The sequence below is a fragment of the Mytilus galloprovincialis genome, chromosome 8 (genome assembly GCF_965363235.1).
Source record: "Mytilus galloprovincialis chromosome 8, xbMytGall1.hap1.1, whole genome shotgun sequence".
NCBI classification, from domain to species: Eukaryota; Metazoa; Mollusca; class Bivalvia; order Mytilida; family Mytilidae; genus Mytilus; species Mytilus galloprovincialis.
Window position 1 is genome coordinate 93,602,318 of NC_134845.1, and position 144,179 is coordinate 93,746,496.

The window sequence follows — 144,179 nt, forward strand, 5'->3', positions numbered from 1 at the left end:
CTCGTTTACCTGCCAACTTGAGAAACCCCCGTTGATAATATGACGCAAAAATGTGATCACCTGATCTGAAGGCTATTTTTAAACGTATCAGAACATACCTACGTTTGGGTTGAGTAAACACTCAGGTAGATTCCAGGTACATTGTTTACATGAATGGACAATCCCCATATCTACTGATCAACTAAGCGTTGTTTGGACATGAGGTCACCGGTGGAGATACCGTGTTTACTATATTCATTTTAAAAAGTAATATATTTGAAATTGAGTTGAAAACTACATTTATTTACCGTCTCCAGCGTCAGTACTATAGCAAGGTAAGTAATTACTTACTTATATATGTTATTGTGTTATGTTTCTCTTATGTAACATTCCACGGATAAGAATATCATCTTTTTTTATTTGAAAATTCAAAAATTTACTTTATTTAAATCTTGAACGTATGTTCTTCGATTTCACGTATTTTATTAAAGTTACAAATTATAAATGTGTATGGCTATCCGTAATAAAATATTCTCAACTGTTTGAATATTTTTCTAAATATTTACCCTGATTTGTTTATTAATTTCATGCATTGTCTTTATACTCGACACACCTATTGAGGGTATGAACAGTGATCCTTCATTCAAGTTCTTTATTCATTAGTTTTCCACATTGTATTTCTCTTTTCTTTATACTTTTCTACAATTTTTTCTCGGTGTTATATTTCTGCTCGTTGGTTTTATTTTATTTTTCTACATTCTTTAATTGTTGTCCCATTATTCTCTATTTAGTACCCCTCCCCCCTACGGACCCTCTTATATGGAAATATGACTGGTCAATAAAAATTTGAATTATAAAATAAATTCAGTCATAAATGTCGAGCAACAGATGGAGCCCTTATGAATTTACATTTTTTTTTAAATTGAAAAGATTTTTGGTTTGTTATATTTCTATACAATGACAAAGAAAAGCGAGTTAAGAACTTTTCATGATTTTAGGTGGCTGACCTTTAATTCAAAATTCTCATTTGATACTGATGGTTTTAAGTCTTTTCTTTTTGTATCAAATGAGAATTTTGAATTAAAGGTCAGCCACCTGATTCATCTCACTCTAACATAAGTAAATCGAATTATAGAAAGAAAAAAATGGATATAGGATAGAGCTAGAGAAGAACCCTTAATATTTTTAGGTTGTCAGTAACCTGAGTTCAAATTTGGTCATTACAAAAACGAAACATTTTAAACCAGTATCATATCATAATATAACTTACTTAAAAATCAATTTATAGAGTTCGAAAGAGAGAGAGAGAGAGAGAGAGGAGGGAGAGATTGAGTTCGGTCATATTTGCGTCGACTAGTCACTTGTCAATTTATGAAGTGGCACATTTCAAAATAATAATCTATAGTGATAATTGAGTTAAGCCTTCCTTTGAATCGATAATCTCACATTTTTCTATCATTTTTTTTTATATAATTAATCAATTACTTTACCTGGCTTTATTGATTACCTATTGTTGACAATGAGAAGACTACTGTGTCACATGACAAAGATGGATATAGATCTAATTGACAAACAAGAACAGCTCGTCTTATGTAATGTAAAAAAGCAGATACGAAGAATTGTCACCAGCTTTGTCGCCAATTAATAATAAATAAATATACTGACAGTGATATTGTTTGCCTTAAATTACCAGAGAATAAAGGCTTTTTCCCCTGGAGAAGAATCCCAATTTGAAAAAAAATGGCTTAAAATTATTCCCAAAAAGACAACTTTTTTCTCGAACAGTGCAGTCTCAGAAGTAATTGTGCATGAATTCAAAAGTAAAAACACTCATTTAAACAGTTTTCATGCCTTAAATGACTATATGTGCATATTTGAGGGTCTATTTATGTATCATCACTGACAATAAGGGGTCTTACTTCAAATGAGGGTTTACCTCTTGAAAGGGGGTCTGCTAATTGAAGTTCCAGTCAAATTCATGGTTTATTATAAATTTCCCAATTGGATAAAAATGACGCATATTTTCCCAAGAAAAAAGGGTAGACATGGTAGAGGTAGTTTTGGAAGAAGCCAACAATATCACTGACTGATAAAAATAATTCCCATAGTAATAATCATAACATTATTTGGGGAAATAGAATTAAAACGAAACACTAAGTACCGACTAGTATATAAATTATAGATATCTCCCTGGTTTATTTTCTTTCTTTATCTATTCTATCACTCTTTCAACGGCCAACCCCCCATACCCCCCCCCCCCCCCCCCCAAATCTAAGTATTTATAACAGATTCTCCAATTTTCAAGTAGACTGTTCGTCCTGAAAACGCATGAAATATTTGCCACTGGATGACAACCAAGTAAAATGTTCAAACTAAGCTAGGTGAAGAGACAGTGGCATCTCGCGAGAAATAAATAAACAAATGAGAGAAAAATAACTAACTGATAAATAAACGGATACATAAAATAAATGAATTGTGATCAATCTATGAAAAATTATCAACAATACAAAATAGTGTTCAATAATGTTAGCTTTTTTTATGAAGGACTGTGGAATGTTTTATTTTTTTTTTTATTGATGGAACAAAATGCATATATCAATGCATTTTCTAAACTCTTCATTAACACTATAATTCTACTTTGTGACATTAAATTTTCTATTTACATGCTTACGTTATTGTTTGTTTTTAATCGTTCTTTTAAATAACCTTTTTATGTCATACTCACCTTATACGACCACCTAATTAAAAGTCTGAGTTCATAAAGTTTAAATTTAGGATAATAAAGTATATTTAGCCCCTCATACTGTTCCATGGTCTAACCGTTACATAAGTTGCTTAATACCGGTATGCGTATTGGAAACTTTAAAACGTAGAACTATTGTTGGAATACGAGATATTGATATATGTGTATATGAGCTCACTATACAAAGCGTATAAGGTTTAAAAATGGTATTCACAGTCAAATGTGTTGCCATCGTAAAGCAAAAAGATAGAATTTAAGAAAAAGAAATGTAATTATACAATAGATAAAGGAAGATGTTGTATAAGTGTCAATGATACAACTCTCCATCCAAGTAAAAATTTATCAGAGTGAACCATTATAGGTCAACTTACGGCCTTCAACATGGAGCTTTGGCTTACATCGAACAGCAAGCTAGATAAAGGCCCCCATAAATTACTAAAGTGTAAAACATTCAAACGGGAAAACTAACGGTCTAATCTATATAAAAACGAGAAACGAGAAACACTTATGAACCACATAAACAGACGAGAACCATGCACTGAACATCAGATTCCTGACTTACATATGTAATTTGGTATGACAATCTAATCCATCTGGTATATATATAGACTCGAATGAGCATAACGAAACCAAAGAACTATATTTTAATCAGATTGCTTGATATAGTAATACTATATTTATTCCTAATTACATTTTTTTGCGAATGATTATTACATGTGGGTAATTTCCTAGATTATACAATTCTCTGGCTTTAATTTCCTAAACCAAGTTAATCTGTGTTTGTTACTTTGAATCAGGCACAAATGTGATAAATATAGAGATGTACTTCCACTTTTATTCATATAAGTAATATGTCCTTTACTTACACCCGTATATTGTCTTTCCTACTTAGCTGTTACTTGAAAGTAGCTTGTTGCTTAGTAACTTTGAGGATAAAAATGGCATTTATCATCAATCACCAAACACATGTTAGCAGAAAATATGCCCACAGTCTTGTTTTCGTCGCACCATACTGGGGGTTGGGAAATAACAAGGGTCCGAGTTCCATCCCAACTTTTATTATGTGTTCCAAGATACTCATATGCGCTCTGGAATCCGTTTAGGCTCTGTTTTCCACTGTTAGCGCATCGAGCTCAAGGCTCCAATGATAAGAGCTCCTAGCTCTGTTGGTAGGGATCTTTGCTCAATATACGAGGGCTCTTGGATCCTTAAAGGCACTGTGTCTCTACAGTGACCACTGGTCTGTCAGTACTGTACTTGAGGATTTTAACCCCAATCGTGCCAAAGTGCGCTTAGTTATCTTATTGTTAGTTTTTTCTGCTCTACCAACACAAACTGGACATTATGATATAGCATCTACAATAAACCAATCGATTGAAGTTTTGTATAAAGGTTGTTCGAAAAGTAAACGAACGAATTTGCAGCATTGTTGAGATCACCACATACAATGACATGACAGAAAAAATTATCTTGATAACATCTATGTCATGTTGAAAACCCAAAGCAGTAACTCCTACGTTTATTACAAACAATCTATATTTGGCACCAATAAATTTATTCAGTGTCATTACCATGACGGAGCTCTGATTTAATATTAGAATAAGGCTTGGACAAATCTTCGTATAACGCTGTGTAGAGGTGAATTAATAGATACGTACTTATGAAGCTTAAATATTATTAGATATATATTTGATCAAAACTTAAATGGAATCAGAATGTATGAATAACACGTTGAGAATTCGTGGGAGTTAAAGCCTGTAAACAAATTACCGGAGTTTAAATTTCATATCCCTAAATTTATTTTTAAATCGGAATAAGAACTGTCTTTGAAACTGAAACAACGTAACGAATACGCATTTTGGGAATTTTAACATCGTCAACAAAGTGGGCCCATTCTCTGTGAAGTGGGAAAATAATTGTCAGGAATCAATCCGTACACATTTGAACTCCGATGATGCTCTTGGTTCAAGACCGTACGTCCAGAGAGAAAACTATATTAGAGGATGATCTAGTCTACAATAACAATCATCTATAGAGCTTGTCAAATCCGAACTGCGACCTTCGGAGGGTTGACGGTCGAAATAGATAGGGCAAAAACTCTAATTTGGCATTAAAATTAAAAAGATTATATCATAAGGAACATGTATACTAAGTTTCAAGTTGATTGGACTTCAACTTCATCAAAAACTACCTCGACCAAAAACCTGAAGCTGGACAGACGAACGAACGGACGAACGAACAAACGGACGCATTGATCAGAAAACATAATGCCCATCAATGGGGCATAAAATATCTATATTTCCATATTTAGATGTGTTTAATGATGTAAGTGAATTCGACACCATCACTGTGTAGACTGATATAGGGAGCCATATATAGATACACTATTTCATATAAGAAGATAAAAGTGTATTTTGAGATAAATATTCTATTTTTAACAATACATTGAGTATCAACAAAAATATTCGTTCACGATATCAATGATACAAAATTGATAAACTCAAACATAAAATATCTTTGAAATGACTAGACAAGTGGACAAAGAACGAAGGTTCACTGACCTTGAATTCTTAGGTTGATGTCTCCGACTGATGTTTACTAAACAAGGGTCTTGACGGGGGGGGGGGGTAATTTTTATTTCTGTATTCTTTAATTGTTTTAGAACACTCTTCTTTATTCTTATGTTCTCCCCATTGTTCTCTATCCTTAATTTGTAGTCTATTATTATCTACCTTTTTATACTTAAGCAACCCGTCTAGTTTTCTCTGTTCTATATATATTTTTGCACCCTATTATTCTCTATTCATTACTTTTTTAACACCCATTATTCTATATTTTTTACATTTTAATCATGTTAACACCCCTTACTCTCTATTCTTCATATGTTGGTGATTATTCTCTATTCTTTATTTTTAGCAACCCATTATTCTCTTTTTTTACACCTCCCCTTATTATTCTCAATCCGTAAACTCCATAATTAATACTTTCCTGTATACATGGTATAGGGAAAACGGTACTATTTATTCTGCCATAGGCGACAATACTAACATTTTCTAAATTTACCAGTTTTTATAATAAAAACCTGGATAAAACAGTTATGTGTGGTTTTGGTACTTTATTACTGTATTCCAAAAATTGAAGCCAAATAGTATCATGACCAATTTCAACGGAACTTGTTTATGTTATCCATGCCCACCGTCATTTTGCACCAAATTTATGAAATTTTGGAAGCCTTTTCGAATAATTCTCTAGAAAATATTTCAATAGGTTTTGAAATTTATATTGTAAATTTACACACTGCAGTTATTCATAGATAAATAAAAAAATATATGGTACCCTTACATCCAATCACAGCGCTCCTAAGTTGACTTCCTTCACCTGTCTTTCGTACACAAAAGGCCAACCTAATGCTGGGAAAATGTTATACCACCGTTTTCCCTATATCTCACTAATATCCATTTTCCATGCGCTTGTCACATGTCAGGAACCGCACAAGTTATATCTTAGATTTTTGTCTGCGTCCGACTGAATAATATAACATAGACAACTTTTCTAAACCAGGACTGTTTAGCGCCTGATATAATGGAAACTCACTTCTGTTACTGTTAGCCTCTTCATGTTTATTTTGTTTGTTTAAATGCTGTCTTATCATGGCCTTTACGATACTTGTTGAAATTCAAAAGAAAATCTGAATAAATGATCATATGAAAAGTATGCTTGAATAAATTGTAAAACATCAGTTTGCTCAGCTGTCAGAACATTTCTTTAGTAAACTAAAATTAAACTGTTTACGCCTAAGTTTATCGTATGTATTTTGGTCTGAAAATGCATGAAATATTTGCCACTGCCATATAAACATAAAGATAATGATAACTCTTGCTTTTATCTTATACATTTGGGTCTATCAACCATCATCGGTATTTAGAAACGTGAACTCTGTCAGATAAATAAAGGACGTATATAGTGTTCTCATTTTTCTCTACACTATTTTATCTATGAAATCAGAGATATTTGACCAGAAAGTCCTCCATTGTACGTTTACAATATATGTGCTATCAACTTTCAGTTTCGGAAGCTTTAATGAAAATCTAACACCAAAACAGTAATCACATTTAATATTGTGGGTTATATAGGATGTGTATGCAGCGGTGCTATCATTAGTATGCAATTATAGTTTTACCATGGAAGTAATTATATAGGTAATATAATACTTCTATAGTTTAACAAAGAATGCCTTACTAATAGTATGTGGTTTTAAAAACCTAAATACCCGATAATGAGAAAATTATAGTAACAAAATGAATCATTAATATGTTATGCATATACACATATCAGGATACTTATAACAAATATTGAATTTCGACTAGAATATCCAATTCTAACTGAAATACATTGTAGGTCAACTCTCCTTTTGTTTCAATATTTGATCACTTATTAGGAGCAACTTGACACTTTTAAACGAGGTAACCCTAGGCTAATGATTACTATGCTGCAATTTAAAAGGGAAAGTCATATACGTTTATTTCATATACCCCATTACTAATATTTGCTATAAACCCCATTACTATACTCAATATAATGGTCTCGGAACTATTGACAACTATCGTACACGTTGAGGGTTCAGGGGCGGATCCAGCCATTTTAAAAAGAGGGGTTCCCAACTCAGAGTAAAGAGGGGATCCAACTATATGCTCCATTCAAATGTATTGATCGTCCAAAAAAGGGGGTTTCCAACCCCCGGAACCCTCCCCCTGGACCCGCCACTGAGGTTAATTAATCAATCTTTAAAAGTAGTTTTAACTCGCCATTTTCTTCGAAAAGAGTCTCCACCAAGTTAGTACCTGCATAAAAACATACATATGGAGGCCGTACCTTTACCTATAATTGTTTACTTTTATAAATTGTGACTTGGATGGAGAGTTGACTCATTGGCACTCATATCTCAACTTCTTATATCCAGTGGTGGATCCAGAAATTTTCATAAGAGGGGGCCCACTGACTGACCTAAGAGGGGGCCCGCTCTAGTCTTGTGTTAGTGATTCCCTATATAAGCAACCAATTTTTTTCCTAAAAAGGGGGCCCCGGGCCCCTGCCCCCCCAAAAAAAACCGCCTCTGATATCTATTGATATAAAGTTCACTTTGCTTAATTATTACAAAGAATTGATGATTTTAAATTATTTTTTTATTCTAATATTTTAAATACTTGCAGATAGATCTAAACAAGAGAAATAAAAAAAGATTATTCAAATGGCGAACTTCACATCTTTACCAGAGGTAATAACTTCATTTATAGAAAAGTGAAACATACTAAAAAGGATTCTTTATGTGGTTTTTTTTTTGTTGTTGTACATTATTCCTTATTTCTTTAATCTAGCACTTCAATTATTGTCATTTTTTTAAAATTTGACGTATTGTTCTCTATAGGTTTTTTTTTAAAGTTAATTTTCTGTATAATTATAGCCCAACCTTCACTAATCTGTCAACCCATCCTAACCATCGTATATGGCGGAAAGCTATCAAAATGACCTTGTAAATTAATTCAACTGTGAAAGGCTTAATATTATTCTCACATCTTATAAAACATATTAGACATGACAATACATATGTATATATTTATTTCTTAGGCGTCAGGTAACAATTTCGGTTTTTTCAATGGGGTAAATTAAATTATTTTTTTTTCTCTCCCTCTTGTTGCTTTCTATAAAGATTATGACTGTTAAGAAATGTAATGAAATTTAGAGAATATATCATATAATGATATTCAAAATCCGTCGTTTATTTAAATTTAGAAGTGAGGCGCAATTGTTTTTCCCTCCAGAATGTTAGCACTGTGTTCCACAAATGAACTAATTGTTTATAACACTTGAATGTTGAACAAGTTGTAGATTAAGGCATACCGCCATCAATTATCAAACAAGTACAAAGAAAATTTGTTTGATAGGTTATAAATTTGCATTGATGTTTGGCAATACTTCATTTCAAATCTCCTTCCATATTTGTGTGTAGTTGTTCCTTCATCAGAGGGTTTCAAATCACGGTAGTCTTTCTTTACAATACAAAATAGAGACAAAAGATACCGTTGTGCAGAGTTGCCAAAGGTGACGAATAACACTATGTAATGGAATGCAGCAGTCTCTTGACAGATAGAACACTACTTGACAAGAAATACCTAACGAACTGTAATGTTTTAAAATTTAATGCTATTATGAACCAAAAACAGAAATCTAAACTTCAAAAATTGTGCCAATTTATTAGAATTATAAATGACAAACTGGATTCTCTCTGATGTTAATCTGTCGGCTATACTGATCATACCGTTGTAAAAAAACTCATATTTTATGCTTCCTCAACACATGTACATATATGAAATGTAATGTAAACTAATGTGTTTTCCTGTATACCTTTGTCCAACTTAGGTGATACCAGAATAAAGTGATATATAGGAACATTCAAACACATAAGTCAAAAATAAACAACACCATGGCTAAATAAGAAAAGGACCAACAGACAAATAATAGTTTACAAGACACAACATAAAAAATATCTAAAAACTAAGCAACACGACCCTCACCAAAAATTTGGGGTGATCTCAGGTGCTCCGGAAGGGTAAGCAGATCCTGATCCACATCTAGCACCCGTAACTGTGCTCAATTTGTGTCCTGATTAATTGTTGTTTATGTATAACGTCCAGTCACAAATATCCCTGGTCTTTAGGCATGTATACAATGTACTTTTACTTTCAATTCCGAGTTATTTACTCGTTAGGATATTTCACAACCTACAAATATAGCTTATAAAAAAGATTAACAGGGTCGTCTTTCGATATTTAAAAAATAATCACATATTTTTTTTTTTCGTAATTAGAATTATGGATAATACTTTCATTTTCATAACTGATCGATTCAATGGTTTGTGGTCTTTAAGCACGTAGCTATGTAAAACATTTCAATGACATAGTTTTAAAATTTTATAAAAATTATAGATTCATCTGACAAAATTACCAGTTTAAATCCAATTGGCCTTGGAAAATTAAATATGCCCCTTGGTTGTACAAAAATCCAGGTCCGTTCTGATTTTACGTTGAATTGTTTATTTAATATATCAGTTTTGAAATATTAAACTCGTTTAGATAAAAGATCAAGTATAATACAACCAGAATAGGATTGATTTTAACAAGCCAGAAATAGTCAAGAACACAAAGCAAATTGATAAGAATTTGATTTAAAATAATCAGTTACTATTTCTGAAAATTAGAATAATCAGCGATTAATACTTAAAATCAGTGACTGATACTAAAAATCAGTTACTAATTCTGAAATTCAGTTACTAACAATGAAAATAAGATGATAAAACTGAAATTAACTTTTAATACTTGAAATTAGTTACCTACACTGAAATTCAGTCACTGATGCTGAAAAATAGTAACCACTATTGAAATTTAAGGTAGCTAGGGAAATAGGAAACACACATATTTTTTGATTTGGCCTTAGAGGTTTGTTTTATTAAGGCTTAGTAATCTCTCATTTATATAATGACACTTATGCTGGAATTCTCTTGATTTTTCAGATGTCTGACCCTAATACTACCCAATCCCCCCTTCCGAACGTAACAGAACCCACAGAACATATTGTATCTAATGAAGATATCTATGGCTTCTGGATTGGCTTTAGTTTAGCCGTCATCTCTAACGCATTCATTGGCAGCAGCTTCATCTTCAAGAAACGTGGATTAATTAGAATCGCCAAAAGGAGAGGAACAAGAGCCGGTAAGTGACAACTAAAACATGGACTACAACGAACATTTCATCAATCTTTAAAAGAGAAGCAAAGAGACAAATTCTAATGAATTTATCATATCAACAAAAGTGTGGAAATAGTCAACCAAAATGACGCGTTTTAAATATTGGAGATCGATTCCAGAAATTGCATCTATCTTTGTATTCGTTTGATATTCAGCAGCTTGTTGTTTTATTTATAAAAAATAATCCGTTTGCAACGCATGCGTTTGAGCATGGAACTTCTTTATTGCTAGTATATATTTTCTGATATATATATTTTAATATTATTTAATATTTTACCTAACTTAGACACAAAAAGTAAACGACCATATAAGGGGTCCATGTCCCTATCGAATGCGATTTGCACTGAACGTGGACACCAAACTTGCAAAAGCTCCCGATTTATTTACCTCCTATAATTATTGTAAAAATTAAGAATGGATATAGGAAATGTGGGGTTTATTTTGTGGGTTTTTTTTTTTTGTTTTTTTTTTTTTTATGCTTTGTTGTATTCGTTTTATTTATATATGCTGACAAGCCATTGGGGTAGAAAATTTGCATTTCAGTATGACAAATAAATTAATAAATATAATTACAGATCAAGGTGGATATGGTTATCTGAAAGAATGGCTGTGGTGGCTTGGGATGTTCCTAAGTAAGTAACCATAGCAACAAAAATATGTGTCTATACAGTATGATAGGAATTTGTATGGGTACTATTGGTGCCACTTGTCAATGTTTTTAAGCATGCGTTATAAGGTCATTGTCAGAAAAATACCAACTGTACGTTATATGTAAGAAAAAATCCAACTTAAAATTCATTCATTGATTACAATTTGTAAATTGAACTGCAATTATTTTATTTTATTTGTTTCGCAAAATTACACCTATTAGGGTCAAGCCATAACAAATTAGATAGTACAAGAATACCACTTGTGAACATTTAACCCAATAAAAGAGTGTTAGATTTTTAATATTTACTTCACTGCACTTAGTTTAGTTTTTTTCCGAACGATGTATAACCAGTCTTAACTTTGCTATGCATTATTTCAGTGATTTTCGGAGAAATACTCAATTTTGTTGCCTACGCATTTGCCCCAGCGACATTGGTTACACCTCTTGGAGCCCTGAGTGTTATTGTGGCGTAAGTATAATTTTACATCATGCATATAATAGAAAAACAAAGGGTATGGGATATCCATCCTTGACACAAAATCAGTACATGTACCACAAAAAAAGCAAAGGAACAACGTTTTCGTAACCTTTCTTCATCATCTCAAAATCACGTATACAGTGAGACCTTCAACATGCCAAAAAAAAAATCTCACCTCACTGAAATTGAGATGGCCCTTAGAACTGGTTTGAGCGAAATTTCTTTTCAAGTTTTTTAGATGACTTGATCTTGTGTTTTTAAGCAACAAATATATTAAATCATCATGGAAAAGGACGTAATTACCCTTCATTATTGTTTTCTATGGGTAGAATATCTCGGATTTCGTTTTTCATCGCATTGCTTCATCAAATCATTATTATTTATTTATATAAAATGTAATGATCCTTCCCGTTCATATGTATTGTAAATAACCCATAAGATGAATTATTATTTAATATATTATCAAACCTGTTGTTATTTGTATCACTTTGTTTATCAACAACTCCCTCCCTTTTCAGAGCTGTTATGTCCTCAATTTTTCTGAAAGAAAGACTGAATATAATAGGTAAAGTGAGCTGTGGATTGTGTGTGATCGGATCTACTGTCATGGTTATGCATTCTCCAAAAGAAACCAAAGTTCATACAATGGATCAAATGTTAGAAAAAGTTCAAGAGCCAGGTAATATATTTGTAATGTTACAAGTGTGGACACAGATTAGTGTGGATATGTGTTTTTTTTTTTTATATTTGTAATATTATTAGTCAATTCAAAATACCTGTTGTGTTATGTCTAAAAACATTTCAGGGTGTCACCTTTTCGTTGGTCCTTGTGAAAATTAATACAGAAAAGCGCTGTTCACCCTCGAAATGAACAAAGTGTTATATTCATTTCATTCATATCTTTCTTTATTCATAAATGTCTGCAAAAAAGTTAAATGAAAATAAGAAAACTGTATATTTTTAATTATGAAAAAATATATATACAAGTAAAAGAGCTAGACGATATCGTAGTGAAATAAAAACTCAAATTCGAGGACAAAACAATAGTTAAAAAAAACCTAAAAAATAACATAGAGACCAACAACAGTTTTAGAAACATTTCATGAAAAAACCAGGAAAACCAGGGCTGATATCAGATGCTCCATAAAGATAGCTGAATTTGGAAAAGAATTCTTTGCCTATTCATTTTATATTTGATTTTTTTTTTCATTTTGTAGGTTTTATCGTATTTTGTCTGCTACTATTGGTTATATCCATGGTTTTCATGATATATCTAGCACCTCGATATGGAAGTAAATCTGTGATGGTTTACGTCACAATCTGCGCAACTCTCGGCGCTTTTACTGTGATGGGTTGTAAAGGAATGGGTGTAGCTGTTACACAGACAATAAAAGGGGACCAGCAATTCACGAACTGGTTTACTTATTTGATGCTTGCTATAGTTATCACATGTATATTAGTACAGTTGAATTTCCTTAATCGTGCGTTAGATATATTCAATACCGCGGTAGTGACTCCAATTTATTACGTATTGTTTACGTCATGTGTAGTCTCGTTATCAGCTGTATTGTTCAAAGACTTTTTCTACATGGACTGGAAGGATATATTATCTTTCTTCTTAGGTTTTATAACTGTTGTGGGAGGAATCTTCCTACTCAATGCATTTAAATACATGAACATATCCATGAAAAATCTACCAAAAGCCCACAAAAAGGACACAGAGAAGCAGGATGAAAACGCCAACATGTCCGTCAATGGTGATATCATGTGTCACACAGACGACGAGGAGGATGTCGACGCTTACCAAAGACTTGCAAATAGTCATAGTGTGGCTAGCATGAACCATATTGAATTTGAAATTGATACAAATTTAAAAAGTTGATAAAGATTCTACTGAATGAGAAAAATATGACTAGTCGAGCTGTCCTTCCTACTTATAATTCTGAAGAGATAAATAAGGATCCTGAGTGAATGAGAAAAAGTATGAGCAGTCGAGCTGTCCTTGTAATCCGCGACATCAATGCCATGTCAGGCATAGAAAAGGAAAATGGTCTTATTTGCTTCATAATATCTGATTAAATCGTTCCGAATGCATAGTTGAACGCTGGTTAATTTTTTTCCGAAACAAAAGCAAAGGGGAAAAGATCTGAATTTAGCTTGAATAAAATGATCTCATCAGAGGCAACTTATCAGGGAAACACTCACATAAAAGTTTAGTTTACCTCTTTTTTGCTGAAATAACAGAATGTGGCATACTATAGAAAAGAATATTGCAATTCATGTTTTAAATTTCAGGGAATGAAATCTGAAACAATTGTTATAGTCCATCTTACACAATGTAGTATTAGTCTCATCAACTAAGAGACTTTACAGCCGATTGCATTGAGTGTGTAGGCAAAGCTTGTATCTATGGTTAGCTTGCATGCTTGCTGAACCGTGAAGTCATTATAAGGTTAGGTAAACAACTTACAAGCAAGCAAATCAAGCATTCTACCTTTCCCTTCACATTCAATGAAATCGGCTGTAAATTGCTATATACAAGACAATCATGTAACAAGTTTTGTTATATTTTACATATATATATATATATAGGAACCGTAATGTTTATTTTTTTATTATTTTTTATTTGTTTATTCGTTTATTTGTTTTTGTTGTACTTGTATTATATTGTGGTAAATCCATTGTCTAAAATGCTAACCTTTTTATGTGTTGAACTGAAACAATAACTTACCTCAGGTCTTTTTGGAAGAAAATGTCTTGTTAATTTTTAATTGATCACCGAACTACAACAAAAATAACTCCAGACATAAATTAATATGAATAAGTTATAGTTATTGACCAAGCAAGTCGGTATATGCCATTTAATCTGCACAGCACGAGATGACCCAATAACCCGAACGACGAAGGAGTTCGGGTTATTGGGTCATCTCGTGCTGTGCAGATTAAATTACATATACCGATTTGATTGGCCAATAACTGTTTTAACACAGGACGCAATCAATTTACGTGAACGTTTTAGAAATGTGGACGTTATTCCGCAATCCACTGATCCTAGGAAAGTTTCTTGTAGGGGAAATACGACTTTGGTAAGTTTAAAATTAATATTTTTTTTTGATATTTAGACTCATTCTAAAATTGCGATTTAATGGTGTATTTATTTTTATCGTTTCCGTTAAATTTATTCCCAATTTTTATTTAATTGATGACGATTAAGACTTTGACAAATTGTGTACTTTCAAATTGGTGTATGAAAAGAAAAATAACTGCAAGGGTTATTGAGTTTAAATTAGATTAATTGCTTTTGAATTTCTTTCCCTCAATGATATGCTTAGAGAAAAAAAGAACCGAGGAAGATGTTATATTACCCAAATTTTAAATGTTAAATAAACAGAAAATACATTTCTCTTTTAAAACATTTTAACCCCCCCCCCCCTAACCAATTTCATTTTTATCTACTGTATTACTTTTTAAGACACGTCCATCTAAATAAAGTCTGATTGATCTCCAGCTAACCAGCTAATCCCCGTTTTGAAACTAACTGAAATATGATCCTCATTAAATTCGATCCAAAAATAGTCCTTTTATAGGAAGAGCTATCCAAAAAGTCGTTATAATTCCATTGAGTCTGAAACTAATCCAAATCAGATTTCTTTTATTTGGATATTCTAAGATACATTTCTTTTTTGGCAGAAATTACCAAAAATTGTTTTAACTATCTTTCTAACTTTCAAACACTGATTTAGATTTACGTTGTACACAAAATATAATGAAATAGTTTATGTCCCAGCTTAGATAAAAAAAAAAAAAGGAATGAGAAACCTTTCGTTTTCCTATTTTGAAACTACGATGTTTGTACGAAGTTCAACTTTGTCGTAATTTCAAGGCAGATAGCGGATTCGGGGGGTGGGGGCGAACAGGTCTTTAACCCTTGGATTGGACAAAGTATCGTGTTTTAGCTTAAAATCGTCAATTTTATCTTTAGTCTCGCTACACTCGGTGATATTTTTTTAAATTTGATAGAATAACTCCCCTTTTAAAATCCAGGAACCGCCCCTTAAGATAAAAATAGATTTGAACTGTGCAGTATATCTGAGGTAGTTAATGCACACCTTTGCTGTGCAGTATCCAGATTATAACACAGTAAGAACAAAGAGATTTAACTCTTGCCATGTGTTAAATATAGCCAAGCTAAATATAAGATTCTCTTTTGGACATATTCATTTAAATCTGTATGTTATTTAAGCTTTAAAAAGTCAGTATTACTTAAGACGTCCTCAATGATTGTTACTTTTTTTTTATTAAATAATCTTGATTAGTTATGCAATGATCATTTTTATATACTAATAAGTTTAAAATACCTTATCCTCACATTCGGATATTATTTTGCAAAAAAGATGGTTGAATTAGTGATGAAATCCTTTACGGTGCATGCTCAGACGCATCCGTTACGGCACTGTTCTTATCAAAGTCTGTCTTAGTTTCAAACTTAAAAAAAAGTTTCAAATCTATTTTTATAGTATTTTTTCACAGGTTAGAATGTAAATGGAATATTTTCTAAATATATAATAACTAAAACTTGCAAACATATGAATTTTATTTTATTACATACCACCCCGTTATCTTTTTAAATGCATTCATGTGGTAGATTTAAGACTGATTAAACCTGGGACTTCATTACTAGTCCCAGAGTAAACTGAAAGGATTTTTTTTTTGTCAAAACCTCTACATTAAGTTAACATAGCAGTATTATATCATACCGTTTTAAGCATTACTATATATTTATTTTTATTTTTAATCACTTTTATGATTTGAAGGGTAAGGATATAGTATATGCTCAGCCTGAGAGATTTTTAAAAACAAGTTTAAGTTCTGAAATATGTTAAAGAATCACGAATTTCCGGTCATGAATGTTAAGAAAGGCGTGTAAAGGGGACGACCATTAAATATTCGGGTTGGGGGGGGGGAGGAGGATATTTTTTGGACTTTACATCACTAAATCTGTCACTACGCATACTATTTTTTTAAGCAACTTCTCCGTACGAAAATTTATAAGTACAACACGAATAACTTCTTCATTTTGTGTTCAGGAATATTTACTACAGTCTTATCTTTATTTAGATTATTTATGAGAATTGTTTGGAACTTATGGATATTATATTCTTTTTCTTGAAAAGCAATGTATATCAATTATGTGAATGCCATTAAAAAATTAATTTCTTTCAATTTTATTGTGATATTATATATTTTACAATTAAAGGGTAATTAATTCTATTAGTGTTTATCTTCTTGCATTTAAAAGAATCAAACATCAACATAAAAAAGAGAGCAAAAATTTACATAAAAAAGAAAGCAAAAGGGAAAATAAAAAAGAAAGCAAAAGTAAACACAAAAAAAACTTAACGTAAAATTAGAGAGCAAAAATGAACATTAAAAAAAAGCTTGACATTCATGAAAAAAAAAAACACCAAAAAAGAAAGCAAAATTGAACATAAAAGAGATACAAGAAATGGACATAAAAAATGCAAAACTGAACGTAAACAAAATGCAAAATTTAACATAAAAATGAAAGCGAAATTGAACATAAACAAGACATTAAGCTTCATATCAAGTCAAAGACAAAATATAAGTTAAAGTGTACATGGACAGATATAAAAACTACATACTTGTTATTGAGCTTACTAAGGTGTGTTTGTCCTGAGTGAAATAAACAAGAGGCAAGTGGATAATGAACACGAACAATAAAAACATATTGGACAGTTCAAATTCATCAACTACAAGCTCTCGGCGACTCCTCGGATAAAAACATATTGGACAGTTCAAATACATCAACTACAAGCTCTCCTCGGATAAAATAGAATAAACAACTTAAAGTTCAGACTTGGTACATACACACACTGTGGTGAGGTCAAACTAGTTTTACGTGCACACAAACCTATTTAGGCAATATGTCATAGAAACCTGCACAGTGCAGCTATATGGATGCATGCCAGTATTGATACAGGAGATATATTATAATATTTTTATTCTTCTCGGCCATACATGCCAAGAAATCCTCGCTAAAAATTCCGGTCGACCTCCTACGGCAGTCATTAGTAGCTACAGATTTGATTTCATTCAAGAAATTAATTTATGACCTTCATGTACGTGTCGCTTAGAACACGGCCATATACCAAATGGTCAATATTAATCATCCATGTAATTTGCTCTATGGGGTGTTTACAGAATTTCAACGGAGGCAGTTTCTTGGCATGACCTGTCTGAATAGGGATTAGTTGCTCGTGTACGGGGTGCTGAGCTTTCCGTTCGACAAAGCCTCGGAAACATTGCTTCTTCACTCAAATGGTCAAAAAATGGCTTGGTGCAAAACTAAATTTCTGTTCTATTCAACAAACCTCCATTTGCCATTGGCAGTCCAAATTTCCCGCCATATCTTACAGAACATGCCTTTTGTGTTAATTATTTAATGTATGCTTGGCGGATACTTGCCACTGGACATATATAAAACTACATCTTTGCCCTTGTAAAGTTTAACATACCAATGTTCATTCAGAAAATTGATTTAAATGAAAAGGATTATGTATACGGGTACTACGATTTCATATAATGATAATAATCTACAGCATAGAATAAAAAAGGACATCTAGCCTTATGTGAATATATCCTAAACCGATCACAAGCTTGAAGATTGAAATAAACAATTAATTTCCCCATAGGCGACAATGGTAGCCTTTTTCGAGATACAGACTTTAGAAAGTTGATTTTTTTAACGAAACCTTGCTAGAATCAAAGAAAAGTTATTAGGACAGTATTTTTTGGCGTTGCTTTTCTCAGCGTATTTTCTACTTATCTCCCATGCCTATCAATTTTGCCCTTAAAAATACGTGTCTTGTCCTAGCGTTAAAAAGTCATCTCAGTGCCTTTAGAGCTACGGAATAATTTTTATTTTGCCTTTTGTATAAAGCAGAGTGCACAAAGTCTCTAAAAATTAAAAATAACGGGCGCACATATCGACCAATCAGGATTAACCATACTCTTAATTCTGAATACCATGTAAAATGGCTGCGCCCATAAAATCTAATGGTGTATTGTAACCTGAACATGAAATACAAAGTAATTTTATTGCTGACTGCTGCATATCAAATGTTTAAGTCTTCAATACCATAATAAAACTATTTAAATCTGAACTGTTAAAAGCAACGTTTTTTTTCTGAACAAGTGATAGCATGAATATTTGACGAAACTGTTAACGTTTATGTTTAATCAAATTGTTGAATCAATTTAATCCGTATTTGTTATTTTAGTGTAAATTGGATCCATCATAGTTTTAATTATTTCCCGTTTAATGCTATTAGAGTATACACCATATACCATATGCCATTAGCTTTTAATTTTTCTAAAATTTTGACAAACGGCCTTTTAAAGATTATGGACCAAATTGAACGGACAATTTGCATGTCAACGATAGAGTTAAAACTTTCAATATTACAATTTTTGTACATTATTAAAATTTGATATCAAAATTAAAATCTCCACTTTGGTTTTTCAAAATCTATAAATATATAAAAGTTTATCAATTAGAATCTGAATTATACTGATGGTGTGATGGCATATATACACACATTTATTGATTTATCAAAAATGTACATAATTTTCTTTACAATTTTCCTTTGCATGCACTTACACGATCAAGTTAGCGGAGAAAGAGGAATAACTCTCGCGAAGAAATTTGTTAATTATGAGATAACATGGTACAATTTTAACTGCCTTCACTGTTTTTGCCAAGTTAACATGGTTAAGAAATGTCGACTTCAACGAAAAAGTACTCCAACAGTGCAGTTGTTTGTCAAGCTTACAATTATTTTTCAGTTCACTAATAAAAGAACTGACCAAAGCACCCATAGATATAATAGCCATTTATATCTATAATGCACCACACAAACGCTATACATGAAGTCCATCCAAGATGTGGATGCGGGTTACAGTTTTACGAGTTTTACGATTAACCAATATATCCCGTTTGAAAATGTAGATATTTAACGTAAGGGTTATCACTATTTTGATCTGTATGCCATAGGGGTGAAACAAATGGACGAGGAGGATAAAGGGTCAAAATAAAGTAGAAAAAGTGGGATCTGGGAAATGAACAGCCCGTGTTTTCTACTCGTATGTGGTTCTTGCTTGCAGTTTTGAATCAAAGTTCGCAACGCGTCTAAATTATATTGACCTTCTGATTTTTATGATATAGAATTAACTAAATTATTAATAAAATCGTGTGATGGAGTGTGTAAATCGATGGTTATATAAAATCAATACCTGTCAGACTATCTGATGGTTAAAATAATCTACTAATAGATTAGCCAACGCCACCGTCCATCCATTTTTATAAACCAATGTTTGGTTAGATAATGTTGTGGGTTGATGATTTTCCCTTGTCTTATTTTATCACTACTGTGATATTATGTGATCATAGCTATTAAAAAAAATTATGAAAGGCTGTTCAAAATGTGCCATTTATAATAAGTTAAGAACTTATAAATTGTTTAAATTTTCATACTCTACTGAACAATATTTGTTGAAAAATATACCTTTTCGATATCGCAGTGCATATATGCGAAATTTAGATGTGGAGTAGCACCTTTAAAATTGAAACTGGTCGTTACGAAAGATTAGATTTAGATAAAAGAATATGTTTCAATTGTGGTGATATAGAAGATGAAAACATGTATTGTTAACATGTCCATTATATGAAGATTTAAGGCAGTCTTTGTTTATTGGTATAATTCAACAAAATGATATGTTTTTAACTTTGTCAGATGATGAAAAATTGATATTGTTGTTCAAAAATGAAAATGTTTGTAGTTCGAAATAGTATTTTATACTGTTAAAAATCAGTTATTTTTATTATGTACATGTATTAGGTTTTATCCTTGAATGTGTATGGTGATATTGCACTTTTATGTTTTGTGTAAATAACAAAACTATGTTTTAATTCTGTTGTTTTATAATTGTATATAACAGTCTCTCATAATTTATTTTAAGAATGGCACATGCATTCTATATTTTATATTGTGTACTTGATATTATATTGTGTTTATACTTGTATGTATGTGCTGCAAGGTAAATGCTATATTTTGAATTTCCTGTAAATTTTAAATGAAAATTACATTAATGTGTTTGTGCTTTTAATTTTAAAATTTGCTATTTTCCTTGGACATCGGTATTTTTTGTTATTGTACATTCATCTGTATTTTTTCAAAGTAGATGTTGCAATCATTTTATTCACGTATAATACTATCTTCTATGCTCAAAGGTACAAAGGAGTTCAATAGCGAAAACATTAAAAATTTGTTTTATTCATTTTAGATAACCGTTCATAGAATTGCTCACTTTCTACCTTTCCTCCTTTGTGATATTACATGTGAATAAAACGAGATGGCCGGGAGAGAATTCATCAATGAGACAGCAACCAAACTACACCAAGAGCAGAGGCGGATTAAAAGGGGTTCAGGGGCGCGCACCCCCTATTTTGGGATAAAAGAAAAAATGAATGTGTAAATATAGGCAATCACTGAGGCATGATTGGGGCGGGCCCACTTTTAGTAACTGCCCCCTTTCCCTTTTATTAAAAATTTCTGATCCGCCATGGAAGAGGAAAACATCCAGACATATATGTACAGACATATTATCCATTGTTATATGGAACAGTTAGCAGATAAACGATTCTTTCGTACCACAAATCCGGATTGTATTGATATATAGAAGATCCATCATTTATTGGTAAAAGCAAAGTTGATATTTAACATGTTTAAGCTGTATACTATATATGATTGCTGTGAAATTTGTTGTGTACTTCATTGTTGCTGAGATATGAGCTGTTCTGTTAATTCTATCTGAACTATCAACAGGAGAATGACTGAAGAGTTGAACTGGACCAATTTCGCTTAAAGTGGCACAGAAGTTTTTTTTTAATTTCGAGTGGAATTTGATAAGCAATTTTCAATTTAAATAAATCAAATAATAGACACATTCCATATAACTTATCAAAAGGAGAGATTTAATGATTCTTCAGACTAACATCCCAATATATTTGTCATGGTGTTAAGTCATGCTTTCAACTTTTAAATTATTAAGAAATTCTAAATAAACATTTAAATTTAAAATCCATTATTTATTGTTGTATTGTTGATTTCATTACATAAAACTCGTCACTGTTTAAAAATAGCTGTGATCAATCCTGGTAAATTATAGTTGCGCCATTCATATTTTTAAAAAGTCTTTCGATAAATTAAAAGAATTGGAAATCATAACATGTACCATTTCGAAACTTTATTTATTTCTTTTCAGTACATTTACTGCTCAGAAACCAAATATTGTAAATACGAATGAATTTCACCTTGACGAAGGAACCGAAGACATTTTTAAATGTATTTTTAATCTCGTATAGAATTGAGTCAAAGATCAATACATATTGTATAGAATCGATTTTGTAATTCATTGGTATACTTTAAAGGTAGATCGATTTTATAATTCATTAGTATACCTTAAAGGTAGATCGGTTATTCAAATCATATGCGAAAATGTTCTGGATTATCGAGCAGTGCTAATTTTTGTCTACATTCAGTGTTATATTTCAAATTATTTACAAATATTTGTAAGGATTAAAAGAGGAAGTGAGTAAGACTTCGTATATACAGTAAGTAAATGTATTACATTATCATAAAAAGTGTAAAAGAATACCAACGGGACAATGAAAGGTAATAAGTTCACTAAGGACAAAAACCATCATGGCGACACGAAATAAAAGACACAATTTCTATTACAATATTTGGTGTATTTCGTTTGATTCTAAATTTGATACTATATTGTTTAGATCTCTAGCGACTGACACAAACATAAACATAAACAAAAACCGATACTAATATGCATGTTTTGGTATATAGATATCGTTTTTAAAGAGGAAACGAAGACCACAAGGAGTCAATCAAATGTCCTAAGTTTATTTATAACGGACAATAGCATAGCCGAAGACCAAAAACGACGAGAAATAGCAATAACAACAAAACATTACTTTGCATAGAAATCTAGCAACTTAGCAACACGAACCTCACTAAGAGAATCGATGATGAACTATGGTGATCTCTGACTACAGTTTTACTGAATGTGTTGTAAAAGAACTAAGCTGATATAGTTCCCTGATTATGATACACAATGATTGATGAATTGATTGTTGTTTGCTTTACGTCTAGTGTGATATACACTGTATACATGTAGGATTGAGGAACGGTAATCAATTACCTGTTTTATATTATAGGGGTCTAACTCTTGTTGAAATAATAAAATGGTGTGTGTTCCAGACCATATGAGTATTTGGACCGTACGCGTACGGTCTGGACCGTAGTTTTTCAAAATATGCATACTGTCGGACTGTTCGCGTACGGATCAAATACTCATATGGTCTGGAACATATACAACTATAAACTTATAATCTCCAAACACAAAACAAGATGTATATAGGTTTTCTATTTTGTTTGGATGCTGTCTCGATAACACCAAACACGCTTCTCTTAGGTTTTCATACCAGGTTTTCAGATTTGAAAGGTAAATATATATATATTTCTATATCGGCCTTTTATAGCTTGTTGTGTGGTACAAATGTGTTTTGCTCATTGTTAGAGTCTGCACGATGACACACGTAGATAACTTCTACATCATTTATTCTCTAATGGATAGTTATCTCATTTGATTGTTGGTTGCTTAATGTCCAGTGGTAAATATTTCATACAGAATCAGGGCGAGTTTTTATCTCACTATATCATAAAACATCACTCTCCTTATTATTATAGTGGATAAACATATGCTTTTTAACGAATAGTAGGATAAACCTAAAATTAGTTTTAACACTCGGATTATAAGCTTAAGATTAAGACATTGTATTTAAAATAACTTTATACGTTTGAGACATTCCCCGACGAAACAATGGCGTTGTACTACTGAGTACTGTATAAGATTAAGATTGAAAATAATTTTACATGTTTGAGACATTCCCCAAATGAAACAATGGCATTGTACTACTGAGTACTGTATACAATTATAATTGTGGACAACAATAAGTAATTTAAATTGTTCTTTTGAGTGGACAATTTCAACAACGTGTACCTGTTTGTTTATGTTGACGACAACACCTGCATTGTAAAAAAATATATAAAGAAAACAAACATATGAAGATTGTTATTTTACTTTCTTTAAAAAAAAAAAAAAGGTATTATGAGTTGATAAATGTATGCCCTACTACCTTTAAATTTTCTAATAAATGTCTGTATATTTTTATAAATTGTGACTTGGGTGGAGAAGAGTTGTCTCATTGCTCTCATGCCACATCTTCTTATATCTGCACAAATCGTGTGTGATAAGGCGGACTCTTCAACATGACAGTGGCGAGCGGACCTATAAAAGGGGAAGATTTGATGGGGTTCCCGGGTCCCCTTATTGTCAAAATTTTAAATTTTAAAGTGCTTTTAATCCCACTATACGCTTTTTATTTTTATTTTGAACTCTTCATGTCCCCTTTTTAAATCATGAATTCGTCGCTGATTACGACTTTATCGTTTAATAGTCAGACGACTTGCATTTCAAATTACAAATTTCTTTCCATTATACATTATATGCATGGGGTACTTGCTGGAAGAAATAAAGGAGCGTCATATAGAATGCATTTAATAAATGCAAGCTAGTTAAGATATCATGAACGAATATTTACGAAGACAAACTAAACCACACCACTTTGTTATTCCAAAATATGCCGACTTAAAGGCCTATAATGTACTTTAATGTACTTAACATTTAGGCTTTTGAAATATATTCATTTCATCTTTTTTGCTGTTGTTGATACATTTGAAATTTAAGACCATTTTTGAAAATAAGTGAACCTTGTCCTTTGTCTGTTGCTCCCTAGAGTAAATTTCTTTTTATTATTTTTGTCTTCGATTTGTTTTCTCACTGGCATATACTCAAACATGTAATTTATTCATGTTGATTGATCTTTTGTGAGAAGATATATAAAAATACGTCACACATTGAATAATTCAAAAGCACCAAGGTTTGAACAAACATTACATCATTTGCAATTACTATGTAAATTTACCTGCAGAATTCAGGTGTAAAAAACTCTTTATGCTTAAAATTGATCCTTGAGTGTATACTTTGAAACCATGGATTATTTTGCTATATATTAAGTACAAAATAAAAGAAATTAGAATTAGTCATCTTAGTCAGCGGTTTTGTCCAATGCTTAAACAAACCAAAGAACGTTTAAAAAAATTCAACAAAGGAACTGAAAAATCAATACAACTACTTCATCGTATGAATAACAGATAGGTAAATAGATATACAAGACAGTAATCAAACAACACAAAACCTCAAAATGCATCCACATCTCAAAATACAGTTATCAACAATAACTAAATTATCACGTGATACAATATGCTCAATCGGTAATCCTCGGATTAGTTCGTTACTCTCCTTCTATCTTACATGTCTTAGATGAAGGTACGGAATCGGCATTGAATTTAACATAGACCATCGCTAACATTGAAGTACCATGCAATAAACAGAAAATTCTCGAAATTCAAAAAATCCGTTCGTTTAACGAGTTTCCAATCTTGAGACCGACACGTAAGGCAAATATTTAAATATAGATTAGACCGTTGGTTTTCGCGTTTGAATGGTTTTACATTAGTAATATGTGGGGCCCTTAATTATAGCTTGCTGTTCGGTGTGAGCCAATACTCCATGTTGAAGGCCGTACCTTGACCTATAATGGTTTACTTTTATAAATTGTTACTTGGATGGAGAGTTGTCTTATTGGCACTCATACCACATCTTCTTATATCTATCATTATCTCTATTATATACTTATCTTGTTACCATATTAAAGTTGTGTCCTCTCCCCGGTTTTCGGTAAGGTTTGTATAATTCAATCTTAACATGTAGGTATACAAATCGATAAAAATACAAAACTCTTTTTTTTTCATCTATATAAAATATTCTTCCTTTCAATTAAAATATCATGACAGATTTTGGCAGAATAAAAGCACAATTTTTCATTTGTAAATAAAAATATAAATTTTTCATTATCATTTAAGTCTAAAAAAACACTATTAAAAGAAACTGCTCTAGTAAAAACCTCTTGTCTTGCATGTGAATATAAAGGGCATTTGAGTAAAACATGTTTCTCATCTTCGATGAGTTTCTGTTGCATACATGAATCATTAAAACAAAATCTATTTTCACATAAAACCCCTTCATATCTGCCTGTTTCAATTCTAATCGGTGCCACACCACATCGAAATTTAGCAAAGGCACTTTTACATTTTCCTGGCATATGAACACTTAAATAAAGTAGAGACGTTTTTAGTTTTACAACACGGGGGAGCTAGTGGTAGATTTGAATAAATTATAAATCATACACAGGTTGTACTTTCAATGTTCTGTTGTCTAATCTAAACTAAATCAATGCAATTACATAAAACAAAGTTACACATGGAAGTCCATAAAACAATAGCAACGGAACAGTCCGCTGGAAAGTTTCCAGAGGACTGTCAGAGTTCCTAAATATAGCAATACGGCATAGAGTTCCTAAATATAGCAATACGGCATAGGAGACCCATAATTTCTTACAGTATTAAGCACAAAATTATCACGAGTCAAAAGTTCCCAATTTTTAAGAAAATGTTTAATTCTCCCAGCAATTGGCTTATTAGTTCTATCAATAACCTGAACTACTTTTTCACCTGGGACTGTTTGATCTGGCAAATCCCCGAAGCCCAGTCTTCCTGAAAAACGTCTACCTCCTCTCCTGGAAGTGCCTCCACGACCACGACTAAAACCTCTAAATCCTTCTGGTTTGAATGGTTTAGAATTATAGAGTTATAAATAATTGGTTATATGATCACCCCTTAAATGAGCAGTTCTGTGATAATGTAAAAAAGAAGATATGGTATGATCGCCAATGAGACAACTATCCACAAAAGACCAAAATGACACAGATATTAACAACTATAGGTCACCGTGCGGCCTTCAACAATGAACAAATCCCATACCACAAAGTCAGCTATAAAAGACCCCGATAAGACAATGTAAAACAATTCAAACGAGAAAACTAACGGCCTTATTTATGTAAAAAAAATGAATGTAGACTAACAACACATCAATCTGAATCTCTGTATTTCTTAAGATCTACAGCATTAAGATGTACTCCACGACTAGATTGTTTCAATAAATTCTTTATTCGAAAACAAACGTTATCACAAACCACATCATAATAATTCAAATCTAAAAATTTAAGAGTTTGGCAGCGTTGCCCAGTCAATAAAGCAGTTAACATGCATAACCAGCTTATAAGTCAAAAACTTTAAATTAATAGTATCTAAACTAGGTAAGTCTTTCAAAAATTTAAGCACAATATCTACATCCCAGGGGCAACCCCCCCCCCCCCCTCTTTTCGTGGGAAAAATGTGTTGGTTATATAGGGAATCACTGAAGCATGACTGGAGCGGGCCCTCTTAGGTCAGGGAGTGCCCATATGAAAATCTCTGGATTTGCCAATGAGCGGGATCCGTTAATCTAAATTATATATAAATGTTCGGTCATCCTAACTGACTATACATATTCTTAATGCCCCTTATTACAACAAAAGTTGAATAGCTTGAATATAAAATGACACTAATTGAAATATAAATTTGACAAATTTGGTCTATTCACAAGTACTAATTAAGCTTAAATTCTCAAAATGACATCGACTCTTTAAGTCCTTTTTACTAATTGAACTTCAAGCAGATTACGACATCATACATATGAGAAAGACTGTAACAACATGATAAAACAGTACATGTATGACCTTCTGCTGTTGTTGTTTTTTCTATGGTCGGGTTGTTGTCTCTTTGGCACAATCCCCATTTCCATTCTCAATTTTATTGAAAAAATATGTGAAAAAAATTCACAGAAATTTTCACCATGATAACATCCAGTTTTTTCGTCGGCTCGTTGGATTTCCTGTCAAAGGTCAGTTGTTTTCTCTATATAATATGGCTCTAAGTGACGTTAGGCACCATACCCAATCAATCAGTGGAATTGTGGTTTTTGATTGACGTCTTGATATATTTTTCTATCTTTTCATGCATTAATTAACGTCGTGTATTTTATCAACAATTAAATGTTAATGTTTCATAAAAGATCCTTTTGTGTATTGTTGATTAGTACTCCTTGCCTGTATAGAGATTTCTTTAAATGTTGGCACCTTCAAATCATAAAAATATATGCGTGTGGTGTTGTTGTTCTTTTCTATCAGACATAAATGGCATTTACAATCTAAAACAGGAGTGAGGTAAGCGGATTTTTGTCGAGCCTTCGACTTTTGTCGAAAAAGCGAGACATGAAGCGATCCTACATTCCGTCGTCGTTGCGTCGTCGTTTTTGTCGGCGGCGGCGTCCACAAATATTCACTCTGTGGTTATTGTTTGCAATTTTATTCTTTTTTTTTAATTATTCGACAAAAGCTTGTTTGATATCATATAAAGCTAGTATGTAGAAGGAATTTTTGTTAAAATTTTGTACCTGATTTTTTTGTATTTTACTTATAAATGAACTCAGTTTTTATTCCAGTTTACATTGCATATGATACAGCCTGCAGTTAAAGTTTTTAAAACATTTATTAGATTCATAAACTATGCTTGAACTTGGACAGAAGCTTCTTACAATCAAAAGGTAGTATTGAGAGGAACATTTTTATTAATGTGTTTCCTCATTTTTGTTGAGCCTGCGATTACCAGAAAAAAAAGTAGGCGAGAAACCGGGTTCTGCGGAAACCGGTCGATTTTTTTACCTTTACCAAACCAATGGTCTTATATCCACTAAATACAATAAATATAATGTTATGGTTAGGTTCTTAAAGAATTTTGAATGTTGTTTAAAAGGTCATCGACCTTGGAACTGAGTAGGAAATGCTTACATTCCTACATGTATACATATGCCGATACAGTGTGTTATTTGTACTGATTCACACCATTATCACGGAATTAGTACGCATTTTTGTATAGGGGCTAGCTGAAGCACGACTCCGGCCGTGAGATTTTCTCTCACGGTATTGAATACCGTTTATTGGACTTTTCCTCTCTTTGGACGGGTTGTTGCCTCTTTGATACATTCCCCATTTCCATTCTCAATTTCATTAATCATGTATGGTCACCGTGGTGCTCCTACGTTTTATATTTTTGACATCGCAGTCTTCTCCTCTTTCTTATGCATAGTGATAATATATTCTTGTCAACTATTGAATGGGGAAGTTTGGATAATCATAGCCATGGCCCAACCGATGGACTTTTCAGTTTTATTCGTTGTCTTGGTGGATATAATCAATCAATATTCATGACATATAATTAGTTTCTAGAAACATTCTTATCGCACATCATAAATATTTAAATAATGGGTTTAAAAGTTTTATGGTTTAGGGAAAGACATCTTCTGAAATGAAAGGTAAACAATAATATGTATTCCAATTAAAACTCTAATTTGAAAATGAAATCGGTCTTAAAAGGCAATAAGCTAGTTATCGGACTATCATCATGTGTTCATGGTGATAATGTAATATCCCAGATAGCAAACATGTGTTGGGCCAATATTGGCATTCTGTTGGCAACATTGTTGGGCCAATGTTGGAAAACTATGTTGAGCCAACGTCATTTTGCTCATCGGCCCTCAGTTGGCCCAACATGTTGGGTCTTTGTTGGCCCAACATCAGTATGCCAACAAGGTTAACTATTTGCCAACAATGTCAACTATTTGCCAACAGTCTACCAACGTCGTCTAGTTTTAAAATTATGTTGGACCAATGTTGGTCGAACAGCAATATGACAACAATGATGGTTTCAATCTGTCAATCATGTTTTTCATGCATTTCATGTTATGTATTAAGTAATATTTATCTCTAGTATATAATGTATATTATATTGGCAGGTCAATCTCGACTGTCATGTGGAGAGTGTGATATCACACTCGTGTCAAATGAGCAGCTGAGTTCAGTTGATTAGTTCCACAACTTGCAGAAACTATATTCAAATTTTATTTGTTTTTTTGGGCTGGTTTTAAGTATTTTTTGTTTGTGCATAAAATTATTCAATCATTAAGATAAATACATTTAAATGACTACACAGATTTGAAAATATTAGATAAAGAGAATGAAGAGCACATTTTTTGGTTTGCACTTTAAAATAATATCTAAAGAAAAATAAAAAAAATCTGTGGTATAATACGGGGAGATAAGAACTTAATACGTTGGCATATTGTTGGCACAATGTTGGCTCATATTTCAATATTGTCATGAAATATCAATGATATGTTGGTTTTTTTTTTATAAATATACTGTTTTTTAAAAAAACTTTTGAATTATTCAAAATACTAAGAATTTTCTAGCTCTTGGCACAGACGGTTTAAAATAGTCCTATTTGGGAAAACTTTATTATTTGATATTTAAGTCCTCAATGCCCTTCAAACACAATCTATAGTCTCTATGATAGCATAGAATCATTCAAATAAAGTTCGAATAAAATTGGTTCAGTAGTTTCAGTCAGAAGATCTTACACTGAACCAATGGATAACGTAAGTCAAATATCGTTGGGCAAGCTACATTAAAAATAACAGTTGGTAAGAAAATGTTGGGCCTACATTGGGCCAATTACACCAAAATGACAGTTGGTGGAAAGTCGTTGGGCCAACAAGGGGCCAATAGTGTCAAAATAACTGTTGGCTGAGTTTTGTTGGGCCAACAAAGGGCCAATAGTGTCAAAATAACTGTTGGCTGAGTTTTGTTGGGCCAACAAGGGGCCAAAAGTGTCAAAATAACTGTTGGCTGAGTTTTGTTGGGCCAACGTCGGTTTCTTGTTGTGCTGCCAACGCCAACTATTTACCAACTGTGCCAACCAATCACCAATGTTGGCCCAACAAAGTATTGCTATCTGGGATATTTGGTAAGAGTTTACTGCTTGACACCCTAACGTACTTCAATACAATTGTTTCCGCTTCGTTTCACCAATAAATGCGGTTTGGTGGTGGATAGCTGTCACATTGACAATCATACCGCATCTAAGTATTTTTTTATTTTATTTCTGCAATTTAGGAATTATCTTTCTAATAAGGCACATGCATCTGCTTCAATACACCACGAAATATCGTAAATATTATTAAAAGCAATATATATCGGAAAAGGGGATCAAGCCCCAGACCTCTGCAATCCCCCCTCCCTAAATAGATCCGACAAAGATTCATACATCAAGATTTTGCAATTAAAATTCCATTAAATCCGAAACAATACACGGGAAACGTTTACGATTTAGATATTTCTTTGGACTAATTTTGACATGCCATCCAGTTGGCTACCCTATGTCATAAGGTCACGTCAAAAAGTACCTCTGGTCATCAGGTCACTTTTAAATAAATAAATACAATATTGAAAAATCTGTAACGATTTCTTACAGTCACAGGTCTCTATGTGACTAATGAGACGTTCTGCTGCAAGGCTTTCGAAAAGAAACCCCCTCCCCCTTCCAAGCCTTGACCGTGGTGGACTTAGTTTTCTCGTTTGAATTGTTTTATGTTGTCATATCGGGGCATTTTATAGCTGACTATGCGGTATGGGATTTGCTCATTGTTGAAGGCCGTACGGTGACCTATAGTTGTTAATATCTATGTAATTTTGGTCTCTTGTTGGACAGTTGTCTCATTGGCAATCATACCACATCTTCTTTTTTATATTGACAACTATAGCTAAGCTGCTATTGCAAAGGTGGATAGTTGTCTCCTTGGCAATCAGACACCATCTCTTTATCATTATATGCATACACCTTTAATGATCCATTTTAATTTTTAGATGTCTTATAACAACACTACCCAACCAAGCATTTTAAATGTAACCGAGGAAACACTACACCAGGTATCTGAGGCAGATATATATGGTTTCTGGATAGGATTTAGTCTTGCTATATTTTCAAATGCATTCACTGGAAGTAGTTATATAGTGAAGAAACTTGGATTAAATAGAGTAGCCAAGAAACAAGAAGGAGTACTGCCAGGTAAGTGACAGGGATTCAGTAAAAACGGGACCATTAACGTAACCGGGATTCAGTAAGAACGGGACCATTAACGTAACCGGGATTCAGTAAGAACGGGACCATTAACGTAACCGGGATTCAGTAAGAACGGGACCATTAACGTAACCGGGATCCAGTAAGAACGGGACCATTAACGTAACCGGGATCCAGTAAGAACGGGACCATTAACGTAACCGGGATCAAATCCTGCTCTACGTGTATGTAGTTATTTATACCTTATTTAATTTTTTTTTAAATCATATTTTAACTTATCTGCTAATGAGTAATGTAATATGTTCTGTATATATAACTTCGAGCGTATTTCGGTAATACCGGCTTTGTCGTTGATCAATTTAGACATAATCCTTCTTTATAAATCACCACACGGATTTACTGCTGTATACACATATATATAGGGGCGTAAACTCTATAGACAAAACGTGAAAATGAAAACGTAGACTTAACTTAATACTCCTTTCGGAAGCGTAAATTATCTAGCATGCTGCATTTATCTTCAAAACCCAAACTTCACACAATGGATATATGTTGTTGTCTCCGCAGAAAAAGCCTTAAACAATATATTATATATCGATTTTGTTTAAATTCAAAATTACGGTATACATAATTTGTGCTAACGGAAAGGTTTTTGACAATTAAAAAACATAACGAAAAATACCACGACACTTACTAAAACGAAAACCTGAACAACAATAGCTTGAATCGATACAAAGAATATTTATCAAACTTTAACGGGAGAGATTCGTTTGCGCCAAAAATGCGTCCTTTTGCGCCACAACTTTTTTCTCCAATGCTACGTTTGCGCCACCTGTTTTAAAATTACGTGGTATCATTTGCTCCAAAAATGAAACATACGATTGCGCCAATTAAAAGGAAAATGACTTCCTTCAACCTTTATTGGGACTTGGAACCGGCAGTTTATACTGCAATGTTTCTTTTTCTGAAACATAATTTCTTCTTACTGCTGCTGCATGGGTACTTCCCAATTTAATGTATGTAGTAGCTTGTATCTTCACTTTATCGTTCAAAAAGGAAAAAATACTGTAGGATGAAATGCATGACCTAGTACATAATAATTCCTGTGGAATACTTCTGTTCCATGCCTGGTACGTCTTGCGGTAGATAGAGTTTCAGCCAATACGGATGGTTGAAAGAAAGCAGTGTCATCAACATATATGTGGCTAAAACATAATCAGCAAAAGCTTCTATTTCTTCTCTTTTTGCAATGTTTCCGAACAGATGATACTTTTAAAGCCAAACATAAAAATAAATATTAATCATTAATATTCATGATAGATATGTGTTCAGGTAAATTGGCGCAAATGAGTTCCGAATATTGGCGCAATTGATACATTTGGAAAACAAAATTTGGCGCAAATGATACCCCTGAAAAAACAGTAATTGGCACAAACGGCATGGTTCAATATATATACTGCACATTAAAAGTATTGTTTTTAACGCTTAAGGAAATAAATCATTAAAAACCTATGAATAACCAATGTATTGAATTAAATCATCTTTTTAACTTCGTCTTATCCTGTTTGGAAAAAGGCCAATCTAAGTGCTTGTATATCGATTTGAATGGTGTTTTAAATTTTGTTCAGTTGACTTGCTATATGTTTAAACCAGAGAATATATGCATTTCATGCATGTTTTTTCCATAAGAATCTGTCATTTTGATTGGCTAAAAACAATCGTGAGCCCTCTCATGAGTCATATTGTATTTCCTATACATAGTTTGTTATACATTGTATGTATGAATACGCAATTTTGATTGGCTAAAAGCAATGACCGCAGGCAATTTACAATAATTCTTATATCAAAATTATTAATCATGATTTTAGCATAAAAATTTAATTATATAAATTGAATGCTTCTTTTTATAATCTAATAGGGTTGTAAAAGCATTGAATATGCGCACATTTTTAGTTTCAAGCTCGGAAATTAAACAAATGGCAAAAAATTGTACGTTAAATAATGTTATTAAATTATCTTCTGAGCTTTCAATGTTTCTATTGTAGATCATGATGGATATGGTTATCTTAAAGAATGGCTCTGGTGGGTCGGAATGAGCTTAAGTACGTCACTAAACAATAATAAGTTTACTTTTAATTATGATTGGTGTCCAATTATAGATAGTTGTTTCTATACAATATGCATGTCAAACTTTAAATCGTCTCAATCTGAAAAGGGTTTGGAATAAGTCATTCTGGCTTAAAAAAAAACATGATCTGCTATCAACTCGAAATCGTCAAAATAACCAACAAACACACAGACAAAAAAAAAGAACTTATAAAAAAAAATTAGTGTAACTGCATATTTGTCTTTTGTCCTCAATTTTCATAAACCAACTTATAACTTAAAGTTATTTCCACTTATTGGAGACTAACTCTAAGGTCTGCATCAGACTTTGCGAGACATGTATGACACAATTTTATTATCCAATCAGCAGTCGCCATTTTAAATTGTTGCTAGCACTTTTTTACTGGTGTATGTTTTGTGTGGGCCATCACATTTATATTATGTATGACATTTTGTGAAGCTCCCCACAAAGTGTTAGTTTTATACAAAACACAAAGTATGTCTATCTTTTGGCATTAAGGTGATACCTAACACTACAGGGAGAAAACTCTGTAAAGTCAGCTAAACGTTTTGATTACGTTGTGTTGTAAATGGAATATTAAGCTTCGCAATGGTCAAAATTGGTGTTTGTCAAACTGCTATAGAACCAGTGTAATTTTTCTGACAAAACGGTTGGTTAAAAATTTTTGCAATTTTTACATTTTTGTTTAAAGGTCAAAGTAAATACTTTGTCAAATTTGTTTGAAAATTAAACGAGCCAAATTAATCTTAGTGAAAGTGTTGGGTACCACCTTAATTTGCAGTGTAGGATGTAAAACACTGTATTGAAACAGGAAATGTAATATTAATGAAACTTGGTCCGTGAACATTCAGTAGACCATATCAGTATATATCTTTATTATTTTTAAAAATAATTACTTTTATTGAATTTCAGTGATCTTTGGAGAAATCCTGAACTTTTTAGCCTACATTTTTGCCCCGGCCACATTGGTTACACCATTAGGTGCTCTGAGTGTTATTGTGACGTAAGTGTAATATAATTAAAATACAACTGCATACCTACTATATAAGTATATGCTTATTATTGGCGCCGATTGTACATTGTTCATGAATTAATGAAAATAAAAAATAAACTCGATACCTTCATTTATTACTCGATAGCATGCATTATTAAAAGTTGCATCGAACTTTTTACAATTCATGTGATGCATGGCTTGCTTATGTTATAGCTGGGTGCGTTTTTACTAAACAACACAGGTTAATGCATACAAGACCAATGATCAGGCGCGGATCCTGGGTTAGGAACCCCCCTTTTTAAAATGGCTGGATCCGCCCCTGATGATGTAATGTTTCTGATCATTCTAAAAAAAGATATTTAGTGAATCATTGTTTCATTAACAGGCACACATCTTCTGATTTTTATAACACTAATTATGATAAATTACATGTATATAACTTTAATAATGAAATCGTATGTGTAGTTTTTTTATTGGTTGGCTAGAGTATACAGTATATATATAGAGTACAGGTTATCTATAGAATTGGTAACAAATCCAGGACAGGAGTAGATATTACAGCAACATGCATTGAGTGTGTAGGTAAAAGGTAATATATTTGACTAGCTTGCTTGCTGGCTAGCTAAACCGTGATGTCATAATTAGGTAAGGTATACTACCCTTCATTTCGGAGCAGGCTAGTCCTACAGACAGATAGATCGGTTATCTGTTGGACTAGTCTACACAAAAGGAGGGTAGTATTCCTTAATACATAATAATGACATCACGATTCAGCTAGCCAGCAAGTTAGTCAAAGATATTACCTTTATTTACACACTCAATGCATTTTGCTGTAAATACGGAAGATCATGAATAATATTACAGTATGGGTATTCAAAGCGATCAGAAATAATTGCTTTATTTTGACATAATGTACGATACTGCGAGGCACTCTGTACTTATTTAGAAAGGTTAAACTTGTACCAAACTTTCCTTTTTGAATTTCCTTTTAAAAATTGTTATAAAAAAATTTCTTTTTTTCAGAGCTGTCATGTCATCAATATTTTTGAAAGAGAGACTTAATATAATAGGTAAAGTGAGTTGTGGATTGTGTGTCATCGGATCAACAGTCATGGTTGTACATTCACCCCAAGAAACCCAAGTTCACAGTATGGATGAAATGTTAGAGAAAGTTCAAGAACCAAGTAATATATATATATAAATGTTTTATTTTCTATAGATAATATAAACTTGAAGTTACAAGATGATATGTATCAATGGACTACAAAATATATTCGGCAAATTACACATATTTTGGTCAACCAAAAACAAAAATGTAACACATTATTATTAACAAAACTTCAATAATTATTTACAAGAACAAAAATATGCAACAAAAATAAATTCATGATATTTTAACGTTTGATAAACATGGATTTTGATTTATTCGGATTGTTTCAGCTTGAAAATTTGTTGATGATTTGTACTATAAAAATTTAAAAACTATCTCTTAAAAGTGGGTCTCATTGGGGTCTAAGCGTGACGCGGGATTGTCGAATTTTTTGTAAGCGTGACACGTGAAAGTCAATTTTTTGTGTCGTGAAAACGGGAAATGAGGTCTTGCGGGACCCGGGAAATGACTAAAAATATGAGAATTGCTTACGGGGTATCTGACAAAACAGTAAGCGGGATCCGGGATCGGAATTCCCTCAATGAGACCCCCTTAAAAGAGAGGCGAAAATACTAGAGGGACAATCCGATACTCATAAGTCGAAAACAATCAAACAACGCCATGGCTAAAAAAGAAAAAAAGATCAACAGTCTGACAAACAATAGTACACGAGCCACAACATAGAAAAAAAAACTAAAGACTAAGTAACTGGGTCGGATAATAGCTCTTCAGAGCTTATGTTGTATTGTTTTATGTATAACCGACTTTAAATAAATCTTTACTGCTTTATGCTTTATGCTATAACCGTTAAAGTTGTGTTCAGTTTAGGGGAGCTACCATTTACAATTAAGAAATCAATTGTCTTCGTCCTTGCGATGCAAAAGTGCGAAGAACTTTACAGCAGATTCCATTGAGTGTGTAGCAAAAGGTAATATCTTTGGTTAGCTTGCTTGTTAGCTGAACCGTGAAGTCATTGTTAGGTCAGGTAAACTACCCTACTTTAAGAATAGACTAGTCCGACAGAAAACCAATCGATCTGTCTGTTGGACTATGCTACTTCGAAAGGCGAGTAGTATACCTGACCTAATAATGACTTCACGGTTCAGCTAACAAGCAAGCTAAACAAAGATATTACCTTTCGCTACACACTCAATGAAATCCGCTGTAAGAATACTAGTAAGTTTTTTTCGCTTATTATCTTATGACATTTTTCTATATTTATTTTTCAGTATTTATCGTGTACTGTTTAACGCTATTAGGCGTTGCGTTGGTGTTTATAATAATCCTAGCGCCGAAATATGGAGGAAAATACGTACTGGTTTACCAAGCGATTTGTGGGATCCTTGGGTCTTTTACTGTTATGGGATCTAAAGGAACCGGTATAGCTATATCACAGACAGTCAAAGGGGACCAGCAGTTCACGAACTGGTTTACTTATGTTAATCTGGCTATAGTCATTGCATGTATATTGGTTGAGTTGAACTTTCTGAACCGGTCATTAGCTAAATTTAACACCGCTGTTGTGATACCAATTAATTACGTGCTATTTACATCGTTCGTTGTTTCTTTATCTGCTGTTTTGTTCAAAGACTTTTTCTACATGAACTGGAAGGATATAGTATCGTTCTTTTTAGGTTTCATAATTGTAGTAGGTGGAATATTCTTACTTAATTCCTTTAAAGACATGGATATAACGATGAAAAATCTACCGAAGGCTCATAAGAAAGAAATAGAAAAGGATGAAACTATAAACATTCTAGTCAATGGAAATATCAAAAATACTAACGATACTTATCGAAAACTGGACAATAGTCAAAGTATAGCTAGTATAGACCAGATTGTATTTGAAACAAAATGATAGATAGAGATTCTAAGTGAAGGACACTTAATATGGCTAGTCCATGCAGGGACTTTGTATAGAAAGTCCCTGGTCCATGTAATCTGTGATTTTGTTCCAACTACGTGGTTCCAATACCATGTATGACACAAAGATCAACGAATATTGTCAAACATGATACAACACATGTGCATTTCATGTTTTTTTTCTCACTTGACGTTTTAGTTACGAGTGTGGGTCGAAGTGGGCATCATCTAAATGTAGGTGCGTAGCATACGTCTGACCTGGGTTTAATCCCCATAGCCACCCATCAACATATTTATTTGTAAAAGCCCTGCCCATCTCTACATTTCATAGGAAAATCACAACCTTTTAGATATTCGTCAGCTTTAAGATACAATTTGTGACATATAATATATATAATAAGCACATTGGGTCATTCATATTTTATAAGACAAAAATATCAGTACACATGGTTTTTATACAGACAACTTAGCCGAGAATTAAGATGAAATTGTTGATCCAATCTTATATTTCAAAAAGTGACTGATACTAACGTCTGTTTAAACCTTTATACGGGGAGAGACACCCCTCGTTGTGTTCTTTAAAAATAACAGCATAATAGTGATATTAAAATCGTATAAAAGGAGAATTGTTTTAATGAATTTCATTTCATTAATTATCATTTGAGCGAAAAATTAAAAAAGGAAAAAAAAAAGATTATTTTTTTTATATATATTTTACACATATCATATAGATGAGAACTGCAGAATATATTTTTCGAATCTACCATAGAAAGCAATATGAAATTGTTTTTTTAGTTACTGCACGAAAACGTTAGTACTATTTTCTTAGCAATTTTTACAGCATAATATTTATCATAAACATTGTCTATTCGCCTAAACATGCTAAAGGGTAGGAGGTATTTGATGATGATGGAAGTGTTTTACTATATTAAATGGCTTAACAGCCCTCGCACGGTTGGTAGGAAATATTTGGTTTGTCACGTCTTGGTTAAAAGGTGGCCTTTGACATTTCTATGCGTAACTATTCCACTAATCAAGGGGTATCTAGGAGTAAGACCAATGACTGCATGATTGGGCCATGGTTAGAAATCGGATTAATGTACCTGGATAGGTTGGAATATCATTTGCTGGACAGTTAATTTGTGGGCTAGCACCTTGTTAATCCATTTTATTGAGTCGGTTGTATAAAAACATGTTTTCGTCCTGAATTTATTTGTAATATTTGTCACTGGACACCAGTTCATTGGACGTTAAGTATAGTTATTAATCAATTTACATTGAGATAAAGTTACATATTACAATTGGCTTTAACATTTAGTCAGAAAATAACTATAAAGACAGACTATTTCATTAGTGTTACCATTTCATTTGATCATCGTATAAGTTTATTAAAAATACAAAAAAAAAATTAAATCAAGGTTAAATTAACGGTATCCAGCGACAACTCACATATGAGATCCTTTCAATTGAAGACTTATTCTAACATTCATTAAAAATGAATAAATAAAAATTTACAATAAAAGGACATACACAATATTTTCAGCAATTAATAATTTGAATATAAAGATTTTGCTAAATAGGGTTGTACATGTATAGAGTCATGTGACATTAAAAAAATGAATGTGCCATCATTATCAAAATCAATAAAATTCAATTGTATAGCAGTTAGGAATGGTTACATGTGTAGGCATGCAGGCGCGGATCCAGCCATTTTAAAAACGGGGGGTTCCCAACCTAGAGTAAAGGGGGGGGGGGGGGTTCCAACTATACGCTCCCATTCAAATGCATTGATCGGCTAAACCGGACCCCCCCCCCCCCCCCTGGATCCGCCACTGGGCATGGTAGATATTTATCGAAATCATAATAAAAGTTTATCGGTCTCCAATATCCGTCCAAGTATGTTTTATTTATTTACATAAGATTGAATATGTTGTTATTGTTTGTTATTGATGTGTGTGTGTTTTGTCTACTTCTCTTCTAATAGTGTAAGAATTAAAGTTTTGTAGAGATTTTCTTGACAAAACATTCTGTCGAATCTACGCGGTTATTTTGTTAATTTATAAATATTTAATGTCTTTCTAGAATAAAATTTGTAAGAAAGTATTTTTCTAGCTTCATTAGTGACGTGACTCAGTTTTTCGATCGTGTCTTATTGCTGTATGTTGTTAAACAGGCAAATTTTGCTAACGCAAATTTTACATGAATAATTCCTTTGGATTTAAATTAACCAAATCGTTAAAGCTATGCAGTCAAAAAAGATAATCAATAAAACAAGAGTGCACACGCTATGAAGCTTTACTGAACATTATTTTTATGTTGATAGTCCTAAATATAAAGCTTGAAAACAACTTTTTTTTTTTTTTTTTTTTTTTTTTTTTTTTTTTTTTTTTTTTTTTTTTTTTTTTTTCTTTGTTGTGATGTTATGCTATTGTTTCAGAAAAAGGGAGAAGGTTTGGATCCATTAAAACGTTTAATCCCGCTGCAAATGTTTGCACCTGTCCTAAGTCAGGAATCTGATGTACAGTAGTTGTCGTTTGTTTATGTAATATATACGTGTTTCTCGTTTCTCGTTTTGTTTATATAGATTAGACCGTTGGTTTTCCCGTTTGAATGGTTTTACACTAGTAATTTTGGGGCCCTTTATAGCTTGTTGTTCGGTGTGAGCTAAGGCTCCGTGTTGAAGGCCGTACTTTAACCTATAATGGTTTACTTTTTAAATTGTTATTTGTATGGAGAGTTGTCTCATTGGCACTCACACCACATCTTCCTATATCTATTAACCAGGAAAACTTTACCATAGAGAATGAGGCCAAGGTCAGATGAACGATGCAAGACAGACATGTACATCTTGAAATTAATATATACATATACTAGTAGATGAAATATCTAAGAAAGGAACTAAACCATGAAAACTTAGCATTGATCAATGAACCATGAAAATGAGGTCAAGGTCAGATGATACTTGCCAAACAGACATATACACCTTACGATCATTCCATACATCAAATATAGTTGACATATTTCTTATAGTTACAGAAAAATATATCAAAACATAAAAAAATAACCATGAGCAATGAACCAAGAAAATGAGGTCAAGGTCAAATAAAACGTCCAAGACTGGTATGGTACTTTGTAAATTATTTTCATCCACCAAATAAAGTTGACATTTTGCATAATTATGGTATATGTTAAAGCGACCATAACACAAAGCTAAACTGTAACCACCAAACCATGAAGATGAGGTCAAAGTCAAATGACACCTGCCAGTTGAACATGTACTCCTTACAATCATTCAATGTATACACCAAATAGTATTTAAGATATGAACTTGACCACGAAAACTCAATCTTGTTAACTGAATCATGAACTGAGGTCTCTGTCAGATGAAAACTGTCTAACAGGCACGAGAACCTCGCTAGGTATGCACATAATATATTATATTACTATCACATAACTCATAATTATAAAGAAAGTAATTAACATTACAAAACATCTAAACTTTTGTTCAAGTAGTCCTTGAATCATGAACATGAGGTCAAGGACAATGGACATAATGACAGACGGAAACTTCCCAATATTAAGGACTGGTGATTTATAACCTGAAGGAGTGGGAAGAATATAAGCGGGCCTTCACATTTTTCAGTCATGGGAGGGGGTATTTTATTTGTTTGATACTTTAAATGTGTAGGCATTGATAAAAAAATTGTCGACCCACACAAAAATATTCCCCATAACGTAAAACAAAAATTTTGGCAAAAAAGGCTCCTCTCAGCAACTGTTAAGATTCAATTTATTGTCCTTCCTCACACTTGATGTGGGCATTTGAATAAAATCAGAGAAATTCCACGGTATGTCCAATACACGATGGAGTTACGATATCGACGATATCTACGATAAAATATCGATATCGGTATCAACCTAATCACTATTTACCTAATTCATCTACATCATTCGTTATCCTGGTGCATCTGTATGCGTGGCTATCAATGTTCAGGTTACTACTATAAATCCCCATTTGTCTACTTCATGTATAACCGTAAGTTATCCTGTAGGTGTCAAGAGCAACGATATTCACGATATAAACTCGATATCGACATCCAAATTTCCCTCTTCATTTCTTGCTCTGAATATTGTACGTCGTATTCATATAAACCTAAGGCCGATATCGACGATATTAAATTGAATTTCCCCTCGAAATGTGAAGCATAAGTTCTAAAATTCATATACATTTCAGACAATTGTCGAATTATTCCTTTGAACATGTTGTCGATGTCGTCGAAATCGACAATATCGATTCGATATCAACATTCAAGTTTTCCTGTAATGTGTAGCATACATTCTTTACTTAATAGTATAAATTTTACATTGTGTTCATATTTAACTAGATATTAAAAAAGAAGATGTGGTGTGATAGCTAATGAGACAACTCTCCACAAGAGACCAAAATGACACAGAAATTAACAACTATAGGTCACCGTACGGCCTTCAACAATAAGCAAAGCCCAGAGTCGATATCAACATTTAAATATTTACATTGTAATGTGCTGTTTTTGTTTATATAACTTTGTTCTTATTTCAAACAAGACTTAGTGTCAATTTCAACAAAATACAAATAATATGTTCAAATGATAATGTTTGTTATTAGGTCTTTACCCCTCTAAACTATTAATTTAAACTGTTTTCTTTTTCTTTGAAGGGCTCAAACTATTTTCAATATTCTCCTTAGCGTTCTTACACTCCTCAAGTTTTATTCCAAATAATTTTTTTTTATAAACTTCATCGCAATGTCCATTGTTACAACTGACATAGAATTATTTATAAAAGTACACAATCGCCGATATCGATTTGATATCGTGTCGATATTGTCAATATCGACGATATCGAAATATGGGTATGTCTAAGTGTGTCATGGATGTTTAAAACAAACATCTATATCGATTCCTATCTGGCTTTTCGCTCGATAGTATGACCGACACCAGTATCTCAACCACTTTGTAAAGGAAGACAAAATTGATGCGCTAAATAGGAATACACATTATATTATATTTATTTTTTAGTATGTATCTTACATTTGACAATTTTCAGAAACAACAGGTTTTTTTTTTAAAGTAACACAAATTTTGCAGTTAAATTATCATGGAAGAGAAGATCATGTGATATGATTACATAGAGCCAACTAGCTCAAGAGACCAAATGAAACAGAAATAAACAGCTATAGGTCACCCTACGGCATTAAACAATGAGCAAACCCCATATCGAAGAGTCAAGCTATAATTCATGTAGTGTTTCGGTTTAAAGTAAGATACTAGTAAACGATATATAAAGAATTATAACGGAGGTTCGTTTTCCTGTTACAATAATCATTCATCTAAATTCATATAGCCATCTTGTTTAAGCAGGTATCGCAGAGGTGAACTCGGAGACTAAAAACCAAGACATGTATAAATTACTCTTCCATTTAAAAGGGTAAGGCCTTAAATTATTTAATGACTTATCTATCTATGTTTAATAAAATACTTTAAAAAAAAATCTTATTCATATTTTCCTCGGTAGTCAAATTTGTGGGAGTTTTATCCGGATTACAAAACAAACAAGAATGTGTCCATAGTACACGGATGCCCCACTCGCACTATCCTTTTCTATGTTCAGTGGACTGTGAAATTGGGGTCAAACTTATAATTTGGAATTATAATTACAAAGATCATATCATAGGGAACATGTGTACTAAGTTTCAAGTTAATGTAACTTTAACTTTATCAAAAACTACCTTGACCAAAAACTTTAACCTGAACTTTGCACTATCATTTTCTATGTTAGTGGACCATGAAATTGGGGTCAAAACTATAATTTGGCATTAAAATTAGAAAGATCATATCATGGGGAACATGTGTACTAAGTTTCGTTGATTGGACTTCAACTTCTTCAAAAACTACCTTGACCAAAAACTTTAACCTGAAGCGAACGGACGCACAGACGGACGAACGAACGAACGGAGACACAGACCAGAAACCTAATGCCCCTCTACTATCGTAGGTGGGGCATAAAAATAAAGGTGTCCTGTTGCTCATATAAATGTAAGAGTAAGATTATGCATGCAAATCACAGGAATTATCACTACCGATTTTTATTATGGTAGATCTAAATCTGTTCATGACGAATTTCCTTTAACCAGATTGAAATCTTTTCTACACCCGATTGAAATAGCAATTGCATTTTGTTCCCAATTGATGTACAGTGTGAGCCAAGACTCTGTGTTGAAGGCCATACTCTGACCTATTCTTGACACCTTTTTATACATTTTGACTTAGACGGAGAGTTATCTCATTGGCATTCATACCACATCTTCTTATTTATATCTTATATTTTTTTAGTTAGACAAAATGGGACGAGACAACATCTCCAGCAGGGATCCAGATAAATTAACACCTGAAGACATCACTAGTTTCTGGATCATTCTACACCCGATTGAAATAGCAATAGCATTTTGTTCCCAATCCTTCATCTTACTATACAAATCCGGATCCATGACATCATATTCTAGATTAAGGCTGAAATAGAGACATTTTAAGGTGTTCAACAGTTAACTCATTGACAAGTACAACCCTTCTGTATGAAAATCTAAAATTTAACTTGGTGCCATTAATCTGTATTTAATCTTTTTTTCTGCAATTTTACCTATTCAAAACAACGCAAAAACAATTTTCTTAGGAAAACGTTCATATCTATAGGTCTTTTCGGAGTCTAGTATTTTTGTTACTTTATTTTTTAATGGCCAAAATTTTGTTTAAATTTCACAAAAATTATTCAACAATTTTCAATCTAGAGCAATAGCTTTTTAAACATACCAATTGATAATATATAAGTACCAATTCAGAACATCAATGAACCTGTCAACAAACAGACAAAAACAAATTAAAAACATAACTTGGACTTTATTTTTTTATAATTTTTACTGGTCTGTGGCCGAAGAGACACAACTCTTAATTCTTGAAACAGCGCGGAATTATATTGTCTCGAAACGGCAATTGGTTTAACTTTTACTCTCTAAATTTGGTTCCACAACAGAAATTTTTTCTCCTTTGATTTTCTCTCGAAAACCTTTTCATTTCCTCTTTGAATCCATCTATGACTGTAGCAGAATGTTTAACAATGGTAAGAGCACATAAATTGACAAATGAAGGTATATTTCTACTGATGTACACGTGGAAAGAGATTTATTCACAAAGAATAGTTCCACGAAATCAAAATCCTCAGAAACTATTGATCTCATTAGTGTGTGTCACGATTGTGTCCCTCTACATGTATGCCTTACATGTATGATGTAACTTGTGGTGATGAATATTTTATCTAACATTTTTGTTGATACGTGTTCTTATCGGCTTGTCACGTGATTATTGTTTACATTTTGGTGGCTATTTTTAGTTTTTTGCATGGTCACTTATGATAAATGGTCATTATGGTGTGATAACAGGTTAAACTCTCAGGTGAGTCATATAAATGGAAGAGAAACCAGTCAGCAAAACAAAAGTTTGTATATATCTTTTAAATCATTAACAGCAATTCTTTGTTTTATCTTAGGATTTCAACATTTTACTTTACCTAAAAAAAAATACATTTTTTTTAAGTGTGCATAAGTGAAATTGCTACACTGCATTGGGATTTGCCTGTGGTAAAAAATGAATGTAAATTTTGAATGCATGTATTTGTGATATATATGTTGATATTTATTGTCTTTTCTGCCAGTTTTCAAGTGTTTCTCCATCTTGATGTTTTAATTGCATTTGACATTCTTTTTTATTTATAATATACAGACTTTATATTATCCTCACAAATATTGTAGATAGTGTATAATTTATTTCACATTATCATGATTTTTAACTCTTAAAAAACCCCTTACACATGTTATTTTCAAATTTAGTTTTCAGGGGGTCGCTATTTAAGGTTCATTATTGACCAAATATTATTCATGTTCAGTAACATTAAGAATTTGCAAAAAATGCTCCTCTGGCTGTGTTGAAGATGAAATCCATTTTTTAACTAACTGTGAAAATTTTAAATCAGATAGAGATGCTCTCTTTGACTTTGTTTGCAAAAGAATTCCAAATTTTTCTATACTTGATAATCAGCATAAATTTATTTATTTATTAAACTGTGAAGACAATCAGGTCCTTAATGCTGTTGGTAAATTAATTAAGGTGAATATGAGTTAGTAATTGTATTGTAACTGTATGTAAAAAATTTGTTTGTATCTACATGTATGTATCTATGTAAATCAATATTCTTTTGCCTTATTCATGTATACTCTGTATGCCCCTTGTGGGCCCTTAATTGGAAATAAAATATGTTCTGTTCTGTTCATTAACAACCAAGGAATTTAATTTCTGAATTTGCCCATTGATCATTGTTTACATTGTTAGCACACATAATGATAATGTTATAACAGTCTTTATTTGGTGGCTGTCTCAATAGATTGAAAATAAGATACCAATATTGGTACTACATCATGTACATGTAGTTTTCTGTGATGTGTTCAAAGTGTTGTAGTTATTTTTTACCTGGACCTATTTTATTGTCTATTATTGTTAAACATTTTGTTATCATGTATTCTCTTTTTATAGATTCATGTACGATGAAATTATGAAATCATTTATCAAATGTTGCATTTGCATTCCTTTGCTTTGTAGTACATGTAGTAAAGTTGAACAACTGTCTAACATGTTGCAGGGGAAACAGAAACATTGGGCATTTGTCGATCCATCTGTCTATCAGTCTGGTATTGTTAGGGCTCTCTACAGTTCTTGCCAGATTTTTGTAAAATTATATTATAAATGTAGATTTATATAAGCAATATGCCAGATTTTTTTTTAACATGTAACCAGTTGGAAGCCCTCATTTCTCTTAAGATTTTAATAAAAAGTTTGAAAGAAAAAAAAGTGTTTTTTAAGTAAAAATTGTCCTTGCACCTTGGATAGATGAAATATTTGTAAAGCAGGAGACATTAAAACTCTATTCTTTTATTCAGAAAAAATAAAAAAGGCAATTTTTATAGGTGTGCATGCAAAACAAATTTCTTGGTACATGTACATGTAGACGGGTCTAAATACAGCACAAATATATAAATGTATATATGAGCAAAATGTTGAATGAGGCTATTGAACCAAATTTAATTTAAATGTTAAGTCATACAATACTCTTAGAATGCCTGTTTATTGTTTAAATACTGTTTACACCTGATATACTTTCTTCTTCAGAAAAACAGCAACATCCTTTATGGGGTAATAGCTTGTACTGCAGTTTTATGTGTTGGTCTCTGGTGGATAACTATGAACTCCACATCCACAGATGTAACCGGTTCCACACCTCAAACATTGGTATGTATGTCGGTATGGACAGATTCATCTTCACTAGCCAAGGAAAGGGGTTGAATAGATACCCATTGACTAGAAAAGATGGGCCAGATTTAGATTAAGGATTTTTAACTGAAATTTTGAAGGAAAAATTAATTATTGATTTAGGAATGTCAGAATGTACTGTGTGCGGGTGGGCGAGCTGCCCGCAACCTAACATTGTCCGTTCATTAACTTGAAAACACTTTGACGAAATTTTTCAAATTTAGATATGTTTCTAAGATCAAGTTTAATTTTCATATGTAGTGGTAAATTAGTAATCAAAGTTTATACCACCAAGCTAACGTTGGTAGGAGATTTATTCGAAAATCTTGAATTTTTTACCTTTTCTGGTCAGGATACATTGTAATGGACATATTGTAGCCTAGGTATTACTTTATTAAAAAAAAGTGTATTCATCACCTACAATAGTCTTTATGCACCACCTACGATAGTAGAGGGGCATTATGTTTTCTGTTCTGTGTGTGTGTCTGTTCGTTCATCCGTCCATTTGTCTCTTCATTCGTTTGTCTGTCCCCCTTCAGGTTATTTTTTTTTTGTCAAAGTAGTTTTTGATGAAGTTGGAAGTCCAATCAACTTGAAACTTAGTACACTTGTTCCTTATGATATGATCTTTCTAATTTTAATGCCTAATTAGAGTTTTTACCCCATTTTCACAGTCCACTGAACATAGAAAATGATAGTGTGGACGGGGCATCCGTGTACTAGGGATGCATTCCTGTTAAATAATTATTTCGTATCATTTTATTGTCCGATTTTAACAGATTTGTCCATTGTTGGTTGTTGAAGGATACAGAGTTGTCTGAATTTTTTTTATTTAATTTTCCACTGTTTATATTTTACTTATGATTTGAACATGCAAAATGTTTCTATCATTAGGTCTCTGGTGGAAAGTTGTCTCATTGGCAATCATATCATTATCTTTTTCTATGTTTATTATGATTTTGAAAAAGACATCTGTATGCCTTAAGCAGTTAATGAACATTTTAAACTTTTAAACATTCCAGATTATATAATCAAAACATAAACATTTGACATATTTCTAACAAAAGTGTATACAACTAGTGTACTCAAATATCACTTTGTTATAGTTGTGTTGTATTTAATGTCAGGAAGGTCAGACAAGAAATAATGACAAATGAAAAAGTTGATCTTGTTTGGGTTTACCTGGCTCTGATAAAACATGGGAATACAAACATCTGGTGACTGGTCCTCTGCCTGGTTGGAATAAGTACCAGTCTAAAAATAATGGACTGGATCTTAAACTTTTCATGAATATTCTGAAAAGATGTTTTTCTATACCATGTGTACTTGATTTTCAATTTTATAGATTCCACTTTTAAAACAGGTAAGACAAATAGATAAACAAGAGAATAAAAAAAAGTAAGAATGATTAATTAGAAAGTTTAAAAGATCTTGGAGATTTAGACAGTCTTAAGACTTTGTAAACATTGTAAAAGGAACCAAGTTGTCAACTGTTCATGCCTTATCTAGCATGTCTAGATACATAAAATGTTTAGTTTAAATTGTGTATGTTATAAGGATCATTTATATCTAAATAATGATTAATCTGAGAAAAAAAGGTATTCTGCATTAAATTTGAAATTTTAAAAGGTAGGAAATGTTTTATTACAAACAAATATCAATTTAAAGATCCAGGGATTTACTGAAGCATGACTGGAGCGGGCCTCCCTTAGGTCAGTCAGTGCCCCCCTCCTTTTAAAAAGTTCTGTCTCCGTCACTGCTATACTCATGCATATGACAGCAGAAGGGGGCATGGTCCATATCTAGTTTAATAATTTTTCTCATTTTTTTATCCATTTATTCTGTAAAAAGTTTTTGTTAAACATGCTTCATGGTTAGTTACATGTTGCAGCTCAATTCCTTAGTGAATATGTTATTAAAGCGATTAAGCCCTTGAAAATGACATATAAACCAGACACTAAGATGAATAATTATGTGGACTTGTTTTTAAATTGTCTTGTCAACTGTCAAGATTTGTATGATGCAAGATGATAAATAGATTAAACTATATATATAATAGTTAATGCATGTACCTAGTTTTTAAAATAATTTTTGATTTCATGATCAGCTTTTGTCATTTGAATAAAATCATTTATCTGAAATATAAAAGATTTATTGTAAGACAGTTAGATAAATGTGTGACTATGACCTGAAAAAACCTCTTTAAATCTATAAATAGAACAAAAGTGTAAATATTATGTGAAGTTTATAGGTTAAGTACTTTTGTTTGTCAACAATGAATAGTTTGATAATAAAGAAATCGCCTGATGTGTCGTCAGATAGAGAGGACATGTTATCAATTGTGAGGAAGCATGTTTCCTTGAAAGGAAATACTTAAGTTTTTCATAGAAATATATACATGTACACCAATAAATGTAAGTTTTGATATCTTATTTTTGCCTATAATCAATACAGTGAAAGTAAGAAATCGGTGGTTGTCAATTTTTTTTTTGGGGGGGTGCTATTTGAAGTAAGTGTGAAGCTTTTTTATTGATGATAAAAAAAACCAAAGATAATCAGTGATGATGAAATGTATAAAAATTTGAAAATTAAATTTTTGATTTATTTCACTTTTACCATGTTTACCAGATCACATACAAAACATAATTTATTTTATGTCTCTGCTGTTAACATGTTTGCTTATAAAATGATGTATCCTCTTAAAAAATCATGATTTGCCAGTAAAAGGGACATGGGTTAGTTGAATGATTGTGTATTGTTGTTTTGAAAATTCAAAACTTTCTCAGGCCTTAGGATAAAATCTGTTACATGGTCTGAGTGATTAAGTATAGTTTCAGCCTTAAGCAGTGGACTCATACTGTTCTATAAAATAAATGAAGATGGTATTGTTAGGTTTGAATTAAAAGTGTGAAAAAACAATTACAAAAGACTCATTAGTGACACTTGAACCTTTCAAATTTACAAGGCCAATTAAAGTAAAAAGTTGAAGAGCAATGAGGACCAAACATTAAGAAAAGTTTGGCCAAATACTGCAAAGGACTCCCAACACCATTAGAAAGAAAAAAATTAAGGGTGCATTTCTTTCTAACACAAACGATGCGAACGACTAATCATGCACATGTTTTGATCATTTGTTTCTAACATATGTTTGCAAAGTTTACATAAACTTTGACATGTTTACATAAACTTTGCAGGGGTTTCATTATCTTTCATGTTGACTGGTACTTTCCACGTTTCTAGGTGGTACTTTTCAATTTATTCCATGAATATCTTATATAAAAAATCCTACATTTAGGCGGTACTTGTCAATGGCATAGGAGGGTAAAAGTACCGGGTACCGCCTCCTAATGAATGGCCTGACTATGACAAACTATGCAATTGCTAAAGATGCGTCTACAGTTTGTTGTTCATCGTTTGTAAGTACAAACGTTACATTTGTTTCTAATTTGAACTTGATTAAACAATATATTTTTTCTACTTTGTAAAATTTTTTTTTACCAATAACATGTGCATGCATAATTGAAAGTTCAAACAGGGTCAGTAAAGACTTATTAAATGTTGCATTTGTTTCTACTTTCGTAGCGTTTAGAAAACAACAACAAACGCCACACAACGTTTACAAAATTTTGGTTAGAAAGAAATACAGCCTAAGTAAAGACAAAACATTACACAGTGAATTGAAGAATGTCTTTAATAATGTTTACAATTTTCAATTTTAAATAATTGCTTTTACTCTCATCTCTTTCTTTATGATTGTTTATCTCATTTCACCTCTTAACCAAACACACAAACACATATATATGATATAGGCTTACATGTACTCCCACCAAACTGTTGACCTATATATGTTAGTAGGTAAATAGTTTTACCTGTACACGTCAAACTGACATCTATATGTATACAGAAAAGGAGGCATTGGGTATGGCAGCAACACAACAAATAGTATTGTAAATCTTCTTTTTTTAATGGGAGGAAAAGTTGAAGTTTTTAGATTCTTGAAAATTTGCAGTTTTACATGTTTTCAGAATTTCTGCACTAAAGCTTATTGAAACTATTTATTTTGTTTAATTTTCAATTACCGTAATAATGAACCCTTGATCATGAAATCCATGAAAATTAGTACCCAATGTTGCACTAATGAACCCACCAAAGTACCAAAGTAGCTAAAGATGATCCTCTTTAGTTTAGTACATTATTTGTTTATAGTCTCTGAGATTGGGATTTCAGGATGCATAGAAAGTGCATGTTGTACCCTGTACTGTTACAGATTTAAGGGGTTTCATTATCTTTCATGTTGACTGGTACTTTCCACGTTTCTAGGTGGTACTTTTCAATTTATTCCATGAATATCTTATATAAAAATTCCTACATTTAGGTGGTACTTGTCAATAGCATAGTAGGGTAAAAGTACCGGGTACCGCCTCCTAATGAATGCCCTGAGATTTTCTCTTGATAAAAATTGGCCACTAAAGTAAAAAAAATCCAGCTGTACAGAGTGATTGCAAACTGAAATGTGTTGTAATAATGCAGTACTGTCTCAGGTTAGGGTGAAGGTTGGTGCCTGTTAAAATGTTTAAATTCACTGCATTTTATGCACTTGTCATAAGTAAGAAGCCTGTTATTTAATAGGGGTTATTGTTTGTTGGTGTGGTTAATCAGTGTTTCTCGTTTCTTGTTTGTATATAGATTAAACCATTGGTTTCTTGTTTGAATTGTATATTACACTAGTCATTTTTGGGTCCTTTATAGCTTGTTGCTGTACAGTGTGAGCCAAGACTCTGTGTTGAAGGCCATACTCTGACCTATTCTTGACACCTTTTTATACATTGTGACTTAGACGGAGAGTTGTCTCATTGGCACTCATACCACATCTTCTTATTTATATCTTATATTTTTTAGTTAGACAAAATGGGACGTGACAACATCTCCTCCAGTAGGGATCCAGATAAATTAACACCAGAAGACATCACTAGTTTCTGGATTGGCTTTGGATTGGCCTTCAGTTCTACTATTTTTATAGGAACCAGTTTTATCTTTAAGAAACTGGGATTACGTAAACTTGCTAGTCAGGGAACCAGGGCAGGTAATATTCTAAATACTATATATATATAATTAAACATTGAATAATTTGAATCTAAATAATTTTGAACTCTGGAAAATTGATAAGAAATGTATGATAAAACAATGCCATGGATACCGAAAATTAATGCATTTGAATGGGGACATGTGGTTGGAAACACCCCCCCCCCTTTTTTTTTTAAATTTCTGGATCCACCCATGCATGCGCACATGGCTTAACCACCAAAGGTAGTTTCATCATACAATCCTTTTTAATTTTCCAGAATTAAAAATGAATATATATGAGGGTCTGGGACTCCGACTCTGGATAGGGTTTAATGAATAGAGAATAACTGACAAAAACACAAGATTAAAGGGATAAAATAGTAAAGTAAATAAGCCTGGAAAATGTAAGAATTCAGAAATAAAGCTCCCTCTTATATCATGTATATGGCCTTTTAAACAGTAAAGACAGATTTTAAAAAAATTTAAAAATCTGAAGTTGAAAATGAGAAGAGATGTTTACGTACTTACCATAAAAGTCAATTAAAATATTTAAGTTTGATTTTTAATGATCAGCAATAAATATCAATTTGCACATGAATGCAGTTTTGTTCATTTACGAAATCAAGATATTCTGTTGTTTGTATTGATTACAATTGAAACTGCTTTTATTTCAGAAACATGTTTCAATGTATAAAGGTGTTCTTTATGATATTTATTCAATACCATATTGATTTTATGCCTTGGTTTTAAAATAATCTTTAAGAAGACGATATTCAATGGCTTGTCACATGTTTTAGATTGTCATGATTGTTATCTTATTTATCGTCATAAATCACTGAAAAGAACATAAAAAAAATATGTTGAAAATCAAAATGAAATTTCTATTTGTTCCTGTAGCACTTTGTTTTATAAATTTATAACATTTTCCAATTTATGATACCGTTAATTCATTTGCATGTTGTATTATATTCGACTGATTTTCATGTAATGAGGAAAAAATGCTATTTTCATTGATTTCCTGGTCTCAAGGTGGTACCCAACACTTTCACTAAAATTAATTTGGCTCGTTTAATTTTCATAAAATTATGACAAAGTATTTACTTTGACCCTTTAACAAAAATTTTAAAAATTTTCAACCAACCATTTTATCAGAAAAATTACACTGGTTATATAGCAGTTTGGCAGACACCAAAGGTCCAATTTTGATCATTGAGAAGCTTAATATTCCCTTTATAACACAATGTTATTCAAACGTTTAGCTGACTTTACACAGTTATCTCCCTGTAGTGTTAGGTACCACCTTAACAAATTTTGTATGTTATTACTTGTCTGTAGTAAAAAGTTCATATATACCCATGAATAGTCCAAAAGTTCAAGGTCACAGTACAGTTTGTGGACAAAAACTTAATACATTCATCAAAATCTTCAGGCTCAGCCTGAGTATGAATATTCTTTTTAACATTATCACAATCATTGATTCCATTCAATGGTTAGTCTTGTATTTTAAAAATGAGGAGCAACATTTCTTGTACTTTACTTATATGCAGGGCAATATATTTTATATCTTACTACAAATGTAATAAGGGTTAATATATTTTTTCCCCCTCTCCCTCAGTGTGTTTATTAAATGTAGTTGTAAAATTTGCTAGAAATAGTAACGAATAAAATAGTTTTTTAACTTTCAGATCAAGGAGGTTATGGCTACCTGAAGGAATGGTTATGGTGGGCTGGAATGTCGCTCAGTAAGTAGAATATAATATGCTTCATCTTTTCATTGCACTCAAAACCTTTAAATTTTAGTACCCCTGTAGCAGCAGAAGGGGCATTAAATGATATCCATGACCTCTGTATAACCTATTATACGTACTTCTCTAACTTTAGATTGCCTCAACCAAATCTTATGAAACTTATATAAAATGCTTATTACCAAAAAAACACAGATAAAGTTTGAATTTTTGGTGCTGTCACTTTTAACATTCTAGAGTTATGTACCTGTATAACACCTTTACATTGTGTATAAGTCGCATTAAATATGGTCGAGGCAAACTTAAGTTAGAAAACAGAAACATAAAAGTTGCTGAAGTTTTCGTTACCATTTATAATATTATTGAAGCTTTCTAACTTTATAGTCTGTCATATTATTTATAAAGGTTAATTATTGATTTTAAACTTGGTGTACACTTTACTCTGTATATATTTTCAGTGATATTGGGTGAGTTTGCCAACTTTGCTGCCTATGCCTTTGCTCCTGCTACATTAGTCACACCACTAGGTGCTCTCAGTGTTATTGTCAGGTAAGTTGATGATGACAATTCAACGTTTCAGAATCTGATGCATTCTGGCTAATATTTTCAAAAGCGTACACCAAAACATTGTGATTGGTTAAAAATGTGCTTAACAATCAAAATTCTGCTAATGACTTTACATTAATTTCATTTTGGTGTATAAACAATGAGATTGCTCATAGTCCTTTAGATTCTGAAAAGGCGATTTCTAAAATAGTAAAGTTGAAATATGAAGCATGTACAGCATGTACAGAAACAGAATTTAAATGCACCATAGAAAAATGAAATCCTGAAACCAAATTTGTTTTCTTCAATCAGTGTATTTTCAACATTAAAGGAAGTTAAAATGACTAAAGTTAAAGTTTTAATGATAAGTTGATGAACTATTTTGTAATGTTGCTGGTCAAGGGGAAATAACTGAAAGTTTTTTCCAAAATTTGTTTTTAGAACTACTAGTATGAAAAATGAACCTAAAAATGAAATTTTCTTCCATAGGCAGCTTCCTGACAAAAACCGTCAACAAAAATTGAAATATTGATGTTAATTTAACAGTATTCAACAGTGGTAAAGAACTCTAAAATATCACCACTGGATGTTGAACAGCAATCCACCATCATCATCATCATCATCATCATCATCAACAACATATTAGGGGCTCAATACCACCATTAATTTATTTGAACCATACCTAAAATTGTTTAACCTTCCTTAAATATATTACAAGATAAGATCACAAATATTGTCCCCCAGGTTAATTAGGTTGAAATTGAGGACTAGAAAAATGTAAAATTGAATTGCACAAGAATTCTCACCATATTTTTATATCTATTTCAGTTCTGTTTTATCTTCAATATTCCTGAGAGAAAAATTAAACATACTAGGTAAAATGGGCTGTGCACTGTGTGTGATTGGGTCTACAGTCATGGTTTTACATTCACCACAAGAACAGGAAGTGGCCAGTATGGACATTCTAAAAGAAAAAGTACAGGAACCAGGTAGCCACAAAATATTAAATTGATATAGCTATCATAGAAATGAGAAAGACCAGTCCAATCAAAGGATTTTTGTTTTAATTCATGACACAAAATCGGTTCATGCACAGGAAAAAAAAACTAGCAGCTGAACTGTAGCTCTTATGTCTTAGGTTCTTATGTCAAAGTTATGTGATATTGGTTCACAGCTAGATAAACAAGAATGTGTCCCAAGTACACGAATGCCCCATCTGCACTATCATTTTCTATGTTCAGTGGACCGTGCAAATGGGATAAAATCTCTAATTTGGCATTAAAATTAGAAAGATCATATCATAGGGAACATGTTTACTAAGTTTCAAGTTGATTGGACTTCATCAAAAACTACCTCCACCAAAAACTTTAACCTGGACCAAAAACTTAACCTGAAGTGGGACGGACGGACGAATGAACAGACGAACGTACAGACAAACGAACGGACAGACGCACAGACCAGTAAACATAATGCCCATAAATGGGGCATGAAAACCAGAAAAAAACCAAAGGGAACTTTTATTGTTGTTCTTTATCTAAAAGTCACAGTGAGGTCTTGAACATGTTATATCTATTCATTACAGTTGGAGGGTTATTTCAATTTATGAGTTATATCACAAATGTGATAAAAATTTACAATTTTTTTGTATTAAATCATTAACCATTCAGGTTGCATTTCTGTAAATATTGACAATGCAATTTCCCATAGGAGCTCCTTTAACGACTAAAACTGTACCACTTTTACTATGAAGTTTTGAAAAAAATCTTATCCTAGAATTTAAAGTTCATATGCACTACAATTTTTTTTCAAAGGTCAAAATATAGGGCTGTGCAGCATATTTTCAATGTTTATAGGCCCTGAACTTTTTAGAGTTTAAACTAACACTAATTTTCTTAACTACCCCTACCTTGAATGAAGGGTTACCACAGATTTCAATGTAAACAATATGCACATGTATATTTACTGGTTACATTCACAAGTTATGTCTCTATGAGATGGAACACAGAGAGCATAACTGGGAACCAGTATGTAAACAAAATTAATTTTCTATGATATACAAGATCTCCCCAAAAGAGGGGTGGTTTGCGAAACAGCTGTATTTACAAAGTGTAACCTTCATGTGCAAAGAAATAAATGATAGGTATATTTCAATGAGACAGGAATTCGAAGGTATATTTAAACACACAGACAAAAAATAAACTGACAGCACCATGGCTGGAAAATAAAAAAGGCAAATAGACAAACAACAGTTCACAAAACACAACATAGGAAATTAGAAACTGAGCAACATGAACAGGCCGGTAGCCAGAAATTTCCAGGGGGGGGGGGGGGGTATTTGGACTCATGAACTCGACTTTTGACAACTCAACAATTTGAACAGAACGGTGACTAAACACTGCTTATTTGGTTTCAAAAGGGGGGGGTTTCGTCCAAACCCCCCTTGCTACGGGTGTAATTAACACTACCAAAAACCAAGGTAGAGCTCAGATACTTCAAAAGTATAGAGAAAGTAGGTAAAGCTGTCATTTAATTTTGAATATTAAAGTGAATGCATGTCAAAAATTAGTTTTCATAAAAATATTTACCAAAAAAATGACTGGGAAACATTGTGTCAACACTGTCTAAGTTATGTATGTATTTGACATGTAAGTTTTATTTTTATTTTTCAGGGTTTGTAATATATGCTTTCCTGATGGTGGGAACTGCCATATTCTTTATGATATTTGTAGCGCCAAAGTATGGTAATCGAACAGTTCTAGTTTATATAACAATATGTTCTACTCTGGGATCATTCACTGTGATGGGATGTAAAGGAGTGGGCGTTGCCATACATCAAACTCTTCATGGGCAAAATCAGTTTACAAACTGGTTGACTTACGTCTTTCTTTCAGCTGTTATAATTTGTATATTAGTGCAGATGAACTTTTTGAACCGTGCACTAGATATTTATAACACTGCAGTAGTGACACCTATATATTACGTCTTTTTCACAACGTGTGTTATAGTGGCATCATTAGTTTTATATAAAGAATTTTTCTCAATGTCGACCAAAGATATATTTGGATTTATATGTGGGTTTTTGATAATATGTATGGGTATTTTTCAATTAAATGCTTTTAGAGATGTGAACATCTCACTTAAAAACTTGCCGAAGGCGCACAGAGACGAATTACCGAAAGTCAGTTTAAATGGAGGGTCAATAAACCAGGAAAACACTGACGAACAAAGGTTATTAGAAAATGACTCAATTAGTGCCAAAGATTATCATGATGAGGATGATTCTCATCCAATTTGACAGGAAGTCTTACAAGGGAGATAAAAAGGATATTGTGAAAGGGAGATAATCTTTATTTATGTCTTTCATTTTAAAACATTCACCAGTGAATGTTGAGGGAGAAAAATATATATTTATATGACACTGCCAAGGGAAATTAGGAGTTTATCAAAATATAAATGTAACTATGATCATTACTGGGACAAGAATAGTTTATTTAGGTGGAAAGGTTTTACAATAGATATTTATTTATTTAGTCTTTAAACTAGATTTTAAGATTTCTTTCATTTTTGTTGAAAATGATTTATAATGTTATTTTCAAAAGTAAATGCCAATTATTCTTGCCAAAAAAGGTAAAAATAAACAAAGGTAATATTTGGAGCTATTTTATTAAAAGACAAAATGAAATAAATGTTAATATAAGATGTCTAAATGTATATTACAAAAAGACAAAATAAAAGTATTGTTTTAAAAGATGTCTATGTATATTTATTTAAAAAAAATGTTTTTCATTTTAACCTTATCAGATCTGCATAATGTGTCACAAAGTGTTCAATTCAAAACTGTATGTTTACTGGGAATTATATTTTGTTTTAAAAGTGGTCAGACATTTCTAGTTAATTGGTGCTCCTATTCAGTATTTAACATGTTTAAGCTCATTTTATTCAGAAATCAAACAATAGAAATTTAAGTATGGCAGAATCAAAAATGTTGTTTGAAAATCCTGAAATAAATTGTGCCATCGGTGTAACATCACACTTTTTACATTGTTTCAAATTATGGCATTTATATTTTTGTCTTTGATTTTATATTACACATACAAAATTATGAGAATAGAATTTAACATAATGTCACAAATATATACATGATATATGTCCTAGATATAATTAATTATAAAGGTAATGATTTTCCTAACATAAATTGGCTTTTGTATTTCTTATTACTTGTTTACATTATTATATTTGAATATTTTTGGACAGGATATTATACATATATAAGGGTCTCTATTTAATATGTTTAAGGGTTCACTACAGGGCAATGGAGAAAATGTAAAATTGTTTTAATATATCTATGTTTTTTTTAAAGCAGAATTATTCAACAATGAATATTGCACTTTACAATTATTATTTAAACTGCAGCTTGCAGTCTAAATATACAAAGATAGCTACATGTATACTACAGGTCTACTTAGATCATAAGAGAAACCATGTCATTGTTAACCTCATCTTTAAAAATTGGAGTTATCTTCCTTTGTCTAGAATAGCTGTTAAATCAACTACAGCCAATGCCATATTTAATTTTACTTCCCAGTGAAGAATTGGAGTAATATTTACCATTCAGTGCTTTCAAGCACTTTGAATTTGAGTTTTGAATAACTTGTTTATTATTATAAGGTGTCCATGGTGATAAGACACTTCTCCTTCTAAAAGACCAAAAAAATAATGAAAAACAACTAATCTCCAGTACAAATTCTGGTCTTCAGGACTAATTTTATCATGACCTAAATTCAATTGTAGTAAATTTTATTATGTCATGCATGTATTTGGATTCAATGAATATTCTTTAATATTCTTATACTTCTTGTACTATGTTCATTTCAACTGTTTTCATTTAGAATGCCCCATAAAAGTACTTTGTGAATACTTGTTCTGGTACAAGAATATGTAAAATGTGTTATGTCATAATATTTCTGTTTGTTATAAATGTATGATATGAGGGTGTTTAATAAAGAAGAAGGGTATTTGAAAGTTTATGAATGAAAACCAGTTTTTTTGTAAATTTTTGACTGAGGGATATTTTTCATCACTATTTTTTTTTTTATATTACATCATTACACCTCAAGTTTAATTTCTAATTATCTGTATATTGTGCAATACAAACCTTCATTTTTTAAAATAAATAAGGCTGTTAGTTTTCTCGTTTGAATTGTTTTACATTGTCTTATCGGGGCTTTTTATAGCTGACTATGTGGTATGGGCTTTGTTCATTGTTGAAGGCCGTACGGTGACCTATAGTTGTTAATGTCTGTATCATTTTGGTCTTTTGTGGATAGTTGTCTCATTGGCAATCATACCACATCTTTTTTTTATATTGGCAGTTTGGTTGAAAAATTTTTCTTGCTGGTGTTATTAAAGTTATTGTCGTTATATATGGTAAATGTAAAAGGATAATTCTAATATCTATGACATATCTAACATACTGATGTGTACACAAAATTTTTTCATATGACTAGCTTCTTCAATGACTTGAAATTCTAATAATGCATAAAACAGCAACACTGCCACAGTTTTTATCATTATGTTTGTCTTATTTTTTGATTAAATGCCTAAAGTGCTTACAGTGCTTTGATTGATCATGTAAACACACTCATTAAATTGATATAACAAAGTAAGAGTGCTGTAACATTTAACCACTTAAATTTTTGAATCATAATTAAGGTGGTACCTAACACCTGAACTAAAATTAATTTGGCTCGTTTAATTTTCTTAAAATTTTGACAAAGTATTTACTTTGACCCTTTGACAAAAAAATCCAAAAATTGAACCAACCGTTTAATCAGAAAAATTACACTGGTTATATAGCAGTTTGACAAAGACTCATTTTGATCATTGAGAAGCTTAATATTCCCTTAAGAACACAACGTCATTAAAACGTTCTGCTGATTTTACAGAGTTATCTTCCTGTAGTGTTAGGGACGACATCAAAAGATCAATGTAAGATAAAAAACTTAATTCAAATAGTTTGGGGGGGGGGGGGGGGGGGTGAACTGCTGCAAGATTTGGTTATCCGACATTGATTTTTACATATATCCATATGGGTCAATCAATTTTTCCCAAATTAAGTTAATAGGGGGGTAGGGGGGTCAGTGAAAAACTATTTGAATTAAGTTTTTTATCCTTCATTGAACTTTTGATGTCGTCCCTTAGGTACCACCTTAAATTTATCATCGTTTTTTACAAGTAATTGAAATTTGGGGATTAGTATGGGAATTTTCATAAATATGTATTTTCATTTAAGTTTGAATGAAAATTAAAACAGAAAATTCAAAGATTTCCCCTGACAGTACAAATGCAGTAACAACAATAGAAAATAATTTTTTGGAAGCTTATTAGAAAATTTCATTAGATTATTAAGAGATGATTTGGTGGTTGAAATTCTAAAAAAAATTCCAGATTTTTTATCCAATCACGTAAAATAAATAGAATTGAGCTTGATAACTTGGTTTAAATGTGAAATCCCAAATAATAAAATTGAGAATGGAAATGGGGAATGTGTGAAAGAGACAACAACCTGACCAAAGAGCAGACAACAGCTGAAGGTCACCAATGGGTATCCATATTTTTCAAAAATTCTATTTTGATATGTGAATATTATTACCTAACAGTTGATGCAAGTTACTTAGTATATTAAACAACGCTAATATTTAAATGAAAGATTGATAATATACAACGATAAAATTTGTAATGGGGGATTGACAGTATTTGTTATTCATTTCAGATTTATATTGTTAAGTTTTTGTCTATGTTAAATGTAATGTTTTGTAAATAAAAATGGAATATTTTTTATAAGTTTTTTTTTAGTTATATGAGTGTTTTAAACATTTTCAAAAAATGGTTGTAAGTTCAGGAAATATGTCATCCTCTTTGAAATTGGTCTTGTCTGATTAATTCCCTTTGCAACAACTGCAAACGAATTTTGGGATCATATAATGGTATGTTGCCGTCATCGTCTGTGTTCTCGTCCGAAGACACATTTGGTTTCTTGACAATAACTTTAAGTTAAGAGAATGGATCTCTATGAATATTTTTAAGAAACCCAACAGTGGAGTAAATGTCAATAAAACAGCAACCCAACAATGGAGTTAATGTCAATAAAACAACAACCCAACAATGGAGTAAATGTCAATAAAACAGCAATGGATGAAAACAGTTTGAAAGCCAAAACAAGTTCAAAGTTAAAGAGCCCCGAGGACCAAAAGTTCCAAAAAGTTGTTAGTGGGTCTCATTGGGGTCTAAGCAAGAACATCCTTATTATTTAGAATATTTCATACTTTTGCAAACAGTAAAATTTATAAAATGACTATATAATAGATATACATGATTAAACTGAAGTGGTGACTAGCTACAGAATAAAAATGGGTTCATTACGAAAATACACAGCCGTGTTAGTCAAAGCAAGTGCAACGCACAAAGTGACGTCACATTTGAATTTCTGAAACGAGTTCCAAAATTAAGAAAGAATTTGGATGGAATTCAAGATTAGATGTGTATGACTTATCTAACATATAAATTAATATCAGTGAAAATAAATCTCGTTAATCCAAACTAAAATCTAATAAATAAACTGGATGATTTAAAATTATCTTTACCATAAGGCAGCAACCATTTGATTTTCGTGGTGGTGGTGGGGGGGGGGGGGGGGGGTAAGGATTTTTTTTGTGGACAAACTTTTTTTTTTTGCCTTCGGCGAACGACACTCGATTTGTTTGGCGACAAGTTGAAAACAATTTTTTTCTTTCAATTTTAGCATTACATACAGTGGCAGCTGAGGGTGAAACAAACATTTTTTTTTTTCTCAGGGTCAAAAACAAATTATTTTTTTCTCCAAAAACTGGAAACAAACTTTTTTTCACCCGTCATGTAGCTCCTGTTATAACAAATCCGGTAAATACTAAAAACGCAGCGAGAAGATCCCGCACCCGGAGGTGGTCCTCATGCAGCTGGCCCAAAATAAAAGTGTGTACAAGTTCAGTGAAAACTCCATAACATATAAATGAATTAAAAAAAAATGTTGTTACTGTCGATAAGACATTATAATATCTATAAAATAACAAGAAAATTAAAAGATAGAAAAAAGAGAATATAATGCATGGACGATTTTGATACAAATTGGTTGTAAATCAATAATATAACAAGTATAGCCTTTGTAAGGGTCAATATAAGATATATCGACCCAAAGACTGAAGTATATAGATCTCAGACTTCGTTCTCGGTCAATATATCCTTAATGGACCTCATATGAAACGGTTATAATTGTATAAAATAAAGTCTTATGAATTAAACAAAAAATATTACACATTCTGCTTAGATTAATAATGATGCAAAACACTAGCTGTTAAAGTCTGCTGATCAAAACCCAAACTATTGTAATAATCTCGATAAGTGTGTCCTTGCTTTATGTCATTCGATGGCCTTTGATAGGGGTTACGAACTGAATGTTCAAAATTAACTTCTCTTATCACTACGGTTTTTATAGGAACTGTTCTTTCTGTATTCTCAGTGACAATACACAACTCGTCCAATAATAGTATCTCCATATTACTCTATAACTGTGGCAATTGCTTTTTTTTCTCTCATATTTTTGTTTGTTTGAAGTAATGAAATCCGTGTATTAAAAAAACGTTGTATGTTAATAAGAATTTCGCATGTTAATGTTACTAAATACACAAAAAAAACCAAAACAATACAAACAGATTACATACAATAAAAAAACGTGACAACCAGCCTCCTCCAAAAGTTGTGTTCAAATCCTTATGTTTAGAACAAATTAAGATGGAAATACTGGTAACTCTTCGTATACTTGGTAACTGTTATTATGATTGATAATCTTCTCTCAAAGTCATGTGTTCAGAAACATATGCAGCCGGGTAACTTGGTGAGTCTCTCCATGATAATTCCCCTTTTCACAAAAATCCTGATCAGTCCAAATAAAGCTTGTAATATATCGAATATGCTGAGAAAAAACAAAACTGACCTGAAGGTGTTTGCGAAGTCTGAAAAATCAATCACTCTTTCATTTTCTTCATATTCTAAACCAAGAAAAGTTGTATATAACAGAAGCAGTATATCGCTACATAACATCAGTACATTTCCTACGCATATCATAACGAACATCGGTATGCTGACACCGGCGGAAGTATCTCTTGAACATCTGAATACGGGGTCGAAAAAACGCGGAAGACATGATACCAGTAAGAAAAAGGTTATGAAAACACTCCACGGTATAATAAACACTAAGAAGGCTGTGTATATTTTAACAACGGTAGGACCTTGTAACCCTCCATAAGACAAATCAGAGTAAAATGAGTAGAAGTTTCCTTGCTTCCACTCATTGGTTATGTGTTCCCAAAATCCATAAGACGCCATCATAATATAAAATTCAGTTATAGATATTAGGTAGCTGATGAGAAAACGAATGATTACAATATGAAGATAATGAGTACGACGCTTCTTACAACGATTCACAGCCTTGTCCAGACAATAAGTAAGAACCAATATAACCAGATCGTAAGCATCTCCAAATTCAAACATGTTGGTGCCACGGAAATTTCAATAAGAAAGCAATATGTTATACTGACGACGATTCTAATAGAAATAATCTTCTATGAGTTGAAAGAAACCGGTTTTAAAAACGATCGTTTGGGGTCATTTAAATTTTCTGAAAACCATATGAAAAGGTTAATTGGTCGTTTTTGAAAAATCTGATTTTAAATAACTTTGAATACTTCTTTTATCTAACGCCCACATTATAAAAAATGACCGTGAATTACCGGTAATACCAAACAGTGGTCAAACCTTGCGATCGGAAGTACGATCGTGCATAGAAAACAAGACAATTCCCAATGCCATGGTAACACTAAGACAACATATAAACAACCGACAACCACTGAATTACAGGCTCCTAACTTGGGACAGGCACATACATAGAAAATGGTAACACTAAGGCAGCAACCATTTGATTTTCGGGGGGGGGGGGGGGGGGGGGGGTATGGTTTTTTTTGGAAAAAAAGTTTGTTTCCAGTTTTTGGAGAAAAAAATAATTTGTTTTTGATTCTGAGAAAAAAAATTGTTTGTTTCACCCTCAGCTGCCACTATATGTAATGCTGAAATTGAAAGAAAAAAATTATTTTCGACTTGTCGCGAAAAAAATAAATTGTTTTTCGCCGCAGGCGAAAAAAAAAATTTGTCCAGAAAAAAACCCCAGAAAATCAAATGGTTGCTGCCTAAGACAACATATACAGAACGAGTTGTGCCATATGGTAACACTAACAACATAATACAGAAACTAATATTCTGGTGACTGTATGCAATATAAAAAAGAAGATTTGGTATGATTGACAATGAGACAACTCTCCACAAAAGACCAAAAATGACACAGAATCTAACAACTATAGGCCTTCAACAATGAGCAGAGCCAATACCGCATAGTCAGCTATAAAAGGCCCCGAAACGACAATGTTAAATAATTCAAACGAGAAAGCTAACGGCCTCATTTATGTATGCAAAAAATGAACGAAAATAAAAATATGTAACACATAAACAAACGACACTTGTGACCCCTGAATTACAGGCTGCTGACTTGGGACAGGCACATACATACAGAATGTTGCGGGGTTAAACATGTTAGCGGGATCCCAACCCTCCCCCTAACCTGGAACAGTAGTGTAACAGTACAACATACAGTGGCGGATCCAGAACTTTTCCTAAGGGGGTGCCCTCTGACTGACCTAAGAGGGGGCCCGCTCCAGTCATGCTTCAATAATTCCCTATATAATCAACCAAATTTTCCCACGAAAGGGGGGAGGGCCAGGTCCCCCAGCCCCCTTCCCCCTGGATCCGCCTATGACATAAGAACGAACTATAAAAATCAGTTGCAAAAGGCTTACAACATACAAGTGGACGTGACCGGGTAAGTATACATCCCACTGACAACAAAAAGACCCTAAGTACATATTTATTTAATGTATTCTTGAGATTAGTTTTTTCATAATCATCGTATGTACTATTTAGATCTTTCTCAGTACAATTTTCTTATCTCCTTATTTTCTGTAAATCGTGATCGTTTGTAAATTGGTCAATATCAAAAGTTTTTTTAACTTCTATATGCTACGTTTTTGTGTAGGTAAAACCAGAGACATATAATACAATTATTGTATAATTGTATTATATGTCTCTGGTAAAACCCAAGCAACCACAACTATAGAAATAATATTGTGACCGTCACTAACACCATTTAAACCATTTGTTGGTTTAAAACACATATTCTTTATACTTGTAATAATAAATCGAAAAAGACCTTTAAATGGAGTTGTTACAAGTTGAAAATATCCGTGACATACTGTCCCTTGGTGTCTCCTGCAGATGAACAAATTTTCCATCTTTTTTCAAACTTTATTATTGATATTTTTATTTGTGCACTGCTGGACATTGAAATAATAATAGTAATAAGAAAGGAACACGAGGAAGGGAGGACAAAAATACTCAAGAGTACTTTTAATGTATTCAAGTTTTATTATTATACTATTTTCATTTGTCAATTATAATATCTGTCATTTTATTTACTGTACATGTACAATGACTCATGTTTGTTGTTTATACTATATCACTAGTAATTTTAAATGCCCCTTATGGGTCCTTGATTAGAATAACAAAAACTATTTGACTTTGATTTAAATTAATATCAAGTAAAGTCAGATTTTTCATCAGACAACATATCAAAATTTAGGTAACCAAAATTTGTTCTCATATGAAACAAAACATTATCTAATGATTTTGTTAAATTTTCAGTGAAGCCATGATTTTTCATGGATGTAGGTTTGCATTGCTCCCATAATAAGCCAAGTTAGCATCATTTATAAAAGAGTAGGTCAGGTAAGACCCATTTTTGGCCCCAAAATATAGCAGTTTTACAAAATTGTCAAAATGAAAACTTTTAGTTATCTATTGGAAAGTAGAATGCTTCTTCTACATAAATATGGGCTGTTTTCTACAATAGAGTGCACATATATCAGTGGCGGATCCAGAAATTTACATAAGTGGGGGCCCACTGACTGACCTAAGAGGGGGCCCGCTCCAGTCACACTTCAATGATTCCCTATATAAGCAACCAAATTTTTTCCCAAAAAGGGGGGGGGGCGGGCCCCTGCCCCCCCTAAATCCGCCTATGTATATCGGGTACTAGCATCATTAAGTCATGCTAAATTACTGAAATCTTCACAATTTTAGCATTTAAGTTAATTTAAAGCGGTTTCCGTCTAAAATGAAAGTGGCCGCATTTCTGTTCATTCTTCATATGGAAATATAAGTTGTATTTAATGATAATAAATAACATTTATAAAGGTTGAGGATGAACACGGATGCAGCGCAGCCACTTTCGTTTTTGACAATAACCATCTCAGTGAAAAGTGATTTTTGGGGGCATATTTGATAGATTTTTCATATTTGAGCTTGAATCAGAGCGTTTTTAATGACTAAATCAGTTAAAATTTTGCACTTAAACTAATTGAATCAAAAGAAATAGACACTTTAGTGTTTAAAAAGTGTCCAAAATCTTTCGTCAGATTAGGGAGCTACCATTTGATTTTTATGGGGGGGCTAGGATGAAAAATTTTGTCCTGCATTTTTTTTTAGTTGCAATCTCTGTCCTGCCTTTTTATTTTTCACTCTGAATTCGGTCCTGCCTTTTTTTTTATTAGTTTATCCTGACTTTTTTTACCTAAATTGTCATCCTGCCTTTTTTTTTGCAAAGTGTCTCATCCTGCCTTTTTTTTTACTCAAAACTCCTGTCCTGCCTATTTTTTTAAAATTTCATCCTAGCTCCCCCCTCCCCATAAAAATCAAATGGTAGCTCCCTTAACCTGAAATATGAGGCCAAAATCGGCACTTATCGGGCCTCCTCCTTTCATAGAAAATATTTTGAATGTAGATTTTGTTAAAATGAAGAAAAAAAGTTTGGTCGGATTTTTTTTAATAATTTTCTTTTCTTTGGCATGTTTGAAATACATTTCGTGATCCCTTATTACACGTATAGTTATTCATGTTAATAACAGTTTCAGCCATAACTCGAATAATTCAGCGCCCTCTATCCACTTCTTTTCTCGAGGAATATGGAGGTTAATGGAGTGATCGAAGTGATCGTAATATAACGACTGGATTATTCGGGTTATTTCAGCCACCCCTTTTTATTTTCTCCCAAACAAGTCCGGAAATGAGGAAACCGATAAAGGTTCTAAATTTCGATTCGTAAAGCGCCACCTGGAATTTAAAGGCGAGCGGGAAGGTAAATATATAAACAAATGCATTTCCACACAAATCTGAAAATCAGGACACTTTGAATTATTTCTATCCGTTAATATTACATGGTTCATAAAATTGCATCAGCTTAACACGAGGTCACAACTTTCAGATGAAAGTTTTTCAAAAGCTATTTATTAAAATTAAAAAAAGGGGTTGGGTTCCGAATCAGTCAAATTATGAGTCATTCTCCGATCGGTGCAGTGTAGAATGATTCTCCCTATGGTTTGTAGTAAAATGTACATTTATGGTTCATCTGACAGCATAATTATAGTTTTTCAAAAGCTATTTATTAAAATTAAAAAAAGGCCTTTAAGGGGGTTGGGTTCCGAATCAGTCAAATTATGAGTCATTCTCTGATCGGTGCAGTGTAGAATGATTCTCCCTATGGTTTGTAGTTAAAGGTACATTTATGGTTCATCTGACAGCATAATTATAGACAAAAATGAAAGATACGAGGGTACAGAGGTAGCTGCGGACCATAGTCCATGGTCTGCAAATAGTCAAAAAATAACATAAGGACCTAAGAGCTACGGTTCCGCAGCTAGTATAGAGGTATCCATGTACACTCCCTATCAGGATTTATTAATAATGGAGATGTGTCACTAACTTATGTTTATACTACAATTACTTTTACAAGGACAATCAATCCCAACACAAACAGTCAGGGGTACTACTAGTCCGAGATTCCTCTGACTACAACAGCTTTTTTGCCAGACAAGCTGGGGCCGTGGGACGTCAGAGCTCGTCCCATATCAAAAAGTGGACATTTGCCCACCCAAAATAGATGTGCTGCTTTGTCGCTTCTGGTACCGACTGACAGCCTTGGAATTATATAAATCGGGCATCAATCTGTTCATTTCTCATTTATCTTTTCATTTATTTAAGTTTCACCTACATTTGTACCTGCCAACCTCTATTTTCTCATAATAATAGACAGTTTTCACAGTGACCCATCGATTTCGGCATTTTGACTTTCACTTTCATATGGATGTCCAGTTACGAGAGATTTCGTGGTCTCGAGACTCAAATATTCAAATATTTATATTTTTTCACCTCCCTTATAGGAGATCGTTTAACATTTAGTAACCAACCATGATTTTTCAACTCCTTTACAGGAGATCGGTATGAAGCATTTAGTTCTGACCACGTTACAATCCGAAGCTCTCAAACATTTAGATAACTTGCATTGTAAATGAACGAGGTGTTACATTATGGTCTTTTGCATAAATCATCACTGTTTTCACGTGGTCACGTGATAATCTTTGAAGTACTGCCATGGTTTTGGTGCGCATATGAGACCTCTCCCATATTTTTGAATTTAATTCAACAAAAGACAACATGGCCACTTTGTTTTTTCTATTTTGTATAGCATGGTTTAGTCTTGTTTCTTTCTTTCTGTGTTGTAAGGATGTCCATTTGAGATGTAACATTATGTTGCTATTTTTCAAATCCTCATTAAAAAAAATATTTGATTGTGACTTGTGATTGTTAGTGTTTTATCTACAAATGTAAATAATCTAAAGCAATTTAGGGACGACATCAAAAGATCGATGTAGGATAAAAAACTTAAATCAAATAGTTTGGGGGTGGTGGTCAACATTGCTGCAAGTTTACAGTTTTGTTAATCCAAAATCGATTTTACATATATATCCATATAGGTAAATCAATTTTTCCCAAATTAAGTTAAGAAGGGGGGTAGGGGTTCAGTGAAAAAACTATGTGAATTAAGTTTTTTTATCCTACATTGAACTTTTGATGTCGTCCCTTAGCATGGCACAGTGCCATTCTCTTTATTTGCATGCTGTGTGCCCTTTAATGTTTACAGTTATCTGGATCAAGATTGAATTTTTAGCTGGTCAAAGGGAGACAATTATTGACTTAAGTTGGTACATTTGTAGATGTGTAGCATGTTCTTTCATGATTACTTCCATGAGAATTGAGAGCATACAATGTACATCAAATCATTCTTAGTTTCAGCAAAATTAGTGTGTATCTTTATTTGAACGTGATGAAAATTGCTGAAGTAAATTTTTAATCCATTTTTGCATTTTATAACAATGAAAAATGTCAAATTCCTTTCCAAAATGGGTGCCAAGCTATTTACAATAAAATCAGAACATCCGGTTCACATACAGAACCAAAAGATGCATGTAAACATTAACCCTGCAAATCTTCTGTCAAAGTTTACCAAAATGGGAACGCACAGTGATATTGTTGGCTTTTTTTCAAAACTACCTCTACCCTTTTTTATTGGGAAAATATGTGTCATTTTAATCAAATTGGGAAATTTATAATTAACCATGAATTTGACTGGAACTTCAATTAGCAGACCCCCTTTCAAGAGGTAAACCCTCTTTTTTATATTATACACAAAAAGACCCTCAAATCTGCACATATAGTCATTTTAGGCATGAAAAATGTTTAAATGCGTGTTTCTCACTTTGTATTTATGCACAATTACTACTGAGACTGCACTGTTTGGGAAAAAAGTTGCCTTTTTGGGAAAAATTTTAAGCCATTTTTATGCCCCACCTACAATAGTAGAGGGGCATTATGTTTTCTGGTCTGTGCGTCCGTTCGTCCGTCTGTCCCGCTTCAGGTTAAAGTTTTTGGTCAAGGTAGTTTTTGATGAAGTTGAAGTCCAATCGACTTCAAACTTAGTATACATGTTCCCTATGATATGATCTTTTTAATTTTAATGCCAAATTAGAGGGTTTACCCCAATTTCACGGTCCACTGAACATAGAAAGTGATAGTGCGAGTGGGGCATTCGTGTACTGGGGACACATTCTTGTTTTTCAAATTGGAATTCTTCTCCAGGGGAAAAAGCTTTCATTCTCCAATAATTTAAGGCAAACAATATCACTGATGCAACTTCATGCAAATTGTAATCCCCCTTTTGACTACTATGACCTCATGGCTTAAACTAGAACAAGGGAAGTTTAACAAATATCTAATACATTTGTACCTTGAAAGAACATTTGTTTTTGTTATACATGATTGTACAAATCAAGGTCTTACTTCATGTACATGCAGATAAAACAATGTCATGTTCATAATTTTATGGAAATTCAGTGTTCTTCCCAGGGTCTTTTAGCATCATGGTAATGTCAATGAATGTGATGCTATAATCTTAAATGTGATGCTATTTGAAGTGATTATGCGATGGATGTGATGCTATAATTTTTAGAAACAACTTGGTATTTCAATTTCCCCAGTTTATCAGGATGCTAAATGATATATATATCTGAAGAGAATACTGAAATTTATTTCTATTTCTATATAATTATTTGATAATTGGTCATTTTATTTATATATATACAGGTTTACCATGTCGGAGGATAAAGTTATTCCAGTTCGCGTTGCGATCCGTTGTCGACCCCTGATCACCAAGGAATTGAATGAAGGATGTCAGAAGTGTGTACGTTTTATCAACAATGAACCCCAGCTTGTCCTAGGTTCCAACCGATCTTTTACTTATGATTATGTTTATAGTCCTGATCATTCTCAGCACGAGGTTTACGATTCTTCAGTCAAACATCTTGTCAAGCACATCTTTAAAGGTAAGATTCTTACAATCCTGATCATTCTCAGCACGAGGTTTACGATTCTTCAGTCAAACATCTTGTCAAGCACATCTTTAAAGGTAAGATTCTTACAATCCTGATCATTCTCAGCACGAGGTTTACGATTCTTCAGTCAAACATCTTGTCAAGCACATCTTTAAAGGTAAGATTCTTACAATCCGGATCATTCTCAGCACGAGGTTTACGATTCTTCAGTCAAACATCTTGTCAAGCACATCTTTAAAGGTAAGATTCTTACAATCCTGATCATTCTCAGCACGAGGTTTACGATTCTTCAGTCAAACATCTTGTCAAGCACATGCACATCTTTAAAGGTAAGATTCTTACAATCCTGATCATTCTCAGCATGAGGTTTACGATTCTTCAGTCAAACATCTTGTCAAGCACATCTTTAAAGGTAAGATTCCTTCAGTCCTGATCATTCTCAGCATGAGGTTTACGATTCTTCAGTCAAACATCTTGTTAAGCACATCTTTAAAGGTAAGATTCCTTCAGTCCTGATCATTCTCAGCATGAGGTTTACGATTCTTCAGTCAAACATCTTGTCAAGCACATCTTTAAAGGTAAGATTCCTACAGTCCTGATCCTTCTCAGCACGAGGTTTACGATTCTTCAGTCAAACATCTTGTCAAGCACATCTTTAAAGGTAAGATTCCTACAGTCCTGATCATTCTCAGCATGAGGTTTACGATTCTTCAGTCAAACATCTTGTCAAGCACATCTTTAAAGGTAAGATTCCTACAGTCCTGATCTTTCTCAGCATGAGGTTTACGATTCTTCAGTCAAACATCTTGTCAAGCACATCTTTAAAGGTAAGATTCCTACAGTCCTGATCATTCTCAGCATGAGGTTTACGATTCTTCAGTCAAACATCTTGTCAAGCACATCTTTAAAGGTAAGATTCCTACAGTCCTGATCATTCTCAGCATGAGGTTTACGATTCTTCAGTCAAACATCTTGTCAAGCACATCTTTAAAGGTAAGATTCCTACAGTCCTGATCATTCTCAGCATGAGGTTTACGATTCTTCAGTCAAACATCTTGTCAAGCACATCTTTAAAGGTAAGATTCCTACAGTCCTGATCATTCTCAGCATGAGGTTTACGATTCTTCAGTCAAACATCTTGTCAAGCACATCTTTAAAGGTAAGATTCTTACAATCCTGATCATTCTCAGCAAGAGGTTTACGATTCTTCAGTCAAACATCTTGTCAAGCACATATTTAAAGGTAAGATTCCTACAGTCCTGATCATTCTCAGCATGAGGTTTACGATTCTTCAGTCAAACATCTTGTCAAGCACATCTTTAAAGGTAAGATTCTTACAATCCTGATCATTCTCAGCAAGAGGTTTACGATTCTTCAGTCAAACATCTTGTCAAGCACATCTTTAAAGGTAAGATTCCTACAGTCCTGATCATTCTCAGCATGAGGTTTACGATTCTTCAGTCAAACATCTTGTCAAGCACATCTTTAAAGGTAAGATTCTTACAATCCTGATCATTCTCAGCAAGAGGTTTACGATTCTTCAGTCAAACATCTTGTCAAGCACATCTTTAAAGGTAAGATTCCTACAGTCCTGATCATTCTCAGCATGAGGTTTACGATTCTTCAGTCAAACATCTTGTCAAGCACATCTTTAAAGGTAAGATTCTTACAATCCTGATCATTCTCAGCAAGAGGTTTACGATTCTTCAGTCAAACATCTTGTCAAGCACATCTTTAAAGGTAAGATTCCTACAGTCCTGATCATTCTCAGCATGAGGTTTACGATTCTTCAGTCAAACATCTTGTCAAGCACATCTTTAAAGGTAAGATTCTTACAATCTTGATCACCCCCAGATCACTGTACGTCCTTCAACAATGATTAAAGCTCATATCGCATAATCAGCTATAAAAGGCCCTGAAATGATAAATGTCAAACAATTAAAACAAGCAACTAATAGTCTAATTTATTTGCAAAACAAGAATGTGTCCATAGTACACGGATGCCCCACTCGCACTATCATTTTACATGTTCACTGGACCGTGAAATTGGGGTCAATACTTTAATTTAGCATTAAAATTAGAAAGATCATATCATAGTTAACATGTGTACTAAGTTTCAAGTTGATTGGACTTCAACTTCATCAAAAACTACCTTGACCAAAAACTTTAACCTGAGCTTCACACTATCTTCTTCTTTGTTCAGTGGACCATGAAATTGGGGTGAATACTTTAATTTGACATTAAAATTAGAAAGATCATATCATAGGGAACATGTGTACTAAGTTTCAAATTGATTGGACTTCAACTTCATCAAAAACTACCTCAACCAAAAACTTTAACCTGAAGCGGGACGAACGAACGGACGAACGAACGGAGGCACAGACCAGAAAACATAATGCCCCTCTACTATCGTAGGTGGGGCATAAAAAGGAACAAAAAACAAATATTTAACACATCAACAAGAACAACCACTAAATTACAGGCTCCTGACTTTGGACAAGTACATACATACAGAATGTAGCGGTGTTAAACATGTTGTAAGTTGCAAACGTAAAAAAATCCTAGAACACTGTTGTATACATACATCATGTACATGTACTACAAAAAAGCAAGTACTTGTTTGAAAAAAGGAATGTTTGTTTCTGATGTTGTATTATTTCAGGGTACAATGCAACAGTTTTAGCATATGGACAAACAGGAAGTGGGAAGACTTACACGATGGGAGGATGTTATGACATGGTCAGTGAAATAGAAAAAGGTGTCATCCCGCGTGTGATGCAGGAACTGTTCAATGGAATGGAAGACAAACCAGAGTATTCGTTCACTGTTAAAGTTTCATATTTGGAGGTAAAACATTTAAAAATAAAACACATCAACTTCTAAGACAATTAGCAACAATTATTTGTAAGGATACTGCATTCAGCAAATTTTGTTATTTCTCTACAGAAGATTGTGATCGTTCTTTGATCATTAACAAACAAGAGATAAAATGTGTATTTATTATTATTTTCCTCCTTTTCAACATGAAGAAAGGATTATTTTTCTGTACCTCAAAATGCATAGTTCCCTGTTTGGATTCCAGGGTACACCACCTATTGCTTTATATGAGCTGTGTCACATAACAATCGACCTTATGCAAATGAATATCAATACATCTTTTAACCTATTGCAGGTTAGGGCTATTCCAAAACAAAATGTAGGGGGGGGGTTGGGGGTTGGAAGGCAGTTTTTGTCAGCACCTGCCACCCAGACAATTGTAATTGAGAATTATAGTGCATTATAGTGTGAAAAGTTGCTCTGATACCCATCATCCATGTATTATTAATACAATGTGCCTTCCAACCCCCCATACATTTTTTTCTGGAATAGCCCTTAAAAAAAACACAATGCAAAGTCTGTGACTGTTTGAAAATTGGGTTGATATTATAAACCTATAAAACAAATCAAAATTCTTCTTTTAACTTAAGTTATTTGAATGTTCAAAAAATAATCAAAGCCAATATAAATGTACATGTATACATCCACCTATCTGGCTTAAATCTGGAAACCCAATAGGACTAAGGTATGAAGAAAATTGTTTTGAAAACCCAAGAGACAAACCTTCCATCATGATTGCTGATAAAGAATACAATATAAATTTGTTTTCTTACAGATTTACAACGAGGATATCAATGACTTGCTGTGTCCTATGTCTAAGAGAGAGCCACTGGCTATCAGAGAAGATGCAACAGGGGGAATCAGGGTAAACACTGTTGTGGAAACACTGAATTTCTAAATATAGACCATGAATAAAATTGAGAATGGAAATGGGGAATGTGTCAAAGAGACAACAACCCAACCATAGAAATAACAACAGCAGAAGGTCACTAACAGGTCTTCAATGTAGCAAGAAATTCCTGCAACTGGTGGCGTCCTTCAGCTAGCCCCTAAACATATATACTAGTTCAGTGATGATGAACGCCATACTAAATTCCAACATGTAAAAAAGGATGACATGATTCACCAAAAATACATAGACAGACTGAATTTGGTGTTTGATGACGGAGTTTCCAATTTAAATTTTCCTCAGAGTTCTGTATTTTTTTTTTTTTTTTTTTTTTTAATATGAACACAATGATGTGGTGATAAAATCATTTTAACAATTTATATCAGTCTAGACTACATGTATGTTGAAATAAGGAAATGGAATAAATGTGCCAATGAGGCGAACCCCAAGTCATGATGTGTAAAAAGTAAACAATTATAGGTCAAAATACTGCCTTCAACATGGAGTCTTGGCTCAAACTGAACTTCAAACTATAATGGGCCCCAAAATGACTAATGTAAAGCAATTCAAACAGGAAAACTAACATGACCAATGGTCTAATCTATATTGAAAACGAGAAGTGAAAACTCCTACGAAACACGACAACCACTGAATAACAAGTTCCTGACTTAGGACAGGTGCCAACAAATGCAACTGGTTTAAATGTTTTTAAGATTCACTTTGTCATGTTAATACTGAATGTCTAAATATAGACAATTAAAAAAATAAAAAAGATGATTTGATTCACCAAAAATACTGGATAGTTCAACAGACCAATTCAACCACTAACACACAAGTGTATATACATAACACAAGCTTGTTTTCCACTAGCATATACCCTGCGGTATGAAGAACTCGTGACAAGGGTTTCATATGAAATAAAATTAAAAAAATAAAATCCTCCCACCCGCCCAATTTTTTTCAAACATTTGGATGAAAATCTAATTAATTTTAGTTGGCCTAATAACTAATAAAGTCTCTTTCAAATATGGATTCAAACAGAGAAATTGAGATAAATTTTCAACGAAACTTCTCTTTATACTTTAGTTACCAGGTTTACGAGAGAAAACAGTGACGTCCTACGAAGAAACATTGACCTGCCTTAGCATGGGAGGTCAAGTCAGAACAACTGGAGCCACTGCTATGAATAACACATCCAGTAGAAGTCATGCTATCTTTACAATACATGTAGAAATGAAGAAAAAAGACGATGAGTATGTCCAATAATAGTTTAGGGAGCTACCATTTAATTTTTATGGGGGGGCTAGGATGAAATTTTTTGTCCTGCATTTTTTTTAGCTGTAATCTCTGTCCTGCCTTTTTATTTTTCAGTCTGTTCGGTCCTGCCTTTTTTTTTTAGTTTATCCTGACTTTTTTTTTACCTAAATTGTCGTCCTGACTTTTTTTTTTTTTGCAAGTGTCTCATCCTGCCTTTTTTTTTTTACTCAAAGCTCCTGTCCTGTCTATTTTTTTCAAATTTCATCCTAGCCCCCCCCCCCCCCCCATAAAAATCAAATGGTAGCTCCCTTATAGACAAAGGACACTAAATGTCAATATATCACTTGTTGTTAATTTCAATGCATAACATTTCTGTGGTGGGCTTTAATTCATTCATCGAATAAAAAGTATGTCCTTCGCATCAATATTGTGAATTTTGTCAGTGAATTTTCTGTGGATTAATTTATTTTTGTATTCAATGAATAAATTGTATTTTTGTGATTTTTTTTTTTTTTTAATGTTTTTTCAATTGTGTTAATCAGTTCAACTGCTTTGACTGTATATACAAAGAATGTCTTGAAAATAGATATCTCTAAAAGTAGTCCTAGGAACAAAAGAAACTGGTTCTAAGTTAAGGTGGTACCCAACACTTTGACTAAATTAAAATTTTGACAAAATATTTACTTTGACCCTTTGAAAAAAATATAAATTTTCTAAAGACTTGAATCAATCACTTTCACGGAAAAATTACATTGGATATATAGCAGTTTGACGAAGACTAATTTTGTTCATTTGGAAGCTTGATATTTCCTTAACAATAGAACATGATTAAAATATTTAGATAATTTTACAGAGTTATCTCCCTGTAGTGTTAGGTACCACCTTAAAGTCTAATTTACTAATATAGGAACGACACATGTAGTGCCAAGTTCCATTTAGTAGATCTAGCAGGATCTGAGAGAGCTAAGAAGACACAGGCCGAGGGAGAAAGGTTTAAGGAAGGGGTGAACATCAACAGAGGACTTTTATGTTTAGGCAATGTGATCAGTGCACTTGGTGATGATAAGGAGAAAAGGTCATATATTCCATATAGAGACTCCAAGTTGACTAGGCTTCTTCAAGGTAATACTATAGAAAGATATTATTATGCTCCATTTATGGGCATTATGTTTTCTGGTCTATGCGTCCCTCCTTTGAACCACTTCAATGTTAAAGTTTTTGGTTGAAGTAGTTTTTGATGAAGTTGAAGTCCAATCAACTTGAAACTTAGTACACCTGTCCCCTATGATATAATCTTTCTAATTTTAATGCCAAGTTTAGAGATTTTCTCCCATTTTCAAGGTCCTTTAAAGATAGAATATTATTGCTAGTGCAGATGGGGCATCCGTGTACTGCGGCCACATTTTTGTTAAAATTCTGTTTTCTAATATGAAGCTCTTGTTGTGCTTAATAAACACAGACATGGTATATTTCCAGTATGTTAAAATATCATTATAGAATTTTGCAATAGCAGTTATCCAAGCTCACATTTCGGAATGGAAAAGTTCTGAAATAAACAATTTATACCTAAATCTTGTAATATACAGATCTATTCATTTATTGATAAATAATGCCTAGATACCTAGATTAAAATAGGATAGAGCTTGACATGAAATGTTTTTGTGGTTTTAATTTAAAAAAAAATCACTATACTGTAACAACAAAGTTTAGTTCTTTCCATTGTTTGCCAGGTTACATATCTTGTAATTTGTAGAGGCATGTCATGGTAATTTGTAGAGGCATGTCATGGTAATTTGTAGAGGCATGTCATGGTAATTTGTAGAGGCATGTCATGGTAATTTGTAGAGGCATGTCATGGTAATTTGTAGAGGCATGTCATGGTAATTTGTAGAGGCATGTCATGGTAATTTGTAGAGGCATGTCATGGTAATTTGTAGAGGCATGTCATGGTAATTTGTAGAGGCATGTCATGGTAATTTGTAGAGGCATGTCATGGTAATTTGTAGAGGCATGTCATGGTAATTTGTAAAGGCATATCATGGTAATTTGTAGAGGCATGTCATGGTAATTTGTAGAGGCATATCATGGTAATTTGTAGAGGCATGTCATGGTAATTTGTAGAGGCATATCATGGTAATTTGTAGAGGCATGTCATGGTAATTTGTAGAGGCATATCATGGTAATTTGTAGAGGCATGTCATGGTAATTTGTAGAGGCATATCATGGTAATTTGTAGAGGCATGTCATGGTAATTTGTAGAGGCATATCATGGTAATTTGTAGAGGCATATCATGGTAATTTGTAGAGGCATGTCATGGTAATTTGTAGAGGCATGTCATGGTAATTTGTAGAGGCATGTCATGGTAATTTGTAGAGGCATATCATGGTAATTTGTAGAGGCATATCATGGTAATTTGTAGAGGCATGTCATGGTAATTTGTAGAGGCATGTCATGGTAATTTGTAGAGGCATGTCATGAATGTCACAGGGGACTAAACAATGTTTCAATCCAGACTTCTCCTTTTAATATATGATGGATAGATTGAGAAAGTAGATAATTATGCTTTTAGGTCAGACTGACAATAACCATCCACTGGCCAAAATTTTCAGGACAAATATAGGATTAATCACAATGATCACATATTTTGTGTAAACTCTCATTTCAAGTAAGATCTTTACATACATGTAGACTTTTGTGGTCTGTTATTTGTGTAACTTAAAAAGAAATCCTTATTATACCCCACGCAACGGGTTGCGGAGGGTATAATGTTTTTGACCAGTCCGTCCGTCCGTCAGTCCTGTTTCTTGTCATCGCAACTCCTCTCAAACCACACAACAGAATTTCACAAAACCTTTTCAGATCATAAGGACATACTATGTAGTTGTGCATATCGAAGGGAAATTGCGATTCAATTTTTTTTCTAGGAGTTACGCCCCTTTGAACTTATTTACTTTAATGTACTACTGCAACAGTTTGTCATCGCAACTCCTCTCAAACCACACAACAGAATTTCACGAAACCTTTTCAGATAATAAGGACATACTATGTAGTTGTGCATATCGACAGGAAATTGCAATTTAATTTTTTTTCTAGGAGTTACGCCCCTTTGAACTTATTTACTTTAATGTACTACTGCAAGTTTGTCATCGCAACTCCTCTCAAACCACACAACAGAATTTCAAGAAACCTTTTCAGATAATAAGGACATACTATGTAGTTGTGCATATCGACGGGAAATTGCGATTCATTTTTTTTTTAGGAGTTACGCCCCTTTGAACTTATTGACTTTAATGTACTACTGCAACAGTTTGTCATCGCAACTCCTTTGAAACCACACAACAGAATTTCATGAAACTTTGTTGATAATAAGGACATACTATGTAGATGTGCATATCGACAGGATGTTATGATTCAATTTTTTTTCCAGGAGTTACACCCCTTTGAACTTATTTGCTTTAATGTACTACTGCAACAGTTCGTCATTGCAATTTCTCTGAAACCATACAATAGAATTTCATGAAACTTTGTAGATAATAAGAACATGCTATGTAGATGTGCATATTGATAGGAAATTACAATTTTTTTTTTCTTTCTAGGAGTTATGCTCCTTTGAACTTTTTTGCTTCAATGTACTTCTGCAACAGTTTGTAATCGCAACTCCTCTGAAACTACATAACAGAATTTTACAATTGAATCGCAATTTCCCGTCGATATGCACAACTACATAGTATGTCCTTATTATCTGTGATTTTTGTAGATAATAAGGACATACTATGTAGATGTGCATATTGACAGAAAATTATGATTCAATTTTTTTTTCTTATACAATTTTCTTTTCTTACACTTATTTCATTACTCCAATGACAATGTGGGGACGGTGGGGTATGTGAGCGCGCTCACTAAGGTTCTTTAATTGTTTTTAAGATTTTTACTTGATTTAGTTTTAACACTCATGACTGACATGTTATAAATGTTTTATTTGATCAAAGGGAGATAACCCAATGGAGATAATTTACAATATAATTTTCACTCTTAATTTCATAATTTCTAGATTCATTAGGAGGTAATTCCTATACTCTTATGGTAGCATGTATCAGCCCAGCAGACACCAATATGGAGGAGACATTAAACACATTACGCTACGCTGACAGAGCTAGAAAGATCAAGAACAAACCTATAATTAATCGTGATCCACAGACGGCAGAGATCATTAGACTGAAACAGTTGGTAAGGATCAGTTATGAGGGATTCAGGCCAGTCCATTAAAATTGAGTTGGTGGAAATTACATGGGTCATTTATTGTTTTCTCCTTATTGCAAAATTACTGCAAAATTTGATTTTTTTCTGGAAAATCCAGCAACATTGTTTTCTTTTAAAATTTAGTTTTTCCAATGTTTTATTTGAAAAAACATCCACATCGATCTGTATTTCCCAAAAAGAGTTTTTGTTCAAGGAGGGGATATTATAATGTTTTTGTGCATACTCCAGTCATAGAAGTATGAAGTGAAAAGTTCATGATCTTGCCCAAGTTTGGGAGGAAGTAAAAATTCAGATCTACTCTTACACTATTAGGTTGATGTTCTGGGCACATAAAGAATAATCTAATGACTGGTATTTCTTAATCATAAGAAATCTGATGGACAAGGTATAAATTACAGTTGTCACTACATATAGGCAGCAAATATATATAATTCATTGATTTTTTTGAAACTCAGAGTTATCATCCTTGATTTACTTTAAAAAAGATTGATATATTCCATATTCACATTTATATTATAAAAAGCAAAATATGTTTTAAAATCATTGAATATAAAAAGTAAAAACTAACAAGTATTATTCCATATTGGTATTATTTTAGTAGGTTTCTCTATATGAATTGGGTTTTGAATAAAAAAGCATATTCACCTGAGAAAGTGTTATTCACTTAACGTCACACGCTTTTACATGCTACGTTATGGTAAAATGTTTCATGTAAAATTTGTTTTGGTATTATGTTTGTCATCAAATACATTTTATCTCCTCGGAATATAGAATAAAACAATTACTGTCTTTTGTTTCGGTAAATATGTGGTTTAATTGACTTTTGAAAAACTGAGATTCACTTCGGCCGTCGGCCTCAGTGAACATAATTTTTTCAAAAGTCAATAAAACCGCATATTTACCTCATCAAAAGACAGTAATTGTATAATATTAAAGTCTGGCTGGATTTATTTAAACTCCATGAAAATAGACTTATCTTACGGTTCATATACATGTACATCATATACACATTGAGTAATATTAATGCCTATAAATTATTAGTAACCAGAACAACTAAACTTGATACATGTTATATATTTACAGGTAATAGAATTAGAGACAAGACTTCAGTCTGGGGGTTTAACCATTAAGTGTGAGAGTTCAGTAGCTACATGTACTTCAGTATTTTCATCAACAACATCTACGGCAGCATCTACATCCATGTCATACGCGTATGTTTATTTATCAAGGAGATGATGTATTCTGTCTCTGTTTTATCTTTGTCACCAACAGCAAGAGCCGGTCAAGTAAACACTGGTCTTTCAAATTGTCTGTCCAAACACATTTTGTTAGAAAACTTTTTTTAAAGTTGTCTTGGGTTTTAAAAAGAGGATGATTTTATATCTAGTCTACAACTGGTTAATGTTGAGTTGAAGCATATAAGCAATCTTCACATCAGCCATACTAGGTTTCCTGTAGGTTAGGCCAAATAAAAACATATGTGTGGTTCCAGTAACCCGACCGACCCTAGTTAAAAACCCCCGACCCTAGAACTTTTTTTTTCATTTCTGAAAAATAAATTTTCAAACGATCAAATTTTGAGGATTGTGAATTAAAATATTAAATTAAATTCATAGATTTCTGTCATCTGAATTTCCATCACAAGTATCTGTTATGGCTAAAATGCAACAATTCATAACAGAATGCAACAAAATTAACTAAAAACGTATCATGACTGTTTATTTTACAACCAAACACATGTAAAAATGGTGGACTTCTGGTTGTGGCGTGTATAATACCAGAAACAATTTCGGTAAACACAAGATTTTTTCTGGATTTTGACATTCAAAAAAAAAAATAAAAAAAAAAAAAAAAAATTTGCCGACCTACCGACCCTATTTTTTAAAAGTATGTAACTGGAACCACACATATATTTTTATTTGGCCTTAGATGTGACAGGTACAAGAAAAATTTAGCAAAGTTATCTTAGCTTCAATGAAAGGGATTGATCAATTATGCTTTAGTATACATATAAAACAATCAATTTCATTCAGGGACATGGGCCAAGACCTGCTATTGGTCAGTTTTTACTTTATTCATGCATGGATAGAATGATTTACATTTGTGTTGTTGACACAGGCATTTTTTTTATTTCATAGACTGATTTAGTGGAAAATTTTACTTTGAAATTTGTGTGTCTCTCAAAGTATAATCTTAATGTTTGTTGATCTACCAATTACTCAATGAGACTTCAATTATAGATTCCGTCCACAATGATCTTTCTCAAACAGGAGAATTCCTTGAATGATTAAGCACTTTAAAGAACATGAAGAACATCTCAATAGAAAAGACTCACAATATATATATATACTACATGTGCATTTAAAAAACTTTAATACTGGTAATGTTAGTTTATATTTCCATACGTTTAGAAATAAAATTTTATATTTTTATGTTTTTCAGAGAGCAGGACTCTATAATGGACAAAGTCAAAGAATTGGCAGAGAAAAACAAACAGCTAGAGGTAATATATAATGTGTTTATCACCCATATCATGTTAGTAGGGTCAAAGTTTTCTTACTACTATGGGTAATTTAAGGCTTGTAAACCAAATAAAAAGAACATTACACTATTTGTGGCAAATCCATTGTACGAGAAATTTTAGTATGAATAATATTAAAGATGCATTATTGAGACACCAATCTTAAATCAATATGAGTAAATACTGGTGTAAAAAGACTTCAAAGATATGAGGCTCAACATTTTGTACTCGGACACCTCTTTGGTCTTCAGAAAACTAAGCAGAGAAGCTTGAATAAAAAAGAGTGAAAGGACCAAAAAGTGGTAACAAAAAGTAAAACCTGAAAATAAAACTCCTAGGAAAATTCAAAAAGGAACGTTCCTGAGGGCTATTCCAGAAAAATATGTATGGGATGGGGGGGTTGGAAGGCAGTTTTTGTCAACACCCACCACCCAGACAATTGTAATTGAGAATTATAGTGCATTATAGTGTGAAAAGTTGCTCTGATACCCATCACCCATGTATTATTAATATAATGTGCCTTCCAACCCCCCCCCTCCCCCTCATACATTTTTTTCTGGAATAGCCCTAATCAAATGGCAAAATCAAAATCAAAAGCTCTACATATTAAACAAATGGACAACAACTGTCATATTTCTGACTTGGTACAGGCATTTTCTTACATAGAAGATGGTGGATTAAACCTGGTTTTATAGCTAGTTAAACCTCTCACTTGAATGAGTCGTTAAATTCCATTATATTAATTTATTAAAGCATTTATGATTTTTGAAGTTAAAAAAGTGATAGTTTGAGAATATTTTCAAAGTTCATGTTTTGTTTTACTAACTTACATTTATATGGATTTTTCAAGAGATTGATAGGATCAAACTGTCCTACAATTTCCTATAATTTTGATGTTTTTCCTCTATTTGCCTCTTCATCTTTGTTGATGTATGTCAAGATGTATTTTGTTATTTCAGGAAGAGAATGAGAAGTTGTCTGATGAACTGCAGAGAGCTGTTGATAACAGTGCCAATCTGTGTGAGAAAGTTATCAAGTTGGACCTGAAATGTGAACGATTGAAAAACAGACTAGATGATTTCAAGAAGGACACAGGGTAAAAATCCTAGAGTTGTGTTTCTGGTCCATATAGAAAACATTTCTTGGATAGTTAATGCAAAGGAAAATGTTACTGTATTACCATTTTATTATTCATTTTTAATTCTATCATCAAAGCCAATTTTGGTGGTCAAATCCCTTGTCTCATGGCCCAAACAAGTTATAACAAGTTTCTAATAAGTTTTTTATTAAAGGAAAATTTTATTTTATATTCATGTTGAAGAAGAGAATACCCTTCCCTTTCTTAAAAGAGTAAGAAAATCAGTGTTTTGCAGCAGCAACAAGTTCGAGTAACTAGAAAAAAGATGTCTGACTTAGGGAGCTACCATTTGATTTTTATGGGGGGGCTAGGATGAAAAATTTTGTCCTGCATTTTTTTTTAGTTGTAATCTCTGTCCTGCATTTTTATTTTTCACTCTATTCGGTCCTGCCCTTTTTTTTATTAGTTTATCCTGACTTTTTTTACCTAAATTGTCATCCTGCCTTTTTTTTTTTGCAAAGTGTCTCATCCTGCCTTTTTTTTTTAACTTAAAACTCCTGTCCTGCCTATTTTTTTCAAATTTCATCCTAGCCCCCCCAATAAAAATCAAATGGTAGCTCCCTTATACAACAGTTGAATGTTACTCAGGGCTATTCCAGAAAAAAAATGTATGGGGGGGTTGGGGGGTTGGGGGGTTGGAAGGCAGTTTTTGTCAGCACCCGCCTTCCAGACACTTGTAATTGAGAATTATAGTGCATTATAGTGTAAAGTTGCTCTGATTCCCATCACCCATGTATTATTAATATAATGTGCCCCATACATTTTTTTCTGGAATAGCCCTCATCTTGAGGTTTATGACAAGTTTAACTTCTTGTTTCTTTAGTTTAACAAATATTCCAGTTTAGTGCATTTTTAATGCCACCCATAAATATTAACCAAAAACTCAAAACAATGGGACTTTTGTCTAATATATTATACTGGTGAGCATGCAGAAAACTTGATAATGCAAATATTAAAAGGGAAATTATGTATCTATTTTTAGGTTGGATTTCAATGTATTAAGTTCAAGTTTAGATGTGAACTCTCATCCAAAGTTGAAAGAACAGATGGACAAATTGAGACATCTTGCTGAACAAGTTAATGATGATAAGGTAATTAATTTGATAGAAATCAATTATAGTTGTTTATGACCCACCTAGGGGCATTATGTTTTTCAGTCTGTGTGCCCGTCTGTTGGTACTTTGTCTGTCTTTCCCGCTACTGGTTTCGGTGTTTTGTTAAAGTTTTTGGTCATGATAGATTTATATGAATCCAATCAACTTGAAACTTATTACACATGTTCCTTATCATATGATCTTAGTGTTATGGTCCACTGAACATTTAAAATGATAGTGTGTGTGAGGATCATGGTGTTGCATTAGACCAAACTTTATTAACCAATTAAGATGAAGAGGGGCTTTAGTTTGAATTTAAATTAGAAATTTTTGTTTCATAAGTTTCTTTGTAATCAACAGCTTTTCTGATAGAAAATATTACACATTACTGATTACCTTTTTGTCCCAATACAATGAGTTTTTAATGTGTAGGGGACTATGTAATGCCATGCAATACTCTCAGAATACTTGTTTACACTCTAAAATGTAAAAACACTATGAATACTCTTGTTTTGATGCTTCTATGGCCAAATGAAATAGTATGTGTGGTTCCAGTTGCATCTTAAAATAGGTTTTTTATCTTATGTTTTTTTTTACATTGAGTCTATAGTAGCCACATTCTGAGTTCAACAATGCTTAATGAAAAATGAGAAAAAATAATCATATGGGTAGGCTATTATTAAGACTTGAAAGTAGAGTAATTAGGATAACTGGAACCACACATATATTTTTTTTTGGCCTAAGTTGTGATTGTTTTTTGTCTGGCTTGACGGAGCAAATAGCGAGAAATAGGTATGCTGTTTCCCATGTCGGCGGCGGCGTCAACAATGTATTAGTTTGTGATTCGGTCTAGTTTATGGTGAACCACTGGCTGTAAGTTAAAGATATTTGGTATGCAGTTGTATTAGTATTGGCACATACCATTACCATTGAGATTATATGGCTCTGCCCCCTCAGTAATGGTCTATTGACCTTGAAATTTTTGTTTAGTATCATGTATTAGTTTGTGATTAGGTCAATTAATGGGGAACCACTAGTTAGTAATGATATTTGGTATGTAGTTGTATTAGACATTTGCGGAAACTGTCATTCACCTACAATTAGGATTACAATTACACTTACAGGTAGCATTTAAATCTTGGGCTTTCTCAAAGTGTAAAAAAAAAACGTTGATCCAAAGCAATGTTTTTCTGTAGTTGAACAATGATTTTTTTTCAAATATATTTGCAGCAATGTGTTAACATTAATTATTGTATACGGTGTTATCCAAGGTTGGAAATGCTTTAATTGTACGAAGTATGATAGAATGAACAAACATTATTTTAGAAATAAATTTAAGATCATTTAACATGAGACACACACAATATCGCAATTGTCGTTGCAGTTGACAGATTGGGACAATTGCTGAAAAAAATGTCAGCAACACTTTGTTTAAGCTAAAGAAAGGTGCAATCAAGCATGACAATTGACACATGTTAGCATGCTTACTCTAAGACATACTTTCTCTCTTTAAGTTTCATTTTGTGTTAAAGAGAATGATTTAATACAGCAGACGGGTGTTTTTGAGCTATGTATTCTTCATGAAATTTTACTTGCCGTTTGGTATAATTTTGAAATCTTTTATTTTTCCTGAATAGGACAAACACTTTTGTCTACGTTTTTTGTTTTAATAGAAAAAAATCTAATTGACAAAAAAAGAAAACCCCGACAAAAACAGTTATCGACGAACTTTTCTGTGTCGGAAATATATTTTAGACTGTTCGCCAGACTCAGTTGAAAAGTAAAATAGCTGTACTCAAATAGTTAAAACTTTGCTACCTATATGTTTTCAACAGCAACAAACAGAAAATGACAAACAAGTTCTAAGTTGTTTTTCTTTCATGCAATTATTATAAAAAGATATTTGGAATCATTAAGTGTGGACGTTTTTTTTTTCGCGGTGTCAATTATTTTCCTAATGAACATAGGTGGAACTGGTATGCTCGAAACATGAGCCAAATTTAACTCCCGTTCTGAGACTTATACTTTTTTCATTGAATTGTCACATAGAGTGCACTGACGAAGCAGGGGTTGATTTAGCCAATTTTTTTTTTAAAGAGGATTCGAACACAAGATAAGGGGAGGGCAACCAAATGTCCCTAATCAAAAGCATTGATCGGCAAGAAAAGGGGTGTTCCAACCCGCAGAACAACCCGTGATCTCTCACTGCGACGTTGATACAAAGTTTATACGTAAATCTATTCAGTTGATTGTTAGGGATAAAAAAAATCAAAAGTGTGGCAGGCGAGAAGCAATTGTTAAAAAAAATCACAATCTATTTAAGTCGACAACGCAACAGTTGCGGATACAAAGTTGTAATCTTGCAGTAGAGTGTCATCTGAACAATATTCTTGCTGGTTTTCGTGTACTAACCATTGCATTCAAAGTATCCTGTTTCGCGTGGAAAGTCTATTTCTCCTGCTGATAATATATAGATTTATCATACATCTATCTACACATTAGATCCTTATAAATCCTTGTCTACAATTATTCGCCTTTGTGCGGTATGATGGTAAATCCAGAAAAGCACTTCAGAAACATGAAATGTTAACGTGTTGCTTACATCTTTTTTATGCCCCACCTACGATAGTAGAGGGGCATTATGTTTTCTGGTCTGTGCATCCGTTCGTTCGTCCGTCTGTCCCGCTTCAGGTTAAAGTTTTTGGTCGAGGTAGTTTTTGATGAAGTTGAAGTCCAATCGACTTCAAACTTGGTACACATGTTCCCTATGATATGATCTTTCTAATTTTAATGCCAAATTAGAGATTTTACCCCAATTTCACGGTCCACTGAACATAGAAAATGATAGTGCGAGTGGGGCATTCGTGTACTGAGGACACATTCTTGTTTATTATTATTATTCATAGAAGACACCATTTGCTTATTTGTATATATGTATTGTTGGTTTGTTTTTGTATTTTGAGATGACCACTTGTTTTTGTCACCTGTAATCGTAAGTCTAAAGTGTAAAACTAGGCATAGACCTAGTTTCTGCAAATGTCTATTAGCATTGGTACATCTCATTACCATGGAGATTATATGACCACACCACCTCAGTTAATATGGTTTATTAACTTTAAAATTTTTGCTTAGTTTACATGTTTTAGTTTGTGTTTAGGTTTGTTTAAAGGGAACTACTTAAGATAAGTCAATGGTATTTTATTTGCAGTTGTATTAGCATTTGAAAATCTCATTTCCATGGAGATTATATGGCCCTGCTCCCTCAGTTATGGTCTATTGACTTTGAAATTTTTGCTTAGTTTACATGTATTAGTTTGTGTTTAGGTTTGTTTAAAGGAAACTACTTAAGATAAGTCAATGGTATTTTATATGCAGTTGTATTGGCAAATCTCACTTCCATTAAGATTATGTGGCCCTGTCCCCTCAGTTATGGTCTATTGACTTAATTTTTGCATAGTTTACATGTATTAGTTTGTGTTTACGTTTGGTTAAAGAGAACTACTTCTGATAAGTCAATGGTATTTGGTATGCAGTTGTATTAGTTGGCACATGTCATTTACATGGAGATTCTTTAGCCATGTACCTTCAGTCATGGTTCATTGACTTTGAATATTTGCAAAACTTACAAGTTAAAGTGTTGCTATTTTAATTTCAACATAATCAAAATTACCAAAAAGGCGAGACATTTTTCTGTGATAACAGTTTATTTAATCAATTATAGGATGAACCAGAAGAGAGTATACCAGAACAAGACGAGGATATGGACCAGGGTGAATCCCTTCCTGGAACCCCAGACAGTAGGGCCATGTCCAAAGAATATGCCTTCAGGCAAGCCAAAATGACAAATGAATTACAAGAACTGAACAAACTGCTGGAGAAAAAGGAACGGCTTGCTAAACAGATGACACAAAATGATGATCAGATGAAAGCAATGAAAGGCCAATATGATGTAGGTTGACTTAAGAGAGACTGGATGGGCTTAATTTTTCACCATTTAAAATTTTTCCATAGATTTTCTGCCCATTCTATTTTTTCATTGAATTTCAGCTCATTCTAGTTTTCTCATTCACTTTCTGCTCTTTCTAGTTTTCTCATAATTTTCACTCAATTTAGTTTTCTCATTGAATTTCCGCTCATTTTTAGCTCACCTGGCCCATAAGGCCAAGTGAGCTTTTCTCATCACTTGGCATCCTTCGTCGTCCGTCGTCGTCCTGCGTTCGGCGTTAACTTGTACAAAAATCTTCTCCTTTGAAACTACTGGGCCAAATTTAACCAAACTTGGCCAGAATCATCATTGCGGTATCTAGTTTAAAAAATGTGTCCGGTGACCCGGCCAATCAACCAAGATGGCCGCCATGGCTAAAAATAGAACAAAGGGGTAAAATGCAGTTTTTGGCTTATAACTCAAAAACCAAAGCATTTAGAGCAAATCTGACAAGGGATAAAATTGTTTATCAGGTCAAGATCTATCTGCCCTGGAATTTTCAGATGAATCAGACAACTCTTTGTTGGGTTGCTGCCCCTGAATTGGTAATTTTAAGGAAATTTTGCTGTTTTTGGTTATTATCTTGAATATTATTATAGATAGAGATAAACTGTAAACAGCAATAATAAAATTGAGAATGGAAATGGGGAATGTGTCAAAGAGACAACAACCCGACCAAATAAAAAACAACAGCAGAGGGTCACCAACAGGTCTTCAATGTAGCGAGAAATTCCCGCACCCGGAGGCGTCCTTCAGCTGGCCCCTAAACAAATATACACTAGTCCAGTGATAATGAACGCCATACTAATTTCCAAATTGTACACAAGAAACTAAAATTAAAATAATACAAGACTAACAATCGCCAGAGGCTCCTGACTTGGGACAGGCGCAAAAATGCGGCGGGGTTAAACATGTTTGTGAGATCTCAACCCTCCCCCTATACTTCTAACCAATGTAGAAAAGTAAACGTTCAGCAAAGTAAGATCTACAAATAAGTCAGCATGACCAAAATGGTCAGTTGACCTCTTTAGGAGTTATTGCCCTTTATAGTCAAATTTTTAACCATTTTTCGTAAATCTTAGTAATCTTTTAGAAAAATCTTCTCCTGAAACTACTAGGCAAAATTAAACCAAACTTGGCCATAATCATCATTGGGGTATCTAGTTTAAAAAATGTGTCCGGTAACTCGGCCAACAAACCAAGATGGCCGCCATGGCTAAAAATAGAACATGGGGGTAAAATGCAGTTTTTGGCTTATAACTCAAAAACCAAAGCATTTAGAGCAAATCTGACAGGAAAGTTGTTGATCAGGTCAAGATCTATCTGCCCTGGAATTTTCAGATGAATCGGATAACCGGTTGTTAGGTTGCTGCCCCTGAATTGGTAATTTTAAGGAAATTTTGCTGTTTTTTGTTATTATCTTGAATATTATTATAGATAGAGATAATTTGTAAACAGCAATAATGTTCAGCAAAGTAAGATCTACAAATAAGTCAACATGACCAAAATGGTCAGTTGACCCCTTTAGGAGTTATTGCCCTTTATAGTCAATTTTTAACCATTTTTCGTAAATCTTAGTAATCTTTTAGAAAAATCTTCTCCTCTGAAACTACTAGGCAAAACTAAACCAAACTTGGCCATAATCATCATTGGGGTATCTAGTTTAAAAAATGTGTCCGGTAACTCGGCCAACAAACCAAGATGGCCACCATGGCTAAAAATAGAACATGGGGGTAAAATGCAGTTTTTGGCTTATAACTCAAAAACCAAAGCATTAAGAGCAAATCTGACAGGAAAATTGTTAATCAGGTCAAGATCTATCTGCCCTGAAATTTTCAGATGAATCAGACAACTCTTTGTTGGGTTGCTGCCCCTGAATTGGTAATTTTAAGGAAATTTTGCTGTTTTTTGTTATTATCTTGAATATTATTATAGATAGAGATAAACTGTAAACAGCAATAACGTACAGCAAAGTAAGATCTACAAATAAGTCAGCATGACCAAAATGGTCAGTTGACCTCTTTAGGAGTTATTGCCCTTTATAGTCAATTTTTAACCATTTTTCGTAAATCTTAGTAATCTTTTAGAAAAATCTTCTCCTCTGAAACTATTAGGCAAAACTAAACCAAACTTGGCCATAATCATCATTGGGGTATCTAGTTTAAAAAATGTGTCCGGTAACTCGGCCAACAAACCAAGATGGCCGCCATGGCTAAAAATAGAACATGGGGGTAAAATGCAGTTTTTGGCTTATAACTCAAAAACCAAAGCATTAAGAGCAAATCTGACAGAAAAATTGTTAATCAGGTCAAGACCTATCTGCCCTGAAATTTTCAGATGAATCAGACAACTCTTTGTTGGGTTGCTGCCCCTGAATTGGTAATTTTAAGGAAATTTTGCTGTTTTTTGTTATTATCTTGAATATTATTATAGATAGAGATAAACTGTAAACAGCAATAACGTACAGCAAAGTAAGATCTACAAATAAGTCAGCATGACCAAAAATGGTCAGTTGACCTCTTTAGGAGTTATTGCCCTTTATAGTCAAATTTTTAACCATTTTTCGTAAATCTTAGTAATCTTTTAGAAAAATCTTCTCCTGAAACTACTAGGCAAAATTAAACCAAACTTGGCCATAATCATCATTGGGGTATCTAGTTTAAAAAATGTGTCCGGTAACTCAGCCAACAAACCAAGATGGCTGCCATGGCTAAAAATAGAACATGGGGGTAAAATGCAGTTTTTGGCTTATAACTCAAAAACCAAAGCATTTAGAGCAAATCTGACAGGAAAGTTGTTGATCAGGTCAAGATCTATCTGCCCTGGAATTTTCAGATGAATCGGATAACCGGTTGTTAGGTTGCTGCCCCTGAATTGGTAATTTTAAGGAAATTTTGCTGTTTTTTGTTATTATCTTGAATATTATTATAGATAGAGATAATTTGTAAACAGCAATAATGTTCAGCAAAGTAAGATCTACAAATAAGTCAACATGACCAAAATGGTCAGTTGACCCCTTTAGGAGTTATTGCTCTTTATAGTCAATTTTTAACCATTTTTCGCAAATCTTAGTAATCTTTTAGAAAAATCTTCTCCTCTGAAACTACTAGGCAAAACTAAACCAAACTTGGCCATAATCATCATTGGGGTATCTAGTTTAAAAAATGTGTCCGGTAACTCGGCCAACAAACCAAGATGGCCGCCATGGCTAAAAATAGAACATGGGGGTAAAATGCAGTTTTTGGCTTATAACTCAAAAACCAAAGCATTAAGAGCAAATCTGACAGGAAAATTGTTAATCAGGTCAAGATCTATCTGCCCTGGAATTTTCAGATGAATCAGACAAATCTTTGTTGGGTTGCTGCCCCTGAATTGGTAATTTTAAGGAAATTTTGCTGTTTTTATGCCCCACCTACGATAGTAGAGTGGCATTAGGTTTTCTGGTCTGTGCGTTCGTTCGTTCGTTCGTCCGTTCGTTCGTTCGTTCGTCCGTCTGTCCCGCTTCAGGTTAAAGTTTTTGGTCGAGGTAGTTTTTGATGAAGTTGAAGTCCAATCGACTTCAAACTTGGTACACATGTTCCCTATGATATGATCTTTCTAATTTTAATGCCAAATTAGAGAGATTTTACCCCAATTTCACGGTCCACTGAACATAGAAAATGATAGTGCGAGTGGGGCATTCGTGTACTGAGGACACATTCTTGTTTGTTATTATCTTGAATATTATTATAGATAGAGATAAACTGTAAACAGCAATAACGTACAGCAAAGTAAGACCTAAAAATAAGTCAAATATGACCAAAATGGTCAATTGACCCCTAAGGAGTTATTGCCCTTCATAGTCCATTTTTAACAATTTTCATAAAATTTGTAGATTTTCACTAACATTTTCCACAGAAACTACTGTTATAGATAGAGATAATTGTAAGCAGCAAGAATGTTTAGTAAAGTAAAATCTACAAACACATCACCATCACCAAAACACAATTTTGTCATGAATCCATCTGTGTCCTTTGTTTAATATTCACATAGACCAAGTTGAGCGACACAGGCTCTTTAGAGCCTCTAGTTGTTTTCTCTTTGAATTTTAATCTCATTCTAGTTTTCTAATTGACTTTCTGCTCTTTCTAGTTTTCTCATACTTTTCGCTCAATTTTGTTTTCTCATGAATTTCTGCTCGCTCTTGTTTTCTCGTTGAATTTCCGCTCATTCTAGTTTTCTTATTGATTTTTGTCCATTTTAGCTTTTTCCATTGATTTCCGGTTTATTTACGGTAATTGATTTTAAGTCCATTTTATCATTTCTATTGATTAGTTCTCCATATTAGCATTCATATTGGTTTTTTCTCTCCATTCAGCATGCCATTAGTGGGATGAATTCAGAGATAGAAAGTCTACAGAAAGAGAAAGAAGAATTAGCTCAGGCTTTAGAAAATGCTAAATATAACTCAGCAACTAGCAAGTAAGAATTTATAAAACAGAATACCAACAACATTGGATTCCTTTATTTTCTTTGATACCAATATTGTGGATTAAGGGCTATTCCATTAAAATGTTTTGGAGAGGATAAGAAGGGACTTTCAAAATATCCCTACAACCAAGAACCATTTGTTACACTATTGTTTCGGGCAAAATATCAATTGAAATGGCTTAACTTTGTCAAAAGACATATAAATTACACACAAACAAGTGATCATACACTGAAGAATAAATTTGATCTATGACACAATGTAAATACAAAATGTAGTTTATTTATTTCATTTACAGCTAATTTACTAATGCTTGTAAGGTTAACTTTGGTAGTCTTGCTTGCTCTGTTTGTATAAAAGTTAATTCAAGCTTTGTAATTAACATTGATAGCTTCAAACAATATGTATAGGCATTTTTAAACCTAAATATATTATATATAAATTTGATTGAATGTTGTCATAATTACGATTGTACAACATGCAAACAAAACAAGCAAGCTAACCAAAGCCTTGCTTTACATGCATTAGGAAATTAGCTATAAATGGTTGAACTATTTGTACTTGTATAGAGTGGCAGAACAGAGAAGACAAAGATTAAAAGAGTTAGAACAACAGATGTCACAACTAAAGAGAAAAGTCAACGATCAAACAAAACTGTTAAAGATGAAGGAACAGTCAGAAAAACAAGTGTCTAAAATGAACGTGGATATACAGGTAGGGACAGTAAAAAAAAAACAAGTGTCTAAAATGAACGTGGATATATAGGTAGGGACAGTAAAAAAAAAAACAAGTTTCTAAAATGAACGTGGATATACAGGTAGGGACAGTCAGAAAAAACAAGTTTCTAAAATGAATGTTGATATACAGGTAGAAACAATCAGAAAAACAAGTGTCTAAAATGAACGTGGATATACAGGTAGGGACAGTAAAAAAAAAACAAGTTTCTAAAATGAACGTGGATATATAGGTAGGGACAGTAAAAAAAAAAACAAGTTTCTAAAATGAACGTGGATATACAGGTAGGGACAGTCATAAAAAACAAGTGTCTAAAATGAATGTTGATATACAGGTAGGGATAGTCAGAAAAACAAGTTTTCAAGATGGGTAGGGACAGTCTTATACCTTTTACCCTAAACAAATTAATTTTAATAAGCAATTAATTTGTTAGCTACTTTTGTGAGTAAAACAACAACCAAAATATAGATCATTGTGAATATGGAAAACAATGTTTTAAAAGATTTGTAGGAGTGCCAATGAGACAACTCTCATAATTTGTAAAAGTAAATCATTATAGGTCAAAGTATAGCCTTCAACATGGAGCCTTGGCTTACACCAAACAGCAAGCAATAAAGGGCCCCAAAAATGACTTGTTAAAACCATTTAAACAGGAAAACCAATGGTCTAATCTATAAAAAAAAAAAGAGAAACGAGAAACACTTATGAACCACATCAATAAACGACAACTGCTGAACATCAGATTCCTGACTAGGACAGGTGCGAACAAATGCAGCGTTTTTAAACATTTAAATGGTACCAAACCTTCACCCTTATCTGAAATAATAGTGTTACATCACAACATAGAAAGACACATATTTTGTTTCTGATAAGAGCATGTTCTTGTTTAATTTACAGATAATAGAATTATGTGTATACTTTTAGGGTATGAAACAACAGAGAGTTAGGCTGATGAAACAGATGAAAGAAGATGCTGATGAATTTAGACGATGGAAGATGAAAAAAGAAAAAGAAGTCATGCAATTACAACAAAAGGTTGTCATTTAAAAAATTTAGTATTAAAAAAAAAAGGATGTATTTTTTTCCTGATAAAAAAATGCCTAAATCATTTCATTGTTTAGAAATTTACAAACAATACCATCATTGAAAGACCATTAGTTGACATTTTTGGGTTGGAACTAATGTACAGAGAATGCAAATTATTCAGATGGATCAACGTGAAAAATTAAGCACATTAAGGTAGTACCTAATATTACAGGGAGATCATTCATTAAAATCAGCTAAACATTTTAATCATATTGTATTTCTTTTGTGTATTAAAGTTATTTACTTTTATGTTATGAAGTTATGACTCTATAGTATTATCATTTACCAGGGAAGAAAGAGAGATTGTGAGATAGCCAAGTTACAGAGAGAAAACCAGAAACAACAAAACATTCTGAAAAGAAAAGGAGAAGAGGTAAGTACAAATTTGTTTATTATCCACCTCGCTGACCATTGCATAATAGTGGCCATTAGTAGGTTTCTGGTTGACATGTACATTTTTGCCACATGAATGTATTCACTGAAAATTGATCTGCTTATCTTTATACCCCCGTTTTGAAAAAAGGGGGGTATACTGTTTTACCATTGTCTGTCCATGCATCCATCTGTCCATCCGTCAGTCTGTCAGTCACTCCGTCCCATAAATATTTTTGTCACATTTTTCTCAGGAACTACTTGACAAGGATTTCTGAAATTTGGTTTCAGGGTGATGTTTTTTCAGATTCATCACTCAATAACTTCCTGTTTACCAAAAAAACATTTACAGATAATAGCCAAATTGAAAATGTTGTCACATTTTACTCAGGAACTACAAAAGAAGGATTTCTGAAATTTGGTTTTAGGGTTTATATTAGTCAGCTATACCGTGTGATGTGTTTACAGATTCATCAATCAACAACTTCCTGTTTACCGAAATATTTTAGCGGGGGTATCATCAGTGAGTTATAACTGATTGTGCAATTAAGGGGACATCTAAATACATGTAAATAAAATCTATTTACCTCAATTTTTTATCAAATTTTATATAGTCTGGTAAATCGTTTTTCTTAATTTCCTTCTGTTGTGTGTATGCTCTATAAAAGTAATCTTTTAGGATCACCAACATGAGTTATTGTTGAAAGGAGGATATTTTGTATCAGCACAATAACAGTTTTGTTCAATATATTATTTTCAAATTTCCTAATTTTATGTCCTGTTTAGTTAAGATGACTATTTACTGATTTTTAGGCTGCTGCAGCTAACAAGAGACTAAAGGACGCTTTAGCCAAACAGAAACAAGTTCAACAAGAGAGAAATGAGAAATTTGAAAAATATGACACAACCAGTATAGGAAACAGGGTTAGAGTAAGTCAAATCACAATAACTTAGGTATACAGTTGTAAAAGCATTGGCATATCTCATTTCCATGGAAACTATTTGGCCCAGCCCCCACAGTCATGGTCTTTTGACTTAGAAACTTTTGCGTAGTTTACATGTATTAGTTTGTGTTTAGGTTTGTTTAAAGGGAACTACTTATGATAAGTCAATGGTATTTGGTTTGCGTTGTTACTAAGCATTGGCACATCTCATTTCCATGGAGATTGTTGAGCCATTACCTTCAGTCATGGTTCATTGACTTTGAATATTTGCATCTTACATGTTGAAATGATGTTATTTTAATTTTTTCAACATTTGCATAATCAAAATTACCAAAAAGCGAGACATATCTCTGTGATAACAGTTTGTTATTATTGCAAAAAATGTGACAGAGTTGTAAACGCAATAGTTTAAACTCGCATTTTGAAATATTTTATATGAATTAAACGGAATTCTTCTCAATATCGTAAAAATTGAAATCACATTTATTAGTCTAAAATGACAAAATCGCAATAATAAATGCTGGGAATGATTTCTGAACTTACAGTAACTGGATATGAAATATGAGTATTGTAAAAAAAGATGGCAAAAAAAAAAGGTCAACATACAATCTTTAACAATATACAGGTGTTTTTGCAATATATACAACATAATTAATCCTTTGTCTAAAAAAGATATCTGTATTCTAAACAAAATTCCCAAATGATTAAAATGTTTCCAGATTATGGAGGTATTATGGTATCTCCATTCTAATGCTATGATAAAAAAAACACTGCTAAATCTTCATATTTACATTATATTTATATGACAGTTATTTAACGAATATGCTTGCACTATTTAACAATATGAGACCATCAATTGTAGAATGATACCTTAAAATATCCTCTGTTTATAAATTTCTGATATGACACAACAGCTTATTATGTGCTCATGGTGCAGCTCTTTATTTATCTTTGTTACAAACAACTTTGCATCAGAACAACATAATATGTAAATGTATATTGTAGTCCTGGTTGAGTCATGAGTTAGAGGTCAGGGTCAGTATCAGGGAGGCCAAATATCACCTGAACAGGCTGCTGTCTGACCGGAAAGAAATGGTGATGACATTGAATGATTTGAAGGACAGGATAGATGAGGATGCTCCACCCACAAAGGTAAGTAACAAGTGACAGACATGAGTTTGCTCCACCTTTGGTTGGATGATCCACCCAAAAAGGTAAGTGCTTCACAGGAGTTTGCTCCACCTTTTAACTTTGGAAGCTCCACCCACCAAGGTTCATGACTTGAATGACATACATCAGTTTGTTCCAGTTGATAGATGTGAGTTTTTCCACCTTCTAAGATTATGACTTAAAGTGACAGACATGAGTTTGCTCCACCCACCAAGGTAATTGACAAGTGACAGACAGGAGCTTGCGCTACCTTTTAAGGTTGGATGCTCATTTGCAATATTTTTAGTGACATGCATGCCAGTAATTGTCTGGTATGATCAGCTTTCTTATATAAATGATCCCTAAAGGTGATTACATACCAAAACCTGTAATAATTATTATTTATTTTTATTGGGGAAAGACGGCTTCAAGCCGTCAATCCCCTGTGGGGTTGACCGGAGTGACATTCCCTCACATCATTCATTTTGTTTTTATAGTGTGGAAACCCCCCCCCCCCCCCAACAAATCTTACTTAGATTGAAGAGAAGTAGACCCAGGAATGAATAGTTTGACTTTAAACACTTTTTTACACATTTCCCTTCTGTTTCTGACGAAATTGTCGTATCTTGAGCTCTCCTTTACACTATTTACGTTTCTTTTACAATCCGGAAAAATCAGTATGACGAGATATTCTAAATATATCCAACCTACATTGTATTTTATAGTGACGTCATTCTTGGAATGCCACACTATGCAGAAGCAGGGATATCCTTCACTGGTTATTTAAATCATTCCCAGAGATCGTGCACTAATTACAAATTGGTATTTGCTAAATATAAACATAATATTGTTTGCTGTAGATGATTCAAACATCAACATGCAATACTTTAATTTGTAGGTCAGCAACTTTCAAAGTAAACAAAGATCGTGGGGTTACATGAGATAGGGGAGAGAAACGATTTTATTGATTTTTTTCTGTAAAAATTCTGTTTTGAGAATCTTCCTCCAATTCAGGAGCACCTCAACTGATGAGTAATTATCCACTAAAATAAAAGTTAATGTATTTAAACGCTTAAAATGTGACATTTCATTGGATAAGTAGTCTTCCATTAAAACTAAATTTTTTGTGTACCAACATAATCATTGTAATGGTAAGTAAAAAAAAATTAAAAAAAAAATGTTGCATTTTGTAGTTTCAACCTATTTATTCATGGAATTTACAAATATTTAAAATTTAGGATTTGGAAACAAGCTTCACACAGTTTACATCAATCATATTGTTATTTTTATTAGTACCTGTTTCCCTGTGATGAGAGTTGTAACTGGGAACTTTATCAATGGAAATTTAAAACTGAATAGATTTTTCAGTCCAAACTTTCTTAAGAAAAAAATTAAAAATCTAAGAGTACTGTCACAAAAAATGGAAAATGGCCCTAGCCTGCAGTTCAGTTGTAAACAATCAAGATTTCAAAAAATATTGTAGTTGTTGTGAAATGACAGAATTCAGTTGAATTTTAGATAATTAACTATCAACTTTAATCAAATGTTTAGATTTAGAAGATGCAGATCTTTTCCATTGGTCCAAATTGAATCCTAAACTAAGGAAATGAAATTACATAAACAACAATTGATTTCAATATTGTCAACCTTTCTGCATGTTCTAGCTGTTCTCTTTTATCATTCTTTATATGAAGACTATCAAAAGATACCCCCCTTTCCAAAAAAAAAAATTAAATAGAAACAAGGGCCGTCTTTCCCCTCAGAGCTATTCAGCTCTTTGATTTTTTTTATTTTTGAGTTAGGGTTTGAGCCTGTAGATTAAGAAGGGTTAGCTTTCCATTTTTTTTTTTTGGGGGGGGGGGGGGGGTATTTACAACCCTTTCCAATTGATTTGAATTTAATAGCCCTAACATGCAGGAATTATTTGAAGTCTGATGATATTTTTTATTATACTGGTACAAAACACCACAGGGAGATAACTCTGTAAAAATCAACTGAACGTTTAATCACATTCTAATGTGAAGGAAATATTAAGATTCTTAATGATCAAAATTAGAATTTGTCAAACTGCTATATATCCAATGATATTTTCTTAATTAAGACTGTGGTTCATTTAAAAAAAACATGTGTTTTTGTCAAAGTGTGAAAGAAAATAAATTGTCAAAATTTTATGAAAATTAATCAAGCCAAATTAATTTTAGTCCAGGTATTTGGTACCACCTTAAACATAAAAGACATTAATGAAAGAAGAGTGAAGTAATCAATTGGAACAGAAAATTTGTTTTGTACACATTCTTTTTGTCGAGCCTTTGACTTTAGTTATTACATACAGTCTGCAGTTAAAATTTTTAAAACATTTATTAGATTCATAAACTATCTTGGATTTTTACCAAACTTGGACAGAAGCTTCTTACAATCAAAAGACAGTATCAAGAGGAAAATTTTTATTGATTCCCGCTCCCCCCCCCCCCCCCCCCCCCCCCTCATTTTTGTTGAGCCTGCGATTCACAGCAAAAGTAGACAATTAGAATTTTTTATATATTTGACCCTAAAAAAATAAATATTCTGCATTACAGAAGTTGGCCTGGATAAAAGACGGGAAGTTAGACTCGTCAAGTTTTGAGGTTGAGAACGTAAAGAAACAGATAGAGGAAGTACAACAACAGATTGATGAGAGGTAAACAAACAAACAAACAAATATTTTATTGCTAATCACAGCGCCCACAAGGAGCAGAAAATTCAACATTAATTTCATACTAATGATTTCAAGTGATTCAATATGATTAAGACACAATTTTATAGAATATATTTATTGAGATCAGCAGAAGAAAACTACAAGCACAGTAAAGTCTTTGTTAGTAATATAACTAGCAATCACTGTTGTTCATTGGTTAACTAATTTTTAAAGAATTTTTTGTTAGAACTTGAAAAGTCACTTTACTAAAGTTTCACAATATCTTAAAAAAGATTAAACAACAAAATTTTGAAACTTACTTTGTAGAATAAAAACAACAATTTGACATTAAAAGTGATATACCAATGTTATTATATTTGCTGGCATCAGTCTGTATTTAAAAGGAGGCAGACAATTTAAAACCATTATTGGATTAAAAACAGACGAACCATTCAGCTAAAACTACAATACTCAGCAATACAGACACCCCCTCAAAGTACACAAAATAAAAACAAAACAAGGGATGTCAAACATTTTATGAAGATTCTGTGTATATCTTCCTTTTAAAAAATTCACGCATGGTTTATAGTTACAACGAAGGTTTGAAATTAATTTCCTACTTTTTCCCTCATTCTATCTTTCTAGGAATGCTCAGATAACTGACCTCCAACAGAAGGTTGTTGATGCTGATCAAGGTAAGAATGATAAGGGGTCGAATATGGGAGCAATATAGAATTGGGGGATGCTGTGAACCCTTCATTTCAAAATATTGCAATGTTGAAAAAATTGGGGAGATAGGTTTCGCCAAAATAGAAATTTTGCATTTTAGATTTTGAAAGCATTATTTGTATGAAGGATTTCCTGATATTTAAAAAACTAGACGATGACCAGTGATAAATGTGCTGTTTATTTGCTTTTTTTTGTGTTTTTTTTTGCTGTGCATGATTTTTTGTCATGGATTGAATTTACAATAAAGCTGAACTCCAAAGAATATTCATAATAATGGAAAGTCTGTAATCAAATGGAAAAATCAAAATTCAAATACATAAAATGAATTGATAACAACTGTCATACCCCTGACTTGGTACAGACATTTTCTTAAGTAGAAAATGGTGGGTTAAAATTGGATTTATTGGTAGCTAAAATTTTAATTATAGAAACTGATTACTTTGCTAATTAGTCATAAAAATGTCCATGAGAGCTGTTGTAACAAATATGAAATAAAGTCTATATTTTTACAATGTATAAATATAAAGAATACTTATCAATTGAAAACAAAACTTAAATCTTATCAAGAATATGTGATACTTGCAGAATGTAAAGGGAAGTCTATTTGGGAGAGTTTACACACGATGGTAGAGGCAAAGTGTGCATTGAAATGGTTACTAGAACAGGTAAGATCTATAGGGGAGAGTTTACACACGATGGTAGAGGCAAAGTGTGCATTGAAGTGGTTACTAGAACAGGTAAGATCTATAGGGGAGAGTTTACACACGATGGTAGAGGCAAAGTGTGCATTGAAATGGTTACTAGAACAGGTAAGATCTATAGGGGAGAGTTTACACACAATGGTAGAGGCAAAGTGTGCATTGAAATGGTTACTAGAACAGGTAAGATCTATAGGGGAGAGTTTACACACGATGGTAGAGGCAAAGTGTGCATTGAAATGGTTACTAGAACAGGTAAGATCTATAGGGGAGAGTTTACACACGATGGTAGAGGCAAAGTGTGCATTAAAATGGTTACTAGAACAGGTAAGATCTACAGTGGAGAGTTTACACACGATGGTAGAGGCAAAGTGTGCATTGAAGTGGTTACTAGAACAGGTAAGATCTATAGGGGAGAGTTTACACATGATGGTAGAGGCAAAGTGTGCATTGAAATGGTTACTAGAACAGGTAAGATCTATAGGGGAGAGTTTACACACGATGGTAGAGGCAAAGTGTGCATTGAAATGGTTACTAGAACAGGTAAGATCTATAGGGGAGAGTTTACACACGATGGTAGAGGCAAAGTGTGCATTAAAATGGTTACTAGAACAGGTAAGATCTACAGGGGAGAGTTTACACATGATGGTAGAGGCAAAGTGTGCATTGAAATGGTTACTAGAACAGGTAAGATCTACAGGGGAGAGTTTACACACGATGGTAGAGGCAAAGTGTGCATTGAAATGGTTACTAGAACAGGTGAGATCTATAGGGGAGAGTTTACACACGATGGTAGAGGCAAATTGTGCATTGAAATGGTTACTAGAACAGGTAAGATCTATAGGGGAGAGTTTACACACGATGGTAGAGGCAAAGTGTGCATTGAAGTGGTTACTAACACAGGTAAGATCTATAGGGGAGAGTTTACACACGATGGTAGAGACAAAGTGTGCATTGAAGTGGTTACTAACACAGGTAAGATCTATAGGGGAGAGTTTACACACGATGGAAGAGGCAAAGTGTGCATTGAAGTGGTTACTAACACAGGTAAGATCTACAGGGGAGAGTTTACACACGATGGTAGAGGCAAAGTGTGCATTGAAGTGGTTACTAGAACAGGTAAGATCTACAGGGGAGAGTTTACACATGATGGTAGAGGCAAAGTGTGCATTGAAATGGTTACTAGAACAGGTAAGATCTATAGGGGAGAGTTTACACATGATGGTAGAGGAAAAGTGTGCATTGAAATGGTTACTAGAACAGGTAAGATCTATAGGGGAGAGTTTACACACGATGGTAGAGGCAAAGTGTGCATTGAAATGGTTACTAGAACAGGTAAGATCTATAGGGGAAAGTTTACACACGATGGTAGAGGCAAAGAGTGCATTGAAATGGTTACTAGAACAGGTAAGATCTATAGGGGAAAGTTTACACACGATGGTAGAGGCAAAGAGTGCATTGAAATGGTTACTAGAACAGGTAAGATCTATAGGGGAAAGTTTACACACGATGGTAGAGGCAAAGTGTGCATTGAAATGGTTACTAGAACAGGTAAGATCTACAGGGGAGAGTTTACACACGATGGTAGAGGCAAAGTGTGCATTGAAATGGTTACTAGAACAGGTAAGATCTATAGGGGAAAGTTTACACACAATGGTAGAGGCAAAGTGTGCATTGAAGTGGTTACTAGAACAGGTAAGATCTATAGGGGAAAGTTTACACACGATGGTAGAGGCAAAGAGTGCATTGAAATGGTTACTAGAACAGGTAAGATCTATAGGGGAAAGTTTACACACAATGGTAGAGGCAAAGTGTGCATTGAAGTGGTTACTAGAACAGGTAAGATCTATAGGGGAAAGTTTACACACGATGGTAGAGGCAAAGAGTGCATTGAAATGGTTACTAGAACAGGTAAGATCTATAGGGGAAAGTTTACACACGATGGTAGAGGCAAAGTGTGCATTGAAATGGTTACTAGAACAGGTAAGATCTACAGGGGAGAGTTTACACACGATGGTAGAGGCAAAGTGTGCATTGAAATGGTTACTAGAACAGGTAAGATCTATAGGGGAGAGTTTACACACGATGGTAGAGGCAAAGTGTGCATTGAAATGGTTACTAGAACAGGTAAGATCTATAGGGGAGAGTTTACACACGATGGTAGAGGCAAAGTGTGCATTGAAATGGTTACTAGAACAGGTAAGATCTATAGGGGAGAGTTTACACACGATGGTAGAGACAAAGTGTGCATTGAAATGGTTACTAGAACAGGTAAGATCTATAGGGGAGAGTTTACACACGATGGTAGAGGCAAAGAGTGCATTGAAATGGTTACTAGAACAGGTAAGATCTATAGGGGAGAGTTTACACACGATGGTAGAGGCAAAGTGTGCATTGAAATGGTTACTAGAACAGGTAAGATCTACAGGGGAGAGTTTACACACGATGGTAGAGGCAAAGTGTGCATTGAAATGGTTACTAGAACAGGTAAGATCTATAGGGGAGAGTTTACACACGATGGTAGAGGCAAAGTGTGCATTGAAATGGTTACTAGAACAGGTAAGATCTACAGGGGAGAGTTTACACACGATGGTAGAGGCAAAGAGTGCATTGAAATGGTTACTAGAACAGGTAAGATCTATAGGGGAGAGTTTACACACGATGGTAGAGGCAAAGTGTGCATTGAAATGGTTACTAGAACAGGTAAGATCTATAGGGGAGAGTTTACACACAATGGTAGAGGCAAAGTGTGCATTGAAATGGTTACTAGAACAGGTAATGATTAAATACTAACGATGAAATATTACATTTTGTAATTTTATACTGAAGCACATTTTGTGTAATTATTTAAGGATATAACCTTCCTTGGTATCTGAAGGATCTAAGTATAAAAAAAGATGTGGTATGAAAGCCAATGAGACACCTCTGGACAAGTGACCAAATGACACAAAAATTAACAACTATAGATCACTGTTCGACCTTCAATAATGGGCAAAGCCCATACAGCATAGTCAGATATAAAATGCCCCGAAATCACAAATTTAAAACAATTCAAATTAGAAAACTAACAGCCTAATTAATGTAAAATAAAAGTGAACAAAAAACAAATATATAACACAGTAACAAACAACAACCACTGAATTACAGGTCCTGATTGGGACAGGCACATACATACAGAATGTGGCGGGTTAAACATTTTAGGGGTATCCCGAACCTCCCCTTACCTGGGTCTGTCTACAGTAATCCCTGCCATTTCAACATTGAAGTTGTGAGGTTCCAACAAGTTGATCTTAATTGACTGGAATAGCCAGTTCATGCCAAAGGTCATGGTTCTCTCTCGGTACTCTGGGTTTTTCCAACGATAAAAGCAGACTGCCATGATATAGCTACATGTCTCTGAACGTGGCTGTCAAGACCAAAATTAATCAATTAATTATATAACTCCTATAAAAAATAAGTTGATTCATATGATTGTCAAGACAACTTATTATCACAACAGGGTCACACATTTCACAGGGTACACTTTTGATTAGATTAAGTCCTAAATTTATTTGGATTATATTGAATTTTACATTACAACCCAATATATAGCTAGTTAACTTTTGTGTATATTCATTCCAAGTGATTTTCTATTTCTAACAGGCAGTATCATCTAGGGCAGATAGCAGTAAGGCTCAGGGAGAATTACAAGATTCTAAACTTCATCATATAGACAGACATGATGAAATGGAAGAACTACAGAAAGAGATAGAGGATTTAAAACATAAACATGAAGACAATCTAACTAGGTTACAAAAACAGCATGAAGATAAGGTAATAAGTTTGTTTTTAAGTCATTAGAATTTGTCTTATTTGTATGTCCCACCTGTGATTAAAGATTTCGGTCAATGTAGTTATTGATGAAGTTGAAATCCAGTCAACTTGAAACTTAGTACACATGTTCCCTGTGATATGATCTCTCTAATGAGAGTTTTGACTGCATTCCGCAGTCCACTGAACATAGAAAATGCTATTGCTAGTGGGGCATCCTTGAACTATGGACACATGCTTGCTTTTAATGTATGAGATTTAAAAGTATGAGAAGACACATTGTACATAGATCTGCTTTATATCTATAAAGGTATTAGTATTAAAAAGGTAAATATTTCATTTTCATCAATTTTCCTAAAAACTTTTCAACTTTTCCCACTAACAGTAGAAAAATCAATAAAAAAAATAAATAAATAAAAACTGGTCTATTTGTATGAAACTTTGAGTAAAATATATTTATCAGTCTAGTATAGAATAGGAAGGAACACATTTTTAAAAATAATTCCTTGATATGAAAAAACGTTACCTGATGATACTGTTTCTTTGTTAACATTGCTAATGACGTCATAAATTAAATAACGTCACAACTAAAATCCCTAACAACAGAACTAAAATCGGAAACGTTACGGTATTTCTGTTTCTTTTTTCTAACAAATATTTAAGTTACAAAAAAATAATTCATACAGACTTCGTCCCCATTCACAGGTAATGCCTGCCTCATATTAGTTTATGATTATACCCCCGCTTTGAAAAAAAGGGGGGTATACTGTTTTACCTCTGTCTGTCCTTCCGTCAGTCTGTCAGTCAGTCCGTCCGTCCCATGAATATTTTTCGTCACATTTTTCTCAGGAACTACACTACCAGGATTTCTGAAATTTGGTTTCAGGCTTGATATAAGTCAGCTATACCGTGTGATGTGTTTTCAGATTCATCACTCAACAACTTCCTGTTTACCGAACACTTGTTTGATTTTACACATGATAGCCAAGTTGAAAATTTTTCGTCACATTTTTCTCAGGAACTACAATACAAGGATTTCTGAAATTTGGTTTAAGGGTTAGGGCTATTCCAGAAAAAATTGTATGGGGGTGTTGGAAGGCAGTTTATGTCAACACCCGCCACCCAGACAATTGTATTTGAGAATTATAGTGCATTATAGTGTGAAAAATTGCTCTGATACCCATCACCCATGTATTATTAATAGAATGTGCCTTCCAACCCCCCCCCATACATTTTTTTCTGGAATAGCCCTTAATATAAGTCAGCTTTACCGTGTGATGCGTTTTCAGATTCATCACTCGACAACTTCCTGTTTACCGAACACTTGCATATTTTTACACAATTAATATTATCCACTTGCGGCGGGGGTATCATCAATGAGCAGTAGCTCGCAGTTTCACTTGTTTTATATGTATCTCACCCCTTTGCCCATTGAAATTTTTGTTGAAAGTAAAGAATATGGTTTTCTAAAGTATATTTCAGAAAACATTTTAGTGGGCAAGGGTATCCTTAATAAATTATTTGGAAAAATGTCTTAAATTTTACAGAATTTTGCCACAAATTAGGATTTTACAAAATTCTCTTACATTATTATGTCACAAATACGTCATTTATGACATCATTGATGTAAATCTTTTTCAGCTGCAAAGCTATTGGACATTTTAGCATATACTTTTTTCCAATGTTCACTACATTTTGGCAGTGAAAATTTCAGATTTTTATGTCCAAAATTATAAGTGTATTAACTTCTTTAATGTTACAAAAAAGTTTCTGGTGCTGATTTAAAGAAGACATCCTGATATCCGTTTTGTTTTCAGGTTTTGTTTCTGTTGAGACAGATGAAGGCTGTAGATAGTAGTGTGACATTAGATGAAGACGTCAGACAGAGAATGAAATTCCAGGTATAGATTTAAATTTTTTTTCTCCCTCAGTCTGACCCAGGGCTTCCAAAAAATATTTGAGCCAGCCAGACATTTTATATCTGATCCTGATTTTTTATCTCTTAAGACTTAGTCACAAAAGGCAATTATGGTAATCAGATGGCCATTCCAATGATTGACATTAGATTAAAAAAAATACGATTTTAAACTTTACTTTGATATGAATTTGATGTTCTGGCATAAACTGTTAAATTGGCAGTGCATCATTCAAATGTTCACATCCTGTGCTCACATCTCCCTTAGACTCTTTATTTGTGCAAAATGACATTGTCAAAAACTTAACTTAACCAGATGTTGACTTGACAATGGTAAAACATGGACCATAAATGGATACATAAAATGTGTGTACGTTTACAAAGCACGACTGAGCAAAGAAGCTCTTTCCACGTTATTTCTTCAACAAAATACTTGAAATGATAGATACAGGTATCAATGATAATTTTAGAATTTTTGAAGCAATATAGGATGCATAATTAATTTTCAACCTGTGCACATGTGCACAGGTGTTCTAGTTCATACAACGTAGTTCTGACAATTTTTCATTGAAACCTTTTTAAGTTTTGCATCAAATCATGTTGATAAACTAATTTCTTATGATTTTAATCTTTTGGACTAAATCAATTAGATACAAACCGCTGAAATGTAAGAAAATAATTGTGAATAGACCAATCAAATTATATGATGTCAGGTACTGAAAATAATTTACCTTTCACCTGAACAGGTAGATATCAGGGTTCATTCTGGCTATTCCTACATTATGAATTTTATAGGTAAAATAGTAAAATTTTATGTAGGAATAGCCAGAATTTTTATTTAAACAATGGGATTATGTAGGAAAATGTTGTAACAACACTAGACTAATTAATCAAGGCAAATCCAGGTAAATCTTGTGGAAAATAAAGAAAAATAATAGTTTATAGTACAATATTTAATTTAATAATTTCATAGCACATATTTTGTAAATAATATTAACAAAACAAAATGAATTCCTTGGCATAATGTTATTTGCAAGAAATTACAATTATTTAAGTGCAAACATTAATTTATGCAAGTAAATAATATCAATTGAAACATAAATTAAATTTTAATGATTATTCTTTGAATCACAGCACTAAATTTGATTTATACCTAACAGAGCACCAAACATACACAAAATTGACATTAAGCATACACTCACACAGTGATGCATTGCACTGTCTTATAAATTGAATATACAAGATAAAATTGAGAATGGAAATGGGGAATGTGTCAAAGAGACAACAAACCGACTAAATAAAAAACAATAGCAGAGGGTCACCAACAGGTCTTCAATGTAGCGAGAAATTCCCGCACCCGGAGGCGTCCTTCAGCTGGCCCCTAAACAAATATATACTAGTCCAGTGATAATGAACGCCATTCTAATTTCCAAATTGTACACAAGAAACTAAAATTAAAATAATACAAGACTAACAAAGGCCAGAGGCTCCTGACTTGGGACAGGCGCAAAAATGCGGCGGGGTTAAACATGTTTGTGAGATCTCAACCCTCCCCCTATACCTCTAACCAATGTAGAAAAGTAAACGCATAACAATACGCACATTAAAATTCAGTTCAAGAGAAGTCCGAGTCTGATGTCAGAAGATGTAACCAAAGAAAATAAACAAAATGACAATAATACATAAATAACAACAGACTACTAGCAGTTAACTGACATGCCAGCTCCAGACTTAAATTAAACTGACTAAAAGATTATGATTTCATCATATGAACATCAGGCACAATCCTTCCCGTTAGGGGTTTAGTATCATACCATCATAACATATATGAGAAGAACATAACCCGTGTCATGCCAACAACTGTTTTTAGAATAAATGTGTTTAGTTCCGATGCAAAGACCTTATCAGTGACTCAATATTAACGCCAAAATATGAAATCATTAATGACTTGACAACAGTATCGTAATTATATCCCTTCTTAATAAGTCTATTCAAAGGTTTTGTAAGTTTCTGAGGTGAATACTGACACCTTTGTGCTTTATAAAGAATATTTCCATAAAAAATTGGATGTGAAATACCTGAACGTATTAGAAGTCTGCATGTTGAGCTATATTTACGAATGATGTCTTTATACCGATGATAAAATTTAGTAAATGGTTTGACTAGTTTGTGATATCGAAAACCCTGGTATAATAATTTTTCAGTAATACATAAATTTCTCTCGTTAAAATCTAAAACATTGTTACATACACGAGCGAATCGTACAAGTTGAGATATATAAACACCGTAAGAGACTACAAAGTTGTAATCGATGTACAGGACATAAAAAGCAACATGCATCTCCATACTCGACTGCAGTAAGGTCACAGTTTTGTAACCTTGTTTCAGTGTTTGCAGTCTGTAATCTATTGCCTTTTATTTTCTTTTTCTTGGAACACGTTTTCAACCGGCTCTGTACTGGATAAGTTTGAGAACATTGAAGGCTTCTTTTTGTCTCAACAACTTGGTCATGCATGCTGAAGATAATTTTGTGAGGTGCCTCTACTAACTTCTTTAGTTTACTATGTCAGCCGTCTAGATGGTTTGTTGTTCTATGACCTTCTGTTGCGTAGTTGGTTGTTTTCTACCCAAGAGTAGGTTTCAAAGTCTGTAAAAATAATGGTTAGGGTTGGTGTGCTAATATCTGCATCATTGATGTCCCCCAGTGCGTTAAATCAAACATCTTCAACTGTATTGGGTGGTAAAAATGGTAGAACTGCAGCTCTTCGAACAAGTTGGTGAATGTCGCCCTTTTCACTGTATTCAGTCTTTGAACCATGCTTCTGTGCAATCCTCCGGATACACTGAGTGTTGTGGAAAAAGGACCCTTTTCTATTGATTCTTGGAAAGATTGAGGCGACTGTGAAAAAGCTATTTTGTCGTCGAGGAACATCGCGGCTATTTGTAGTAGAATGTTGAAGGAAATTTTAAACCAGTTCAAAGTTAAAAGCTTGGCTTAATCTATTAGGCCAATTTGTATTAATAATAATTATGTACTGTTAGCGTTACTTTTGATAATATATTCATTTTGAAAAATCGTATTTTATTTTAAAAAAAATGGCTTTTACTAATTTTTTATTTCTAGAAATTCTACAGTAATTGAAAAAAAACCACTTAATTTTAATATTTGATGCATGTTTGCAAACAAACAAATTCCCTTTTTTACATATACAATACTTTTTATTTAATTTTCACATTTAAATTTACCTTTGATCTAATTAGACATTAATGACTAAAACAATATATCTTTCAATAAAAACATCTATTGTTCTTCCACTAATCCCCCATGTAGGAATAGCCAGAATAGTAAAATACAAAATGTAGGAATAGCCAGAAGACACCGATATCAGCTGTCCAACAACTAATTAGCCTTGATTAAAATTAAAAAGTATTAAAGAAGGGGTTGTTTTGAAAGTAATTAATCATCATGTCACTTTTATGACTGGAAAAGTGTGGATGTTAAAGGCAAAAGGTTGGGTCAAAAAGATCGTGAATTATGTTTATATGACCGAAAAAGCCTTGAAAACTAAAAAGTAGATGACCGTTTCATGCTTTGCCCAGCTGGACTTTTACCTGACATTATACACATGACAGGAATATATGACCGTTTTGGAAGCCCTGGTCTGACTTTCTGTACTTAAACAGGTTTAAGATCTGTTCAAAGAATTTAACAATGAAGGTCACATTAACTTGAAACTTTGTAGTACATATGTTCATTATGATGTTGACTTCATAGTAATTATATTTTGACCCAGATTTAACATTCACTGAACATGGAAAGTGTGAGCAGAGCATATGGCAGATTAATTTCTTTATATGAACATCTTAATGATGTGTCAGGTTTCTGTCTCATAACCTATCAATATTTTTGGCTTTTTTTGTTCCTTAACTTATGCTCTTCTTGCTTTTGGTATCAGTTTTAAATTCTTTTTTTTTTTTTAATATTACTGTAGTTCATCCTTAAGTAACAAGGTATGCCTAGCTCAACAATGAGAGTATTCTCAGGGGTGTGGAAATATTTGTTGTGATCACTTCCCCCTGGGCAAGTAAAACTAAATTTTACTTGTCTGGAAAAAAAGTTATTTGCCTTGATGGTCACAATAAATATTGAAGTATTTTATTGTTAGCTAATATATTATTCTTAGCTCTGTTTTGCATCACAAACAAATGAGATCCATATGTTTATATTTAGGAAGTAGGAAATGGGTTAACATCAGTGGGACAGAAACCCAACAGCAAACCAACCAAAATGAAATTACTTCTTCTTTATATAAGCTTCCTATAGACAGGAACACCTCTAATAATAAATGACATGTAAAGGACAATTTTGTTGCAGTTTTTGAATAAAAATTTTAGTCAGTAGGTACATGTACACATACTGAATTTAGAGGACACTGAGTGAAAAAAATGGAAACTAAATAATTTATGATTTTTGGTGTTTCTCTCAACTGACACGCTTATGGTTTTTTCTTGATAGTTGATGGGCAATTAAAGTGTCCCTTCTATTAACCACTCAAACAACAAATAAGGTTTACTTTTGATCTATAAATAAGACAAACAATTTTTTTTTCTGAATTTCCTTCCAAGGGCCAATCTGATATCCACGATGTCTGAAATTCTCGCTTCTGTATTTTTTGATACACTCCTTGTCTTCCGTTTGTGTTTCATGTTTTCTAATCGACTCGTCATTCTTTTTGTCTTGATGCAACCTAGACAAAATTAATTACTTGTATAGGTGTTCAAATGTATGAGTCGGGCGAGTCAGCATAGCATTTACACACCCCTCATTCTTGTTTATATTGTTTTGTATTAAACAATGAAAGTGGCAAAATAATGAAATAATCCTTTGAAATATATTGCAGCAAGAAGAGATTGATAAATTGAGTAAACTGCACGAGGAGGTTCAAAAGAAAAATGACGAATGTGAATCTCTGAAACAGCATTTGACTAAGGCCATGTATCAAGGGAAAAGTTTTGCTTTGATGCCAAGTATAGATGCCGACCATGAGGTGGCTTCACCATTTCTGACACCTAAACCAAAAGCTAAGGTAAATAAAACCATGAGGTGGCATCACCATTCCTTACACCTAAACCGAAAGCTAAGGTAAATAAAACCATGAGGTGTCATCACCATTCCTTACACCTAAACCTATAGCTAAGGTAAATATAACCATAAGGTGGCATCACCATTCCTTACACCTAAACCGAAAACTAAGGTAAATAAAACCATGAGGTGGCATCACCATTCCTTACACCTAAACCTATAGCTAAGGTAAATATAACCATAAGGTGGCATCACCATTCCTTACACCTAAACCTATAGCTAAGGTAAATATAACCATAAGGTGGCATCACCATTCCTTACACCTAAACCTATAGCTAAGGTAAATATAACCATAAGGTGGCATCACCATTCCTTACACCTAAACCGAAAGCTAAGGTTTATATAACCATAAGGTGGCATCACCATTCCTTACACCTAAACCGAAAGCTAAGGTAAATAAAACCATGAGGTGGCATCACCATTCCTTACACCTAAACCTATAGCTAAGGTAAATATAACCATAAGGTGGCATCACCATTCCTTACACCTAAACCGAAAGCTAAGGTAAATAAAACCATGAGGTGTCATCACCATTCCTTACACCTAAACCTATAGCTAAGGTAAATATAACCATAAGGTGGCATCACCATTCCTTACACCTTAACCGAAAGCTAAGGTAAATAAAACCATGAGGTGGCATCACCATTCCTTACACCTAAACCTATAGCTAAGGTAAATATAACCATAAGGTGGCATCACCATTCCTTACACCTAAACCTATAGCTAAGGTAAATATAACCATAAGGTGGCATCACCATTCCTTACACCTAAACTGAAATTTAAGGTAAATAAAACCATGAGGTGGCATCACTATTCCTTACACCTAAACCTATAGCTAAGGTAAATATAACCATAAGGTGGCATCACCATTCCTTACACCTTAACCGAAAGCTAAGGTAAATAAAACCATGAGGTGGCATCACCATTCCTTACACCTAAACCTATAGCTAAGGTAAATATAACCATAAGGTGGCATCACCATTCCTTACACCTAAACCGAAAGCTAAGGTAAATAAAACCATGAGGTGGCATCACCATTCCTTACACCTAAACCTATAGCTAAGGTAAATATAACCATAAGGTGGCATCACCATTCCTTACACCTAAACCGAAAGCTAAGGTAAATAAAACCATGAGGTGGCATCACCATTCCTTACACCTAAACCTATAGCTAAGGTAAATATAACCATAAGGTGGCATCACCATTCTTTACACCTAAACCCAAAGCTAAGGTTTATATAACCATAAGGTGGGTTCACCATTTCTTGCCTATAAATACAAAGCTTAGGTAAATATACCCATGAGATTGCATCACCATTCCTTACACCAACACCAGAAGCTGTTTATATAAAGATGAGGTTGCATCACCAGATCTTACACCTCAACAAAACTGGAAATCCTAGTCATTTGAGATTGGAATCAAAAACTGTAGTGTTGATAGGCTAGTAATTTAGACCAATCAAACACCAAGACCCAATCTTTCTGTAAATACATACTGAAATGCTGAGTATTGATTTGAGCTTAGGCAGCAACCATTTGATTTTCTGGGGGGGGGGGGGGGGGGGGGGGCTATGGTTTTTTTTTGAAAAAAAAAAGTTTGTTTCCAGTTTTTGGAGAAAAAAATAATTTGTTTTTGATTCTGAGAAAAAAAATTTGTTTGTTTCACCCTCAGCTGCCACTATATGTAATGCTAAAATTGAAAGAAAAAAATTGTTTTCGACTTGTCGCGAAAAAAATAGATTGTTTTTCGCCGCAAAAAAATTTGTCCAGAAAAAAAAACCATAGCCCCCCCCAGAAAATCAAATGCTTGCTGCCTTATTTACAAGGTAACAGTGCTAATGAAAGACATGTCTTCTTTCAATACTTTATCTCCCAAATTTACTAGTCTTGCTCTAAATCCTCCATAATATGATTCATCATTATTCATAGAATACTAGTTATTGTGGATATTGTTCATATAGCAAAATTATCAATTTTTAAAAGTTTTCAACAATTTACAAATTTTCTTTAGGCTTTTATACCAATTTGACAAAAGAAAGAAATCAAATATCCATGAAAAACTCAATTTGTCCTTAATCCTTGAAATTTGGTTTTTACAAATATAAACGAATCAAAACGTACACACTTATAATAAAATCCAAAATGATAAATGACATTTAATATCATTGACTTGACAGGCTAAGAGGAAAACCATGGGAAAAGATGAGTCGTTTATGAGTGAGGGTGAATACTTTGCTGCCATTAGTGATGAAGAGGACGGCGTGGATGAGGAGGAGGATGAAGAGGTTAACAGTGATGAGGAATGGTGGAGGACACCCAAATATAAACGAAAAGTAAGTTGAAAATCATATTGTGTGAGCCGTTTTGGCAATTTGCAAAAAAATAGTAATTGTGGCGATTAATATTCGTCATTTGCAAAAGAATTTAGTGAAAGAATTATATATAACGATTGATTTTCATCCATCTTGTTTATTTACTTTTTTCGGGTTTCTAGGACTGACCTGATCAGACAATACTTGGAATTCACCTTGAACTCGTTAAGATTTTGACAGAAAATCAAAAATCAGCTGATTGCATTTTATAGCTATCGACAACAAAGGACTAATTAATAAAGGTGTTAATTGTATTCTTTCACAAAATGATATGGTTAAATGGCATCCGTCACATGTCACATAAAGGATTTATTAACCACTTTGCGACGCACGTGTTAGAAGCAAATTTTAAATGTCTGCTCTCCTTCTTTTAATGATAGTCCAGAAAAAAACTGTTGTTATGACGAAAGATATAGATAATTGATTAAAAAGAGTACTTTAAGTCTTTGAGTGACACGATGTGTTTCAAGCATAGTTTTATATCTCAACTTTTTCATTTATGATGGTCTAGAAATAAAACTGTCGTTATGAAGGAAGTTATGCAAAAGTTTGGGAACAACCCCTCGAATGAGTGGTACCCTAAAATGTAATGACTACCCCTTAAATGAGCGATCAATTTCAAGTGATAAAAACTTTTGTTTTGTTGTAAAATCACTTCTTAGTACAAAAGGGCACATATATTTCTTTTGAAGAATCTTTCCCAAAGAACTACATCTTTCTGGTATTATATGGTCAAAGCATGTCCAAGAATTTTGTTATAATCCGGGACTTATATCTTTCTTTATTATTAAAAATAATTGGCCCCCTCTTTTAGAAAAGTTGTTCAAAATATAATGAAATAAAGTAAATGTTTAATGTTTATTCATTACAATGTAGACTCCAAGATTTGAGAAAATAAACATAGACAACAATGGGGCAAACTCATCTATTTAGATAGGGGGGGGGGGGGGTGTTCGAATAAATGAAAAATATATTTATGTTACTTGCCAAAAAAGTAATAAAGTGTATTTAATGTTTCACTGATCTGTTTGGAAACACGGATTGTGTGTTTGCCATTCCAGTGAGGAAGTTTTAATACCGTATTATGAAGTATTTGTCACTATTGATTAATTTTTATGTAGGAAGAGTCATTTCTTTTACATTGTTTTAGAAAACAGCTAAATTGTGTAAAATTCTAACACTGGATTTTTTTTCTTTTTTCAGCAAAGTTCAAAGATAGTTCAGGTAAGGACTTTCTTATTGATTTTCTATAGTGAAATTTGATTTGTCTTCATGTATGGTTGTAAACCTTTAAGTAAAAATACTTGCCTGCAAACTCATTCTCATAAATTAAACCAGTCAAATCCATTTTTAGAATTCGAGGTTAAGCCCGGAGATTAACATGTATAATTAAAGACAATGTCTTAAAAATTTTAAAAGTAGGTGTAATACACAAGTGAGGTTGTTTATAAAATTATTTGAATCAGGGAAACAGTTCTAACCCACAAATTGACAACTAAAGGGAGATTTAAGGTATGAGTTTACATGATGTAATGACAAATAAGGAAGATATTTGAACTTTACATGTTTGCTAAAAATCAGCATTGAAGAAAAAATGAAAACGTATACAATTTGATATAAAGGGGATTCATTCTTAATTGTAGGATACTATTTTTATTGTTTCAGGATATAAATGTTCAACAATGTAAACATTTTCTTTAGCCTTGTATGAGGGGGGATAGGACCTGTATCAGTTCTCCGGGATCAGGTGTTTTTAAGCTCAGGATTTCGGGATCGGACCCCTCCTAACCCCTCTCTTGTATGCAGTGTTTGACAAAATAATGAAACCTTTAATATCCATGAAAACACAATTGTTCCTTCATCCAGGAAAATTGGTTTCTACCCACAAAAAATGGAATGCACTGTTAATCTTGATCAATATGACAATATGTAGTTATTTTTTTTTGTAGCCAAAAAAAGATCCATCAAGAAATTCTATAACAAAATGTAACTGTAAAGGAAACTGCCTGAAGAAAATCTGTGGCTGTCGAAAACAAGGCATTGTGTGCTCTGACCATTGTAAATGTTCTAGTCAGTGTAGGAACATAGAACAGCCAGGATCAACAACCAATCCAGATGATGATAGTGTAAGTACAAGGGGGTAATATCATAAATAAAACAGCTAGGATCAATAACCAATCCAGACGATAATAGTGTAAGTACAAGGGGGTAATATCATTACATAGAACAGCCAGGATAAACAACCAATCCAGACGATGATAGCCTAAGTACAAGGGGGTAATATCATTACATAGAACAGCCAGGATAAACAACCAATCCAGATGATGATAGTGTAAGTACAAGGGGGTAATACCATAACATAGAACAGCCAGGATCAACAACTTATCCAGACGATCAACAACCAAGTTTCAGTTCAGAAAATTGGCTGTGTTCATATTGTTAAAAAAGATGAGACAAAAGATGAAAAAAACACTTAGTAAATTACATGTCCCTGAAGAGCTTTTCTGAATTTATCCTTACCAAGAATGCTCAAAGGAGAATAATTGAAATCCAAGGATGCATTTAAGACCAATAAAGTTGTAAAGCTATCTATAATGACCAAAAAAAATGAATGAATAAAAAAAAATGAATAATTACAGGGTAACCTAGAGTTGTTTATAATAAGCAAGGATCTGTAGCATGAAATAAGCCATAAAAGGCACTTGGATGACAGAAAATTGAAACGTTCAAAATAGAAAAAAAAATCACTTTAGCAATATGAACTTACACTAAATACAAATGGAGTAATTTTTATTTTCTTCTGTAGATTTCAACAACACTAAACAGTACCTACAATTTGGAGGAGAAAGAAAATATTTCATCACAAAATAGCAGTGCAAATGAATTTGTGGAGCCAATGATTCCTAAAAGGAAATCTCGAACAAACAATAATAGTGAAATAAGTTCATCCACAGAAGGCGCCACTAAGAAGAGAAGACTTCTCACTGGGAGTAACAGCTTTTTTAAACCTCTATAGTTGTAAATTTATAAACAATGCTTCATAGATAACGGTTGTTGGTGATAGATTTATTTTTTCAGATAGTCAGTAGTGTCCAGTTCAATGTTAAATTTAGATGCTGGACTGAATGCCTGAAATAAACGAGAAAAGACATTAATGTTATCCCTAACAGTTTATGAAATTCAGAAGACTTTTTAATCAACGAACAATGGACAATATATTACTATCATATGACTGTCAGTCAGTCAGGCATAACGAAATAGACTAGAAACTATTAAAATCTATAATCACAAAGGAATTGTCTGTCATAAAAAATAAACTAGAGCTTATCTCTAAGCACATTTATCTGTTATATCATGTTTATGTTTTCATGGGGAAAAAGAATGGCTGGTTACTTTAGTCTTATATCTGAGAAGAAATCAGCTCTACTGAAAAAAAGATTGTGCAATATTTTACCAATTTTTATTCCTTTCAAAATTCTGTAAATTCTGTATCTTATTTTGGTATTTGTTCAGCAAACGTTTTTAAGTCACCTTCAGTGGCCTATGGGCAATGTGTGCTATGTTTTTTCATCTCTTGGTTTCAGTTTATATGAACTTTTTCAAACAAAAAAAAATTCTGCTCCGATAGAACCACTTGACCAATGGCTAAAAATGTAACATGAGTGACAAATGGATCAATTATTTTACATCTTAATAGCTTTAGTATACAGAGTAATACAATATGTACCTACTTTGTATTTGAAACATAATTATCTTATGCTTTCTATATAATAGAACAATTGAAATAAATGTAGGATTTTATCTAGTTTCTGCTCAAGTGAAATGTATGTTATGAACCCATTGAAGAAATTTTTAATTTCCTGCTGTGATTCATTGTATCATTATTTTATTCCACAAATCATGTGTACATGACTTTTAAATAGCTTGTGATATACACTAGAAAACAGAGACATTCATTCTTCTCTAGACTCTAATACTTGATTTTATTTGATTTTGAAGGTGGTACCCAACACTTTCACTAAAACTAATTTGGCTCATTTAATTTTCATAAAATTTTGTCAAAATATTTACTTTGACCCTTTAACAAAAATATAAAAATTTTAAAAATTTTGAACTAACTGTTTTGTCAGAAAAATTACACTGGTTATCTCTATAGCAGTTTGACAAACATCAATTTTGATCATTGAGAAGCTTAATATTCCTTTTACAACACAATGTAATTAAAACGTTTAGCTGACTTTACAGAGTTATCTCCCTGTAGTGTTAGGTACCACCTTAATGTGAATAATGGAGGTGTGTGTTGTATTCATATTTATTTGTTTTTTGGTAAGTTTTATTTAACTATGGGTTGCAGACTGAATAAGTACTTTTTTTCCATTTAATTTACATAAATTTTGCTTGCTGTTTTGAGGGGCAGTTAAATCAAGTGTTTATTTATGTGTTGAAGGAAATTTTTATTTTTGGTACTAAATTATTTTTGTGGTTGTATGTTGTATATTATATATATCACATTTTCTGTTGTATTATTTTAAATTAAGGGAAACCTTGAAATATCTGACCAAATTCTATATACAAGCCTCATATGATACAAAAAGAAGATGTGGTATGATTGCCAATGAGACAACTCTCCACGAGAGAACAAAATGACACAGAAATTAACAACTATAGGTCACCATACGACCTTCAACAATGAGTTTTTCTTTTTTTACAATTTTTCACTGTTCTCTTCTCTCTAAAGGACTTTCTTCCATTGTTTTCACAGATATCAGTTTTTATAAATTTTGGAAAGATTTTCTTTAAAATTGATTTTATGCATCAAAAGCATTCTACATTGAAATTTTTATGAAATTGGTATTGTTGACAAACATTTCAAGTGTGGTTCACCTATTTCTAAGACATGCAAGGAAATTAGAACCTCATGACTTCAGAATATTTTGTGTGGTTCATCTGCTGATAAGACTAGCTTTCTTCATTTTATGTAAATGTATTTGTTATTCCTTAGATATTGCCTCAAATTTAAATGTCAATTAAAGTGCTCCCTTTTCTATAGGCCTGTATGTATACTTTGTCAAAACAATGAAATTAGATAGTAATGGAATAAACAGTATTCCTTGAATCCACAGAAATTTGTATCTGGGAAAATAAGTGAAACAATATTGAATGAAATTGACCATTGGCCAGTTGTGTATGTACATTTTGATCATATTTTTAATGTGGCATAAATATATTTATATGGATGAGTATTGACCTTTGTCAAGTTTTTTGGTAAAATAAAATCAAGTCATTTGTATGTCTTTGATTATTTTAAATTTTTTTTATCATTTTTTTTAAATGAAATGTGTAAAAATAAAGCTAACAGCATGAAACAAAGCAAAGTAATTTTACTTTTGTTTATCAATAAAATTATTGAATCTGCATCATTATACATTTATTTATTGCCTTTTACCCTAACCTCTCCAGTTATTGATAAAAATCTTTCATACTATTATTTTTTAATAGATCTTAGGGTCAGTGTTCACATTTCTGCAGGCAAGATGTAACAGTCTGGACAACTGTTTGTTTTCTCAATGACAGAATGACAGTATCCCTAAATGCCCCAGATAATTATATTGGCTTTGGCATGATAAAAAAGACTAAGGAGCATTATCACAAACTATCCTAAAGAATGACCTATTTCCTCCAATTATAATCTGGATATTCACAACAAATCAGAAAGGCGTGATTGAACTTTAATAATTGCCTATATTCTGATTTTTTTTTGCCTGATTTATAGGCATTATGTTTTGGTTCGTCTGTCCGTTTGTGTGTTGGTCTGTACGGCATCAGGTAAAATTTTTTGGTCAAGGTAGTTTTTGATGAAGTTGAAGTCATTACAACTTAACTTAGTACACATGTTCTGACTTCAACTTCATCAAAAACTACCTTGACATATGATATGATCTTATGTTTATGTCAAATTAATGTTAAAATTAAAGAACATAGAAAATGATAATGCGAGTTGGGCATTTGTGTACTATTGACACATTTTTGTATAACTCGAATGTTGTCGATCTTATTGCATAGTTGACAGAATAAGACAGGAGAAAAATGATTTGACACAACCGTCAATTTCTTGTATGTTTTTGTTTCCAGGCAATCAAATGTTTGGGGACAAATCAAGTAAAGGAATGGTCAGAAGGCAACCCATAGACATATTATTTCCCTTTATCTTATTTACACTCTAAAGTTATCAGTATTTTTATGGCCCCTCAACAAAGTTGTCGGTGCCATATAGTTTTACCTTTGTCCGTCATTTTGTCATTCCTCAAAAAACCATAATACAAACTTTTTTTTAAAACGCCTTCAGATATTGGTCTGATATTTGGTATGTGAGTTAACAATGATGAGTTACAGATCATGTTCATGTTTCATTCCGCTCTGCTAATTTTGGCCGAAATTACATGCTTTGGACTTCGATAAATTGTTGAAAATCAAAGTTATTCAGACTATTATTCTAAACGCCTTCAGTTATTGGGCTGATTTTTTGGGATACGATTGCTTTCAAGCAATCTGTAGACTTATACTATTGGCTCAGGGGCAATGCTCTCACGTCAACTGTTTTATTCTAAACATTAAGGAACCTCTCCGATTCTTATGATTGTCTTCGTTGAAAAGGTTAAAACAAACAAAGGGATTGAACTTAAAACAACTTTCCTATAATGTTCTTTTCATAATCTTCATGTTTGATATTTCCCTTGACTGATATGCATGTTTTTAACAACACGGAAAATCAGAATTAAGCAGTATTTATTTTATTGTTTTTATGAATTTAGAAACAGGTCAAAGGGATTTCCCCAGTTGTGATAAAAATGCGAGAGTTTTCTGAATTGCGATAAATCTATTTCTGTCATATAAGAACTGAAGTAAAGTTTTTCTTTTATGTCACCGTTATGAAACTGATATTTGATATTGAACTTCCATAAAGAAATATAATAATAATAATAATAATATACATTCTTGCTCCAGGGTTTGTTTAGGTAATTATGCGCATGTGTATAGTATTCTTGACTTCAAGGGGTATTAGATTGAATGGTTGCTCTGGATTCCCCACTCAATTGATTAATTTATAACTCATTGGATCCTTTGTATGTATGTCTGCTATTGAGGGTTTTTGTTGTTGCATAATTTTAAATGCAAAAAGATTAAAATAAATGTAGTCCACATTGTAAAGGTGTAACTACAACACCCCTTCTGGCGAAATGGAGTCTTCCATATTATCGTTGTGAGTTATCTCCCTTCCAGAAGTAACTTCTGTGAATTCTGAATCAAAACAGCACGTCGAGAAAAATTAACTCGTTCTGTCGATAAACGTCGTATTATATTGAAAACGATCGCAATTTAAACCGAGGAATGTGTACGAAAAGGAGTCACGATCACTGACCCAAAGGAAATTAAATATTTAAGTTAGGAATGGGGCTCCTCCTAGAATTAACGTAGGAAAATAGGTGATAAGATACATTTACGAAGTGAAATACCTTCTCTCCGGGTCTCAGTGACTGCTGTTGAAAGTAAACTTGGAATTGATAGTATAGTACAAAACTAACTCACAATAGGCCTGTAAAGTACATTGTTCATACACTTTTATCCGAGATTGGATATTTTGTAACTATACAGATTACGTAAAATGTTTACATGCGCAGTTGAATTAGTTTTGAAAATAATATTATCCAGCTACATTTATACATGTGTTAACGAAAACAATGGCAATTGTATCCCTCAGAGCAATCTACTCTTTGATTATATGTGAGACTACCACATGCGTTGTTGAAATTGCAGCTTTTTAAACTTTTTGAGACGGGGCCATTCTTGGCGTTTCGACACATCTAGTTACTAATAATTTTTCAACTGATTTCGTTACACAAGCTCACTAAAAGTCTTAATATTGACATTATATTTTGTATATTGTTATGTTTTATCTTTCTTCAACTTTTATCCTGAGTTAGTTACCAGTTTCTTACCAGTTACTAATAATGGAATGAACTATTTGTGGGATCTTATTAATTCTATAGAACTTTTGGACTATTTTAAATTGGACTATTTCTGAAATTAATTCTTACATACTTTTGATTTTTTAACCCTGTATGATAACACTGCCCATGTGAAATTTTAAAATTGTTTGTATAAACATTGAACGACGTATACAGTTTTCTGACGTCAGACACGCGAAGAAATGAATGTGCTTGTACATAGATGTTTTTTTTTAGTTCTGTTAAAGTGTTCCTTTTAAAATTGTTACACAATGATGACTGCTGTACCCCTATTTTGACTATTTTGTTTGTTTAGTTCACGCATCATTGTAAATATAACGGAACTTGATGAGACTGTCAACAAAGTGAGAGGTTTAGCGCTATAAAACTAGGTTTAATCCACCATTTTCTACATTTGAAAATGCCTGTACCAAGTCAGGAACATGACAGTTCTTGTCCAGTCGTTTTTGATGTGTTTTGTCATTTGATTTTGCTATGTGATTTGGGACTTTCCATTTGATTTTCCTCTGAGTTCAGTATTTTTTAATTTTACTTTTTGATGCAGATGCTAGGTTGGTAATAAGGAATGTTTACCCTGTCGATACCACTCGTCTCCCTTAGACTGAAATTCTTGCTGTTAGATCTATTTCATTTCAATGCCAGTATATATAATCTGCTGGAAACACACTTATTTGTTAGAGTTAGAGAGGCGGTTATTAATGATTTTCAAACTTTATGTTGATTACTTAACGCTAATTCTGGTATTTTTATTCTTTCATTTCCATTCTATGAATAAACACTCCTTGCAGTGGCGGATCCAGAGGGGGGGTTCCGGGGGTTGGAACCCCCCCTTTTTTTGGACGATCAATGCATTTGAATGGGGACATATAGTTGGAACCCCCCCTTTATCCTCGGTTGGGAACCCCCCCTTTTTAAAATGGCTGGATCCGCCCCTGCCTAGATATACAAGACTTTTACGTAAAGGCATACAACTGTATGGAAAGGCTTTTACCCATCATATGCTGTAGATATTAGTTTTATGCCTTACTGCCATGTTGTAATGTTGTTTAACTTTTATATTTGTATTACCTGTGAAAAATCTATTTAAATCCGAATTTTAATCACGTGATGTTTTATAAATATAGCATATACACTTCTGTGTTAAGTTTGCACTAGGCACGGCTGGTAATCTACACATGCTGAACAATTGGTGGATTTTCTGGTTGTGCTTGAGTGGATTAATTCTCACCGCTTCAAAAAGGTATGTACATTTCTAAATTGCAATTATCTAATTCAACTAATCAAAATATTGAAAATCGGAGAATGCTATACTGCTCAGCTATACTGTGTTGAATACGAAGAGATGCATGTATTATTTACTGTTGTACATGGAGTTAAACTCCTACAAAATCAGTTAGCCGACTAGAAATTGCCGAAAAAAGTGACATTTAAAATGGTTCTAATAGCAACTTTCAATGACTAATAGCTTGGATATAAAGATATGATTTTACGTCCCCTCACGCATTCACGATGTCCTCAATCAGAACCGATCCCCTCACGCATGAAATAATGATATTTGTAGTTTTTAGATTTATTAAGACGTCTATCAACTTCGGTCAGCGTACACGCCGCCCAAAACGACATTCATTACCTATTGACCGAAAAAAATAAATAGATTTGAACTTGTAGATTTCTGCAATTTCTCGTGGGCCAACTGATTTGGTAGGAGTTTAACTCCATGTAAAACAGTGAATATTACATGCATCTCTTCGTTAAAGTATTCACTACAGCATAGCATTCTCCGATTTTCAATATTTTGATCAGTTGAATCAGAAAATTGCGATTTAGAAATGTACATACCTATTGATGCGGTGAGAATTAATCCACTCAAGCACAACCGGAAAATCCTCTCACGGTTTTCATTTGCAGAACCAATTGTTCTGCGTGTGTAGATTACCAGCCGTGCTAGGCTAATCAGGGATGAGTTGAAAAAAAACCCCAACATATTCCATAAGGAACAGTGGCGTAGGAGTAGACTGAAAAGTACTAGCCTACTGAATGTGACGGTGAAACAAAATAATAATTAAAAAAACCTTGCAAAGTCTTTATAATCTAGTAGTTCGTCAGTGCACTATCATTTTTCTTTATGTTCTTCTTCGCTTTGCTCAAACGAACACAAATATTGTCTTAATAATACATAAATAAAACAAAAAGCAATGTGGGATGAGAAATTGTACTGACCAGTTTAATATAACTAAATTGTGACAACTCTGGTCATGTAAATCATGGTCTCCTGATCTCCGAAAAATGGTAGGAAATCTACAAATATAAAAAATTCAATCAGAAAAAGAGATAACTCTATTTAATCACATATCATGAAGGTAAAGTATACGTGTCGATCTAATCAGTGAATTTTCTCGACAAGAGAAAAGGCGCGAAACCTGGATATATATGTGTGAAAACCGAATAACCGAGTCTAAGCGTATGCGAATATTTATATGCCCAATTAAGAAATGAATTTATTCAATTGCATAAACTATTTGTTAGTATCAATAAATGAATTGTCCCTGCAATCCCATGCCAGTGTGCAAGTAAGACATGGAAACACTTTAGAAAATTCTAGCAAGTTTTGGTTAGTTTTTTTGCTCAGTGTTTAGTTTATCATGCTGTGTTTTTTAGTCTGTTTGTCTTTTGGTGTATTTTTATTATAAAAAAAAAATAAAGTTATCAATATTGATGTCCAAGCGGTTTTCCGAACTTCTAACACCAGTTACACTCAAAACAAAACAACTAAAAGCCGTACATAAATATTCGAAGAGCTATATTACTGTACAAGCCTATATAGAAACAAATATAATACATTGCCAAAATTTTCTACGGGCAACTTTGTCTGGAGGAGTTGATAGCCAAAGTTTTCACATTAGCATACATATCTCACGTAAACAAAAGAATAAATATAGATAAGAAGCATATTCTAAAGAGTATATTAATTTTTTAGGCTACGTTTTGATGTTTTTAATTATTTGTTTTAGGTTTGACTAACAATATATTTATAACGTATGCTTCTACGTTCATGTTGCTAAATCGTTTGTCTTTTCGGGATTTTTAAACATGATTAATTTTGACTTGTAAATTTTTATTTTCCGCTTTGCATGTTTTTTTTAAAATAGGAATTATATACCTTTCAAATATAAAATAACTGGGAAAGCAATAAATGAATATTCAGATTTCGCTATTAAATATTTAAATTAAAGTATTTTGTATTAATAGTTAAAAAATAATAATAACTATTAATATTGATTGATGAAAATAATATAAATAATAAGTATTTTAGAAATAACGTCAGTATTTGTTAGGCTTTTAATTTGATTCGTAATTTTGATGTCATTTCGGTATTGTACATCTATTTATAATATACTATTACACATATATATCTAGTACCTGTGATACACTACATAACCAGAATGGCGCAGGCTGCTTCTAAAACGTGTGAAATTTGTGTTTCAAGTCCTGGACATAACTACTGTGAACAGTGTGACCAGCTGTTTTGTGATGGATGTAAAATATCTCATTTACGGACAAAGATGACCAAGAATCACACATTTCTAAGTGGCCCAAATATAAACCCGGAAGTTAAACTATATTGTAAAGAACATAATGAAAACTTTATATATTATTGCATGGAATGTAGTTTACCAGTCTGTAAGATATGTGCTATTAAAAATCACAAAAAACATGATCTGTCGGAGATTAAGGAATCACTTGAAAGTATCAAGGCTGAAGTAAAAATTGATGTTGAAACGAAAATTAAAAAGCTACAGTCAAATATAGCAGAAATCGATCAAGGTACCCATACACATCAAGCTGATGTACAGAAAGTTATCCAGGCTATAAGAGAAGAAGGCAGACACTTGAAAGAGATGATTGATAAGAAAGTCGAAGGTCTTATTATCACGCTGAAGGAGAAAGACACAAGGAATGTTAAAACCCTACAGTCTGTTGGCAATGAGTTAAAAACAGCTTTGGATAAGGCAAAGGAGCAGCAGAAGTTTTATCAAGACACCCAGGGTATAAAAGATACTACGAAATTGTTACAAAAACTAAAACAAATAAAGTCACAAATCGATCAAATAGAAGAAATACAGATTCCTAGTATGCCATCAGCCAAATATGCCAAAAAGACAGAAGCAGAGGGCGAAATAGGGACTCTGTTTGGGGAACTAACATTTGGGTAAGTTTGTTCTTAGTTACTGATTCTATGAAATTGATTTGAAAAGTCTTATTGTCATTTCCTCTTTTTTCATATGAACTTTGGTATATAAGCAGTCTCTTTTCGACTGCAAAGGGTTAAATGATTATGGCATCTTCCGCTTCTTGTTTCAATTATATTATGTATTTGTATATCAGACTGTCAGATAATCAAAGTTCTCCAGATTTAATAGAATATGCGATAATGAAATGCCAATGTGCACTGTTACTCAAAATTGTCAGTGTTCTCGGATCATTGATTAAAATAACCAGCATTTCAAGAGTAATAAAACAAGAAAATTTATGGATTGGCTTTAAAGAGTCCTAAATATATGTTTACAGTTTAAATTGGAATTCAGTAGCCTTGGGGTAACTCTAATTGTAATCATTAATCAGCTGTAATCGATTACATTTTCTCAAGTAATCATTGTAATCAATAATCAGCCAAAAATCTGATTACATGTAATTTAATTTAATCAATTATATGTCAAAATACCTTATAATTCTGATTACTTCTTGATTACATTCTGATTACAATGAAAAAAAATCATAAAATTGTATGAACATTTTATAAAAAAAAGTTGTACAGGTGTTATATCTGGACATACAAAGACAACTTCAATTTTTTTAACACATGTCAAGATAATGATTGTTATTATAATAAGTTTGAATCATTAGATTTATTTGAGGTTAATAAGGACAATTTAGACCCACAGTTTAATGTTTATTGAATAAATCAAAAGAAATATGAATAATATTTATAACAAATTTATAGGATTCAAATATCTGAATTTCTGATATAGTTCAGATTTAAAGTGAACATGGTGAAAGGCTAAACATTATGGATTTTTTTTTATAAAGAATGTTTTTGTTCAAGAAATAACTATTTTATTGAACATAGGTTTTTATTGTTAATAATTCATGGTAGTAATAGTTTATTTTTTCGAATACTTAGTCCGTTTCTGTGTGTATTACATTTTAATGTTGCGTCGTTGTTCTCCTCTTATATTTAATGCGTTTCCCTTAGTTTTAGTTTGTTACCCCGATTTTGTTTTTTGTTCATGGATTTACGAGTTTTTAACAGCGGTATACTATTGTTGCCTTTATTTAGGCTTAATTGATTCATTTACCTCTATAAAAATAAACTGTTACAGTCTTATAGTCTTAGTTAGCCTGTTTGAAAAGTATAATACGTATATTCACAATTAAGATGATAATTTGATAATGACTGTTTTATTGTTGAGCCTGCAATTTTTGTTGCGACATAGGGATAGTGATCCGGCCGCGGCTACGACTAGGGCGGCGGCGTTAACTTCTTCAAAGCTTTATATTTTAGAAGGTGAAAAACCTGAATGCTTCATCCTTTGTAATTAGACTATTTACCGGATTTGTTATCACATAAGCAATACGACGGGTGCCGCATGTGGAGCAGGATCTGCTTATCCTTCCGGAGCACCGGGGATCACCCCTAGTTTTTTGGTGGGGTTCGTGTTGTTTATTCTTTAGTTTTCTATGTTGTGTCGTGTGTGCTGTTGTTTGTTTGTCTTTTTCATTTTTAGCCATGGCGTTGCCAATTTGTTTACGATTTATAAGTTTGACTGTCCCTTTGGTATCTTTCGTCCCTCTTTTGTATATAGATGCCTTGTGTTACTAAGTTTCCGTAAGTCACATGTCCAATGTCCTTGACCTCATTTTCATGATTCAGTTACCACTTGAAAAAAAGTGAAGATTTTTTGTAATGTTAAATTCTCTCTTATTATTAGTAAAAGGATAACTATATTTGGTAGGTGCGTACCTTTCAAGGTCCTCATGCCAGTCAGACAGTTTTCACTTGACCTCGACCTCATTTCAGGGATCATTGAACAAAGTTAAGTGTTGGTGATCAAGCCCACATCTCAGATACTATTTGCAATAAGTCTAGTATATTCGGTGTATAGAAGGACTGTAAGGTGTACATGTCCAACTGGCAGGTGTCGTCTGATCTTGACCTCATTTTCATGGTTCAGTGGTTGTAGTTAAGTTTTTGTGTTTTTGTCTGCTTTTCTCATACTTTATGCATTAGGTCTACTATATTTGTTGTATGGAAGGATTGTAAGGTGTACATGTCTAGCGGGCAGATATTATCTGACCTTGACCTCATTTTCATGGTTCATTGGTCAAAGTCAAGTTTTTGAGCTTTTGTCTTTTTATTTAATGCTATGAGTAATAGATCAACAATATTTGGTGTATGGAAATATTTTATGATCAATATGTCAGTCGCGCAGGTTTTATTTGACCTTGACCTCATTTTCATGGTTCATTGCTCGGTGTTAAGTTTTTGTGTTTTGGTCTATTTTTCTTAAACTATAAGCATTATTTCATCTATATTTGTTGTATGGAAGCATTGTTAGCTGTACATGTCTGCCTGGTATGGTTCATCTGTCCTTGACCTCATTTTCATGTTTCATTGGTCTTTGTTTGGTTATCTTGGTTAATGTTAAGTTTATGTGACAGTTGTAATAAAGTTTTATATTTAGGACTATCAACATAATATCAATGATTAGTAAAGAAGGCGAGACATTTCAGCGTGTGCACTCTTTTTTATGTTTTTCTTTTCTTTAACCTGAATTATAATCCATTTGTTAATTTTGTCATTATTGTCACCTTTGAATTGACAGGTAGGAGACCATTTAAAGTATGTTTTTATTTCAATTACCTATTCTGTACTTAGGGAAATATCATATTATAAAATATTGAATCTATGAATCTATGATAAAAGATAAAAGAAAATTTATATAATTAGCACAAACAAAAATAGTGACAAATATGTTGTTAAAAATAAATAAAATGTAGGTATAAATAATTACATGTAAAATGCAATGATTATTAAACAATACTTTTACAATTTAGATATATTTTTGACTGATAACTGAAATACATTCAAAATCTATAAGATATCAGAAAAACAATAACCAAACCTTAATGCAGACGAAGTAAAAATATTTCAAAGATTAATAATTATATAATGCTTATGTTTAAAGGTCCATGACCAGTAACAAAAATGTTCATGTATATATGTTGTGAATCTTTGTTGTATATTAAATGGAAGAAATTTTGAAGTTATCAATTATCAAAAAGTAAAATAACAAAATGGAAAGTCAAAAGCTCAAAACATCAAATTAATGAATAACAACTGTCATATTTCCTAGTGAAGAAAATGATATCTAATAAAATCCTTTTTCAAAACATGCTACAGTAATTACCTTTCTTCATTTACATCTTTCAAATGGGTTAATTTAAAATCATTGTAATCAGATGTAATCATGATTACCTTGCCAATGTAATCATTAATTTAATCAGACACATTGATAAATGGTGTAATCGTTAATTTAATTTAATCGTACAATTCACAAAGTAATTGTAATTCAATCAATTACATTGAAAGTAATCGGACCAATCTATGTCATCTAGGCTAGTACACATTTGAATTTCAATATCTACTAATTAGAATTCCGATTTATACTTTAAGTAATTAAAATCCGGTACAAATCAGGATTCCAGTATCTACTATTGGCAATTGGATATCCAAATGTGTAAAAGAATGATTCTGAATTTGTAGTAAATTTCTAGTAGGATCAAGGATAGCTAAGACGTCGTTATACTATAATAATGATTTTTTTTTATTTTAAAGACAAAATGTCAAATACGTTGAATTCATTTTGGTTTTTGTTAATATTGTCATTACAATTACTCACAATTGACCAGCAAATTAAGTTATAATTCAAACCTGAAGTTATAATTTGATTAAAAGTTATGACATACCTGTACTCTAAAGAGATTTCAAAACCATAAAGGACCTTTTATAAACTAATGATATAGCGAATTTTGGAAAAAAAGCTTTGCTGTTAAATGAATTCATAGGAAACTGTAACTCAAATTTAAAAGGTTGTTTTGGGCTCCTTCTGAATCCTGTTGTACTGTAATATAAACATCTCAAAACTTATTTTTTTTAAATTATTATGACTAAGACCTATACATAATTTCATTCCGTATACATGGTATAGACTGTATTAGGTGTTTAAGTTTCATTGGATCATTGGCATTTCTAGCTGAAGTTTTATCAAAAGACTTTGGGATTCACGCCAAGAAGTCAGCAACCTAAGAAAAACTAAACGGTCTTTAATAATAGACATATATATGAAGTGTTGGTACAAACTAATAATAGACATATATATGAAGTGTTAATACAAACAAATAATAGACATATATATGAAGTGTTAGTACAAACTAATAATAGACATATATATGAAGTGTTAGTACAAACTATTGATAGACATATATATGAAATGTTAGTACAAACTAATAATAGACATATATATGAAGTGTTAGTACAAACTATTAATAGACATATATATGAAATGTTAGTACAAACTAATAATAGACATATATATGAAATGTTAGTACAAACTAATAATAGACATATATATGAAGTGTTAGTACAAACTAATAATAGACATATAAATGAAGTGTTAGTACAAACTATTAATAGACATACATATGAAGTGTTAGTACAAACTAATAATAGACATATATATGAAATGTTAGTACAAACTAATAATAGACATATATATGAAGTGTTAGTACAAACTAATAAAAGACATATATATGAAATGTTAGTACAAACTAATAATAGACATATATATGAAGTGTTAGTACAAACTAATAATAGACATATATATGAAGTGTTAGTACAAACTAATAATAGACATATATATGAAGTGTTAGTTCAAACTAATAATAGACATATATATGAAGTGTTAGTACAAACTAATAATAGACATATATATGAAATGTTAGTACAAACTAATAATAGACATACATATGAAGTGTTAGTTCAAACTAATAATAGACATATATATGAAGTGTTAGTACAAACTAATAATAGACATATATATGAAGTGTTAGTACAAACTAATAATAGACATATATATGAAGTGTTAGTACAAACTAATAATAGACATATATACGAAGTGTTAGTACAAACTAATAATAGACATATATATGAAGTGTTGGTGCAAACTAATAATAAACATATATACGAAGTGTTAGTACAAACTAATAATTGACATACTTGAACCTGCAGTTTTCAATTAAAAAGTGTTAGTTCAAACTAATTATAACAATTATTATCAAAATCTTATCACATTAATCACAAGAAAAACATTCCGGCAGGGCATACACACGGAAAACAACTATTTCATATGCCAGTGTATATTATTCTTCCCCTTTTGCACCAGGATAAGTGAAATAGGAAAAAAACAAAACAAAACAAAAAGCAGTAATTTTAATGCAATTTGAAAACTCGTTTGCGTTATTTTTGGGGTATCTTAACACATCTAATTCGGTTTGTTTATATTTATAAATACACTGTTTTATTTTATTTTAAGATAATTTAGAATTTTGAGATATAAGATGAGAATGAAATTGTTAAAAAGATATTTATTTTTTCTCAGAGAAACTGTCAAAAAAGAAGAAAACCCAAAACCTCAGGAGAACGTCAGGTTTGTTTTTATAATAGACATTTAACAAAGTTGTTTCCATTGTTCCCGTTTCCATGTTCAACTCCTCTGTGGATTTGACTTTTGCTACAATAATAAAACCAATGTAAATACCTAGGTTTGTCTCTACCTAAGTAATATTTGACATTACGTTGTAGTGTTCTTAATCTCTATTGTTATCTTTTTTTCAATTGGTTTTGATTCCTCTGGAGCCGATGATTATGATATAAACAAAACGCGCGTATAATATAATTAGTTATTATATTTCAAATACTGGTTCTTTCTCTTGTAGACATGATATTATAATAAACCCTACAATCTAATCAGTGATTTGGCAGTGCCGTTAATTATTTTAAATTGATCTCTTTTTGCACGTTATGAACTAATTTTAGTGACGTTGGTTTAAGAGTATACATGTGGTTTACTTTTGATTGTTAGACTAATGGGTTACACGACATACATAAGTAATGTAAATATATGTAATTCGTTCAGTTTAGCTAATGGGTTGCACGACATACATCAGCAATGTAAATATATGTAATTTGTTCAGTTTAATTTCTAAAATATTAAACCTAAAAGTATTCATGATAAAAATTTGTCCAAAAAAGAGTTCAAAGACATAAGATGACATTTTAAAATATTGCCTAATACGGGCGCATAATTTTGATTCAAGTGACAGGTTTAGCGCTATAAAACCAGGTTCAATCGACCGTTTCTACATTTGAAAATGCCTGTACCAAGTCAGGAATATGACAGTTCTTGTCCATTCGTTTTGGATGTGTTTTGTCATTTGATTTTGCAATGTGATTATGGACTTTCCGATTAAATTTTCCTCTAAGTTCAGTTTTTTGTGATTTTACTTTTTGACATGAGATTCAAATGTCTGAGCAAAATTAAAGGTGAGTATTCAAATAATAAATTACGTTCAAATATTTATATAAGATCTAATTCTATGAGAGTTAGACATCTCCCTTGAGAATATCTAAACATGATATCTTTTTATAGAGTTACAAGAACAGCCAAACAATACAGATACAGATGCTTTGGATGCGGGTAAGTTTGATGTTTTGTAGTTCTCTTTCGGAAGAGTACATAAGACTAAGTACAAGTGCATAGTTCATTATGAAATCAGATATGCAAATTTGAAAAAACATAGATATGTAAAGCACAAAGCAAGTTTGTCCCTTTTAATAAAATTTCATTTGATGTTAAAGATGTTATCAACAATTATTGAAACAGATCTGTGTCTATCAATTTATAACATTTATTGGCAATACCAAACACATTGATTCATCTTTCCTGAATGATATTATCAAAACGCGCGTATAGTATATATTGATTACAACATGGCATATTTTATTTTAGACCCTTTATCAGGCATAGATCCAAATATTATATTTTTGAGTATTTATGATAAAACTCATTTCCACTTCACATTCTTAATTAGTTATTTATCGTCACACTCTGACCTATACCTATTTTAAGTGATATGATATATTGGGCAATATGTATTCTACGCTTATGTTTTTACTGTTTAATTCTAAATCGTAAACTCAAACAAACATAAAATATTCATCAAATAACCACAAACTCTAACATTGGAGACGCCACTTGCAGCGACAACCGCACATTTTATAATAAATATGAGTAAAATGTTGTGGAAAGTTCGTAAAAATACAAAGGTATTACGCAGCTTGTACTGATTTCCCCATATTAGTGGCCTACAAACCTGAACCGACATTACTATAATTAACAAAACACGTGTCAACTATAAACAAACAACATTTTTACATGTTCGATTTTGTACAACTTTGATAAATACATATAAAAGACTGTTCCTGAGTAAACAACTATACCACCATGATAAAGAGGACACAATAGTTAATTCAACAATGTAGAGCAGTAGATTTTTTTCTAACTTTTGGAAAAAAGCATTGTAATAATAGCAGACAGCATTAATATGTTATGCCCTGTTTATGTTAATACTGAACCTCAAATATGTAAGACATAAAATAAACATGTCCTCAATCAGTAACTTAGTCAATGGTTGCTTTATATTAAAATATATTAATTTATTAATATCTTCTTTTCCCAACCCCAAGACTAATTACAGCTTATCAATTTAAATATCGATACTTGTCTGTCGCAATGTAAATATCATGCTCATACATGTTCCCATTTAAAGGTTATTATTAGTTTGAAAAGAGGAGGTGGCTCCTAACTCTAAAACGTTGAGACAGTGTTTTAAGATATACATGTTTTACGATCCCGATCAAAAACGGGTTAACTGAGCAGATTTGGTTTCATCTCAATTTTCCATATAAGTGCCATGCTATCGCAGTTTTAGATCTATGAATAGGAGAATAAAAGTCTCAAATGCAATTTGAACTATAGTGACATACTTAACTGGGTATTAATGGAGGGTAATTCATGATAACCTATGATTGGGATCTACATGGCTGTTGATTGATGATATCAATGTATTTCCGTTTTAATTATCTTAACCCAATATAATCATGTTGACCTTTTTTTTTGTTTTGTCCGATTGGTTTGCTTTAATACGGATTATATTGAAAAAGTACACACATATCAATGTAAACGTTTAAATGCCTAAAACAGTAACATTGAACAACACGGGGAGTTTGTTTCCATAATTAGAACAGAAACATTGAACAACATGAGGATTTCGTCTCCATCATTACAACGGAAACATTGAACAACATGGGGATTTTGTCTCCATCATTATAAAAGAAACATTGAACAACATGGGGATTTTGTCGCCATCATTATAACAGAGACATTGATGAACATAGAGATTTTGTCGCCATCATTATAACAGAAACATTGAACAACATAGGGATTTTGTCTTCGTCACAACATGGGTATTTTGTCTCCATCATTATAACAGAAACATTGAACAACATGGGGATTTTGTCTCCATCATTATAACAGAAACATTGAACAACATGGGGATTTTGTATCCATCATTATAACAGAAACATTGAAAACATGGGGATTTTGTCTCCATCATTATAACGGAAACATTGAACAACATGGCGATTTTGTCTCCATCATTATAACAAAAACATTGAACAACATGGGGATTTTGTCTCCATCATTATAACAGAAACATTGAACAACATGGTGATTTTGTCTCCATCAATATAACAGAAACATTGAGCAACATGGGGACTTTGTATCCATCATTATAACAGAAACAATGAACAACATAGTGATTTTGTCTCCATCATTATAACGGAAACATTGAACAACATGGGGATTTTGTCTCCATCATTATAACGGAAACATTGAACAACATGGGGATTTTGTCTCCATCATCAAAACAGAAACATTCAACAACATGGGGATTTTGTCTCCATTATTAAAACAGAAACATTAAACAACATGGGGATTTTGTCTCCATCATTAAAACAGAAACATTGAACAACATGGGGATTTTGTCTCATTATTAAAACAGAAACATTGAACAACATGGGGATTTTGACTCCATCATTAAAACAGAAACATTGAACAACATGGGGATTTTGTCTTCATCATTATAACAGAAACATTGAACAACATGGGGATTTTGTCTTCATCGTTATAACAGAACCATTGGACAACGAGGGGATTTTGTCTCCATCATTATAACAGAAACATTGAACAACATGGGGATTTTGTCTCCATTATTAAAACAGAAACATTGAACAACAAGGGGATTTTGTCTTCATCATTATAACTAAAACATTGAACAACATGGGGATTTTGTCTCCAACATTATAACAGAAACATTGAACAACATGGGGATTTTGTCTTCATAATTATAACGGAAACATTGAACTACATGGGGATTTTGTCTCCAACATTATAACAGAAACATTGAACAACATGGAGATGTTGTGTCCATCATTATAACAGAAACATTTAACAACAAGGGGATTTTGTCTCCATCATTATAACAGAAACATTGAACAACATGGGGATTGTGTCTCAATCATTAAAACAGAAACATTGAACAACATGGGGATTTTGTCTCAATCATTATAACAGAAACATTGAACAACATAGGGATTTTGTCTCCATCATTATAACGGAAACATTGAACAACATGGGGATTTTGTCTCTATCATTATAACAGAAACATTGAACAACATGGGGATTTTGTTTCCATCATTATAACAGAAACATTGAACAACATTGGGATTTTGTTTCCATCATTATAACAGAAACATTGAACAACATGGGGATGTTGTTTCCATCATTATAACAGAAACATTGAACAACATGGGGATTTTGTCTTCATCATTATAACAGAAACATTGAACAACATGGGGATTTTGTCTCCATTATTATAACAGAAACATTGAACAACATGGGGATTTTGTCTCCATCATTATAACAGAAACATTGAACAACATGGGGATTTTGTCTCCATCATTATAACAGAAACATTGAACAACATGGGGATTTTGTCTCCATCATTATAACAGAAACATTGAACAACATGGGGATTTTGTCTCCATCATTATAACAAAAACATTGCACAACATGGGAATTTTGTCTCTATCATTATAACAGAAACATTGAACAACATGGGGATTTTGTCTCCATCATTATAACAGAAACATTGAACATCATGGGGATTTTGTTTCCATCATTTTAACAGAAACATTGAACATCATGGGGATTTTGTTTCCATCATTTTAACAGAAACATTGAACAACATGGGGATTTTGTTTCCATCATTATAACAGAAACATTGAACAACATGGGGATTTTGTCTCTCTCATTATAACAGAAACATTGAACAACATGGGGATTTTGTGTTTTTCATTTTAACAGAAACATTGAACAACATGGGGATTGTGTTTTCATCATTATAACAGAAACATTGAACAACATGGGGATTTTGTCTCCATCATTATAACAGAAACATTGAACACCATGGGGATTGTGTTTCCATCATTATAACAGAAACATTGAACAACATGGGGATTTTGTGTTCTTCATTTTAACAGAAACATTGAACGACATGGGGATTGTGTTTCCATCATTATAACAGAAACATTGAACAACATGGGGATTGTGTTTCCATCATTATAACAGAAACATTAAACAACAAGGGGAGTTTGTCTCCATCATTATAACAGAAACATTGAACAACATGGGGATTTTGTTTCCATCATTATAACAGAAACATTGAACAACATGGGGATTTTGTCTCCATCATTATAACAGAATCTTGAACAACATGGGGATTTTGTCTCCATCATTATAACAGAAACAATGAACAACATTGGGATTTTGTCTCCATCATTAGAACAGAAACATTGAACAACATGGGGATTTTGTTTCCATCATTATCACAGAAACATTGAACAACATGGGGATTTTGTCTCCATCATTATAACAGAAACATTGAACATCATGGGGATTTTGGTTTCCATCATTATAACAGAAACATTGAACAACATGGGGATTTTGTTTCCATCATTATAACAGAAACATTGAACAACATGGGGATTTTGTCTCTCTCATTATAACAGAAACATTGAACAACATGGGGATTTTGTGTTCTTCATTTTAACAGAAACATTGAACAACATGGGGATTGTGTTTCCATCATTATAACAGAAACATTGAACAACAAGGGGATTGTGTCTCCATCATTATAACAGAAACTTGAACAACATGGGGATTTTGTCTCCATCATTATAACAGAAACATTGAACAACATGGGGATTTTGTTTCCATCATTATATGAGAAACATTGAACAACATTGGAATTTTGTCTCAATCATTATAATAGAATCTTGAACAACATGGGGATTTTGTCTCCATCATTATAACAGAAACATTGAACAACATGGGGATTTTGTCTCCATCATTATAACAGAAACATTGAACAACATGGGGATTTTGTCTTCATCAATATAACAGAATCTTGAACAACATGGGGATTTTGTCTCCATCATTATAACAGAAACATTGAACAACATGGCGATTTTGTCTCCATCATTATAACGGAAACATTGAACAACATGGGGATTTTGTCTCCATCATTATAACGGAAACATTGAACAACATGAGGATTTTGTCTCCATCATTATAACGGAAACATTGAACAACATGGGGATTTTGTCTCCATCATTATAACGGAAACATAGAACAACATGGGGATTTTGTCTTAATCATTATAACAGAAACATTGAACAACATGGGGATTTTGTTTCCATCATTATAACAGAAACATTGAACAACATGGGGATTTTGTCTCCATCATTATAACGGAAACATAGAACAACATGGGGATTTTGTCTTAATCATTATAACAGAAACATTGAACAACATGGGGATTTTGTTTCCATCATTATAACAGAAACATTGAACAACATGGGGATTTTGTCTTCATCATTATAACAGAAACATTGAACAACATGGGGATTGTGTTTGCATCATTATCACAGAAACATTGAACAACATGGGGAGTTTGTCTCCATCATTATAACAGAAACAATGAACAACATGGAGATTATGTCTCCATCATTATAACGGAAACATTGAACAACATGGGGATTTTGTCTCCCTCATTATAACAGAAACAATGAACAACATGAGAATTTTGTCTCCATCATTATAACTGAAACATTGAACAACGTGGGGATTTTGTTTCCATCATAATAACAGAAACATTGAACAACATAGGGATTTTGTCTCCATCATTATAACAGAATCTTGAACAACATGTGGATTTTGTCTCCATCATTATAACAGAAACATTGAACAACATGGGGATTGTGTTTCCATCATTATAACAGAATCTTGAACAACATGGGGATTGTGTTTCCATCATTATAACAGAAACATTGAACAACATTGGGATTTTGTCTCCATCATTATAACAGAATCTTGAACAACATGGGGATTGTGTTTCCATCATTATAACAGAAACATTGAACAACATGGGGATTTTGTCTCCATCATTATAACAGAAACATTGAACAACATGGGGATTTTGTTTCCATCATTATAACTGAAACATTGAACAACATGGGGATTTTGTCTCCATCATTATAACAGAAATATTGAACAACATGGAGATTTTGTCTCCATAATTATAACGGAAACATTGAACAACATGGGGATTTTGTCTCCATAATTATAACGGAAACATTGAACAACATGGAGATTTTGTCTCCATAATTATAACGGAAACATTGAACAACATGAGGATTGTGTTTCCATCATTATAACAGAAACATTGAACAACATGGGGATTTTGTGTTCCTTATTTTAACAGAAACATTGAACAACATGGGGATTGTGTTTCCATCATTATAACAGAAACATCAAGCAACATGGGGATTTTGTCTCTCTCATTATAACAGAAACAGTGAACAACATGGGGATTGTGTTTCCATCATTATAACAGAAACATTGAACATCATGGGGATTTTGTCTCTATCATTATAACAGAAACATTGAACAAAATGGGGATTTTGTCTCTCTCATTATAACAGAAACATTTAACAACATGGAGATTTTGCTCCATCATTATAACGGAAACATTGAACAACATGGGGATTTTGTCTCTATCATTATAACATAAACATTGAACAACATGGGGATTTTGTCTCCATCATTATAACAGAAACATTGAACAACATGGGGATTGTGTTTCCATCATTATAACAGAAACATTGAACAACATGGGGATTTTGTGTTCTTCATTTTAACAGAAACATTGAACAACATGGGGATTGTGTTTCCATCATTATAACAGAAACATTAAACAACAAGGGGAGTTTGTCTCCATCATTATAACAGAAACATTGAACAACATGGGGATTTTGTTTCCATCATTATAACAGAAACATTGAACAACATGGCGATTTTGTCTCCATCATTATAACAGAATCTTAAACAACATGGGGATTTTGTCTCCATCATTATAACAGAAACAATGAACAACATGGGGATTTTGTCTCCATCATTATAACAGAAACATTGAACAACATGGGGATTTTGTTTCCATCATTATCAGAGAAACATTGAACAACATGGGGATTTTGTCTCCATCATTATAACAGAAACATTGAACATCATGGGGATTTTGGTTTCCATCATTATAACAGAAACATTGAACAACATGGGGATTTTGTTTCCATCATAATAACAGAAACAATGAACAACATGGGGATTTTGTCTCCATCATTATTACAGAAACATTGAACAACATGGGGATTTTGTTTCCATCATTATCACAGAAACATTGAACAACATGGGGATTTTGTCTCCATCATTATAACAGAAACATTGAACATCATGGGGATTTTGGTTTCCATCATTTTAACAGAAACATTGAACAACATGGGGATTTTGTTTCCATCATTATAACAGAAACATTGAACAACATGGGGATTTTGTCTCTCTCATTATATCAGAAACATTGAACAACATGGGGATTGTGTTTCCATCATTATAACAGAAACATAGAACAACATGGGGATCTTATCTCCATCATTATAACGAAAACATTGAACAACATGGGGATTTTGTGTCCATAATAATAACAGAAACATTGAACAACATGGGGATTTTGTCTTCATCATTATAACAGAAACATTGAACAACATTGCGATTTTGTCTCCATCATTATAACAGAAACATTGAACAACATGGGGATTTCGTCTCCATCATTACAACAGAAACATTGAACAACGTGGGGATTTTGTCTCCATCATTATAACAGAAACATTGAACAACATGAAGATTTTGTCTCCATCATTATAACAGAAACATATGAACAACATGGGGATTTTTTCTTCATCATTATAACAGAAACATTGAACAACATGGGGATTTTGTCTCCATTATTAAAACAGAAACATTGAACAACATGGGGATTTTGTCTCCATCATTATAACAGAAACATTGAACAACATGGGGATTTTGTCTTCATCATTATAACAGAATCTTGAACAACATGGGGATTTTGTCTCCATCATTATAACAGAAACATTGAACAACATGGGGATTTTGTTTCCATCATTATAACAGAAACATTGAACAACATGGGGATTTTGTCTTCATCATTATAACAGAAACATTGAACGAACAACATGGGGATTGTGTTTCCATCATTATCACAGAAACATTGAACAACATGGGGATTTTGTGTTCTTCATTTTAACAGAAACATTGAACAACATGGGGATTGTGTTTTCATCATTATAACGGAAACATAGAACAACATGGGGATTTTGTCTTAATCATTATAACAGAAACATTGAACAACATGGGGATTTTGTTTCCATCATTATAACAGAAACATTGAACAACATGGGGATTTTGTCTTCATCATTATAACAGAAACATTGAACAACATGGGGATTGTGTTTGCATCATTATCACAGAAACATTGAACAACATGGGGAGTTTGTCTCCATCATTATAACAGAAACAATGAACAACATGGAGATTATGTCTCCATCATTATAACGGAAACATTGAACAACATGGGGATTTTGTCTCCCTCATTATAACAGAAACAATGAACAACATGAGAATTTTGTCTCCATCATTATAACTGAAACATTGAACAACGTGGGGATTTTGTTTCCATCATAATAACAGAAACATTGAACAACATAGGGATTTTGTCTCCATCATTATAACAGAATCTTGAACAACATGGGGATTTTGTCTCCATCATTATAACAGAAACATTGAACAACATGGGGATTGTGTTTCCATCATTATAACAGAATCTTGAACAACATGGGGATTGTGTTTCCATCATTATAACAGAAACATTGAACAACATTGGGATTTTGTCTCCATCATTATAACAGAATCTTGAACAACATGGGGATTGTGTTTCCATCATTATAACAGAAACATTGAACAACATGGGGATTTTGTCTCCATCATTATAACAGAAACATTGAACAACATGGGGATTTTGTTTCCATCATTATAACTGAAACATTGAACAACATGGGGATTTTGTCTCCATCATTATAACAGAAATATTGAACAACATGGAGATTTTGTCTCCATAATTATAACGGAAACATTGAACAACATGGGGATTTTGTCTCCATAATTATAACGGAAACATTGAACAACATGGAGATTTTGTCTCCATAATTATAACGGAAACATTGAACAACATGAGGATTGTGTTTCCATCATTATAACAGAAACATTGAACAACATGGGGATTTTGTGTTCCTTATTTTAACAGAAACATTGAACAACATGGGGATTGTGTTTCCATCATTATAACAGAAACATCAAGCAACATGGGGATTTTGTCTCTCTCATTATAACAGAAACAGTGAACAACATGGGGATTGTGTTTCCATCATTATAACAGAAACATTGAACATCATGGGGATTTTGTCTCTATCATTATAACAGAAACATTGAACAAAATGGGGATTTTGTCTCTCTCATTATAACAGAAACATTTAACAACATGGAGATTTTGCTCCATCATTATAACGGAAACATTGAACAACATGGGGATTTTGTCTCTATCATTATAACATAAACATTGAACAACATGGGGATTTTGTCTCCATCATTATAACAGAAACATTGAACAACATGGGGATTGTGTTTCCATCATTATAACAGAAACATTGAACAACATGGGGATTTTGTGTTCTTCATTT

At 32.7% G+C, this 144,179-nt stretch overlaps 4 protein-coding genes across 13 annotated transcripts in view; all 4 read left to right on the top strand.

Annotated features, from left to right (window-relative positions):
- LOC143042872 (magnesium transporter NIPA2-like) overlaps positions 1-14,501 on the top strand; it is a 14,722-nt gene extending 221 nt beyond the window's left edge. The window contains exons 1-7 of the mRNA XM_076215365.1: positions 1-314; positions 7,933-7,997; positions 10,290-10,488; positions 11,099-11,155; positions 11,554-11,644; positions 12,172-12,332; positions 12,871-14,501. The exon at positions 1-314 is cut by the window's left edge and continues 221 nt beyond it. Of these exons, the coding sequence (XP_076071480.1) occupies positions 7,971-7,997; positions 10,290-10,488; positions 11,099-11,155; positions 11,554-11,644; positions 12,172-12,332; positions 12,871-13,535 (1,200 nt within the window). The 5' untranslated portion in view covers positions 1-314; positions 7,933-7,970 and the 3' untranslated portion in view covers positions 13,536-14,501. The remainder of the gene's footprint in view (positions 315-7,932; positions 7,998-10,289; positions 10,489-11,098; positions 11,156-11,553; positions 11,645-12,171; positions 12,333-12,870) is intronic.
- A 7,490-nt stretch (positions 14,502-21,991) lies between these two features.
- Positions 21,992-40,037, top strand: LOC143042869 (magnesium transporter NIPA2-like). 4 transcript variants are annotated; one of them, XM_076215356.1, is made up of 6 exons: positions 21,992-22,163; positions 31,572-31,773; positions 33,831-33,887; positions 34,826-34,916; positions 35,931-36,091; positions 37,287-40,037. In XM_076215356.1, the coding sequence occupies exons 2-6, from the start codon at positions 31,572-31,574 to the stop codon at positions 37,913-37,915; spliced, it is 1,140 nt and encodes a 379-aa protein (XP_076071471.1). In that variant the 5' UTR covers positions 21,992-22,163; the 3' UTR covers positions 37,916-40,037. The 4 variants fall into 4 exon arrangements, with proteins under 4 accessions (XP_076071471.1, XP_076071470.1, XP_076071469.1 ...); XM_076215355.1 differs by lacking the exon at positions 21,992-22,163 and adding an exon at positions 22,173-22,323; XM_076215354.1 differs by lacking the exon at positions 21,992-22,163 and adding an exon at positions 22,174-22,346.
- Positions 40,038-44,948: 4,911 nt separating this feature from the next.
- On the top strand, positions 44,949-58,328 carry LOC143042870 (magnesium transporter NIPA2-like). Of its 6 annotated transcripts, none has more exons than XM_076215359.1 (7): positions 44,949-45,072; positions 47,172-47,291; positions 52,212-52,395; positions 54,062-54,118; positions 54,580-54,670; positions 55,496-55,656; positions 57,337-58,328. In XM_076215359.1, the coding sequence occupies exons 1-7, from the start codon at positions 45,046-45,048 to the stop codon at positions 57,960-57,962; spliced, it is 1,266 nt and encodes a 421-aa protein (XP_076071474.1). In that variant the 5' UTR covers positions 44,949-45,045; the 3' UTR covers positions 57,963-58,328. The 6 variants fall into 6 exon arrangements, with proteins under 6 accessions (XP_076071474.1, XP_076071472.1, XP_076071473.1 ...); XM_076215357.1 differs by lacking the exon at positions 44,949-45,072 and adding an exon at positions 45,323-45,404; XM_076215358.1 differs by lacking the exon at positions 44,949-45,072 and adding an exon at positions 45,386-45,447.
- A 9,564-nt stretch (positions 58,329-67,892) lies between these two features.
- Positions 67,893-121,123, top strand: LOC143042873 (chromosome-associated kinesin KIF4A-like). 2 transcript variants are annotated; one of them, XM_076215366.1, is made up of 28 exons: positions 67,893-68,000; positions 71,342-71,580; positions 74,252-74,436; positions 75,242-75,331; positions 76,442-76,608; positions 77,520-77,734; positions 80,665-80,840; positions 81,957-82,084; positions 83,316-83,376; positions 84,354-84,490; positions 85,515-85,623; positions 89,348-89,575; positions 93,969-94,072; positions 94,649-94,793; positions 95,739-95,849; positions 96,190-96,273; positions 97,086-97,202; positions 98,222-98,368; positions 100,942-101,042; positions 101,685-101,734; positions 102,354-102,433; positions 106,109-106,279; positions 108,094-108,177; positions 113,093-113,278; positions 115,512-115,667; positions 116,910-116,930; positions 117,656-117,832; positions 118,513-121,123. In XM_076215366.1, the coding sequence occupies exons 2-28, from the start codon at positions 71,349-71,351 to the stop codon at positions 118,720-118,722; spliced, it is 3,672 nt and encodes a 1,223-aa protein (XP_076071481.1). In that variant the 5' UTR covers positions 67,893-68,000; positions 71,342-71,348; the 3' UTR covers positions 118,723-121,123. The 2 variants fall into 2 exon arrangements, with proteins under 2 accessions (XP_076071481.1, XP_076071482.1); XM_076215367.1 differs by lacking the exons at positions 67,893-68,000; positions 71,342-71,580 and adding an exon at positions 73,322-73,412.
- The last annotated feature ends 23,056 nt before the right edge of the window (positions 121,124-144,179 follow it).

Coding starts and splice junctions, on each gene's coding strand:
- LOC143042869 (XM_076215353.1), top strand. CDS start 27,665: ATGATAACATCCAGTTTTTTCGTCGGCTCGTTGGATTTCCTGTCAAAG. Junction 27,713..31,571: donor CGTTGGATTTCCTGTCAAAG/GTCAGTTGTTTT, acceptor TTTAATTTTTAG/ATGTCTTATAACAACACTAC. Junction 31,774..33,830: donor ACAAGAAGGAGTACTGCCAG/GTAAGTGACAGG, acceptor TTTCTATTGTAG/ATCATGATGGATATGGTTAT.
- LOC143042870 (XM_076215357.1), top strand. CDS start 45,351: ATGGTCACTTATGATAAATGGTCATTATGGTGTGATAACAGGTTAAAC. Junction 52,396..54,061: donor TAGTCAGGGAACCAGGGCAG/GTAATATTCTAA, acceptor TTTAACTTTCAG/ATCAAGGAGGTTATGGCTAC. Junction 55,657..57,336: donor AGAAAAAGTACAGGAACCAG/GTAGCCACAAAA, acceptor TTTATTTTTCAG/GGTTTGTAATATATGCTTTC.
- LOC143042873 (XM_076215366.1), top strand. CDS start 71,349: ATGTCGGAGGATAAAGTTATTCCAGTTCGCGTTGCGATCCGTTGTCGA. Junction 108,178..113,092: donor GACAGAGAATGAAATTCCAG/GTATAGATTTAA, acceptor AATATATTGCAG/CAAGAAGAGATTGATAAATT. Junction 117,833..118,512: donor CCAATCCAGATGATGATAGT/GTAAGTACAAGG, acceptor TTTCTTCTGTAG/ATTTCAACAACACTAAACAG.